A 144,179-nucleotide genomic window follows, 5' to 3' on the forward strand; every position below is an offset into this window, starting at 1 on the left:
CATGTATTGTTCAGTTCTCCTCTCATAGTTAGCTCGAGCCTTCTCATGTAGGTGCCTAACAAAATCAACCTTCTTTTTCCCATCTAAATTATCACGCTCATTCAATGGTGAAGGTGTTAAATCCAATGGAAATAGAGGATTGAAAGCATATACAATTTCAAAAGAGAAAAATTTAGTGGCTGAATGTACAGATCTATTGTTAGCAAATATAACATGAGGTAAACATTCTTTCCTAGTTTTCATATTCTTACTTATCAAAGCATGCAACAAAGTAGATAAAGTTCTATTTACTACCTCTGTTTGTCCATCAATTTGTGGATGACAAGTAGTACGAAACAACAATTTAGTTCCTAACTTAGCTCATACTCTTTTACAAAAGTAACTCAAGAATTTTGCATCTCTATCAGACACTATTGGTCTAGGCATTCCGTGCAACTTAACAATTTCTTTAAAGAACAAATCAGTATTATGAGATGCATCATCGATTTTATGACATGCAATAAAATGTGTCATTTTAAAGAACCTATCCACAACCACAAAAATTGAATCCCTACCTTTCCTTGTTCTAGGTGATTATAAAATAAAATTCATAGAAATATCTACCCAAGGATGAATCAAAAATTCCTTCGACATCAAGTAATGTTGCCATGTCTCCAAAGTTCACACCAAAGCATACATCTCTTTGTCATAGGTTGGATAGTTTAATGTGGCTCAATTTAACCTTACCTAATCCTTTCTCAAGTATAGGCATCTTATTGATGGCCCTACAATCTACACACATGCGTCATGATTCATCTTTCTTAGGCACTAATAAAATAGGGACAACACATGGACTCATGCTTTTTACGAATATTATCTTTTTTAAGCAATTCACTTACCTGACTTTGTAGTTCCTTTGTCTCATCCCGATTACTTCTATATGCATGCCTATTAGGAATTGCAGTTCCAAGAATAAAATCAATTTGATGTTCAATCCCTTGAATAGGTGGTAAACCGATAGGAATTCCCTCCCGAAAGATATCTTCAAATTTCTGCAAAAGAGAAGAAATAGAACTTGGCAATTCAAGCTTTTCAAACTTAGCTTGAGGATTTAAATAAGCATCTTTATAAATCATAACCAACATAAGCTTCTTACTAAAAAAATTCTTTGTTAATATCACCTAAACTAAGATCAAAATTTTTCTTTTTCTTCTCTTTCTTTTCTTTTTCTTTACCTTTCTCGGGCACCTCCCTCTAACCCTCACTTTAAGCTTTCTCACCTTTTTTCTCTCTCTCAGGTTCATCTCTCCTTTTTCCCTCAAATTCAGTTTTAGAAGACTTACCTTGATTAAGTGTGTCCGCCTTACCTCCCTTCTCAATTGGTGAAGCTATGGGTGCCAAACTTACCCTCTCTTTTAGCCGTTCGGCCTCCCTCCTTTGTTGCATTTGTAGTTGGTCTCTAAACACCTCTTTTGAAGTCAACAGTCAAGCTTAATCTTCCTTCCCTTAAATTTAAAAATAATAGCATTTTCTCTGAAAGGATTAGGTAAGGTTAGATGTACTCGGCTTGTTTGAATAAGTTGCTGGAAAATTTTCTAGTTTTGGCCGGTTTATGTTTCTCGTATTTTCAAAATGAAAACTATGGTATTTTATCCAAAAGTCACTACCATACATTCATTGAGATGTAATACATCTTATAGCATACAAAATAGGTGTGAAAGCATACCATGGCCGGTTTTAGCACCAATACAATACAAGTCCTTCATGCTTCTTAATTTGTTGACAAGTGATGCTGCCTCATTAGGTGCTTCATGTTGAAGTAGTCCTCATGTATGATGACATATGTCCTTTCATGCATGGGATGAGAGAAAGATTGAATGGTTAAGCTTCATGTCACCAATTAGCTTCCATGTCACCATCCTTGTCACCAAGGTGCTGTCCATATCATCAAGGTGCTTCATTTTCTTAAACTTCGTAAAACCCTAATTTGGCTAGTACATAATAATTTATATATTTTGGAGTCTTTGTACACCAACTTATCAAGCCTAAATTACATAAAATGGCTTTCATCAACTACAAAAAAAAAAAAAAAAAAAAAAAAAAAAAAACATGAAAGTGACCCTCGGCCAAGGCACCTTGCTTGGTCTCAGGTTTGGTGTATTCATGGCTAGCAATGTCATGATTCTCTAACACTCCTCCTTGGCAATACTAGGCATGATATGTAGAAGACTCCTAAGCATTTGAAGTCTTCCTTTTGGCAATGGTTTTTTGAGAATGTTGGCCAGCTGGTCCTGTGTTGAACAATGCATCAAATTGATTTCTTTGTTTCTTTCAGCTTCTCGGATGTTATGGTACTTCATAGGAGTGTGCTTGGTTGTTCTGTGTTACACTGGATTTTTGGTGATGGCTATGGTTGAAGTATTGTCAGCATAAATGGTGGTTGCATTTGTTTGCTCACAACCTAAGTCATTAAGCAATTTCCTTAGCCAAATTACTTGGTTTGATGCTCCTGCCACCGAGATGTATTCAGCTTCTATTGTTGATTGTGCCATGGTTCCTTGCTTGTGTGAACTCCATCAAAATGGACCAAAATCAAACATAAACAAGTATCCAGAGGTGCTCTTCATGTCTTCTAAGCTACCTGCCCAATCATTATCACAATAGCCAACTAATTCACACATGTTTCCATGCTTGTATAGGATTCCAAAGTTGGCCGTGCCCCTTACATACCTTAGGACTCTTTTTGCAGCTTGTTAATGGTTTTGTGATGGTGCACTCATGAATCTTACCTTGGATTCGATCCACCTCGTGATGTTTCAATCTTGTCCATCCTTTATTAGAGTTGATCAAAGCGAGCATTTATCCATTGAAATTTTTCGAAGACCACCAACATGCCGGTAGGTTCACCTCCAAATCTTGTTGCTCTTGATTCGCCTTTGTATCTCACGGATTCCTCTTCAAGATTTCTTAATGAACCATCTCCTCTTCTCATTTTAAGATCTGTCATGTCAATAACAATAATGTAAAAACCCTCACAAATTCACTCTCTTATGTGTATCACTCAAACTAGGTCTTGACACTCGTGTTTGCACATTAGTTTTGGCTTCTTATCTTTTTCCACTCAAAGATTTATCTCGAAGTTCTATTAAAACACACTCAAAATAGCAATTAGATCACAGATATACCTTAATTAAACTTATCAATAAAACAGCAACAAAAAGCAAGCAAATAACAATACAATTTTTGGAAGTAATAAGGAGTAGACCAGAATATTAAGAAACAAAAAAATTCAAGCATAAAATTTAGAAAAGAGATTCAAACAACAAACAATAAAGAATTTGAACAAAATATGGAGCAGTTGTTGGTTGTGGTTATTGTAATTTAAGTCTTTCTCTCAAATCCTTTAATCAATTTTAATCCAAATAATTTTAGAACTCAAAATTCAAATCTTCAGCAGACATATAGAATGAATAACAGCAACTCCAAATAATCACTATTAAAATCCCACACCAATCAATCTTAATCTTTCAATTTACTCAAAATTCGCCTTTAATAATTTTTTATTTTAATTTTTGACTTTTTCTGCTTCTTTTTTTTTTTAACACTAACACAATATTTTCACACAATCTCCAGTAGCACAATTCACTCCAAAAATGCAAACTTCAAGCCAAAAAAATTCAACAAACTCGATCCAAAATTTTCAAACAAAAGCGAATTGCAAAAATTGTAGGTTTATGCAAGTTGTTCTCAAAACTCCTCTTCCTCTTTTTTTCATGCAGAACATGAATAAGATAGAAACAACATTAACCTACTTTTAAAATTGTAAAACAACACAAAAATAAATAAAGCAAATAAGATAGATCAAACCTAAATAAAATTCGGACATGATACCAAATGATACTAACTTAGGTCGATTTGCTCTTAAAACAGTATTACATTAGCCTAGATCACAAGTAAGTTCAGGTTATAATGGTTACCTTAAACTCCTAATCAACTTGTGATTAGAAATCTTAATATATGATGAAGACGCAACAATAGGTGATGGTTGTCGTATTAATAAGTCAAACTACAAACACTTGATTTCTATTCAACATTGTAGCTGTTCAAACAGAATAAAAAGAATTTTTTCTCATAATTATTTTCTAAATAATATTCTAAGCTATTGCTCCATTGAAAAATAAACCCTTAAATAGGCTAAGGTTTACAAAACAAAAACCGAGGAAAACTGGCCAAAAGGTGTAAGAATCATGATGTGGCTGAATTTCCTTTCTTTCCTAATCTCAATTGGATTACTTAATTCATTTATTTTTAGAATAGGAATTAAGTAATTTACAACCAAAATAATAAAATTCTAACTTTCCTAAAGTAATTTTTCCAGCAAGTAAATAATTAAAACTAAAATAAATGACTAATTTTCTAAAACAAAAGTCAAATTTCAGATTAAGAAACTAGTTGAGTAGCTTTACATCTAAGTTATCTTTGTTTAATCACCATCTAGTTTAAGCTCCAAATCAACTCTAATATGTCATGTAGGATGCCAAATTGGATTAATAATGGTTCCCATATGTTGCCCTTGATTGGAATAAGAAAAACTTGCTTGAACAACAAGAAAGACCAAAGTCAGCTCCAAAATAGAGATTTTCAGCCAAAAGGAAAGCTTGTGCGCAAATGTGATGAATGACCAGCCTTAATTTTGCCTTGGCACAATTTTATGGCCCCTTAGAGTTCTCAATCAATTTCACAAGTCAACAAATTTATTCCTTGCTGCCCGGAACCCATAGATGCAGACTCAGGTCCATTTTCGCCTTCATAACTTGGATGCATAAAATGGGCTTTAGATCTTTAGGTATTGTCATGCTCTCTTGAGAACTAATAACACCTTGTGTGAAGCTAACCAGGTTGTCCTTAATTAAATGTCTTATTTTGTGCCCATATCATTGGCCCCATCTACAATTGCACAGGATCAGCGCCCCAGCAAGTAGTCGGTTGTACGGGTACATGCAGATTCTCATCAATTGGTAAGGTCTTCGTAACAAAATATGTCTAGCATGCATAGGTACAACATCACATAAAACCACATCCATATATTTATCAACACTAAACTTCACCTTCGCTTTTTTATTTACCTTCATCTTACCACTATTACTAAGCCATTGAAGTCTATATGGCTCGAGATGTTTAATTGTTATTAACCCTAATCCTCTCAACCACCACATTACTAATAACCTTAGCATAACTTCCACTATCAATAATCATACTACAAATGTTACTTTGAATAACACATCTAGTATGGAAGATGTTCTCTATTTGGACTTCATCCTCAACCTTGTACATGGTCAAAACTCTCCTTGCCACTAAGCTAACCTCGGCTCTTGAAACTTGTAAGGTCACGTCTTCATTTTGTTCCTTAACTTCAATTGCCTCCTCTACAAATTTGGTTCCACCCTTGGATCCCTCATTTTTTTTACTCCAATTCACCATTTACCTTTCAGCACCATAATTCTTTGGTTTGGGCATTGGTCAGCAACATATCCTCGGCTCTAGCACTTAAAACAAACAATATCTTGAGTTTTTGAGTGTTTATAATCAAACTTACCACTTGGTTTTGGGGCTAGTGTGTGTTCAGCCAAATTATCCTTTCTTAGCCGATTGGATCTCTCTTCACCTTGTTTCGGTTTCAACCTTGATTCAAACACGAGATTGCTTCTCCAACAACTTGAACTTGATCTCCTGCTATTTAAAACCCCTTCAAACCGTGAGCTAGTACCCTTCCTCTTAAATTGATTCTTAATTTTGATGGCCACATGTAGCATCCTCTTCCAACTCCACATATTGTTCTAATTCCATTTGGTTAGCTATCTCTCAATTTAAACCTCCCAAAAACCGTGCCATGATTGCCTCGATTATCATTCATGCTTAATCTCATCATGAGCATCTCCATCTTCTTGTAGTAGTCCCCTTAATCTCTTCCTCCGTGCTCCCTCATTTGTCTCCATGTGATAATTAGTTCATCACTGACTCTCCTTAGGGTACCTTGCTCATTATTCAACCATTATCGTGCATACTGACCAAATTCCAATTTCTCCCTAAAACATCCATGTTCTCCTCGATCTTGACCACAACCTCCATGTAAGTTAATCCTTGGGTTCGGTCCACCTTATGAATTCTCAAATCTGTCAATTCCTTGATCAAGTTGATCAAAGCAAGCGTTCATCCTTTAAAATTGTTCCAAAACTGACAACATGTCAATAGGCTCTCCTCCACTTCCTGATGCTCTAATACCCCTTTAAATCCCACAGATTCATATTCAAGATTTCTTAATGAGTCTTGATACGAAATGATGAGGACATGACCAGGAGCACCCAAAGATGGAGTCTAAAGCCACTTCAAATCTCTACGAGACCAATAACCAGGGCAAGAGCAAAGAGATTTAAAGAAGCACTAAATGGTTTAATCCAAGAGGTGTTCACAACCCAAGGAAGCAAGTTTATTACTGAAGATGAACCAAAATTGGTCCATATGATTTGGACGGAGGATGCCAACATGAAAGAAAGCCTAACACATGGAATCCAACAATATGGTGATATGTCACAATTTGATGACATGGATGGTCCATGTGGCATCATATGGTGGCATGGCACTTTTGCCATGTGGAGGATGATATGCGTCTACATGGCGTTGGCTAAATTTTATAATTCGGAAAATATTAATTTTTATTTATGTTTTGATTAGATTTTGGCATGTTGCCTATTTACTTTCCTAATTTAGTTTTTATTAGGTTTTTAAATTACTTTCTTAATTTTATTAGAGTTGAATTGGTCAAAGAATTAAAGGCCATTCAAATTAGGAAACCAGGAGCTAAATTAGGTTTCCTAAGCCTAACCAAATTAGGTTTACTAAACCTAATCACATTAGGTTTCCTAAACCTAATTTTCATCCATTATTATTCCACCTTTACTTTTAGCAAATTTGGGAAAGCTTTGTAATTTATTTTGCCTATTTAAAGGCACATAAGTCATAAATAAAAAGGAGATTATAATTTTGATTCAAAGTGAGAGTAATCCTCTTGGTTCTCTAAGAACTATATCGAATTTTTTCAAGCTTTGCTTGTGGTGTTCAAATTCGACTTATCAATAGGTTATTCCGCACCCTATTGTTCCGTCTTCACAATACCAAGGTTCTTACCTCAAATATAGGTAATGGGTCGAGGTCTTCCATTGATAGCTTGTCATTAGATGGTCCTAATTCTATCTTTGTTAAGGGTTTAGAGGCAGGTCACCCTAGGTTCGTATCACGAAACTAGGTCGATTTGCTCCTAAACCCATGTTATATTAGCCCGGATCACAATTAACTTCAGGTTCTAATGGTCAACTTAACCCCTAATCAACTTGTGATTAGAAACATTAGTATATAATGAAGGCACCAGAATAGATGACGGATTTCTTATTGTAAAGTTAAACTAAAAGGCTTGATTTCTATTAGGTGTTTTAGGTGTTCAAAGAGAACAAAGAAAAATCTTTCTCGTAAATAAATTTCTGAATAATATCTAAGCTTTTTTCTCATTGAAAAATAAGCCTTTAAATAGGCTTTGAATGAACAAAATGAAATCCTAAAAGACTTGGTAAAACCGGCCAAGTGTTTGTGAAACCAAGGTATGACCGAATTTTTACCTCCTTTCCTAATGTAATTTAGATTAATTAATTCCTTAACTTTGAAATAGAAATTAATTAATTTACAAGAAAATAATAAAGTATCAACTTTTTAAAGTTAATTTGTCCAGTAAATAATTAAATTGAAACCAAATAAAAGACTATTTCCTAAAACAAATTTCAAATGTTCAAATTAGGAAATTTCACCAGCTAGTTTAAGCTCCAAAATAGTTCCAATATGACATGTAGGATGCCAAATAGGATTAATATTGATTCCCATACGTTGCCCCTTGATTTGAATAAGCAAACTTGCTTGATCAATAAAGGAAGTCAAAGTCAGCGCCGAAACATGCATTTCGGCCAACTGAAGTCATGTGCGCCAACATGATTAATGAGCAGCTTGGCTTTTGCCTTGGCATGATTTCATGGTCCCTTGGAGTGCTCAATCACATTTATAAGTTAACAAATTCATTCATTGCTATCCAAAATCCATAAAAGCACCAAAACATCTTGTTAGGTCCCTTTCGGCCTTCATAACTTTGATGCATAAGACGCCTTTGGATCTTTATGTATTGTCGTGCCCTCTTGAGATTTAATCACACCTTTTATGAAGTTAACTAGGTAGTCCTTAAATCTATTGACTTGTGCCCTTGTGATTGGCTCCGTTTTAATTTGTACAGGATTCACACCCCAGCGGGTAGTCGGTTGTATGGGTACGGGTGAATTTTCATCATTCCGCTCCTCTTGAAAATGATTTGCCCTTAAATCAAAGTCATCACCTACAGTAAATGGAGATAAGTTAGTAACATTAAAGGTAACACTCACATTATACTCGCTTGGGAAGTTAAGTTTGTAGGCATTTTCATTAACCTTCTCCAAAACTTGAAAAAGTCCATCCCCTCATGGCATAAGCTTTGACTTTCATTTTTCTGAAAATCTCTCCTTTCTTAGTTGCAACCAAACCCAATTTCCTAGGTTAAACACTATCACAACAAATCCTTGAAATACAAGCTCATTTTGACAAAAATCACACTTTTTAATGTTAGTATACAATCTTTCCTTCCTAAGTACTCCTAAAACTAACATAAGATGAACATGATCGTCTAAATCCCTATTACATACAAGAATATCATCAAAGTAAACAACCACAAATTTTCCCATGAATGGGCACATAACATGGTTCGTTGATTAACTAGTAATTTTGTTAACCACACTTAATCACAAAATTAATCAAAAGTAGTTTCCACTCACAATTGATAATATTCACATAACCTAATTTATTCCTTCCGGCCTATAAATTAAATCATGCAAATTCATCAAGCATAGATTAAGCAAATAATATGGCATGAGACATAACTATTTTCCAATCAATTATGCATTCATGTAAATCATTGGAGATCCATAATATTATCCTTTTCCAAGCTCAAATATTATTAAAATCATTCATTCCTTCCGGCCTATGAGAGCATTAAGTATACCAATGATTTATTAACAAAACATATTACTAATTAAATAAAACTCAACATATATTAAAATAATTAAACCTTCATAGTTAGGGCTACATCATAGCCCTAGCTATGAAAATTAGTTCATGGTAAAAATAATTTCAACATCCATAATTATTAAAAATAATAAGATTCACAATTAAAGAGAAAGGAAAAGAGAATAAAAACTATTGAAGAAATTCTCCTCCAAGAGCTCTCAAAGTCGTAGCCTTCTTCTCCAAGCAAGCCCACGTCTCTCTGCCTCCTCCAAGCTCTCCAATAATTGATCTTCTAAAACTCTAAAACTTTAAAACCCTAGAACCCTTAAGAGAATATTAGAAACTCCCAAAATTTGGTTTGTTTCTATTTAAGCCTCCTAAAAGCTCTTAAATAACTCTTTAAACTTGTATATCTTCCTTCAACGTGGTGGGGGCTATATATATAGGGCCTTGGGAATCTTTTTCTCTCTTTATTTTCAATGTGGGAGTCTTGGAAGATACCTTTTTTAGGCCATGAAAAAGGTTGGACGAATTTCATGTGTAAAAAGGAAACTGTATATTACTTGCTCTCTACTACTTTCCTTTTATCTAATTCCTCTTAAAAAAATAGTTAATTAGTCTAATTTACCCTTAATGAAGCATGTGACATGACATGTGCCTCATTAATGATAAATTAACCAATTATTGCCACTTGTTTTTATCTTGGCCCTCAAATTGCCTTGATTCCCTCTTTTCATCAATGGTGGAGATTTAACTAGAATATTTCTTTTTATAAATTCCAAACTTTAAATGATGATAACTCTTTGCTCGCATCTCGAAATCCAAAAATAATGAGACATTTGAAATCCTCAAATTGTGATGATTCATATGACATCCACTTCCACCATGAAATTCTCGATAGAATCTTTATGAAATCTTCAAGGTATCTTTTTGGAATCTTTTTAATGCTTAGTCCGTTCGAGCTCCAATCTTGCTTCCCACCATAATTCGACCCAAGGAATCTATTTTTATGGTTGTTTTCTTAAAATTCTTCCTCTTTTACCTAGATTAAGAAAAATACATAATTAAGTATCTTTTCATAACAAATTAGCACAAACTAACAAATATTAAGCTATAAATATGGCATAAAATCATCAATATTTTAGACCTAACAAATACCCCCAAACTTAAGATTTGCTAGTCCCTAGCAAAGAAAAAGAATAAGAAAATGAAATGTTATTTAAAGAACATAAGATACTTTAATGAGGTGCCTCAAAGATTGTAAACATATGACTTTTCAAATGGTTTCAAAGTAATTATGTAACTCAATACCTTATATTCTATCCAACATATATGATACTTCCAATGTGTGTGTGTGGAAATCAATTTATACACTTAATTATCATATGCTTGAATAAATTTACAAGAATTAGAGATTGATAATAACGTATGAACTACCATATGCTTGACTTAATTATCACTCTCCACTAATATAGGTTAATGCACCACCTTAAATCATTAGGACTTCATGGTTTCTATTGTTAAGGCTAATGGATAAGGCTAAAGAAAGAAAAGGATAGGTTATAATAAATCAAAGAAAGAAAGCTAAAATTAAATATCAATGAATAAATTACTTGTAAAATTTGTTTCTTTATTAGAACTTCTTTTCTTATTTTAACTTCAATTTCAATATTCGTTTTCTCCTTTTTATTGTGCATACATTCTTCAAATCACACATATTCTTTCTTTATTTCTCTTTTTTTTTTTCTTTCTTTCTTTCTTTTCCACTAAACCCCCAAACTTATTTTTCTTCTTATTGCTCATTCAAACCTCTAATTTACACAAAAATGCATACTAGAGCCAAATTCACCAAATACTTGACCTCCAAACTTTATTTTTTTTCTTTCCTTTTTTTCCTTTTTTTTCTTTTTCAACACTCAAACAAGCTCACAAGCATATATTCATATCAATTCAATTAAAGCTCTCTTTGTAGTATGTTCAAGGTAGGAAAAAGAAATTTAAGGCTAAAAAAGGGTAAGTAAATGTGCTTTAATGAAGAAAAGGCTCTAATACATCTTTATGCATCCTAAAGGCTCAAATAAGGTACTAGTGGAAGATAATGTATTAGGTTGGCTTGAAAGGCTCAAACTTAAACAAAGATGGCCTAAATCATATTCTTAGTAATGCATCCACCTAGGATTTCGCCTCAAGCAATAATCAAGCAAGTTCTAGAGTTCAATTAATAATAAAGTACTCTAATTCATGCAAACCTTCTTCAAAACACAATCTAAATTATGCATTATTGATTATGTGCTCAAAATTTATTGAAAGTAACAATATGCGAATATAACTTCAAGCATTTAAGCATACACAAAAACAAATCCACCATCTAAAAACCAATTTATTTTCAATCATAGTCTTATCATTGGCTCATTAAAGTACTTAAGAAAACACCAAAAAAACAATTTTTTTTTTTTTTTTATAATAGTGAAGGAAAATAAAAACTAAAATTAACATTTTTGAAAACTTATAAAAACACTTAAATGGACAAGATTTAAAAGATGCAAAGCATGCTTTTCACCCCCAAACTTAAAATGAACAATGTCCTCATTGTGAAAAACATAAAATAAAGAAAAAGTAAATAAAAGGTAAAGAATACTCCCCTTTGAAGACATGGAATGTTCCTCGTAATGTGAAAAAAATTTGATGTACTCCAATGCATATTCAAGGTGGTTATACTCCAAAAACCTAACTTTAGACTTGAAATTCTCAACATTCGTCTTTTGCTCTTTTACACCTAAACATCTTAAAACCTTGCAAAAACTCAAACAAAACACATCAAAACAACCTAAAAACAAGAAAACCACTAAAAACAACTAAATTAAATAGATAAATATAAGGTAAAGAAAGAAATTTGGGTTGCCTCCCAAGAGCGCTTGTTTAAAGTCATTAGCTTGACTTCATCCTTTTGATGTTCAACCTGGATTAAATATATAAATGATGTCATCCTCATAATATTGTCCAAGCTTATGATATGGAAATTGTGCATGATGATAATCTTGTGGCCTTAGCAACCTTTTAACTCCTTGTCCTATATAAGTCTCAATTTGAATTAAAAGCATGAATTGAACTTTCTTTTTGGTAGATTGGATTCTTTTAGGTCCAAAAATGCTTTGTTTGTCTCCTTTTGGGATGCATTCAACCTCAATTGCATTTTTGGAGCATGGATATACATCTTGGGCTCTTGAAAATTCAATATTTGGCTTGAAAATTTGAGATTTAGTCTCTGTTGGTAAACAATCTTCTTGAAGTGCGGCCATAGCTTTATACTCATCGGATTTGGCCAACTTTTGGCTTGATTGATTCCTTGACTTATCCTCTTCATGATCCTTAAGCCCTTTTTGCAATGAATTTGAAGGAAAATTAGAAAATTCCCATGAACTAGTGATAGTGCGTTGGGAAACTTCTTGTGGTGGGCAATCTTGGTCATGTGTGTGTACCTCATTAAAATTATCCAAAATTGAAGATTCTTGCTGCATTTCACTCCTTATAGACACCTCTACATATTCCTCAAATTTGTCATCATTATGTGGCTCTTGAAAGGATTCAAATTCATCAACTTGCTTATTACACATAATCTCCATGTTAGTTTCCAAGTCTTCTTGAGATCCTTGTGAAAAAGTTGTCATTGGTTGCTCTAATTGAACTTGAAAGTTTGTACTTGGAGAATATTGATTTTGCAACTTGCCAATCGCATCATAACATTTAGAAAACGTTTCCCTATGCCTTTCCATACACTCGATCAAAGATGTGCTCACTTGATAACTTGAAAGATCTGAATTGTCATACCTTGAATAACTTTGTCGATCACTCCATCCAGAATTATATGTGTTGGGAAAGTCTTCGAATGGCTCCTCCGGAGCAAAAGGATTTCCCACTTGACAATGTTCACTTAAATGATTGCCTCCACACCATTGACATGTTATAGCTTGAATCCCAAAATTTGCAACTTGATTATATTGTCTTCTTGATAAGTCTTCAATTGAGTCTTCTGAAGCAAAAGAATTTCCCACTTGACAATTTTCACTTGAGTGATTTACTCCACACCATTCACAAGGTACAGCTTGAACTCTAAAATTTGCAACGAGTTTAGACATGATTGCAAGATTCTTTTGTAACTCGACAAAATTTTCACTTGGAGAACTAGTTGGCTCCTCATAATCCCAATAAGGTTGATGACCATAAGCTTGATATTCCATGATTTTTCTAAAAAGAAAACACTAACAAAACAAAGGTTCAAATTAATTCCAAGTTTATAAAAGCAAACAATTAAAATTAAACCCTAATATACAAACTAAAATTGAAAATAACAAAGATAAACAAACGTTGAAAATAAGAAAAACCCCTAAGTATGCATAACTTTTAACCTAGACACCAATAAATTAAAAATACAATTTTGGTTCCAAGTACCACAAAGTAAGTATTAAAAATTCAAAGCAAGTTGGCCAAACAAGCAAAGAATTAAAACCCTAGCATGCAACAATAAAACCAAAATTAAGAAATAAATATAAAAATTTAAAATAAGAAAACAATGTTCAAAGTACTACTAAACCCAATCCGAATTAATATTAATGCCTTAATCCCCGGCAACGGCGCCAAAAACTTGATGTGTAAAATCAACTCGCAAGTGCACGAATCGTTTTCAAGTAATAAAGTGGAAAAATAGGGTTGTCGTACCCAAGGGATTAAGTATTAAGTATCAAAGATAATTAGGTTTTGGTAATATTTGAACTAAAATTTAAGATGGCAATTGAAAACTAAATAAACTAAATTAAACAAAAGCAATCAATTAAAATTAGATCAATTTCAAGCAAGAGAGAGAATTGAATAATTATGAATACTAGGGCATTTGATTTCACCACTAACTATTCCAATTTAATTACTTAAATATGTGAATTTAATTAACTAGTAATTTTGTTAACCACACTTAATCACAAAATTAATCAAAAGTAGTTTCCACTCACAATTGATAATATTCACATAACCTAATTTATTCCTTCCGGCCTATAAATTAAATCATGCAAATTCATCAAGCATAGATTAAGCAAATAATATGGCATGAGACATAACTATTTTCCAATCAATTATGCATTCATGTAAATCATTGGAGATCCATAATATTATCCTTTTCCAAGCTCAAATATTATTAAAATCATTCATTCCTTCCGGCCTATGAGAGCATTAAGTATACCAATGATTTATTAACAAAACATATTACTAATTAAATAAAACTCAACATATATTAAAATAATTAAACCTTCATAGTTAGGGCTACATCATAGCCCTAGCTATGAAAATTAGTTCATGGTAAAAATAATTTCAACATCCATAATTATTAAAAATAATAAGATTCACAATTAAAGAGAAAGGAAAAGAGAATAAAAACTATTGAAGAAATTCTCCTCCAAGAGCTCTCAAAGTCGTAGCCTTCTTCTCCAAGCAAGCCCACGTCTCTCTGCCTCCTCCAAGCTCTCCAATAATTGATCTTCTAAAACTCTAAAACTTTAAAACCCTAGAACCCTTAAGAGAATATTAGAAACTCCCAAAATTTGGTTTGTTTCTATTTAAGCCTCCTAAAAGCTCTTAAATAACTGTTTAAACTTGTATATCTTCCTTCAACGTGGTGGGGGCTATATATATAGGGCCTTGGGAATCTTTTTCTCTCTTTATTTTCAATGTGGGAGTCTTGGAAGATACCTTTTTTAGGCCATGAAAAAGGTTGGACGAATTTCATGTGTAAAAAGGAAACTGTATATTACTTGCTCTCTACTACTTTCCTTTTATCTAATTCCTCTTAAAAAAATAGTTAATTAGTCTAATTTACCCTTAATGAAGCATGTGACATGACATGTGCCTCATTAATGATAAATTAACCAATTATTGCCACTTGTTTTTATCTTGGCCCTCAAATTGCCTTGATTCCCTCTTTTCATCAATGGTGGAGATTTAACTAGAATATTTCTTTTTATAAATTCCAAACTTTAAATGATGATAACTCTTTGCTCGCATCTCGAAATCCAAAAATAACGAGACATTTGAAATCCTCAAATTGTGATGATTCATATGACATCCACTTCCACCATGAAATTCTCGATAGAATCTTTATGAAATCTTCAAGGTATCTTTTTGGAATCTTTTTAATGCTTAGTCCGTTCGAGCTCCAATCTTGCTTCCCACCATAATTCGACCCAAGGAATCTATTTTTATGGTTGTTTTCTTAAAATTCTTCCTCTTTTACCTAGATTAAGAAAAATACATAATTAAGTATCTTTTCATAACAAATTAGCACAAACTAACAAATATTAAGCTATAAATATGGCATAAAATCATCAATATTTTAGACCTAACAAATACCCCCAAACTTAAGATTTGCTAGTCCCTAGCAAAGAAAAAGAATAAGAAAATGAAATGTTATTTAAAGAACATAAGATACTTTAATGAGGTGCCTCAAAGATTGTAAACATATGACTTTTCAAATGGTTTCAAAGTAATTATGTAACTCAATACCTTATATTCTATCCAACATATATGATACTTCCAATGTGTGTGTGTGGAAATCAATTTATACACTTAATTATCATATGCTTGAATAAATTTACAAGAATTAGAGATTGATAATATTTTATGGATTCAATACATATGTATAAGAGGAAATGGAATCAAGTCAAAGAAGCTTCAAAGTCGTCCAAAAAGGGGTTGTACAGACAGTTAGTAAATTTGGCCTGTTTTCGCTGTATTTTGTGTTGGCTTTACTGTATTGTACTGAGTTGGCCTTTTCTCTTTCCTCCAAGCAAGGGTAACGTGTGGGACTCCATAAGAAGCTTATTTGGCATCCTAAAAAGCATATAGAAGCTGGTTTGGAGCTTAAAGAGGTTAAAGATTGGTCAAAGTCAACTTAGTCAAAAACTAGTATTTTAGTTTCCTAATTTGATTCTACTTTTTGTTTTAGGAAATTACTATTACTTTTTGGTTTTTATTTATATATTTTCTGGACAAATAATTTTAGGAAAGTTATTATTTTATTATTTTCATTGTAAATTAATTAATTCCTAATTCAAAATAAAGGAATTAATTAATCCAAATTAGATTAGGAAATGAGTGAGAATTTCGGCCACCATAGGAAACCACTTTGTATGGCCGATTTTCCCTTTGTTTTTAGGGTTTTATTTCATGACTTTGTAGCCTATTTAAAGGCTTATTTTTGAATAAGAATTAAAGTTGAATTTTATATAGAAAATTATTTGTGAGATTGAATTCTCTTTGTTCTTTTGAACACCTAAAACACCACTAGTAAATAAGTGTTTTAGTTTGACTTATCAATAGGCCTTCCATCACCTATTGTGGCGTCTCTATTATATACCAAGGTTTCTAATCACAAGTTGGTTAGAGGTCAAGGTGACCATTAGAACTTGAACATAATTAGATCCGGGCTGATACAATACGGATTTAGGAGTAGGTCGTCCTAGGTTCGTATCAAAACTTTTGCTGACAAAAATTTCTAATTTTGTCGGCAATGAGTTCCTTTGCCAAGGACATCTCAAAATTTGTTGGCAAAAGATTATTATTATTTCCAAATATATATATATATATATAATGGATTACTAAGTTTCCTTAATGATAAAAAATTAATTATACCTTAAGATCGAAACTATCGTATTTATGCTTGTTTTAATTTAATACATATTAAAAAGCAAGGTTGATATAATATTACTGATGATCATAACAATGCATATGTATACAGTTAGATAGAATAGTGATACCAACTATTAGGCTTTCATGATCAATGCATCTAATTTCTTTTCTTCTCATAATGTTAATAAATTTTATATACATGTCTCAAACAATAAAAAAATGAAAAAAATTAAATGTTATGGAATTTTTTTTCCATAGAAATTTATTTTTGAAAATAAAAAGTCATGTCTTTGCTAACCATATGACTAATTTTGTCCCCAAATGTTAAACCCTTGCCAACGAATCTTAATTTCATTGGTAAATGTTAACTTTTTGTTGAAAGTAGTTACTATTGTGAGTAATAGGTTTAACTTTTGCCCGGGGAATGTTAATTTCGTTGGTAAAAGTTAACCTTTTATCAACAATAATCACTCATTGTTGGTCAAAATTTATCCTTTACTATTGAAATTGAAATTTCGCCATTAAAGGTAAAACATTTGCCAATGAATTTCTTTTTTGTCCAAAAAGATAATCTTTACTAACAAAATACTTTTCATCACTAAAAAATATTCTTTGCCGACGTTTTTTTATTTTTATTTTGGTGGGTAAAAATTTCATTGGTAAAAGCTCATTTCCTTGTAATGTGAGAATGGTTTAAGGAAAGTTAGGTTCCTCCTCTTAAGGAGCATGTTAGTTTCAAGTTTTCTTTTTTGTTTTTCTCTTGATTATTTATTGTAGGTTATGCTCATGTCTTGTGACTTTTAATGTTCTTACTCAATTTGTGGGAGGAAAAGTTACTTTGTGTCATAATTATGTGTAAACTGGTTCAATTTAATTGTTTGATTTGGGATTTGAATTCAGCTTAGGAAGATTAAAACAAAACATAATTTACCCGTTTCAATTTAGAAATGACTATACATTTCTTTTCTTCTTATTTTCCCCGAAAGCTTACTTAACTTTTAGATTATGGAGTTTTTTAGTTTTGGATGATTGTCTAGAATAATGGATTTTTTATTTTATTAATTGTGGAATGGATTTTTTGGCTGGCTTATTGTTGTCAAAAAGTTTATTATGGGGTGCAAGAGTTGCAGTTATCAAACTAGTTTGCCAGTTTGAGATAAAAGCCTATAATTTTTTGCTAAGTTGAAACTCCCTACTATTTTTTCTAGAGTTCAAAAGTCAGTTTCTTGTTTATTCTTATTTCTGTTTATACATGAGCCTTTGAGCCTTGTTTATTCCCTTGCGGTGAACTTTGTAAAGATGGATTATATGAGAATAATATTGGAAGCTACATATAATTGAGCTCTCAATATAAATAAGGTTAAGCTTTTAGGATCAATGGTAATTCAATTTGGTATCAAATCTTCAAAAGATTCTAGGTTCAAAATTCAACAACTTCAACAAAGAAAAGAAAAGAACAAAATACATATAAGGACCCAGAAAAAAGCCTAAAAAAGGTGGTACTATGCATGAGGGAGAATGTTAGAGAAAAATATAAATGAAATGAAAGCCCATCTTCCATTATTAAACTTTTGGGATCAGTAGTAATTCAACTAATGAACATATGTTGATATAGCTGTTGTGTCATTAGATAAAGCTCATAAGCTATATGTATCTTTATAGGATACTGTAATTAGCCAAACTATTGTATCAGATGTATATGCCAACCTTACATGTGATTATCATTATCACATTAACTTGTATATAAGCACATGTTTCTTCTTAAATGAAACTTAATTGTTCACATTTTTATTTTAGATAAATCCAATGTGGTATCAAAGTAATAAAGCTCTAACAAGGTGTGTTCTTTTTTTTTCTTCTTGATCCCGATGGCCAGTTCATCTTCCTTCTCTTCTTTTTCTTCTTCTTCTTCTTCTGCTGTTGTAACCACCTCAACTCTGCCTTCACTTACTGATGTCGCTTACCCAAATACACTTACAGGTTTCAGTTAAAGTAGCACAACTATATCATATGGTAGTCATAGATTTTGCCAGCAATCATTGACTGCAATATGGAGTGCTTTGTCAATGGCAATCTCCCTCCTTCTCTACCTACCACAACAACAATTGTCACTGTTGATGGACAAATTGTCCAAAGCTTATGTCAAACCCAGTTTTTCATCAGTGGCATCACCTTGATCAAGCTCTAGTGGGGTGGACTCTGTCCTCCATCTCGCTTGAAATTTACACCCAAATTACGTAGGCATCAAGTTAGACTACGGCTCATTAACTGCAGTGTTTTGTTGAACATCTCTTCGACAATCAATCTAAAGCTAAAATTATGTAATTAAAAATTCATTTTCAAACAACCAAAAAAGAATCCCTATACATTAATGCTTATTTCTCAAAATTGAAAACAATTATTGAATCAGTAATCATGGCAAGTTATTCCATCTCCAATGGAGACTTTATAATGCAACTTCTTGCAGGATTACAACTAGAATGCGATGCTGTAATTGTCAACATCAATTTCAGTTCAGTCACCATGTATATTGGAGAAGTTCAATCTCTCCCCCTTAATCAAGAGGCTTGCATTTAGCAAGCTGCCTCTATTTACGTCTTCTCTGCCCATGTTGGTAACAAACAAACCAAGAAATCTGAACCTATCCATACAACCATTATTGGTCATGTTTTTTATTTGAACTATGGCTCTCCTTCAATCGCGGTTCTTAATCTAACAGGGGTAGAGGAAGAGGCCGTGGTAGTGGGTCTTTAAATATGAATTTTTTGTCACATTTTCAAAATTGCTGGAGACAATGATGATTATTGTTGCTACAGGTTTGATAACACGTATACTAGTCAAATAATGCTTATTATATATCTCCAGATGTTCCTGCCAATCCTAAGTGACTGCTAAATAGTAGTGCTACCAACTACATTCCTATTGATCCTTCAAACATCACAAAAAGATCAGAATATCTAGGCATAGATATACTTGTTGTTGGTAACGGCCAAGGTATGCTAATTAACCATACTGGTTCATCATTTATTGATACCCATTCCTAAAAAAAAAAAATTAAATTAAATAGTATGCTACATGTCTTAAATATCAAAAAATTTTATTAAGCATATCCATATTGACTAGTGATAATAATGTTATTGTGGAATTTACTAATCAGTTTGTTTTGGTGAAGGACAAGGATAGGAGGAAGATTCTTCTAAAAGGCCTGCTTAAGGATGGTCTCTATCAAATTCGTATGCCCAAGAAACTAAGTAATTTTCCTAGGACTTTTTTTTATCTTATTTTTAATAATATTTCTAGACAGTTTCATTGTTTTAATTCTCAATTTCCTTTGCATAAACTTTGGCATTATCGACTTGGATATCCAAGTCCTCTTATTATGAATAAAGTTGCCTTTCAGTGCAACAATTCCTTTTTTCTTAAAAATTCCTATGATTCCTTTTGTTCTATATGTCAATTAGGCAAAACCATACGCTTATTTGCTCCTTCATCTTACAATAATTGTACAGAACCCCTATGACTAATATTCTTTGATATGTGGGGATCAACCCCTTATTTGCTCCTTCATCTTACAATAATTGTACAGAACCCCTATGACTAATATTCTCTGATATGTGGGGACCAACCCCTTATTAAGTCCCCTAAAGGATACAAATACTCTCTATTATTTGTGGATGATTTTCCATGTCTTTCTTGGATTGATTCAATAAAGTTAAAATCAAAAGTCATAAACATTTTTCTTAAATTCAAAATCATGGTTGAGAATCAATGCAATAAAAAAATAAATTTTTTTTTTCAATCAGATTGGGGTGGTGAATTATGCCCTTTACAAACAATTTCCAATAAATTTGGAGTTACTTTTCAACATCCATGCCCACACACACACAACCAAAAATGGTCACATAGAGCCTAAACGTAGGCACATAACTGAGATTGCACTCACATTGTTTGCCCAAAGTTTAACGCCATTTACTCAATGGTGGAATGTGTGTTCCAAAACAACATTTTTAGTAAGTAGAGTTCCCATTAAAATTCTCAATTTCAAATCCCCATTGAAAATGTTTTTTTGAAAAAATTTTGAATTTTCATTTCTAAAAAGGTTATGGGTGTTTCCCTTTCTTACAAACTTATAGAAATAATAAATTTAGTTACTACTCCAAGCATTGTGTTTTTATATGGTACAATTTTTCACATAAAAGGGTATAAGTGCATGAGCTTAATTACTGGTAAACTTTATATTTCTTCTAATATGATTTTTAATGAATTTTGTTATCCTTTTTCAGAAAGGCGTGCTATTACCTTTACAATCTTTCTTGTAGGACAAGCAAAATATTGTGCCTATTCAATTGGAGCCATCCTTAGCATCCATGAAGGAATCAAACTCTACTGCACCTTCTAAACAAAAAGATAACTTTGACGGTATCCACTTTATCGGATTTATCACAAGTTCATCTCCAGCTGCAGAATTTCCCTCCACATTGTTATCAACATCATGTGAGAACAAAGGACCATCTCCAATAGGCTTTATGACTTGTGCCTTCTACATTCTAGATAACTTGTCCTCATAAACATCATTATCCACACCAAAGGCAATTGGAGCCATCCTTAGCATCCATGAAGGAATCAAACTCTACTGTACCTCCTAAACAAAAAGATAACTTTGATGGTATCCAATTTATTGGACCTATCACAAAGTTCATCTCCAGCTGTAGACTTTCTCTCCACATCGTTATCAAAATCATGTGAGAATGAAGGACCATCTCCAACAGGCTCTATGACTTATGCCTTCTATATTCTAGACAACTTGTCCTCACAAACATCATTATCCACACCAACCAGCTCATTCGGTTGCCAAGATCTTTTAATCGACAATCTCCTTCTCTGTCAGATTCTCAATCTATCAAGCCTACCCATCCTATGGTTACCCGTGCAAAGGTCAGCATTTTAAATCCTAAAATATACATTGTAAAAGTCTAACTTGGATCACTGTTAATTGAGTCTTCTTTTGTTCCTTCTGCTGTTCTTTGTCGTCAAAAGACCATGGATGATGAATTTGCTGCCTTACTTGCTAATAGAACCTAGTATCTTATGCCACCTCCTCCTAGTCAGTGATTGGTATGTAATAAGTGGATATTAAAACTTAAGAGAAATTTTGATGGATTTTCTTAAGACAAAAGGCAACACATGTGTCTAATTTTTTCCATCAGAAACTTAGATTACATTTTCAAGATACTTTCAATCTTGTCATAAAGCCATCAATAGTAAGATTTGTTCTCTCTATTGCTGTTTTAAGAAACTGGGATGTTCGTCAAATAGATGTAAATAGTGCCTTCTTAAATGGCATTCTTAAAGAAGATGTTTACATGAAGCAACTGGAAGGATTTATTAATCAATCACAACCCAATGTTTTATGTAAGCTCCACTGCTCTCTATATGGACTCCAACAAGCATCAAGGGCATGGTATGATAAACTCCATCGAACTTTAACATGGCATTTTTGGAACTCAAAAATGGATTCATCGTTGTTTTTTCTCCACTACTCTTATTGAGTGATTTAGGTTCTGGTCTATGTAGATGAGATATTAATAACAGGAAACAATACGCATCTAATTACTAGATTTCTTATGACGTTGAATAAAACTTTTTTGTTGAAGGATCTTGGCTTCCTAACTTATTTCTTGGGTATTGAAGTTCATAGTTCCAAGCTTGGTATGCATCTTTCTCAAACATAATATATCACAGAACTATTGAATCGAACCAAAATGGTGGATTGTAAACTGAGTCCGTCCCCAGCTAGTTTTGTCCACTCAACTTGGCTCCGACATTAGCAACTCATTGCCAGATGTGTTCACCTATTGCAACACCATAGATATGCTCCAGTGCTTTACTATTACAAGACTAGAAATATCATTTATTGTGAATAAATTCAATCAATACATTGATAAATCCATAAATGTGCATTGGATTGCTTGTAAATGTCTCTTACGCTACCTTTAAGGAACCAAAGCTCTTGGTACTTAATTAGTCCTTCAATGCACCTTTGTATTTTGGGGTTCATTGATTCAGATTGGGCATTGAATGTTGGTGATCTTAAGTCCATAGGTGGCTACTGCATTTATCTAGGTGATTCCTTAGTGTCTTGGTCTTCGAAGAAGAAAAATGTTGTTGCCCTATCCAGCATGGAGTCTGAGTATCATGCTCTTGCTAATGGTTCTGCTAAAAGATCATGGTTACAACAGCTGTTTCCTGAACTACAAGTACCTTCTTCTAGTGTACCTATTATTTGGTGCAATAATATAAGCACAACATCTGTTGCTGCCAACCCAATCCTTACCACATAACTAAATACATTGAGGTGGACATTCATTTTGTATATGAAAAAGTGCTTCAACAAAACTTTGAAGTTCAGTATGTTCCTACGAATGGCCAAATAACTGATATCCTCATAAAAATGCTTCCTATAACTCATTTTTAGCATCTTCTTGACAAGCTTGATGTTGTTAATCCCTCATTTTGCTTGAGTAGGGATGACAGAACACATGTAGATATAGTTGTTATGTCATTAGATAAAGCTCATATATTATTCATAAGCTACATGTATGCTATAATAACTGTAGTTAGCCAAACTGTTTTATCAGATGTATAAGCCAGGCTTAGACATGATTATCATTTTCACATGTTGCTTCTTAAATGAAACGCATTAGTTCATATTATTTATTTTATATAAATCCTATGCATTTGATATGTAGGACATGTTGCATATTATTTAATTTAATTTTTCTAGAATGGATATCAATAAAAGATGAACCAGTATGGTTAATTGGCAAACCTTGGTTGCTAGCAACAACGAGTTTATTTGTGCCAAGATATTCTGATATTTTTGTGATGGTTGAAGGATCAGCAATAATGTGGTTGGTAGCACCACTATCTAGTAGCCACTTGGGATTGGTAGGAACATTTGCAAATGCATAATAAACATTATTCTGACTAGTATAGGTATCATAATATATATATATATATATATATATTGAGTACTCAAAGCATATGTGAGCAGTAAATTTAAGTCATAATGCTAAAATTCAAATTCTTGTGTTATAAAACAACCCTCATTCAAAAGCAAAAGAAAAAAAAAAGATAAAAAAGGAAAAAAAAAAGAGCCCGCATCATAAACAAAATTTAAAAAATTAAGCACTTCAATAGAGCATGCATTATTTGTCAAAGGTACCATGGCCCTACTAACAAAATTTAAGAAACAGGGTTCTCATTTAACAACAGCATAGCCATCCAATCAGTTGAAGTATTGCCTTGTAGTTGCTTCTACTGAGAAATATTCTTTAGAACTTCCATAGCCTCTGCAACTTTTTCTTTCAATTGATGACTCCAGCAAATGCAAAACCTTAGTCTAGTCTATCTCTAGAAGCATCCCTATTACTTTCACTACATTTTCATGTTCCAGCTAGTCCACTAGTGGGTATGGATTTTCTCCCAACAATGTCCTTTATTGTTTGAGTGTCGCATTAGCAAGAGCAATAGCTAAAGCCTCAATGAGCATTGGCTATGAAAATGAAGCATCCCTAAGTGGCATTGCACCCATTTCATAAGGAAAAGAGAGCATGCCTCCAGAACTCCCGTAATGGAAGGATCAGGCACATTGTGACCAGAAGGGTATCGATTAATATAACCCTAGGGAACCATCTGTGGCTGCATTATTGGAATTGGTTGCTAGGTCTATTACATTGCTCCTACTATAGATCGCCTACCCCAAGGACGATTGTTGACTAGGTTGGACAATGGGCACAAAAAAGTTTGGCCTTACCCTAGGAACCAATTGCTACTGATACCCAAATCCAGGTTGAGAAGGAATAAAAGCAAGAGGACCTTGACCATAAAATACTTGTCTAGGACCAGGAGCTCTTGGGGAATGCATAGGCATACGAGTAGCAACTAGAGGTGCCATCGTAGGATGCATTTAAGAAAACTATTCCTGCAACCTTATTCTTCTATTCTCTTTAGGTTGTGCAAGAGCAACATAAAGTGGCTTGCTCACAATCATTTTACCATTCATCTCCATAAGAGCTCCAAATGCTTCTTTAGTAGTAAAGAATGCAACAAATCCTAATCCTCTACTTATACCATTAGGGTTTACTTCACCAAACTTCGAGAATAATTCCCTTATCTTGCCATCGGTTATGCCATCATCGAGATTTTGTACATATAAATTTAGTCTTTCATATTTCTTTACAATCTCTTCCATAGCTGGCTAAAATTGTCTTTTTAGTTCAACCTCTCTTTTATGTTTTTTTTTGTTTTTTTGTTTTTTTGTTTTTTTTGTTTTAGGCTTTTCCAACGTACCACTCTTTACCATCAAATTTCTTACCATTAAAAGCCTCAACAAATTCAGCTGCATCTTTTGGTTTTTCAATGTTAACATATCCAAAGCGTTTTGATTTTCCTTCTCCATCCATCATAACCACAACACTTGTAATGGTCCCATATTCAACAACTACTTTCCTAAGATCTTCTTCAGTTGTTGATTCTAACAAATTCTTTATATATACATTGTTGAATTTTTCTTTTTCTGTAGTAGATTCTCTTTCCTCCTAATAAAGGAAAGGCCTAACAAAAACTTGTTTGTCATTTAGTAGCATGCCATTGAGCATAGTGATAGCATTTTTAGTAGATTCCTCATTGTCCATTGGAGTCCATATAAAGAATGATGGAGCTTACATGTAGCATCGAATTGTGATTAATCAATAAACCTTTCTAGTTACTTCATGTAAGCATCTTCTATAAGAATGTCATTTAAGAAGGCATTATTTACATTTATTTTATGAACATCCTAATTTCTTGATCGAGAGAAAAACTCTTACTGTTGATAGCTTTATGACAAGATTAAAAGTCTTTTGGAAGTCCAATCCAGGTTTCTGATGGAAACCCTTATCCACAAGCCTTTCCTTGTGTCATAAGATAGATCCATAAGAATTTCCCTTAAGTTTGAAGACCAACTTATTACAAACCAAACACTGATGGGATCAAGCAACATAAGAGACTAGGTTTTATTAGCAAGCAATGCAACAAATTCATCATCCATTGCCTTTTTTCATTGGGAACAAAGAACAATGGAAGGAATAGAAGAAGGCTTAATTAACAGTGATGCAAGTTGGACTTTTGCAATGTATATTTTAGGCTTAAAAATATCGGCCTTTGCACAGGTAACCATATGATAGGTAGGCTGGGTAGATCGAGAATTTGATAGAGAAGGACGTTGTCTGTTAAATAATCTTGGCAAACTGGAGTGGCTGCTTGGTGTGAATAATGATGTTTGTGAGGACGAGTTGTTTAGAACTTGTAAGGCACGAGTCATAGAGTCCGTTGGAGATGGTGCTTTGTTATCATGTGATGTTGATAACGATGAGGAGGGAGAGTCTACTATTGGAGATGAACTTGTGATAGGTCAGATAGAGTGGATACCATCAAAGTTATCTTTTGCTTGGGAGGAGGAGTAGAATTTAATTCCCTCAAGGATGCTAAGGATGGCTCCAATTGAATCGACACAATATTTTGCTTATCCTACAAGAAATATTGTAAAATTAAAAACAAGTTGGGGTTAAGGCTGGGAACAAATGTATTCTCTTTTGTGTGGGGTTTATAGCTTTCTGAAAAAGTATAACAAAATTCATTAAAAATCACATTAGAGGAAATATAAAGTTTGCCAGCAAATTAGTTTAAGCATTTATACCCTTTATGTGAAGAACTGTACCCTATAAAAACACAACACTCAGAGTGGTAACTAAATTTATTATTTCTGTAAGGCCATAAGAAAGGGAAACAGTCACAACCAAAGCTTTTAAGAAGTGAAAAATCAAAATTTTTTTGAAAATAATTTTGCAATGGAGATTTAAAATTGAGAATTTTAATGGGAAATCTATTTATTAAAAATGTTGCTATGGAGCAAGCATTCCACTATTGAGTAAATCGCATTGAACTTTGGGCAAGCAATGTAAGTGCAATCTCAGTTATGTGCCTATGTTTATGTTCTATGTGACCATTTTTGTTATGTGTGTGGACAGTGTTGGAAGATTATTCCAAATTTCTCTATAATTATTTGTAAAAGGCGGAACTCAACACCCCAATCTGATTGAAAAAAATTATTTTTTAATTGGATAGATTCTCAACCATGAGTTTAAATTTAAGAAAAATATTTGTGACTTTTGATTTTAACTTCATTAGATAGATCCAAGAGAAATGTGAAAAATTATCCACAAATAATAGATAGTACTTGTACCCTTCAAGGGACTTAATAGGGGCTATTCCCTGCACATCAGGGACTTAACAGGGACTTAACTTTAGATTGATTGTCAAAAAGCTGTTCAAGAGAACACCACAGTTGATGAGACATAATCTTACTTGAGGCCTGCATAATTTGGGTGTGAATTTCAAGTGAGATGGAGGAGAGAATACACCCCATTGGAGATTGATCCAAATGACTCCATTGATGAAAAATTGGATTAGGCACAAGCTATTGGACACTTTGTCCATCAATAGTAACACTTGTGGTGGTAGGTGGCAGAGGAGGGAGGTTGCCATTAACAAAGCACTCCATTTGCAACCAATGATTGTTGGGAAAATCTGTGACAACCAGATGATATAGTTTTGCTGCTCTAACTAAAACCGAAAAGTGTAGTTGGGTAAAGTGACATCAGTAAGGGAAGGTAGAATTAAGGTGGTCATAATAGCAGATGAAGAAGAAGAAGAAGAGGAGGAGGAAGATGAATTGACCATTAGGATCAAGAAAAAAACAGCTCATTAGAGCTTTATTGCTCTAATACCATGTAGGATTTATTTAAAATAAATAATATGAATTGATGGGTTTCATTTAAGAAGCAACTTGTGTTTATATACAAGTTGATGTGATAATGATAATCACAGATAAGGCTGGCTTATACATTTGATACAACAGTTTGGCTAACTACAATCCTTATAGGATACATATAGCTTATTTAGATATATGAGCTTTATCAAATGATATAACAGTTGTATCTACATGTGTTCTATCATCAATAAGTATATAATGGTTTCAAACTGAATGGAAAAGTTGAAGTAAGATGAAGTATGAAGGCATGAACATTAAAAATGGGAAGGTAAAGTCGGCTGGATAAAGGAAGAAGATGTTGATGAAATACCCATTATAACCCTATTTTTTGAGAAAAAAATTGGTCATGTGGACTTCGCTTGCCATTTAAAAGGAGAAAAGAAACGGTGTTAGGGCTGGGGGGTATAGGTGTAAAGTTTTGTAAATTGAGGATTATAGATGATAAATGTTGTGTGTATGCAATTTGCAAATCTGTTAAAAGTTCAAGAGACATTAAATGCAAAAAAAAAAAAAAAAAAAAAAAAAAAAAAAAAGGAACCTTTGAAAAATGTTACAATTAACAATTTTTTATTAGCATTCTTTAAAATACTTGTAAATCTGCAACAAGCTATATTTGTTGTAGTAAGCCTAACTTTTACAAAATGATGCGGCAACCGTTGATTAGAAAACACAAAATATGAGAAAAATTTTGACAACAAAAGATCTCAATCCCACGACACATTAACCTAATAAATTTTATTCACATATAGAGGAAATGATACAAACACGAAGCCACGCGATATAGATTCAATTTAACTCTGACATATAGCCATGTAAAATTCGAAACGTTTGTTTTGCCAAAATATATGAAATCTTCATATAGAATTTTATTTTTCTTTCATGAAAAACAATAATACAATATTATTTGCCTACATTAAATTTTAATTATTTTTTAACATGAACTATTTTCTATCTTTCATCACCTACGATCCCCGATGCAACGGTAGACATAGAATCATCGGTCAAAGATCTATCAAACGACAAGTCGTCTTCATCTTCAGATTCAATAGCCCTTATATTATCTACCTCCCTTACCACCTCTGTCATCTCAGGCCGCTTCTCCGGCGACTTATCGCAACAACGCATTGCTATTTGTAGTAGTCTCAACATTCCATGTGCGGCCACAGTTCTGCTCACCGACATCTCGCCGTCGAAAATCTCCGCCGTCCATTCTTCTCTCACTGCTCTGTGCACCCAGCTACAGATATCAACGCCATTGACACCCGGAGGAGCCGTGTAGGCCGAGATTTTCCCTGTCAAAAGTTCTAGAAGAAGACAACCATAGCTCCAAACATCGGACTTTTTGGATACCCTTTTGGCAATTTGATACTCGGGAGATTTGTAGGAAACCATTCGTTGCGAAGCTATGGGAAGCGCGACCAGAGAAGCAAGGCCATAGTCAGAGACGACAACGATGTCGTTTTCGGTGAGAAGAACGTTGGAGCACTTTAGATTGCCGTGAGGAACAGCACCAGCGAGCGAGGTACTGTTTAGGTGAAGATATTCCAAGGCTCTTGCAACGCCACGAGCCACAGATAATCTTGAGCTCCAGCGGAACGGAATTCGATTTCTACTTCCTCTATCATCTGAAATATTGTCATAGAGTTTTCAAAACAACAAAATTACTGTTTTCTTTTATGAAAGAAACCAAAATATTGTTATCAATTAAATGAATATTCAATAAAATGTTACATATATGCCCAGTTATCGTATATTGATTTCGGAAGAAAATAAATTGTAACCATAAGAAATAGAAATATTATTAGACACCGAATCTGTCTCAATAATGTCTTTCGTATGTTTTTTATATTATGTTTTATTTCTTTTCTTAAACTCTTATATGTTTTTTACCCGACTTTTTATTTTTATTTTTATCATACTATGCTCTATTTTAACTTAAATTTTGTTTTATTACTCTTTCTTTTTTGATACAAATCCTTTTTTTTTTTTTTTTTTACTCTATTCTTTATGAACTCATCTTTTTGCTTTTTACACATTTTTTTTTTATCTGTTCAAGTTTTTTATTTTTCTTTTTTGGACTGTGTCAAGTTAAATACCCTTGCAACGATTTCCTTTTGGTGTTTGTCCTAAATACAACTAATAAAATAAATGCTTCAACTATTTTGCGTCAATAGTGTAGCTGAAGATAAGAAACAGTTTATTTTGTTGAACATCGTTTTGAAACAAGTTTTTGTAGTATTAATTGTTTACTTTATTCCTATTTTGTCTTACAACAAAGAAAGCAGAATCAAATTTAATTAAAAAGAGCCATTTAAAAAAAATACAAAAATAGCAGGATTAAAAAAAAAAAGACTAGACTGAAAAAAAGTAAAAAATAAAAATAAAAAAAGGCACAAGTAAAATAAGGGGAAAAAAAAAAGGAACCAATTAAAGAGAGAGAAAAAACATAGACTTAGATTTAAAAAAAAAAAAATGAAAAGAAGACTTGAGTTGGGAAAAAAAAATGTTGGATATGAGTAAAAATAGATTAAAAATGTATATATAAATCAATATAATTAAAAAGCTTGAGTAAAGAGGAAAAGTCAATAAAAAAATAAAAACATAATATAAAAAGAATACAGTATTTTGGTAACAATATACTGTTTCTTTCAAAAAAGAAAACAGTAATTTTGAAAAATAAAACAAATAAAAAAATAAAATAATATGAGTTAAAAATAAAAACAAAAAGACTTGACAAACCAAAAATAATAATAATAACTTGAGTAAAAACAGAAAAGTCAATCATCAAAAAGAAAAAAAGAACAGAAAGCATGAAAAAATAACGTAAATAAAATAAAACCTCAAGTAAAATGAAGATATGAGTTGGAAAATATATTAGAATAAAAAACTTCAATAAAAATAAGTAGATTAAAAAAGTTTATTTTTTATTTTTTATTTTTTTTTATATTCTCATATTAGTAATAGCATTTTTTTTTTTTTTACATATTTTAATTTAACAATCAAAATTGTCATTCCTTCCTCTTTTTTCAGGATGAAAATAGAGTTTGTTAATTACTTTATTCACATCATACTAAGCAAGAGGAGGGATGAATCAGATATTTTTTCATCCCTTTCTTGTCCTTAAACATAGGAAAGATGAAAAAAGAGTTTGTTAATTACTTTATTCACATCATACTAAGCAAGAGGAGGGATGAATCAGATATTTTTTCATCCCTTTCTTGTCCTTAAACATAGGAAAGATTTGCATGATATGTTTCTAATTTATAATTTCAACTTTGTTTCAAAAAATAAATTTTAAATTTTAAAATTTAAAACAAAAAAAATAATTATATGAGTTTTTCATTTCCAGATATTAGTTACCTAAAATTTGGGTTTATGTCTCATAAAAAGGAAAAGAACAAATGCAAGCAATAGAATAAAAATCAAAAACCTAAGTTCACCAAACAGGGGAAGAGCCAGGATGTTACTTGTGTAGGGGTCAATATTAATATATATATATATATATATATATATGGTGGAAGAAGTTTAGTTGTTTAAATTAGAAAATAAGATTATAAAGTTACAAACTACTTAAAGTAATATTTAAAAATTAAGAAATTAATTGAAATATCTATAAGGAAAAACAATAAAACTTACTAAAATAAATAATATTATATTAAAAAAGGTTTCAAATTAGCATAAAATAGAGACCGCAAAGAGAAATGAGTTATTTTAAGAGACCATATATATAAGTCTATATACGGTAAATAAATGAAAAAAAAATAAAAAATAAAAAATAAAAGATACATAACAAATAATTTTTTTTTACCCAAAGGCAAGGGGCACGATTTGGCTCCACCCTTGTCACCAAACCACCTCTTAATTCCAGAAATAATAACAATATTAAAACACCTATTAAATATTATATTTAAAAAAATATATTAGATTTTTTTTTTTAAAATTGTAAATAGAGATTCGAATTCGAGTATTATCCAAGAAAACTAGCTTATTCCTCATGGGCAAAAACTATATGTGAAATTTTTTAAAGGTAGATGCACCGGCAAATATATATATATATATATATATATATAGAGGAAACATAATTAGACTTCATGAAAAATCCTACAGCAAAAATAACATAGGAATTATTTCCCTAGTATTTCATTTCTTTTTAATCGCTGTGGCAAAAAAATAAATTCCTAGATTAACCATGAGCCCCCCCCCCCCCCCCCCCCCCAAAAAAAAAAAAAAAAAAAAAAGGAAATAAATAAATAATAATAATAATAAACTTACCATGAAGGCGGTTGAACAAGTTTCCTTTCTCTGCATATCTGAATATCAAAAGCTTCTCATCCTTGGAATGGTAATAAGCAAGAAGAGGCAGCACATTAGGGTGTTTGAGATTAGATATCATCATCAACTGCCTAGTAAATTCCTCACTGCTCAAAGGTTTCAAATCCCTTAGCCTCTTAACCACAACAGCTGGTTTCCCATCCATCATGGCCTTGTAACTATTTCCAGAAATACCTTTTCCCAACCCTTCAGCCGAAGCTTTTAGTAAATCACCCATTTCGAACCCCACTTCATGACCACCCATAAATATTAGCTTCCCTCTCTCCTGGTCATGGCCTCCAGCTACCGCCTGAGATGATGATACTGATCTGTTCCTCTCTTCTTCTTCTTCTTCTTCTATCAATATTTTCTCTTCCTGATCATGTTCTCTACTTCTTTCTGTATCCTGACCATCCTTCATCATCGTTTTTAGTTTCCGGACTTTCTTATAGTATGCAATGAATAGCAAAATAATGATTAAGAGACCGATAATATCAAAAATCAAAAGGTACTGAGAAAAATTACGCTGGAAAGAATTCTTATCATTGTTGGATTTTTTATCATGATCATCATCAGGGCCTTGAGCTGTGTCGCTTTTTAAATCGTAGCTGCAGGTAATGGAAGATGGTGGCCCACACAATCCAGGGTTGTTAGAAAACGAATCAGCCGTGAATGATTGAATTGCGCGGGTTCCCGGGATTGGACCAGTGAGATTGTTGTTCGAGAGGTTGAATGATTTTAAGGTTGACTGGTTAAATTCTGGGATTGGACCCGTCAATCCATTGTCTTGCAACTGCAATGACTCCAAAACTGTAAGACTGAGAAGGGAACTCGAAATCTCCCGGTATAGTATATTTCCTGAAAGGTCAATTCGAGTTAATTTGGGATTGGACGAAAAGTTCATTATTTTGGTGGATATAGAATTTCCCTTAAAGCTCAAGACAGAGAGACCAGTGAATCTGATGAATGCATTTTCACTGATTTTCCCTGTCAATCCAATATTTTCCAGTACTATGGAGATGACTCGGCCATTAAGACATTGGATTCCGAACCACCTGGATGGCTCGTTGATGGAGCAATGAGAACCAGTCCAGTTATTATTTAGTAAAGGATTGTTGAGGGAAGCCTTAAGAGCCAAAAGGGCTTCCCTCTCGGCATTGTCTTGTGGTTTAACTGAACTGCATAAGAAAAGAATAGTTAAAAGAAAATAGCTGATTGGGGATATTAAAGAGAGTCGTACCATTGTTGCCGGAGGGATGGTGAAGAAACTAGGTGAGAGGGTCTGAGGGAGATAATTTGTTTACAAATGGTTGTTGAAGAAGGGTCTCGAGAAGATCATCAATTCTAGGATGGTAGCTCGAAGCAATCGTAAAATATTCTTTGAAATTCCATTGGTACAGCTATTTGTAGACAAAAACAAGAACACTCTCTCGTTAATTGTGCTTTGTTTTATTAGGGCCTTTTTGCTGAGAATCCTAGGAAATGCAGTTAATTAACGCTGTTTTCATTTCGTGCAACTTCTTTACCAAACATTATTTCGCCCTTCCACATATATCACAAACAAAATATTGAGTTTAACGTTTTATTGATCCTCTTTCCCATTTCTCTTTCTCAAATCCTATCTCACCAATTAAAATAGAATACATCATTTAAAATTCCAACTCATTTTTCTGTGATTTCATTTTTTCTATCTCTGTTAGAACTAATCTTAACTCCGCTCCTTCTTCCTTCTATCTTTATTTATATCATCAGCTGCAACAAGCTTTTCTCAAATTTTGCTAGGGTCCACCATATAAATGAGAAAATTTATTTGTCATTATTATTATTTTTTATCAATCCCAACTTTACCTCTTCCTCTTTCTCACATAACTTCAATAGTCAAAACAAACAAAGTAACACGAAAACAAAATGCAAAGACTGCCTTTTAGTCGGCTTGTACAAGACTTGACTTGAAATTGGTGGGTCGAAACCTAGAAAAGCTCCGAGAAGTTTTGGATGTTATTCAACCCAAGTTTGGCAAGATCAAGACTATTGTCATCGAATAACTGACAACATTTCGAAGGGTATTCAAAGGATTTGCAAGATCATTAAAGAATTGAATTTGATGATGGTCTTTTGATTAATAATGTTGAAATATCGTATCTGATGTGTAAAATCAACTCGCAAGTGCATGAATCGTTTTCAAGTAATAAAGTGGAAAAATAGGGTTGTCGTATTGTTAGGTCTACAATATTGATGATTTTATGCCATATTTATAGCTTAATATTTGTTAGTTTGTGTTAATTTGTTATGGAAAAATACTTATTTATGTATTTTTTTTAATCTAGGTGAAAGAGGAAGAATTTTAAGAAAACAACCATAAAGATGGATTCCTTGGGTCGAATTATGGTGGGAAGCAAGATTTGAGCTCGAACGGACTAAGCATTAAAAAGATTCCAAAAAGATACCTTGAAGATTTCATAAAGATTCTATCGAGAATTTCATGGTGGAAGTGGATGTCATATGAATCATCACAATTTGTGGATTTCAAATGTCTCATTAGTTTTGGATTTCGAGGTGCGAGCAAAGAGTTATCATCATTTAAAGTTTGGAATTTATAAAAGGGAATATTCTAGTTAAATCTCCACCATTGATCAAAAGAGGGAATCAAGGCAATTTGAGGGCCAGGATAAAAACAAGTGGCAATAATTGGTTAATTTATCATTAATGAGGCACATGTCATGTCACATGCTTCATTAAGGGTAAATTAGACTAATTAACTATTTTTTTAGGAGGAATTAGATAAAAGGAAAGTAGTAGAGAGCAAGTAATATACAGTTTCCTTTTTACACATGAAATTCGTCCAACCCTTTTCATGGCCTAAAAAAGGTATCTTCCAAGACTCCCACATTGAAAATAAAGAGAGAAAAAGATTCCCAAGGTCCTATATATATAGCCCCCACCACATTGAAGGAAGATATACAAATTTAGAGAGTTATTTAAAAGCTTTTAGGAGGCTTAAATAGAAACAAACCAAATTTTGGGAGTTTCTAAAATTCTCTTAAGGGTTCTAGGGTTTTAAAGTTTTAGAGTTTTAGAAGATCAGTTGGAGAGCTTGGAGGAGGCAGAGAGACGTGGGCTTGCTCGGAGAAGAAGGCTACGACTTTGAGAGCTCTTGGAGGAGAATTTCTTCAATAGTTTTTATTCTCTTTTCCTTTCTCTTTAATTGTGAATCTTATTATTTTTAATAATTATGGATGTTGAAATTATTTTTACGATGAACTAATTTTCATAGCTAGGGCTATGATGTAGCCCTAACTATGAAGGTTTAATTATTTTAATATATGTTGAGTTTTATTTAATTAGTAATATGTTTTGTTAATAAATCATTGGTATACTTAATGCTTTCATAGGCCGGAAGGAATGAATGATTTTAATAATATTTGAGCTTGGAAAAGGATAATATTATGGATCTCCAATGATTTACATGAATGCATAATTGATTGGAAAATAGTTATGTCTCATGCCATATTATTTGCTTAATCTATGCTTGATGAATTTGCATGATTTAATTTATAGGCCGGAAGGAATAGATTAGGTTATGTGAATATTATCAATTGTGAGTGGAAACTACTTTTGATTAATTTTGTGATTAAGTGTGGTTAACCAAATTACTAGTTAATTAAATTGACATATTTAAGTAATTAAATTGGAATAGTTAGTGGTGAAATCAAATGCCCTAGTATTCATAATTATTCAATTCTCTCTCTTACTTGAAATTGATCTAATTTTAATTGATTGCTTTTGTTTAATTTAGTTTATTTAGTTTTCAATTGCCATCTTAAATTTTAGTTCAAATATTACCAAAACCTAATTATATTTGATACTTAATACTTAATCCCTTGGGTACGACAACCCTATTTTTCCACTTTATTACTTGAAAACGATTCGTGCACTTGCGAGTTGATTTTACACATCAAGTTTTTGGCGCCGTTGCCGGGGATTAAGGCATTAATATTAATTCGGATTGGGTTTAGTAGTACTTTGATCATTGTTTTCTTATTTTAAATTTTTACATTTGTTTCTTAATTTTGGTTTTAGTGTTGCATGCTAGGGTTTTAATTCTTTGCTTGTTTGGCCAACTTGCTTTGAATTTTTAATACTTATTTTGTGGTACTTGAAACCAAAATTGTGTTTTTAATTTATTGGTGCTTAGGTTACAAGTCTAGCATACTTAGGGTTTTTAGTATTATTTTTTATTTGTTTGGTTGAATAAGATTAGGTTTAGCTTACTTTTAGTTGAAATTTTAGTTTGGCATAATTGTTTACTTTAAAAGCATACCTGCACAAAAGGGTTTAATTTTTTTTGCATTCAATTCATTTGGTTCATTATTTCCTAGAGTTATTTTCATATATCTTTTAGTTAAGTGTTAGTTTATTTTTCTTTATTGCTAATTGATTTTAATTGTTAGATTAGTTAGCAACATTAGAATTCTAATAAATTTTTTTTTTCTTGTTCAATTTTCTAATTTTCTATCTAATTTATTTTACTTGCTCTCTTTTTAGGAATTAGGTGTTGTGTATGATTCATAGTGGTGATCAAGAGTTCAAGGAGGGAGTTGACTTAGAAAATAAACCAGCACCTAGAAAACAAGCCATAAGGGGTACTTAGGTACGTATAGACCAAGGAACTCAAGAAGGTGCAATGGCCAACCAAAGAGAAGATGATTTGCCCATATGCGAGTATGCTGCTCACAAGAAAGTTGGTGATTTGTCTTGCATAAGGAGACCACCCATTGAAGCAAACAATTTTAAAATTGAAGCATCTACTACTTCTTTGCTTAATAATGTTCAATTTTGTGGTTTGCCTCATGAAGATCCAAACATGCATATTTCTAGTTTTCTTCAATTGTGTGATATGTCTAAACAAAATGGTGTTTCTGATGATGCTTTTCGATTAAGACTTTTTCCTTGGTCTCTTAGAGACAAGGCAAAAGTGTGGTTAAATTCTTTACCTGCAGGTACTATCACTACATGGGATGCTATGGAGGCAAAATTCCTAGACAAATTTTTTCCTCCATCAAAGACCGCAAAATTGAAAAGTGATATAAACAATTTTTGTCAATGGGACCAAGAGACTTTGTATGATGCATGGGAGCGCTTCAAGGAACTATTAAGAAGATGCCCACACCATGGTTTTCCAACATGGATACAGGTACAGATTTTCTATAATGGTCTAGATTATGGTAACAAACAATTGGTAGATGCAGCTGCAGGAGGTTCTTTAATGAAGAAGAGGCAATCAGAAGCATTTAAATTAATTGAAGAGATGGCCCATAATAACTACCAATATCCAAGTGAGAGGAGACTAAATGGAAGAAGTCAAGTAAAGGCCGTGGAAGACGTTGATATTAACAACTTAGGAGCTCAACTTGCAACCCAATTCATGAAGACCTTGAACACTCAATTTGGTCAAATAGGGGTGAATTCTATCCAATCTACTAATAATTTTTTATTTTGTGATTTATGTGGTGCTCATGATCATAAGAGTGTGGATTGCCAAGTTGGAAATCCCTTTGCTTCTGATGATGTTAATTTTGTAGGGAACTTCCAAAAGCAACAAAACAATCCATATTCTTCTAACACATATAATCCAGGATGGAGGAACCACCCAAATTTTTCATGGTCTAACAACAACCAGCAAGGGTCTAATCAAGGACAAAGTGGAGGGTTTCAAAAACAACAATTCCAATCTCCATTCTACCAAAAGCCGCAACTTGCACATCAAAATCAAAATTCTTCTCAAGCTCAAACTCAATTTTCTTCACTTCAACAATCCTTGCAAGAGTTATCTAATAGTACTAATTCTTTCATGCAGAGAACTGAGCAACAATTGACAAACCATAGTCAAATGTTCAACAACCAAATCGCTGCAATCAAAAGCTTGGAGAACCAAATAGGTCAATTAGCAACTCAATTCCAAAGAAGTCAAGGAACTTTGCCAAGCCAAACGGAGAAGAACCCAAAGGAGCATGTTCAAGCCATTACATTAAGAAGTGGAAAGCAAGTAGCCGGGCCTAAAGAAAGTGACAAAGGGATGGTAATTCTTGATGATGAAGATGAAGAGAGCCCTATAGACTCAACATCACACTTGGTCACACATGACAACTCAAAATCAAATGTGGAGCATAAGGAGGCTTATAGGAGAAAAGATGAAGGTTTAAGTGATGCCATGAAGTCTCCACCAACAAAGTACATACCACCACATGTAAGAGAGGCCGAGAGCTCACCAACTGGATCAAAGAAAGTTGAACCAGCACCTTACCTAACCAAACCTATTGACAAGCACAACGAAAATGAGGAGAAGAATCAAGCCTACAAGAAAACCCCACCTCCACCTTTCCCATCTAGGTTTAGGAATGCAAAGTTAGATAATCAATTTAAAAAGTTTCTTGATGTATTTAAGCAATTGCATGTAAATATCCCTTTCATAGATGCCTTAGAACAAATGCCTTCCTATGTTAAGTTTTTGAAGGAGATATTGTCAAACAAAAGGAGGTGGGAGAATTATGAGTTAGTAGCTTTGAGTGAGGAGAGTAGTGCTAGGTTGCACCATAGGATTCCACCCAAGTTAAAAGATCCAGGAAGCTTTGATATCCCATGTAACATTGGACATTATAATTTTATGGCTCTTTGTGATTTAGGTGCTAGCATTAATTTGATGCCATATAGCATTTACAGGAAGCTTGGAGTGGGAGATGTGAAGCCTACCACAGTGACTCTTCAAATGGCAGATCGAAGCATAAAAAGGCCAAGGGGAATATTGGAGGATGTACTTGTAAAAGTAAACAAGTTCATATTCCCTGCAGACTTTGTGATACTTGATATGGAGGAAGATGACAACATTCCAATCATTCTTGGAAGACCATTTCTTGCAACCGGACGTGCCCTAATTGATGTACAACAAAGGCAAGTAACCCTTAGAGTACTCAATGAGGAGGTAAGTTTTCAAATCCCTAATGTTGTTAAATTTCCTAATCTTGATGAAATTTCTTGCTGCTTTCTTGTTGATGCATGTGATGAATTGGTAAATGATATGGAAAAGGAAAGTAATTTAGATCCCTTAGGATTGAGTGAGTTATTTGGACCATGTATAGAAGAAGAAAAACAAGAGTGTAACATCATAGATATGGCTACCCACTGTGAGGTAGATTATGTTGGAAAGTTTGAGGATTTAGGTGAGAGTGGACCTAGAAAGATACCGAGTGTGGAGCACCCACCTATAATTGATTTGAAGCCACTACCTAGTCATTTAAAATATGTTTTTCTAGGATTTAATAATACCCTTCTGGTAATAATTTCATCCGCCCTTAGTGAGGACCAAGAAACCAAACTTTTAGAAGTTTTAAGAGAACATAAAACTGCACTAGGTTGGACTATAGCTGATATTAAGGGTATTAGCCCCTCTATTTGTATGCACAAAATACTTATGGAGGAAGACCATAAACCGACTGTAGAACATCAAAGGAGGCTTAATCCTAATCTTAAGAAAGTGGTTCATGGTGAGATTTTAAAGCTTTTAGATGCCGGGATTATCTATCCTATTTCGGATAGTAATTGGGTAAGTCCTATTCAAGTAGTTCCTAAGAAAGGTGGGATGACTGTGCAAGAGAATGATAAGAGTGAGCTTATTCCTACTAGGTTAGTTACTGGGTGGAGAGTGTGCATTGATTATAGGAAGCTTAATAAGGCCACTAGAAAAGACCATTTTCCTTTGCCATTCATTGATCAAATGTTAAAAAGGTTAGCCGGTAAGGAATATTATTGTTTTCTAGATGGTTATAGCGGTTACAATCAAATAGCTATTGCCCCTGATGATCAAGAAAAGACTACTTTTACTTGTCCTTATGGAACTTTTGCCTATAGAAGGATGCCTTTTGGTTTATGCAATGCACCTGCAACCTTTCAAAGGTGTATGATGTCCATCTTTTCGGATATGGTAGAAGATATCATTGAGATTTTTATGGATGATTTTAGTGTATTGGGTGATTCTTTTACCTCTTGCTTGCAAAATTTATCTAGGGTTCTTCTAAGGTGTAAAGAAACGAATCTTGTGCTTAATTGGGAAAAATGTCACTTTATGGTTCAAGAGGGCATAGTTTTAGGTCATAAGGTTTCTAAAAGGGAAATTGAGATAGATAAAGCTAAAATAGAAGTTATAGAGAAATTGCCTCCACCTACTTCAATAAAAGGTATTAGGAGTTTTCTTGGGCATGCGGGCTTTTATAGGAGATTTATTAAGGATTTTTCCAAGATAACTAAACCTCTTTGTAACTTATTGAATAAAGATGTTCCCTTTGTTTTTGATGATGAATGCATGCATGCTTTTAATCTTTTGAAAGAAAAATTAATATGTGCTCCCATTATGTGTACTCCTAATTGGAATCTACCTTTTGAAATTATGTGTGATGCTAGTGATTATGCTATAGGAGCTGTTTTGGGACAAAGGAAAGATAAAAAACTGCATGTTATTTATTATGCTTCTAGAACTTTGAATGATGCTCAACTTAATTATGCTACTACTGAGAAAGAGATGCTTGCCATTGTCTTTGCTTTTGATAAGTTTAGAGCATATTTGTTAGGTTCTAAGACCATTGTCTATACCGATCATAGTGCAATTAAGTACCTCATGAGTAAGAAAGAGTCTAAACCTAGGTTAATTAGATGGGTTTTGTTACTTCAAGAGTTTGACTTAGAAATTTTGGATAAAAAAGGAGTAGAAAACTTAGTAGCTGATCACTTGTCTAGGTTGGAATTGAGTGAGGAAAAAGAAGAAAGAGATATAGAAAAGTGTTTTCCAGATGAGAAAGTGTTTAAGGTTGATGGTATGTTTGATGTACCTTGGTATGCTGACATTGTTAATTATTTGGTTACTAATGTTATGCCGCCTAGTTTGGAAAAACCATATGAAAAGCATAAGTTTCTTAAGGAAAGTAGGTATTACTTTTGGGATGACCCCTATCTTTTTAAGAAGTGTGCCGATGGTATAATTAGGAGGTGTGTTGCTAGAGAAGAGACAATGTCCATTATTAAAAGTTGTCATTCTAGTGAGTATGGGGGGCATTTTGGGACTAGAAAAACCATAGCAAAAATTTTAAATTCTGGATTTTATTGGCCATCTATGTTTAAAGATACTAATATTTATGTGCAAGGGTGTGATAGGTGCCACAGAACCGGGAACATATCAAGGAAGAATGAGATGCCTTTAAAGAATATCCTTGAGGTAGAATTGTTTGATGTTTGGGGTATTGATTTCATGGGTCCTTTTCCTTCTTCTTGTGGTAATAAATATATTTTAGTTGCTGTGGATTATGTTTCTAAATGGGTTGAAGCTAGTGCACTACCTACTAATGATGCACGAGTTGTAGTGAAATTTTTAAAAAAATACATTTTTACTAGATTTGGTACACCCCGAGCAATCATTAGTGATGGTGGCACTCATTTTTGCAACAAACAATTTGAATCCCTTCTTGCTAAATATGGTGTTAGACATAAAATTGCTACTCCTTACCACCCACAAACTAGTGGGCAAGTAGAAATTTCAAATAGGGAAATAAAGAGGATTTTGGAGAAGACGGTCAATGCTTCAAGAAAGGATTGGAGCTTAAAGCTAGATGATGCACTTTGGGCATACCGGACCGCCTACAAGACCCCCATTGGTAGTTCTCCGTATAAACTGGTTTTTGGTAAGGAATGTCATCTTCCCGTGGAATTGGAGCATAAAGCATATTGGGCAACCAAGTTTCTCAATTTTGATCAAGAGGCTGTGGGCAAGAATAGGCTATTGCAATTGGATGAACTTGAAGAATTTAGGATGGATGCTTTCGAGAATGCAAAGATTTACAAAGAAAAGACAAAGAGATGGCACGACAAGATGATTAAAAAGAGGAACTTTCATGTTGGACAAAAGGTACTTCTTTATAACTCTAGACTTAAATTGTTTCCAGGTAAATTAAGATCAAGATGGAGTGGACCATATGATATTGTACAAATTTTTCCAAGTGGAGCAATTGAAATCACCAAACCGGGACATGAAAGTTTTAAGGTGAATGGGCAGCGGTTGAAGCCATATTATGAAGGTGGAGTGCTTGAGACTAGCCTCTACTTGGATGATCTTAATTAAGTTAAAGGGAGGAGTCAAGCTAATGACTTTAAACAAGCGCTCTTGGGAGGCAACCCAAATTTCTTTCTTTACCTTATATTTATCTATTTATTTTAGTTGTTTTTAGTGGTTTTCTTATTTTTAGGTTGTTTTGATGTGTTTTGTTTGAGTTTTTGCAAGGTTTTAAGATGTTTAGGTGTAAAAGAGCAAAAGACGAATGTTGTGAATTTCAAGTCTAAAGTTAGGTTTTTGGAGTATAACCACCTTTAATATGCATTGGAGTACATAAAATTTTTTTCACATTACGAGGAACATTCCATGTCTTCAAAGGGGAGTATTCTTTACCTTTTATTTACTTTTGCTTTATTTTATGTTTTTCACAATGAGGACATTGTTCATTTTAAGTTTGGGGTGAAAAGCATGCTTTGCATCTTTTAAATCTTGTCCATTTTAAGTGTTTTTATTAGTTTTCAAAAATGTTAGTTTTAGTTTTTATTTTCCTTCATTATTATAAAAAAAAAAAATTGTTTTTGTGGTGTTTTCTTAAGCACTTTAATGAGCCAATGATAAGACTATGATTGAAAATAAATTGGTTTTTAGATGGTGGATTTGTTTTTGTGTATGCCTAAATGCTTGAATTTATATTCACATATTGTTACTTTCAATAAATTTTGAGCACATAATCAATAATGCATAATTTAGATTGTGTTTTGAAGAAGGTTTGCATGAATTAGAGTACTTTATTATTAATTGAACTCTAGAACTTGCTTGATTATTGCTTGAGGCGAAATCCTAGGTGAATGCATTACTAAGAACATGATTTAGGCCATCTTTGTTTAAGTTTGAGTCTTTCAAGCCAACCTAATACATTATCTTCCACTAGTACCTTATTTGAGCCTTTAGGATGCATAAATATGTATTAGAGCCTTTTCTTCATTAAAGCACATTTACTTACCCTTTTTGAGCCTTAAATTTCTTTTTCCTACCTTGAACATACTACAAAGAGAGCTTTAATTGAATTGATATGAATATATGCTTGTGAGCTTGTTTGAGTGTTGAAAAAGAAAAAAAAAGAAAAAAAGAAAAAAATAATAATGAAGTTTGGAGGTTAAGTATTTGGTGAATTTGGCTCTAGTATGCATTTTTGTGTAAATTGGAGGTTTGAATGTGCAATAAGAGGAAAAATAAGTTTGGGGGCTTAGTGGAAAAGAAAGAAAAAAAAAAGAAAAAAAAAAGAAAAAAAAAAGAAAAAAAAAGAAATAAAGAAAGAATTGTGTGATTTGAAGAATATATGCAGAATAAAAAGGAGAAAAAGGATATTGAAATTGAAGTTAAAATAAGAAAAGAAGTTCTAATAAAGAAACAAATTTTACAAGTAATTTATTCATTGATATTTAATTTTAGCTTTCTTTCTTTGATTTATTATATCCTATCCTTTTCTTTCTTTAGCCTTATCCATTAGCGTTAACAATAGAAACCATGAAGTCCTAATGATTTAAGGTGGTGCATTAACCTACATTAGTGGAAAGTGATAATTAAGTCAAGCATATGGTAGTTCATACGTTATTATCAATCTCTAATTCTTGTAAATTTATTCAAGCATATGATAATTAAGTGTATAAATTGATTTCCACACACACACATTGGAAGTATCATATATGTTGGATAGAATCTAAGGTATTGAGCTACATAATTACTTTGAAACCATTTGAAAAGTCATATGTTATACAATCTTTGAGGCACCTCATTAAAGTATCTTATGTTCTTTAAATAAAATTTCATTTTCTTATTCGTTTCCTTTGCTAGGGACTAGCAAATCTTAAGTTTGGGGGTATTTGTTAGGTCTACAATATTGATGATTTTATGCCATATTTATAGCTTAATATTTGTTAGTTTGTGTTAATTTGTTATGGAAAAATACTTATTTATGTATTTTTTTTAATCTAGGTGAAAGAGGAAGAATTTTAAGAAAACAACCATAAAGATGGATTCCTTGGGTCGAATTATGGTGGGAAGCAAGATTTGAGCTCGAACGGACTAAGCATTAAAAAGATTCCAAAAAGATACCTTGAAGATTTCATAAAGATTCTATCGAGAATTTCATGGTGGAAGTGGATGTCATATGAATCATCACAATTTGTGGATTTCAAATGTCTCATTAGTTTTGGATTTCGAGGTGCGAGCAAAGAGTTATCATCATTTAAAGTTTGGAATTTATAAAAGGGAATATTCTAGTTAAATCTCCACCATTGATCAAAAGAGGGAATCAAGGCAATTTGAGGGCCAGGATAAAAACAAGTGGCAATAATTGGTTAATTTATCATTAATGAGGCACATGTCATGTCACATGCTTCATTAAGGGTAAATTAGACTAATTAACTATTTTTTTAGGAGGAATTAGATAAAAGGAAAGTAGTAGAGAGCAAGTAATATACAGTTTCCTTTTTACACATGAAATTCGTCCAACCCTTTTCATGGCCTAAAAAAGGTATCTTCCAAGACTCCCACATTGAAAATAAAGAGAGAAAAAGATTCCCAAGGTCCTATATATATAGCCCCCACCACATTGAAGGAAGATATACAAATTTAGAGAGTTATTTAAAAGCTTTTAGGAGGCTTAAATAGAAACAAACCAAATTTTGGGAGTTTCTAAAATTCTCTTAAGGGTTCTAGGGTTTTAAAGTTTTAGAGTTTTAGAAGATCAGTTGGAGAGCTTGGAGGAGGCAGAGAGACGTGGGCTTGCTCGGAGAAGAAGGCTACGACTTTGAGAGCTCTTGGAGGAGAATTTCTTCAATAGTTTTTATTCTCTTTTCCTTTCTCTTTAATTGTGAATCTTATTATTTTTAATAATTATGGATGTTGAAATTATTTTTACGATGAACTAATTTTCATAGCTAGGGCTATGATGTAGCCCTAACTATGAAGGTTTAATTATTTTAATATATGTTGAGTTTTATTTAATTAGTAATATGTTTTGTTAATAAATCATTGGTATACTTAATGCTTTCATAGGCCGGAAGGAATGAATGATTTTAATAATATTTGAGCTTGGAAAAGGATAATATTATGGATCTCCAATGATTTACATGAATGCATAATTGATTGGAAAATAGTTATGTCTCATGCCATATTATTTGCTTAATCTATGCTTGATGAATTTGCATGATTTAATTTATAGGCCGGAAGGAATAGATTAGGTTATGTGAATATTATCAATTGTGAGTGGAAACTACTTTTGATTAATTTTGTGATTAAGTGTGGTTAACCAAATTACTAGTTAATTAAATTGACATATTTAAGTAATTAAATTGGAATAGTTAGTGGTGAAATCAAATGCCCTAGTATTCATAATTATTCAATTCTCTCTCTTACTTGAAATTGATCTAATTTTAATTGATTGCTTTTGTTTAATTTAGTTTATTTAGTTTTCAATTGCCATCTTAAATTTTAGTTCAAATATTACCAAAACCTAATTATATTTGATACTTAATACTTAATCCCTTGGGTACGACAACCCTATTTTTCCACTTTATTACTTGAAAACGATTCGTGCACTTGCGAGTTGATTTTACACATCAAGTTTTTGGCGCCGTTGCCGGGGATTAAGGCATTAATATTAATTCGGATTGGGTTTAGTAGTACTTTGATCATTGTTTTCTTATTTTAAATTTTTACATTTGTTTCTTAATTTTGGTTTTAGTGTTGCATGCTAGGGTTTTAATTCTTTGCTTGTTTGGCCAACTTGCTTTGAATTTTTAATACTTATTTTGTGGTACTTGAAACCAAAATTGTGTTTTTAATTTATTGGTGCTTAGGTTACAAGTCTAGCATACTTAGGGTTTTTAGTATTATTTTTTATTTGTTTGGTTGAATAAGATTAGGTTTAGCTTACTTTTAGTTGAAATTTTAGTTTGGCATAATTGTTTACTTTAAAAGCATACCTGCACAAAAGGGTTTAATTTTTTTTGCATTCAATTCATTTGGTTCATTATTTCCTAGAGTTATTTTCATATATCTTTTAGTTAAGTGTTAGTTTATTTTTCTTTATTGCTAATTGATTTTAATTGTTAGATTAGTTAGCAACATTAGAATTCTAATAAATTTTTTTTTTCTTGTTCAATTTTCTAATTTTCTATCTAATTTATTTTACTTGCTCTCTTTTTAGGAATTAGGTGTTGTGTATGATTCATAGTGGTGATCAAGAGTTCAAGGAGGGAGTTGACTTAGAAAATAAACCAGCACCTAGAAAACAAGCCATAAGGGGTACTTAGGTACGTATAGACCAAGGAACTCAAGAAGGTGCAATGGCCAACCAAAGAGAAGATGATTTGCCCATATGCGAGTATGCTGCTCACAAGAAAGTTGGTGATTTGTCTTGCATAAGGAGACCACCCATTGAAGCAAACAATTTTAAAATTGAAGCATCTACTACTTCTTTGCTTAATAATGTTCAATTTTGTGGTTTGCCTCATGAAGATCCAAACATGCATATTTCTAGTTTTCTTCAATTGTGTGATATGTCTAAACAAAATGGTGTTTCTGATGATGCTTTTCGATTAAGACTTTTTCCTTGGTCTCTTAGAGACAAGGCAAAAGTGTGGTTAAATTCTTTACCTGCAGGTACTATCACTACATGGGATGCTATGGAGGCAAAATTCCTAGACAAATTTTTTCCTCCATCAAAGACCGCAAAATTGAAAAGTGATATAAACAATTTTTGTCAATGGGACCAAGAGACTTTGTATGATGCATGGGAGCGCTTCAAGGAACTATTAAGAAGATGCCCACACCATGGTTTTCCAACATGGATACAGGTACAGATTTTCTATAATGGTCTAGATTATGGTAACAAACAATTGGTAGATGCAGCTGCAGGAGGTTCTTTAATGAAGAAGAGGCAATCAGAAGCATTTAAATTAATTGAAGAGATGGCCCATAATAACTACCAATATCCAAGTGAGAGGAGACTAAATGGAAGAAGTCAAGTAAAGGCCGTGGAAGACGTTGATATTAACAACTTAGGAGCTCAACTTGCAACCCAATTCATGAAGACCTTGAACACTCAATTTGGTCAAATAGGGGTGAATTCTATCCAATCTACTAATAATTTTTTATTTTGTGATTTATGTGGTGCTCATGATCATAAGAGTGTGGATTGCCAAGTTGGAAATCCCTTTGCTTCTGATGATGTTAATTTTGTAGGGAACTTCCAAAAGCAACAAAACAATCCATATTCTTCTAACACATATAATCCAGGATGGAGGAACCACCCAAATTTTTCATGGTCTAACAACAACCAGCAAGGGTCTAATCAAGGACAAAGTGGAGGGTTTCAAAAACAACAATTCCAATCTCCATTCTACCAAAAGCCGCAACTTGCACATCAAAATCAAAATTCTTCTCAAGCTCAAACTCAATTTTCTTCACTTCAACAATCCTTGCAAGAGTTATCTAATAGTACTAATTCTTTCATGCAGAGAACTGAGCAACAATTGACAAACCATAGTCAAATGTTCAACAACCAAATCGCTGCAATCAAAAGCTTGGAGAACCAAATAGGTCAATTAGCAACTCAATTCCAAAGAAGTCAAGGAACTTTGCCAAGCCAAACGGAGAAGAACCCAAAGGAGCATGTTCAAGCCATTACATTAAGAAGTGGAAAGCAAGTAGCCGGGCCTAAAGAAAGTGACAAAGGGATGGTAATTCTTGATGATGAAGATGAAGAGAGCCCTATAGACTCAACATCACACTTGGTCACACATGACAACTCAAAATCAAATGTGGAGCATAAGGAGGCTTATAGGAGAAAAGATGAAGGTTTAAGTGATGCCATGAAGTCTCCACCAACAAAGTACATACCACCACATGTAAGAGAGGCCGAGAGCTCACCAACTGGATCAAAGAAAGTTGAACCAGCACCTTACCTAACCAAACCTATTGACAAGCACAACGAAAATGAGGAGAAGAATCAAGCCTACAAGAAAACCCCACCTCCACCTTTCCCATCTAGGTTTAGGAATGCAAAGTTAGATAATCAATTTAAAAAGTTTCTTGATGTATTTAAGCAATTGCATGTAAATATCCCTTTCATAGATGCCTTAGAACAAATGCCTTCCTATGTTAAGTTTTTGAAGGAGATATTGTCAAACAAAAGGAGGTGGGAGAATTATGAGTTAGTAGCTTTGAGTGAGGAGAGTAGTGCTAGGTTGCACCATAGGATTCCACCCAAGTTAAAAGATCCAGGAAGCTTTGATATCCCATGTAACATTGGACATTATAATTTTATGGCTCTTTGTGATTTAGGTGCTAGCATTAATTTGATGCCATATAGCATTTACAGGAAGCTTGGAGTGGGAGATGTGAAGCCTACCACAGTGACTCTTCAAATGGCAGATCGAAGCATAAAAAGGCCAAGGGGAATATTGGAGGATGTACTTGTAAAAGTAAACAAGTTCATATTCCCTGCAGACTTTGTGATACTTGATATGGAGGAAGATGACAACATTCCAATCATTCTTGGAAGACCATTTCTTGCAACCGGACGTGCCCTAATTGATGTACAACAAAGGCAAGTAACCCTTAGAGTACTCAATGAGGAGGTAAGTTTTCAAATCCCTAATGTTGTTAAATTTCCTAATCTTGATGAAATTTCTTGCTGCTTTCTTGTTGATGCATGTGATGAATTGGTAAATGATATGGAAAAGGAAAGTAATTTAGATCCCTTAGGATTGAGTGAGTTATTTGGACCATGTATAGAAGAAGAAAAACAAGAGTGTAACATCATAGATATGGCTACCCACTGTGAGGTAGATTATGTTGGAAAGTTTGAGGATTTAGGTGAGAGTGGACCTAGAAAGATACCGAGTGTGGAGCACCCACCTATAATTGATTTGAAGCCACTACCTAGTCATTTAAAATATGTTTTTCTAGGATTTAATAATACCCTTCCGGTAATAATTTCATCCGCCCTTAGTGAGGACCAAGAAACCAAACTTTTAGAAGTTTTAAGAGAACATAAAACTGCACTAGGTTGGACTATAGCTGATATTAAGGGTATTAGCCCCTCTATTTGTATGCACAAAATACTTATGGAGGAAGACCATAAACCGACTGTAGAACATCAAAGGAGGCTTAATCCTAATCTTAAGAAAGTGGTTCATGGTGAGATTTTAAAGCTTTTAGATGCCGGGATTATCTATCCTATTTCGGATAGTAATTGGGTAAGTCCTATTCAAGTAGTTCCTAAGAAAGGTGGGATGACTGTGCAAGAGAATGATAAGAGTGAGCTTATTCCTACTAGGTTAGTTACTGGGTGGAGAGTGTGCATTGATTATAGGAAGCTTAATAAGGCCACTAGAAAAGACCATTTTCCTTTGCCATTCATTGATCAAATGTTAAAAAGGTTAGCCGGTAAGGAATATTATTGTTTTCTAGATGGTTATAGCGGTTACAATCAAATAGCTATTGCCCCTGATGATCAAGAAAAGACTACTTTTACTTGTCCTTATGGAACTTTTGCCTATAGAAGGATGCCTTTTGGTTTATGCAATGCACCTGCAACCTTTCAAAGGTGTATGATGTCCATCTTTTCGGATATGGTAGAAGATATCATTGAGATTTTTATGGATGATTTTAGTGTATTGGGTGATTCTTTTACCTCTTGCTTGCAAAATTTATCTAGGGTTCTTCTAAGGTGTAAAGAAACGAATCTTGTGCTTAATTGGGAAAAATGTCACTTTATGGTTCAAGAGGGCATAGTTTTAGGTCATAAGGTTTCTAAAAGGGAAATTGAGATAGATAAAGCTAAAATAGAAGTTATAGAGAAATTGCCTCCACCTACTTCAATAAAAGGTATTAGGAGTTTTCTTGGGCATGCGGGCTTTTATAGGAGATTTATTAAGGATTTTTCCAAGATAACTAAACCTCTTTGTAACTTATTGAATAAAGATGTTCCCTTTGTTTTTGATGATGAATGCATGCATGCTTTTAATCTTTTGAAAGAAAAATTAATATGTGCTCCCATTATGTGTACTCCTAATTGGAATCTACCTTTTGAAATTATGTGTGATGCTAGTGATTATGCTATAGGAGCTGTTTTGGGACAAAGGAAAGATAAAAAACTGCATGTTATTTATTATGCTTCTAGAACTTTGAATGATGCTCAACTTAATTATGCTACTACTGAGAAAGAGATGCTTGCCATTGTCTTTGCTTTTGATAAGTTTAGAGCATATTTGTTAGGTTCTAAGACCATTGTCTATACCGATCATAGTGCAATTAAGTACCTCATGAGTAAGAAAGAGTCTAAACCTAGGTTAATTAGATGGGTTTTGTTACTTCAAGAGTTTGACTTAGAAATTTTGGATAAAAAAGGAGTAGAAAACTTAGTAGCTGATCACTTGTCTAGGTTGGAATTGAGTGAGGAAAAAGAAGAAAGAGATATAGAAAAGTGTTTTCCAGATGAGAAAGTGTTTAAGGTTGATGGTATGTTTGATGTACCTTGGTATGCTGACATTGTTAATTATTTGGTTACTAATGTTATGCCGCCTAGTTTGGAAAAACCATATGAAAAGCATAAGTTTCTTAAGGAAAGTAGGTATTACTTTTGGGATGACCCCTATCTTTTTAAGAAGTGTGCCGATGGTATAATTAGGAGGTGTGTTGCTAGAGAAGAGACAATGTCCATTATTAAAAGTTGTCATTCTAGTGAGTATGGGGGGCATTTTGGGACTAGAAAAACCATAGCAAAAATTTTAAATTCTGGATTTTATTGGCCATCTATGTTTAAAGATACTAATATTTATGTGCAAGGGTGTGATAGGTGCCACAGAACCGGGAACATATCAAGGAAGAATGAGATGCCTTTAAAGAATATCCTTGAGGTAGAATTGTTTGATGTTTGGGGTATTGATTTCATGGGTCCTTTTCCTTCTTCTTGTGGTAATAAATATATTTTAGTTGCTGTGGATTATGTTTCTAAATGGGTTGAAGCTAGTGCACTACCTACTAATGATGCACGAGTTGTAGTGAAATTTTTAAAAAAATACATTTTTACTAGATTTGGTACACCCCGAGCAATCATTAGTGATGGTGGCACTCATTTTTGCAACAAACAATTTGAATCCCTTCTTGCTAAATATGGTGTTAGACATAAAATTGCTACTCCTTACCACCCACAAACTAGTGGGCAAGTAGAAATTTCAAATAGGGAAATAAAGAGGATTTTGGAGAAGACGGTCAATGCTTCAAGAAAGGATTGGAGCTTAAAGCTAGATGATGCACTTTGGGCATACCGGACCGCCTACAAGACCCCCATTGGTAGTTCTCCGTATAAACTGGTTTTTGGTAAGGAATGTCATCTTCCCGTGGAATTGGAGCATAAAGCATATTGGGCAACCAAGTTTCTCAATTTTGATCAAGAGGCTGTGGGCAAGAATAGGCTATTGCAATTGGATGAACTTGAAGAATTTAGGATGGATGCTTTCGAGAATGCAAAGATTTACAAAGAAAAGACAAAGAGATGGCACGACAAGATGATTAAAAAGAGGAACTTTCATGTTGGACAAAAGGTACTTCTTTATAACTCTAGACTTAAATTGTTTCCAGGTAAATTAAGATCAAGATGGAGTGGACCATATGATATTGTACAAATTTTTCCAAGTGGAGCAATTGAAATCACCAAACCGGGACATGAAAGTTTTAAGGTGAATGGGCAGCGGTTGAAGCCATATTATGAAGGTGGAGTGCTTGAGACTAGCCTCTACTTGGATGATCTTAATTAAGTTAAAGGGAGGAGTCAAGCTAATGACTTTAAACAAGCGCTCTTGGGAGGCAACCCAAATTTCTTTCTTTACCTTATATTTATCTATTTATTTTAGTTGTTTTTAGTGGTTTTCTTATTTTTAGGTTGTTTTGATGTGTTTTGTTTGAGTTTTTGCAAGGTTTTAAGATGTTTAGGTGTAAAAGAGCAAAAGACGAATGTTGTGAATTTCAAGTCTAAAGTTAGGTTTTTGGAGTATAACCACCTTTAATATGCATTGGAGTACATAAAATTTTTTTCACATTACGAGGAACATTCCATGTCTTCAAAGGGGAGTATTCTTTACCTTTTATTTACTTTTGCTTTATTTTATGTTTTTCACAATGAGGACATTGTTCATTTTAAGTTTGGGGTGAAAAGCATGCTTTGCATCTTTTAAATCTTGTCCATTTTAAGTGTTTTTATTAGTTTTCAAAAATGTTAGTTTTAGTTTTTATTTTCCTTCATTATTATAAAAAAAAAAAATTGTTTTTGTGGTGTTTTCTTAAGCACTTTAATGAGCCAATGATAAGACTATGATTGAAAATAAATTGGTTTTTAGATGGTGGATTTGTTTTTGTGTATGCCTAAATGCTTGAATTTATATTCACATATTGTTACTTTCAATAAATTTTGAGCACATAATCAATAATGCATAATTTAGATTGTGTTTTGAAGAAGGTTTGCATGAATTAGAGTACTTTATTATTAATTGAACTCTAGAACTTGCTTGATTATTGCTTGAGGCGAAATCCTAGGTGAATGCATTACTAAGAACATGATTTAGGCCATCTTTGTTTAAGTTTGAGTCTTTCAAGCCAACCTAATACATTATCTTCCACTAGTACCTTATTTGAGCCTTTAGGATGCATAAATATGTATTAGAGCCTTTTCTTCATTAAAGCACATTTACTTACCCTTTTTGAGCCTTAAATTTCTTTTTCCTACCTTGAACATACTACAAAGAGAGCTTTAATTGAATTGATATGAATATATGCTTGTGAGCTTGTTTGAGTGTTGAAAAAGAAAAAAAAAGAAAAAAAGAAAAAAATAATAATGAAGTTTGGAGGTTAAGTATTTGGTGAATTTGGCTCTAGTATGCATTTTTGTGTAAATTGGAGGTTTGAATGTGCAATAAGAGGAAAAATAAGTTTGGGGGCTTAGTGGAAAAGAAAGAAAAAAAAAAGAAAAAAAAAAGAAAAAAAAAAGAAAAAAAAAGAAATAAAGAAAGAATTGTGTGATTTGAAGAATATATGCAGAATAAAAAGGAGAAAAAGGATATTGAAATTGAAGTTAAAATAAGAAAAGAAGTTCTAATAAAGAAACAAATTTTACAAGTAATTTATTCATTGATATTTAATTTTAGCTTTCTTTCTTTGATTTATTATATCCTATCCTTTTCTTTCTTTAGCCTTATCCATTAGCGTTAACAATAGAAACCATGAAGTCCTAATGATTTAAGGTGGTGCATTAACCTACATTAGTGGAAAGTGATAATTAAGTCAAGCATATGGTAGTTCATACGTTATTATCAATCTCTAATTCTTGTAAATTTATTCAAGCATATGATAATTAAGTGTATAAATTGATTTCCACACACACACATTGGAAGTATCATATATGTTGGATAGAATCTAAGGTATTGAGCTACATAATTACTTTGAAACCATTTGAAAAGTCATATGTTATACAATCTTTGAGGCACCTCATTAAAGTATCTTATGTTCTTTAAATAAAATTTCATTTTCTTATTCGTTTCCTTTGCTAGGGACTAGCAAATCTTAAGTTTGGGGGTATTTGTTAGGTCTACAATATTGATGATTTTATGCCATATTTATAGCTTAATATTTGTTAGTTTGTGTTAATTTGTTATGGAAAAATACTTATTTATGTATTTTTTTTAATCTAGGTGAAAGAGGAAGAATTTTAAGAAAACAACCATAAAGATGGATTCCTTGGGTCGAATTATGGTGGGAAGCAAGATTTGAGCTCGAACGGACTAAGCATTAAAAAGATTCCAAAAAGATACCTTGAAGATTTCATAAAGATTCTATCGAGAATTTCATGGTGGAAGTGGATGTCATATGAATCATCACAATTTGTGGATTTCAAATGTCTCATTAGTTTTGGATTTCGAGGTGCGAGCAAAGAGTTATCATCATTTAAAGTTTGGAATTTATAAAAGGGAATATTCTAGTTAAATCTCCACCATTGATCAAAAGAGGGAATCAAGGCAATTTGAGGGCCAGGATAAAAACAAGTGGCAATAATTGGTTAATTTATCATTAATGAGGCACATGTCATGTCACATGCTTCATTAAGGGTAAATTAGACTAATTAACTATTTTTTTAGGAGGAATTAGATAAAAGGAAAGTAGTAGAGAGCAAGTAATATACAGTTTCCTTTTTACACATGAAATTCGTCCAACCCTTTTCATGGCCTAAAAAAGGTATCTTCCAAGACTCCCACATTGAAAATAAAGAGAGAAAAAGATTCCCAAGGTCCTATATATATAGCCCCCACCACATTGAAGGAAGATATACAAATTTAGAGAGTTATTTAAAAGCTTTTAGGAGGCTTAAATAGAAACAAACCAAATTTTGGGAGTTTCTAAAATTCTCTTAAGGGTTCTAGGGTTTTAAAGTTTTAGAGTTTTAGAAGATCAGTTGGAGAGCTTGGAGGAGGCAGAGAGACGTGGGCTTGCTCGGAGAAGAAGGCTACGACTTTGAGAGCTCTTGGAGGAGAATTTCTTCAATAGTTTTTATTCTCTTTTCCTTTCTCTTTAATTGTGAATCTTATTATTTTTAATAATTGTGGATGTTGAAATTATTTTTACGATGAACTAATTTTCATAGCTAGGGCTATGATGTAGCCCTAACTATGAAGGTTTAATTATTTTAATATATGTTGAGTTTTATTTAATTAGTAATATGTTTTGTTAATAAATCATTGGTATACTTAATGCTTTCATAGGCCGGAAGGAATGAATGATTTTAATAATATTTGAGCTTGGAAAAGGATAATATTATGGATCTCCAATGATTTACATGAATGCATAATTGATTGGAAAATAGTTATGTCTCATGCCATATTATTTGCTTAATCTATGCTTGATGAATTTGCATGATTTAATTTATAGGCCGGAAGGAATAGATTAGGTTATGTGAATATTATCAATTGTGAGTGGAAACTACTTTTGATTAATTTTGTGATTAAGTGTGGTTAACCAAATTACTAGTTAATTAAATTGACATATTTAAGTAATTAAATTGGAATAGTTAGTGGTGAAATCAAATGCCCTAGTATTCATAATTATTCAATTCTCTCTCTTACTTGAAATTGATCTAATTTTAATTGATTGCTTTTGTTTAATTTAGTTTATTTAGTTTTCAATTGCCATCTTAAATTTTAGTTCAAATATTACCAAAACCTAATTATATTTGATACTTAATACTTAATCCCTTGGGTACGACAACCCTATTTTTCCACTTTATTACTTGAAAACGATTCGTGCACTTGCGAGTTGATTTTACACATCAAGTTTTTGGCGCCGTTGCCGGGGATTAAGGCATTAATATTAATTCGGATTGGGTTTAGTAGTACTTTGATCATTGTTTTCTTATTTTAAATTTTTACATTTGTTTCTTAATTTTGGTTTTGGTGTTGCATGCTAGGGTTTTAATTCTTTGCTTGTTTGGCCAACTTGCTTTGAATTTTTAATACTTATTTTGTGGTACTTGAAACCAAAATTGTGTTTTTAATTTATTGGTGCTTAGGTTACAAGTCTAGCATACTTAGGGTTTTTAGTATTATTTTTTATTTGTTTGGTTGAATAAGATTAGGTTTAGCTTACTTTTAGTTGAAATTTTAGTTTGGCATAATTGTTTACTTTAAAAGCATACCTGCACAAAAGGGTTTAATTTTTTTTGCATTCAATTCATTTGGTTCATTATTTCCTAGAGTTATTTTCATATATCTTTTAGTTAAGTGTTAGTTTATTTTTCTTTATTGCTAATTGATTTTAATTGTTAGATTAGTTAGCAACATTAGAATTCTAATAAATTTTTTTTTTCTTGTTCAATTTTCTAATTTTCTATCTAATTTATTTTACTTGCTCTCTTTTTAGGAATTAGGTGTTGTGTATGATTCATAGTGGTGATCAAGAGTTCAAGGAGGGAGTTGACTTAGAAAATAAACCAGCACCTAGAAAACAAGCCATAAGGGGTACTTAGGTACGTATAGACCAAGGAACTCAAGAAGGTGCAATGGCCAACCAAAGAGAAGATGATTTGCCCATATGCGAGTATGCTGCTCACAAGAAAGTTGGTGATTTGTCTTGCATAAGGAGACCACCCATTGAAGCAAACAATTTTAAAATTGAAGCATCTACTACTTCTTTGCTTAATAATGTTCAATTTTGTGGTTTGCCTCATGAAGATCCAAACATGCATATTTCTAGTTTTCTTCAATTGTGTGATATGTCTAAACAAAATGGTGTTTCTGATGATGCTTTTCGATTAAGACTTTTTCCTTGGTCTCTTAGAGACAAGGCAAAAGTGTGGTTAAATTCTTTACCTGCAGGTACTATCACTACATGGGATGCTATGGAGGCAAAATTCCTAGACAAATTTTTTCCTCCATCAAAGACCGCAAAATTGAAAAGTGATATAAACAATTTTTGTCAATGGGACCAAGAGACTTTGTATGATGCATGGGAGCGCTTCAAGGAACTATTAAGAAGATGCCCACACCATGGTTTTCCAACATGGATACAGGTACAGATTTTCTATAATGGTCTAGATTATGGTAACAAACAATTGGTAGATGCAGCTGCAGGAGGTTCTTTAATGAAGAAGAGGCAATCAGAAGCATTTAAATTAATTGAAGAGATGGCCCATAATAACTACCAATATCCAAGTGAGAGGAGACTAAATGGAAGAAGTCAAGTAAAGGCCGTGGAAGACGTTGATATTAACAACTTAGGAGCTCAACTTGCAACCCAATTCATGAAGACCTTGAACACTCAATTTGGTCAAATAGGGGTGAATTCTATCCAATCTACTAATAATTTTTTATTTTGTGATTTATGTGGTGCTCATGATCATAAGAGTGTGGATTGCCAAGTTGGAAATCCCTTTGCTTCTGATGATGTTAATTTTGTAGGGAACTTCCAAAAGCAACAAAACAATCCATATTCTTCTAACACATATAATCCAGGATGGAGGAACCACCCAAATTTTTCATGGTCTAACAACAACCAGCAAGGGTCTAATCAAGGACAAAGTGGAGGGTTTCAAAAACAACAATTCCAATCTCCATTCTACCAAAAGCCGCAACTTGCACATCAAAATCAAAATTCTTCTCAAGCTCAAACTCAATTTTCTTCACTTCAACAATCCTTGCAAGAGTTATCTAATAGTACTAATTCTTTCATGCAGAGAACTGAGCAACAATTGACAAACCATAGTCAAATGTTCAACAACCAAATCGCTGCAATCAAAAGCTTGGAGAACCAAATAGGTCAATTAGCAACTCAATTCCAAAGAAGTCAAGGAACTTTGCCAAGCCAAACGGAGAAGAACCCAAAGGAGCATGTTCAAGCCATTACATTAAGAAGTGGAAAGCAAGTAGCCGGGCCTAAAGAAAGTGACAAAGGGATGGTAATTCTTGATGATGAAGATGAAGAGAGCCCTATAGACTCAACATCACACTTGGTCACACATGACAACTCAAAATCAAATGTGGAGCATAAGGAGGCTTATAGGAGAAAAGATGAAGGTTTAAGTGATGCCATGAAGTCTCCACCAACAAAGTACATACCACCACATGTAAGAGAGGCCGAGAGCTCACCAACTGGATCAAAGAAAGTTGAACCAGCACCTTACCTAACCAAACCTATTGACAAGCACAACGAAAATGAGGAGAAGAATCAAGCCTACAAGAAAACCCCACCTCCACCTTTCCCATCTAGGTTTAGGAATGCAAAGTTAGATAATCAATTTAAAAAGTTTCTTGATGTATTTAAGCAATTGCATGTAAATATCCCTTTCATAGATGCCTTAGAACAAATGCCTTCCTATGTTAAGTTTTTGAAGGAGATATTGTCAAACAAAAGGAGGTGGGAGAATTATGAGTTAGTAGCTTTGAGTGAGGAGAGTAGTGCTAGGTTGCACCATAGGATTCCACCCAAGTTAAAAGATCCAGGAAGCTTTGATATCCCATGTAACATTGGACATTATAATTTTATGGCTCTTTGTGATTTAGGTGCTAGCATTAATTTGATGCCATATAGCATTTACAGGAAGCTTGGAGTGGGAGATGTGAAGCCTACCACAGTGACTCTTCAAATGGCAGATCGAAGCATAAAAAGGCCAAGGGGAATATTGGAGGATGTACTTGTAAAAGTAAACAAGTTCATATTCCCTGCAGACTTTGTGATACTTGATATGGAGGAAGATGACAACATTCCAATCATTCTTGGAAGACCATTTCTTGCAACCGGACGTGCCCTAATTGATGTACAACAAAGGCAAGTAACCCTTAGAGTACTCAATGAGGAGGTAAGTTTTCAAATCCCTAATGTTGTTAAATTTCCTAATCTTGATGAAATTTCTTGCTGCTTTCTTGTTGATGCATGTGATGAATTGGTAAATGATATGGAAAAGGAAAGTAATTTAGATCCCTTAGGATTGAGTGAGTTATTTGGACCATGTATAGAAGAAGAAAAACAAGAGTGTAACATCATAGATATGGCTACCCACTGTGAGGTAGATTATGTTGGAAAGTTTGAGGATTTAGGTGAGAGTGGACCTAGAAAGATACCGAGTGTGGAGCACCCACCTATAATTGATTTGAAGCCACTACCTAGTCATTTAAAATATGTTTTTCTAGGATTTAATAATACCCTTCCGGTAATAATTTCATCCGCCCTTAGTGAGGACCAAGAAGCCAAACTTTTAGAAGTTTTAAGAGAACATAAAACTGCACTAGGTTGGACTATAGCTGATATTAAGGGTATTAGCCCCTCTATTTGTATGCACAAAATACTTATGGAGGAAGACCATAAACCGACTGTAGAACATCAAAGGAGGCTTAATCCTAATCTTAAGAAAGTGGTTCATGGTGAGATTTTAAAGCTTTTAGATGCCGGGATTATCTATCCTATTTCGGATAGTAATTGGGTAAGTCCTATTCAAGTAGTTCCTAAGAAAGGTGGGATGACTGTGCAAGAGAATGATAAGAGTGAGCTTATTCCTACTAGGTTAGTTACTGGGTGGAGAGTGTGCATTGATTATAGGAAGCTTAATAAGGCCACTAGAAAAGACCATTTTCCTTTGCCATTCATTGATCAAATGTTAAAAAGGTTAGCCGGTAAGGAATATTATTGTTTTCTAGATGGTTATAGCGGTTACAATCAAATAGCTATTGCCCCTGATGATCAAGAAAAGACTACTTTTACTTGTCCTTATGGAACTTTTGCCTATAGAAGGATGCCTTTTGGTTTATGCAATGCACCTGCAACCTTTCAAAGGTGTATGATGTCCATCTTTTCGGATATGGTAGAAGATATCATTGAGATTTTTATGGATGATTTTAGTGTATTGGGTGATTCTTTTACCTCTTGCTTGCAAAATTTATCTAGGGTTCTTCTAAGGTGTAAAGAAACGAATCTTGTGCTTAATTGGGAAAAATGTCACTTTATGGTTCAAGAGGGCATAGTTTTAGGTCATAAGGTTTCTAAAAGGGAAATTGAGATAGATAAAGCTAAAATAGAAGTTATAGAGAAATTGCCTCCACCTACTTCAATAAAAGGTATTAGGAGTTTTCTTGGGCATGCGGGCTTTTATAGGAGATTTATTAAGGATTTTTCCAAGATAACTAAACCTCTTTGTAACTTATTGAATAAAGATGTTCCCTTTGTTTTTGATGATGAATGCATGCATGCTTTTAATCTTTTGAAAGAAAAATTAATATGTGCTCCCATTATGTGTACTCCTAATTGGAATCTACCTTTTGAAATTATGTGTGATGCTAGTGATTATGCTATAGGAGCTGTTTTGGGACAAAGGAAAGATAAAAAACTGCATGTTATTTATTATGCTTCTAGAACTTTGAATGATGCTCAACTTAATTATGCTACTACTGAGAAAGAGATGCTTGCCATTGTCTTTGCTTTTGATAAGTTTAGAGCATATTTGTTAGGTTCTAAGACCATTGTCTATACCGATCATAGTGCAATTAAGTACCTCATGAGTAAGAAAGAGTCTAAACCTAGGTTAATTAGATGGGTTTTGTTACTTCAAGAGTTTGACTTAGAAATTTTGGATAAAAAAGGAGTAGAAAACTTAGTAGCTGATCACTTGTCTAGGTTGGAATTGAGTGAGGAAAAAGAAGAAAGAGATATAGAAAAGTGTTTTCCAGATGAGAAAGTGTTTAAGGTTGATGGTATGTTTGATGTACCTTGGTATGCTGACATTGTTAATTATTTGGTTACTAATGTTATGCCGCCTAGTTTGGAAAAACCATATGAAAAGCATAAGTTTCTTAAGGAAAGTAGGTATTACTTTTGGGATGACCCCTATCTTTTTAAGAAGTGTGCCGATGGTATAATTAGGAGGTGTGTTGCTAGAGAAGAGACAATGTCCATTATTAAAAGTTGTCATTCTAGTGAGTATGGGGGGCATTTTGGGACTAGAAAAACCATAGCAAAAATTTTAAATTCTGGATTTTATTGGCCATCTATGTTTAAAGATACTAATATTTATGTGCAAGGGTGTGATAGGTGCCACAGAACCGGGAACATATCAAGGAAGAATGAGATGCCTTTAAAGAATATCCTTGAGGTAGAATTGTTTGATGTTTGGGGTATTGATTTCATGGGTCCTTTTCCTTCTTCTTGTGGTAATAAATATATTTTAGTTGCTGTGGATTATGTTTCTAAATGGGTTGAAGCTAGTGCACTACCTACTAATGATGCACGAGTTGTAGTGAAATTTTTAAAAAAATACATTTTTACTAGATTTGGTACACCCCGAGCAATCATTAGTGATGGTGGCACTCATTTTTGCAACAAACAATTTGAATCCCTTCTTGCTAAATATGGTGTTAGACATAAAATTGCTACTCCTTACCACCCACAAACTAGTGGGCAAGTAGAAATTTCAAATAGGGAAATAAAGAGGATTTTGGAGAAGACGGTCAATGCTTCAAGAAAGGATTGGAGCTTAAAGCTAGATGATGCACTTTGGGCATACCGGACCGCCTACAAGACCCCCATTGGTAGTTCTCCGTATAAACTGGTTTTTGGTAAGGAATGTCATCTTCCCGTGGAATTGGAGCATAAAGCATATTGGGCAACCAAGTTTCTCAATTTTGATCAAGAGGCTGTGGGCAAGAATAGGCTATTGCAATTGGATGAACTTGAAGAATTTAGGATGGATGCTTTCGAGAATGCAAAGATTTACAAAGAAAAGACAAAGAGATGGCACGACAAGATGATTAAAAAGAGGAACTTTCATGTTGGACAAAAGGTACTTCTTTATAACTCTAGACTTAAATTGTTTCCAGGTAAATTAAGATCAAGATGGAGTGGACCATATGATATTGTACAAATTTTTCCAAGTGGAGCAATTGAAATCACCAAACCGGGACATGAAAGTTTTAAGGTGAATGGGCAGCGGTTGAAGCCATATTATGAAGGTGGAGTGCTTGAGACTAGCCTCTACTTGGATGATCTTAATTAAGTTAAAGGGAGGAGTCAAGCTAATGACTTTAAACAAGCGCTCTTGGGAGGCAACCCAAGTTTCTTTCTTTACCTTATATTTATATATTTATTTTAGTTGTTTTTAGTGGTTTTCTTGTTTTTAGGTTGTTTCGATGTGTTTTGTTTGAGTTTTTGCAAGGTTTTAAGATGTTTAGGTGTAAAAGAGCAAAAGACGAATGTTGAGAATTTCAAGTCTAAAGTTAGGTTTTTGGAGTATAACCACCTTGAATATGCATTGGAGTACATCAAATTTTTTCACATTACGAGGAACATTCCATGTCTTCAAAGGGGAGTATTCTTTACCTTTTATTTACTTTTGCTTTATTTTATGTTTTTCACAATGAGGACATTGTTCATTTTAAGTTTGGGGGTGAAAAGCATGCTTTGCATCTTTTAAATCTTGTCCATTTAAGTGTTTTTATAAGTTTTCAAAAATGTTAGTTTTAGTTTTTTATTTTCCTTCATTATTAAAAAAAAAAATTGTTTTTGTGGTGTTTTCTTAAGTACTTTAATGAGCCAACTCGGTCAAGGCATTCACCAACTCGGTCAAGGAAATTTCATTTAGGTTCCTTGACTCCTCCAATGAAGATATCTTCGCTTCAAACCTCTCGGGCAAGGAGACCAACACCTTCTCCACAATCCTTTGGTCACTTAATCTTTCACCTAGCACCCTAATTTGATTCACCACATTAAGAAGTCTTGTGATGAACTCCTTAACCGTTTCTTTGTCTTTCATCTTGATAGTCTCAAACTCCCTCCTTAGGTTAAGGATTTGCATTTGCCTTGTCCTTGCACTCCCTTGGAACTCATCTTGAAGTTTGTCCCAAACTTCTTTGGCACTCTCACATGCCATTATCCTTGTGAAAATGGTATCACTAATACAAGAATGAATGGTGGTGAGAGCCTTGAAACCTTTAGCCAATTCCTCCTCATGGTGCTTGATTTGGTTTACCGTTGCCCCTTGTCTCAAAGGCTCGGGTTCTTGGGGATTTATGGTGACCTCCCAAAAACCATAAGCTTTCAAGTAGGCTTGCATCTTGATACTCCAAATGTTGTAGTTCTCCCCATTGAAGATAGGAGGAGAAGGAGTTGAAAAACTTGAAGAAGCCATGTGAATGTTGCTTTCTAGTATGAAGGAATATGAAAATATATTTGTGATTTCAAGTATCTCTTCACTCTCAAGGAACAAACCAGCCCAAAGACCTCACAAATCTCACAAAAAATATGCCTTGCTCTGATACCACTTTGTTGGGGTGAGAAGGTTAGGACCAAGAGCAAGCTAGCTTGAAGTATTAGCAACAAGCAAGCTTTTGGTGATGCTTTTGGGAATGGTTGTGTGTGAGTTGTGTTTTTAGGTTTTGGTTATGGTGTTTTCTGGTTTTTAGGGTTCCTAAAGTGTTCTAAGGTGTTGAAGAAGAGATAAGAAGAAGAGGAACACGTTGGCTTTTGAAAAGAAGGCTTGGATGTGTAGCCATTTCATTCATTTTACAATATAAGCTTGAAATTACAACTAGTTCACACATGCCAAGCATGTGAGCTTACAAAATGAGTAAAGTATTTGAAATTTAAAAAAGTAAAATGGTCAACACCTAACTTTTCATACACAAAAGAGTCAAAAACCAGCTGCAACATGTCTATTCCAAATATAGTAAAAAGTGGCACATGGTTTTGAACTAAGTTCCTATTGTTTAACTAGTTTGGGTAAACAACCAAACTAGCTTCACCTACTTAGTTTCCCTTTGTATTTGCTTATGAAACTTGGTTTGAAGCATCCTTGGTCATCAATAAATATTTTTCCAAGAGCTAGGAAAGTTCTGGAACCGGATCATGGGCCAAACAGCTCCAAAACTGGCCCATACTCTGCATACTGGGCCCATCAGATACAGCAATCTGTTTGGAATAGCAAATGGACTTTCCCATGTCATTTTGACCTGAAATTTGAACCAGAGTCTTCTATATATGTCTGTAGACATCCCTCAAAATTTCAGCCCAAAACGCCATTTGCAACCTGAGATATAAGATAAATAGTGGAGCTATGTTGTTGGAAATTATGAATCCAGCACTATAGGCATTTCAAGCATAACATTCCTACTCTTTTGTGCATAATTTTGCCTATAATTTTGCATACATAACTTAGGCACAAAACATTATCGAAATATACCTTGCATAAATTAAAAACATACAAAAAAATATAAACTCATAAAAGGAAAGGATTTGATACCAAGGTGTGCATGCTAGCCGGTGACATGCACCATCAAGTGGCAAAATTGCCACACTTCAACAAGTGTGATATATTAAAAATATTCTAATTATATTTATATCGAGAGGTGGGGAACCCATTTCCTGGACTTAACCTAAGGTAATCCAAGGCATGTATCTTGATTGTGACCCTGCGCACCATTAAGGACAGTCCTTGGAACTATCAACCCAACAAGCCAAATTGCCATTCCTAAATATAATAATGGTGTTCACTGTTAGGCATAAATTATGTATATCTTATCACCTACTTTAACAGTTAATGCTTGCTATTTCTTAGTAATTTTTTATTAATTTGAATGAAATTCTATTAATTTCATGCTTTTTTCTTATTTTTTGGTAAAAAGACTCAAATGTGTAGAATTTGGCCATAATTTGGATTATTTAAGTTAATTTTTGAAGAGATGCATTCAATGAAGCTCAATGGTTCAAGATTATGGAGACTAATTCTAGACATAATTTTTCTTAGAGTTTGGAGATGCAATTTGAAGATTTGAGGACAAGATCTCTACCATTTATTTTCAAGGTTTTCTATAGTTTTTTTGGAATTTTGTGTACCAATCACTGTTTTTATTATAATTGAAGCTACATATGAATTTAAGGTAATTCTAGTTAGCCAATTTTATGAAGATATTAACATATTTGTTGAAAAAGTGGTAATCTTACCACCTTGTGCAAGCCAAAGTTCATCAAGGTTTGAACCCTCTTTCTTTCTTCACAAGAAATATTTTGTTAAATGTCTTAACACAATATTTATTTCTATGTTTTATGTTCCTTTTAAGTGTCTTTTTAATGCCTAAGTTTTGTTGTATTTAGCTTAGAAATTGTCTCTTTGTTGGGTATTGATTTTATTTTGTAAAATAGCTATGTGCTGGAAACAGTGTTTCCAACAACATAGGTCTATTATTAGGGCTGGCGTTCTTTGGGATTTTAGAACGAGGTTATGATTTTTGGATATGTTGTAATAGACATGTAAAAGAAAATATAGAAAAATGAATGACTCAAAAAGGCCTTGGGAAGCCCAAGATATGCAGATTGCAAGTTGACATAACTGCTGAGATTTCAAGCAGTTATGGCCCATGGCTTTGAGATGAATTCAAGAACTTACCCAATTCTTTTGGACTTGGTATTCTCCAGATTACATCCTTAATATTTCAACATGACACATTCCAAAATTCAAGCAATTTGTATGAATATATCCCAGCCTTCCATCTGGTCAAAGTAGTAGTACAGGATTGGCTGGAGATAGTTTTTTGAAATTCAAAATCTCACAAACCCTTGTCATAATTATCACACACAAGTGAGCCGGTAGTTGAACGGTTATGTATCATAATTTTGAGTGGGAAATGTGTAAATTTTGAATTTTAAAGGCTTCCATTCTGTCCCATACACCTTATATGTATGAGACAAGTTTTGTATCTATATATGCAACAAATGAATGAAAAGAAAAGTGAATTAGTTTGCTGTCTACTTTTGTTTGGTCTACTCTAACATCTTCTCTTCTTCTTCATCTTCTTTTTCTTCCTTCAAAAAAAAAAAAAAAAAAACATTAACAATCCTAAATATCACCATACCAAAAATAAATACAAAAACACCTAAACATCAAACCAAAAACCGGATTAAAGGTTGTGCACAAGACAAACACCTTGTGTACAACACTCTTGGCCAAGTGAACCCAAAACCACACCCAATTCCAACATGGTATCAAAGCTTTGTTTGAACCATTGAGGGACCTTGTGAGCTTTCTTTTTAACTTATTTTCTTGTGAGAGAATCCCCCATTTCATTCCTTTCATTTTTGGTTTGAAGGGGTACAAAAATCTAGCTAGAAAACTCACAAAAAATCTAACCCAAGAGCCAATTTCTTCAAAAATCCGGTTTTGTGTCATGGCTTCTCAAAGTTTTGCACCTCCCACTCTGCCAAAATTTAAGGGCCAAAATTACTCCATTTGGAGCATAAAGATGAAAGCCTACCTACAAGCCTTTGGACTTTGGGATGTGATGGAAGAAGGTTATGAAGTTGAGGATTTATGAGCAAATGCCACACAAGCACAAAGACTTGCACATGGGACTGAGACAACTGAAGGATTCAAAGCCTTGATAGCCCTTCATTCTTTGGTTAGTGACTCCATCTTCACTAGAATCATGTCTTGTACAAGTGCTAGAGAAGTTTGTTTAAAGTTGCAAGAAGAATTTCAAGGAAACACTAGAACAAGACAAATGCAAGTTTTAAACTTAAGAAGAGAGTTTGAAACAATTAGAATGAAAGAAAATGATTTGGTTAAGGACTTCACCGATAGACTACTAAAGGTTGTGAACAAATTAGAGTCCTTGGAGAGCCATTGACCAACCAAAAGGTTGTAGAGAAGGTGTTGGTGAGTTTACCGAAAATTTGAAGCTAAGATTTCTTCCCTTAAGGAATCAAGGAATCTTAGTGAGATTACATTGAGAGAGCTTATCAATGCCTTCCAAGCAACCAAACAAAGAAGTGCCATAAGAAAGGAGGAGTCTCTGGAAAGTGCTTTTATATATAGTCAAAGCAAAAAGAAGAACAAGAACAAGGGAGGAACCGATTATGGAGGTTTGAACAACAAAAACAACAACAATTTCAACAACAACAACAATGCAAGGTAGCAACAAGGAGGACAACAATAAAACCGTGGAGGTTATCCACCATGCCCCCATTGCAACAAGTATGGACATGCACCAAACAAGTGCTTTTGGAGACCGGATACAACTTGTGACAAATGTGGGCAAAGAGGACATGTTGGCAAAGCGTGTAAGCAAGGAAGGCAATAAGCAAATGTGGTAAATGAGGAGGCCAAGACTTTATTTGTGGCTACATGCCTTAAAGCTACAAGTAGTGGGCTTGGTTGGTTGGTAGATAGTGGTTGTTTATACCACATGACTTTTGAAGAAACCAACTTTGTGGAGCTTGACCAATCCTACAAGACAAAGGTGAAGATTTGGAATGGAAGCTTCATGGATGTAGAAGGAAAAGGAGATATCTCATTGCATACCAATAAAAGTACAAAACTTATCCAAAATGTTCTATATGTGCCTTCATTATGTGAAAACTTGTTGAGTGTTGGACAATTGGTTGAAAAGGGATATGTATTGAACTTTGGTTATGATGGTTGTTTGATATCGGATGCTTTTGGAAATAAGGTGTCTAAAGTTGTCTTGAAAGATAAAAGCTATAGGTTGAATTTAGTAGATAGTGAACAAGCTTTGAAAGGCAAAGTTGAGTCCATTTCTTAACTTTCGCATAAAAGGCTTAGTCACTCTAGTTATGGTGCAATGAAGAATACTAATGATTTGGTGAATGATATGCACTTGATTGATGATGTGAAAAATGGGTGTGAAGTTTGTCAACTTGGAAAGTCCACTGGGTTGCCATTTCCTAAATTGGTGCATGGAGAGCTAAGGAGAAGTTAGAACTTGTTCATTTGGATGTGTGTGATCCCATGAGTGTGTCTTTCTTGAGTGGTCATAAATACTTTCTCACCTTTAGAGATGACTATTCTAAGATGTGTTGGATTTATTTTCTCACACATAAGTCACAAGTTCTATAAAAATTTATGAAATTCAAAAAGTTGGTTGAAAATCAAAGTAGGTCTACTTTGAAGTGCTTGACGACCGACAATGGTGGTGAATATACTAGCTTAGCTCTTGAAGATTTTTGCAAAGAAAATGGAATAATTCATCAATTTACCACACCATACATACCACAACAAAATAGTGTGTGTGAGAGGAAGAATAGGACATGATGGAAATGGCTAAGGTGTATGATACATGAAAAGAAAATGTCAAAGAAATTTTGGGCCGAGGCTATCTATACTAGTTTCTACATTCAAAACTGATGCTTCACCAAATCCATTGAAGGCAAGACACCCTATGAGTTGTGGTTTGGAGAGAAACCATCTTTAGAGAATATTAAAGTATTTGGTAGTGTGTGCTTTCTCCATGTTCACTCGCACATGAGAGATAAGCTTGACAAAAAGGCTAATGTTAGGATATAGTGAGGTTACCAAAGATTTTAGGGTTTATAACCTAGAGACCAAAAAGCTTGTGGTAACAAAAGATTTGAAGATTGATGAGAATGCAAAATGGGATTGGAGTACGGAAGAGCTATTGGTGAATGAGGATGATCCACGGTTTGAAGTAGAAAATGAAGAAAGAAATGTTGAAAACAACAATGATGAAGATGACAATGATGAAGACAATGAGAAGAATGATGATTTATTTCAAGAAACCATTGGCGCCGATTTGGAGGTTGGTGATGGTGTTAGAGGGGGAAGATCTTTGTTTGAGATTTATGAAAGGTGTAATGTTACACTTAGTGAGCCTACACGTGTGCAAGAGGCCTTGATGAAGAAAGAGTGGAAGGAAGCAATGGATGTGGAAATGAAGATGATTGAGAAGAATGAGACTTGGTCCTTGGTCACTAAACCAAAAAACAAGAAAGCAATTGGTGTCAAATGGATCTTTAGAAGTAAATACAATCCGGATGGGACCATTTGCATTTACAAGGCAAGGTTGGTGGTCAAGAGTTATGCACAACAAGCCAAAGTTGACTATGGGGAGACGTTTGTACCCGTAGTAAGGATGGAAACCATTAGACTCATCCTTGCTCTTTCAGCCACCAAACAATGGAGTGTGTTTCACTTGGATGTGAAATCAGCATTCTTGAATGGTGTATTGCAAGAAGAAGTCTATGTGAAGCAACCCGAGGGCTATGTGATTGAAGGACACGGAGATCAGGTTGTAAGCTTCATAAAGCCTTATATGGTCTTAAACAAGCACCTAGGGCTTGGTATGGAAGGATAGATGGCTACTTGCTTGGACATGACTTTAGGAGGAGCCAAAATGAACCCACTTTGTATGTGAGGGTTGAAGGAAGCATGATAATGGTTTCTTTGTATGTGGATGACTTAGTGGTCACGGGTGAGGACCCAATGAATGTGGAAAAGCTAAGGCATGAACTTGAGGAGTTTGAGATGTCTAACTTGGGCCTCATGAATTACTTCCTTGGTGTGGAAGTATTGCAATGCCAAAGAGGAATATTTATATCATAAGAAAAGTACATCAAGGATGTTTTGAAGAAATTTAATCTTGAAGAATGCAATCCAATGAGCACTCCAATGATCCAAGGAGAGAAGTACCAAAAGGAGGATGGCACAGCAAAGGTAAATCCTGCACTTTACCGATCATTGATTGCTAGTTTGCTTTATGTGTACACATCTAGGTAAGATATTATGTGTGTTATGTGTGTGCTTTCAAGATACATGCAAGCACCCACCCAAACTCATCTTAAAGGTGCCAAAATAGTTCTTAGGCATCTTAAGGGCACTAGTGATTATGGAGTTTGGTATGAAGCAAAGGATGAGTTAAAGCTTGTTGGCTATTCGGATAGTGATTGGGCGGGCTGCATTGATGATATGAAAAGTACTTCAAGCTACTTATTTTCACTTGAGAGTGGTCTTTTCTCATGCAATGTAAATAAGCAAAGCACAACGGCTCAAAGTACCGTAGAAGCCGAATACATTGCTTGCTTATCTTGTACAAACCAATGTACTTGGTTAAGGAACTTGATGGGAGATCTTGGTCATTCTCAAGAAAGTCCAAACATCATCAAATGTGATAACACTTCAGCAATTTCAATAGCCAAGAACCCAATACAATATGGAAGAACAAAACATATTTCAGTGAAATATCATTCCTTGAGGGAGTATGTGAATTCGGAGGAGAACCTTGCGGATGTGTTCACAAAGCTACTTGGAAAGACTAGATTTGAGGCATTGAGGACTCTTCTTAATGTGTCTAGCAAGATTAGCAAGGAGGAGTGCTGAAAAGGTGGTAATCTTGCCACTTTGTGCAAGCCAAAGTTCATCAAGGTTTGCATCCTCTTTCTTTCTTCATAAGAAATATTTTGTTGAATGTCTTAATGCAATATTTATTTTATGTTTTATGTTCCTTTTAAGTGTCTTTTTAATGCCTAATTTTTGTTGTATTTAGCTTAGGAATTGTCTCTTTGTTGGGTATTGATTTTGTTTTGTAATATAGCTATGTATTGGAAACAGTGTTTCCAGCAACATAGGTCTATTATTGGGGCTGACGTTCTCTAGGATTTTAGAACAAGGTTATTATTTTTGGATATGTTGTAATAAACATGTAAAAGAAAAGATAGAATAGAAAAAACAATGACTTAAAAAGGCTTTAGGAAGCCCAAGACAGGTTGCAAGTTGGCATAACTGCTGGGATTTCCGGTAGTTATAGTCCATGGGTTTGAGATGAATTAGAGGCCTTACCCAATTCTTTTGGACTTGGTCTTCTGTAGATTTTAGCTTTAATATTTTAACATACCACATGCCAAAATTCTAGCAATTCGGATTAAGATATCCCAGTCTTCCATCTTCAAATAGTAGTATAGGATTAAGTGGAGACAGTTTTTTGAAATTTAAAATCTCACAAACCATGTGAGCTGGTGGTTGAATGGTTATGTATCATAATTTTGAATGGAAAATATGTAAATTTTGAATTTTAAAGGTTTCCATTTGGTCCCCCACACACCTCACATGTATGAGACAAATTTTGTATCTATATATGCAACGAATGAATGAAAAGAAAAGTGAATTAGTGTGCTGTCTAGTTTTGTATGGCCTACTCTAAAATTTTCTCTTCTTCTTCATCTTCTTCTTCTTCCTTCAAAACAAAAAAATCCTAACAATCCTAACTATCACCATACCAAAAATAAACACAAAAACACCTAAACATCAAACCAAAAAATTAGATTAAAGGTTGTGCACAAGACTAACACCTTGTGTACAACACTCTTGGCCAAGTGAACCGAAAACCACACCAAACTCCAATAATATCCACTAAATTTCTTTACATTTCGATTAGTCAGTTAGTACCATTTTAATTTCAAAGGCAGCTTTGATGCATAGTTTCTACAAATCGCATTCCATTAGGGAAATATGAGTTCTAATTGCCTGCCAGTATCCTAATCCTTATTAATATATATATGCAAAAATAAGCCATGACAAAAAATCTAACTTTCCAAGTGATTTCAAAGAAAAATAAGAAAATTTGGGTGTCCAAAGGTTGGTCAAAGGCATGCTAATGATAATATTCAAATAAAGAAAGTTTTAATGCAAATAAAGCTCCTAAACCTTAGGAATACATGCGGTAACTTTTGGGTCAAAAAGGTAATTCTCTCATTAAATTGATAATTAAAAGGCCAAAATTAATACTAATTACTTGGAGAAGTTGGCCCAACATTCATTGTCCAATAGATTGAGTTTTGGAAACCTAATTGAAGTAGGACCTATAGAAACCTTAACGCTATATAAAGCCTTACAATTTTTAGAGTTGAGACCATTATATGCACCATTATGCATGCCACATTCCACACAATACACACGACACAATATGCAGCAACACAGCTGCACACAAAGAGATTTTGGCTAGAAAGAAGAGAAGGAAGGGGAAAGAAATCAAGGAGGAAAAGAGGAGTAATTTTTCGGCCTTAGAAAGGGAGTTTTATTGGGGGGACTTCATCAATTCAACTCTATTGTTGACTTTTCTTTATGCTTTTTTATTGCGAACTGTCGTTTTGATTTAATTATGGATGTTTAATTTAATTTTATGATTAACTTAACTCCATAGCTAGGGCTATGATAAGGCCCCAACAGGCCCTAACTACGAAGATTTAATTACTAGTTTTTTTAATCTAGTATTTTTATTCAATAAATTATTACACGCTTTATGCTTCCTTGAATGATTTAAATAGTTAAAGTGCCGGAAGGTGAAAACTATTAGATTTGCAATAATTTACTTAGCTTATATAACGAAGAGAATGGGAGATGAAAATTATGTATTCTATGCCTTGTTTGATGAATACTTTAATTTATAAAATTGAGAATCTAGAAGGTGAAGGTTATATATTCTATGTCTTATTTGCCTGTTTGCTTAGTCGATCTTTATGTATAAATTTAAAAAGGAATTGAAAGGTTACGTTTGGTTTTTGTAAATTGATGAAAGATCAAGAAGTGAAGTTGATAAGTTTGATGATTAAGTATTGTTGAAAAAATACTAGATTAGTAAAATAAGCATGCTAGTAATTAGATTGGATTAGTTAGAGGTGGATTCTAATGCTCTAATGTCTAAAATTATTTGATTACAATCTTGCTTTATTTCCTAGTTGCTACTTGCTTTTTAATTGCTTTCTTAAAACTTGTTTTTAATTTTCTTTTGTACATTGAATGCTTTCTAATTTAATCAATATATCAATAAAATTGAATTAGTCCTTTATTTCCTTGTGTACAATACTTGGTTACTCACATTAACCATTTTATTATTTGATTCACATACTAGTGAGTTGAGAAAACGTCACAACATTCATTGGTGGCAAGGCCATGTGTCACCGGTGCTAGTGTGGCACCAGTGATGACATGGCAATAAGGAAGTGTTATGGTTGCCTGGGTGGTGACATGGTAGTATGGTAGAAATTGAATTTTCTTTAAATATCAAATAATAATATATTTAAAATGTATTTGTTAGTGCAATAATGTATATTTTGTTCTTTAGTGGGAGGAATGTTACGTATAGGGAAGAGTAGCATCTACCGTCAATCTAGGAGCTGTAATTTTAATGAGTGGAATTTTTATTAAAATAATAGAAATATAAATTGCTATTGCTTATCTATATCATCAATGCTTGAAAGTTATAAATTTATTTTTGATATATCAAGGACAAAAGGAAATTTAGAAGCTTTTATCTAACTATATTATATATATATATATATACACCACTTATTTGATTTGAGAAAGACTATTGAAATAAATAAATTAAGAATTTTGATTTAGATATATATATCTAATACGAACCTAGGTCGACTCGTGCTTAAACCCATATTATATTAGCCCAGATCACAATTAAGTTCAAATTTTAATGGCCACCTTAACCTCTAATCAACTTGTGATTAGAAACCTTGGTATATGATGAAGACGCCACAATAGGTGATGGATATTCTATTGATAAGTCAAACTAAAATACTCATTCACTAATGGTATTTTAGGTGTTTAAAGAGAACAAAAGGAGTTCAATCTCACAAATAATTTTCTGTATGAATAATATATTGAATATTATTGATAAATCAAGCCTAATAGGCTAAAAAGTTACAAAATAAAACCCTAATCAACTAGGTAAAATCGGCCACATAGAATAGGAAACCTAATGATGGCGGAAAATCACCTCCTTTCCTAATCTAATTTGGATTAATTACTTCCTTAATTTTGAAATAGAAATTAATTAATTTACAATGAAAATAATAAAATAATAACTTTCCTAAGTTGATTTGTCCAACAAATAAATAAATAGAACCCAAATAAAAGACTAATTTCTTAAAACAAAAAGTTAAAATCAAATTAGGAAACAAATTGACTATCTTTCTAAGTAAGCTAACTTAGACCAACCTCCAGCTTGTTGGGCTCCAAATCAGCTTCTATATACCATGTAGAATGTCAAATATAATTAATAATGATTCCCATACGTTACCCTTTGTTAGAATATGTCAAACTTGCTTGAACAACAAGAACAGTCAAAGTCAACGGCTAAACAACACATTTTCGGCCAAATTGACTTGTTGTCAGTACAAGCCCAGTTTAGATGCTTTTGATTCTACCTTGGTTGGATTCCACATCCTCTTGATGATATTCATTGAATCCATTAAGTGTTGGAACCATTTCTTGCTGCTTGGAGTCCATATTTGCATGAAAATATCTATCCAGGTCCATATCAGCCTTCACCACTTGGATGCTTAAAACAGACATTGTATCTTCAGGTATTGACAAGCCCTTTTGAGAATTAATTAATCCCTGTATAAAGACAACCACTTTGTTCTTAAATATCTTAGCTTGAGCCCTAGTGATCAGCCCGGTTTTTATCCGTATTGGACCAGCACCTCAGCAGGCTGTCAGTTGTACGGGCACGGGTGGATTCTCATCATTCCCCTCCTCTTGAAAAGGATTTGCCCTCAAATCAAAATCATCACCTGTAGCAAAAGGAGATAAGTCAGCAACATTAAATGTAGTACTAACATTATACTCACGCAGTAAGTCAAGTTTGTAAGCATGTTCATTGATCCACTCCAAAACTTAAAAAGGTCTAAGCTTTGACTTTCTTTGTTCTAGAAACCTCTCCTTTCTTAGGTGCAACCCAACCAAATCTCCTGGGTTAAACACTAACATAATAAAAATCTAGAAATACATGCTCATTATGGTAAAAATTATACTTTTTAAAGTTAGCAAATAATCTCTTCTAAATTTTCAAATTTTCACTAAGTAAAGCTCTCAACAATACAAATAAATTCTATGCAACAAAGGAATCTTTAAATAACCATCTTTATAAATCATAACCAGCAATCATTTCTTATTAAAAGTTACTTTATTAACATCACCAAAGCTAAGATAGAAATTTTTATTTTTCTTTTCTTTTCTTTCTTTTTCTTTCCCACTCACGGAGTTACTTTTTCCACTCTCACTCTCAGGTTTTGCTATCTCTTTCTCTCTTTCTTTCCCCTCAAGTTTGAGTTTAGGACACTTACCTAGTTGTTTTTGTTCAACCTTGCCTCCTTGGATTGGGGTTGCTGCCGTGGGTGCCATACTAGTCCTTTCTTTAAGCTTTGCAGCCTCCTTCCGTTGTTATGTTTGGGGTTTATCTTTAAATACTTCCATTGGAGTTAATGGCTCTAGCTTAACCTTTTTCCCTTTAAATTTAAATACAATGGAATTCTCTCTCCCATAATGTATGGCATCCTTATCGAATTGCCATGGTCTACCCAACAAAATATGACCCACATGCATAGGAACAACATCACACAATACAACATCCACATATTTATCAATGCTGAATTTTACTTTCGCTTATTTATTTATTTTCGTCTCACCACTATCATTAACCCATTGTAATCTATATGGTTTTGGATGTTTAATGGTTGTTAAGCCTAATTTATCAACTACCAAATTACTAATTACATTATCACAACTTCCATTATCAATTATCATACTACATACTTTACCATGAATTTCAAGTCGGATATGGAAGATGTTTTCTCTTTGAACTTGATCCTCATCCTGGTATACACTCAACACTCTCCTTGCCACAAAGCCCAATTCGGCATTTGAAACTTTTAAGGTTTCAGCCTCATCTTCAATTTCTTCCTCTTCATGCTCGGTCTCAATTTCAACTTCTTCACCGTCGGTTCCAACTCCCCATTGTCCTTCAATATCATGATTCTTCAGTTTGAGCATTGTGATACGAACCTAGGATGACCTGCACCTAAACCCATATGATATTAACTCGGATCTAATTATGTTCAAGTTCTATGGTCACCTTGACCCCTAACCAACTTGTGATAGAAACCTTGGTATATAATGAAGATGCCACAATAGGTGATGGAAGTTCTATTGATAAGTCAAACTAAAACACTCACTCTCTAATGGTGTTTTAAGTGTTCAAAAGAACAAAGAGAATTCAATCTCACAAATAATTTTCCATATAAAATTCAAGCTTGATTTCTCATTGAAATTAGTCTTTAAATAGGCTTTGAATGAACAAAATAAAACCCTAAAAGGATTAGGAAATTTCGGCCAACATAGAATCCAATTAGGAAATTACCTAATTTCATACCCTTTCCTAATCTAATTTAGATTAATTAATTTACAATTAAAATAATAAAATAATAACTTTCCTAAACTTATTTTTCCAGAAAATAAATAAATAAAAATCAAAAGTAAAGGTAATTTCCTAAAACAAAAAGTAGAAATCAAATTAGACAACTAGAATACTAGCTTTTTGACTAAGTTGACTTTGACCAATCTTTAACCAATTTGAGCTCCAAATCAGCTTCTATATACTTTTTAGGATGGAAAATAAGATTATTATGGAGTCCCACATGTTTCTCTTGCTTGGAGGAAAGAGAAAAAGCCAACTCAGCAAAATACAGTAAAGCCAGCAAGCAATACAGCAATTTTCGGCTAAACTTTGAAACTGTCCGTACAAGTCCATACACGTTGGTTTTACTTCTTTCTTGACTTGTTTTCATGACCTCTTAGTGATATTTATTGAATCCATAAAGAGTTAGAACCATTTCTTGCTGCCCGAATGCCATAAATGCACCAAAACTGCTACTTAGGTCCGTATCGGCTTCCACCACTTGTATGACCAAAACAGATCTTGGATCTTTGGGTATGGGCAAATGCTCTTGAAAATGAATTACCCCCTGGATAAATGCAGTGAATTTTTCCTTAAACCTCTTAGCTTGAGCCCTAGTGATTGGCCCGGTCTTCATCCGTAGCGGGTTAGCACCCCAGTGGGTTGTCGATTCTGTGGGTTCGAGCGGATTTGCATCATTCACCTCAACTTGAAAAGGATTTGTCCTCAAATCAAGATCATCACCTATAGAAAAATGAGATAAATCAGCAATATTAAATGTGGCACTAACATTATACTCACCTATTAAATCAAGTTTGTAGGTATTCTCGTTAATCCATTCTAAAACTTGAAAAGGTCCATCCACACGCGGCATAAGCTTTAACTTTCTTTATTTTGGAAACCTCTCCTTTTGTAAGTGCAACCAAACCAAATCTCCTGGGTTAAACACTATCACAACAAAATCTAGAAATACATGCTCATTATGGCAAAAATTACACTTTTTAAAGTTACCAAATAATCTCTTCCAAATTTTTAAATTTCCATAAAGTAAAGCTCTCAACAAGGCAGATAAAGTTCTATACAACAAACCATTTTTAAATAAGCATCTTTATAAATCCTAACCAGCAATGGTTTCTTGTTCAAAATGTCTTTGTTAGCATCACCAAAGCTAAGATAAAAAATTTTATTGTTCTTTTCTTTTCTTTCTTTTTCTTTCCCACTCACGGAGTCATTTTTTCGACTTTCACTCTCAGGTTTTGCTCTCTCTTTCTTTCTCTCAGATTTCTCCCTTTGTTTCCCCTCAATTTTGAGTTTAGGACACTTACTTGGTTGGTTTTGTTCGACCTTGCCTCCTTAGATTGGTGTTGTTGTTGTGGGTGCCATACTAGTCCTTTCTTTAAGCTTTTCAACCTCCTTCCTTTGTTGCATTTGAAGTTGATCTCTAAATACTTCCTTTGGAGTATTAGGCTCCAACTTAACCTTTTTCCCTTTAAATTTAAATACAATGGAATTCTCTTTCCCATAATGTATGGCATCCTTATCAAATTGGCATGGCCTACCTAACAAAATATGACCGGATGCATAGGAAAAACATCACACAATACAACATCCACATATGTATCAATGCTGAATTTTACTTTCGCTTGTTTATTTACTTTCATCTCACCATTATCATTAAGACATTGTAATCTATATGGTTCTGGATGCTTAATGGTTTCTAACCTCAATTTATTAACTACCAAATTACTAATTACATTTGCACAACTCCCACTATTAATACTACAAATGTTACCCTGAATTTCACATCAGGCGTGGAAGATACTTTCTTTTGAATTTGGTCCTCATCTTCATATACGATTAAAACCCTCCTTGCTACTAAACTCAAATCAGCCCTAGATGCCTTGAGAGTTTCGGATTCATCATGTCCATCATCTCCAACTTCTCCATCTTCAATTTTAGTATCAGCATCACTTTCTTCACTTTCGGATTCTAGTTCACCATTAACTTTCAGCACCATAATCCTCCTATTCGAGCATTGGCTAGCGATGTGTCCTTGTCCCTGACACTTAAAACACATGATTTCATGAGTTTTAGAAGGGTTAGGATCATATTTACCTTCACTTTGTGTGCTTGGACAAATTTGGTTCTAGCCTCTCTCCTTGGCTGATTTAAACTTTTTTCTCCAACTTTCGGCTTTGGGTTGTTTTCAAAGGTAGGATTATTTCTCCAGCCGCTTGGATTTGATCTTTCACTGTTTGAAATTCTCCCAAACCATGAGTTTACACCCCTCCTCTTGAATTGATGCTTAAGTTTAATAGCCACATGCAACATCTCCTCCAATTCCATATATTGTTGCAATTCTAGTTGATTGGCTATCTGACAATTCAAATCACCTAAAAATCTTGCCATGGTTGCTTTTCTATCTTCATTCATGCTCAATCTCATCATGAGCATCTCCATCTCCTTGTAATAATCCTCTACAAATCTATTTCCTTGAGATAGAGATTGAAGTCTTTGATGCAACAACCTATGATAGTGTGTGATGGTACGAATCGCTTCCTCATGGCTCCTTTCATTTGTCGCCATGTAGTAATCAAATCATCACCAACTCTCCTTCGGGTGCTTTGCTCATTGGTCCACCATTGGAATGCATAATGATCAAATTCGATTGCTGCCAATTTCATCTTCTTAGCCTCTGAATAATTATGACAATAAAAAATCATCTCCATTCTCTCCTTCCATTCCAAATATGCCTCCGGATCACTTTTTCTCATGAAAGGTGGAATGTTTACCTTGATATTCCATAGATCATCATCTTCATTCCTTGCTGGTCTCCCTCGGATTGGCCTTTCTTGAGGTTCAAAAATTTCATAAAACTGCTCATCCAAGTCATTTCCAAAGTTACTTCCCCCAAATTCCTCTCTTGGTCGCCCTCGGCCTCCTCAACCTCGACCTTGACCTCAACATCTAACCTTATATTCGGCCCTCCTTGTGATGTTTCTATCCTATCCATCCTCTGATCTATGTTATCAAATCGGGCATTCATCCACTGCAATTGCTCCAATATAGCCCTCATGTCCGTTTGCTCACCACCATGGAATCCTACGGATTCTTCTTCATTGATTCTCAGTGGTGGATCTCCTCTCCTCAACCTTGAATCTGCCATGTTAGTATAAATAATGAAAAATAAAATATATTCTCACTAAAAATCACTCCCTCACATGTGTCACTCAATCAAGGTCTTAACACTCATGTTTCCACACTAGTTTTGGCTTTTACCCTCTTTTAAACTCACACACTCTTGTCTTTTTCCACTCAATGAATTATCTCAAATTTCTAATTAAAACACCCACAAAACAGCAATTAGATCACAAGTATGTTTTAATTAAACTTATCAACAAACATTAGCAAAAAGAAAGCAATACCAAATGAATTAATAAAACCTAGTTTTAAGCTTTTCTAGGCAAAGTAAGGCAAAGCAACAAGAAACTTTTGGAATTAACAAGAACTGGACAAGAGGATAAGAAATTAATAATCCAAGAATTAAATTTTAGAGAAAGAAATTCAAACTTAAACAAGAATCAATTTAAACAAAAATATAGAATAGTGCTGGTTGCTGTCTTTGTAATTCAAGTTTTGTATCAAATCCTTCAACTAATTTTAGTCCAAATAAAAAATAATTATCCAACAACTCCAAATATTGAATAAATAATCAACAAAACAGCAGCTCCAATAATTTCCAGCAAACAAATTAAACTCCAATAAACCGAAATTTTTTTTTTATTCAGCTTTACTTCTTCCTTTTTTTTTCACTCAATATGAAACACAACTCTAGTAACAAAAATTAGCAACCAAATGGAAATTCCAATAGCAAAATCTCATCAACCCCATGGCCTCCAACAAAAAACAAATGTGCAATTTTTTTTTATTTTTTTTTTAATTTCGCAACACCTTCTTCTCCTTTTTTTTTTTTTTTTTTTTTTTTGCTTTTACACACAGATCATAAACAACTGCAATACTAAGGAGAAACACCAAAAATTGCAATTCTAAAGCCACAAATTCTCCAAACCTTATGTAAAATTGCACAATTTTATGTTTTTTATGCAATATGCTTTCAAAACTCTCCTTTTTTTTTTTCCGTTATATGAATGCAAATAATTTAAGACTAAAACAGTAAATAAAATCAACAAAAACCAAAATTAACAAGAACAATGATGAAAAACAAACAACAAACTAGGAAGCAAAAATACTATAAAAATAGGAAATCCTAATTCAACGAGGAATGAAATTTTTTTTTTTTAAATATACAGAATGTATATGATGATAGATGAAATCTTAACCTAATGCTAAAATTGTATATTAACACAAAAAAAAAAAGCAAATAAAGATAGATCAAACCTGAACAAAATTAAGCTCTGATACCAAATGATACGAACCCAAGACGACTTGCACCTAAACTCGTATTATATTAGCTCGGATCTAATTATGTTCAAGTTCTAATGGTCACCTTGACCCCTAACCAACCTGTGATTAGAAACCTTGGTATATAATGAGGACACCATAATAGGTGATGGAAATCCTATTGATAAGTCAAAACTAAAACACTTATCCATTAATGGTGTTTTAGGTGTTCAATTAGAACAAAGAGAATTCAATCTCACAAATAAATTTCTATATAAAATTCAGGCTTGATTTCTCATTGAAAATAACCCTTTAAATAGGTTTTGAATGAACAAAATAAAACCTTAAAAGGATTAGGAAATTTCGGCCAACATAGAATCTAATTAGGAAATTACTTAATTTCACATCCTTTCCTAATCTAATTTGGATTAATTAATTCTCTTATTTTGAATTCGGAATTAATTAATTTAAAATGAAAATAATAAAACAATAACTTTCCTAAACTTATTTTCCAGCAAATAAATAAATAAAACCAAAAGTAAAGGTAATTTCCTAAAACAAAAAGTATCGGGTCAGCACCCCAGCGGGTTGTCAGTTGTGCGTGTTCGAGCAGATTCGCATCACATTGGTTGGCAATATGTCCTCAGCCCTGACACTTAACGCAAACAATATCTCTAGTTCTTGAAGGTTTAGGATCAGATTTACCTACAGATTGGTGTGCTTGAACAAGTTCAGCTTGAACGTGGGGTTGCTTCTCCAACTAGTTGAATTTGTCCACCTGTTGCTTGTAACTCCACCATACCATGAGCTTCCCCTCCTTTTGAATTTAATTTAACATATTGTTGCAATTCCAATTGGTTAGCTATCTCACTATTCAATCCACCAAGAAACCTTGCCGTTGTTGTTTCTCTATCTTCATTCATGCTCAATCTCATCATGAGCATCTCCATCTCTTTGTAATAATCTTCCATGGACCTACTATCTAGCGATAAAGTTGAAGTCTTTGATGCAGCAACCTATAATAGTGTGATGGTACAAATCACTTCCTCATGGCCCTTTCATTTGTCATCATGTAGTAATCAAGTCATCACCAATTCTTCTTCAGGTGTTTTTCTCATTAGTCCACCATTGGAAAGCATAGTGTCCAAATTCCATTGCTAGCAATTTCACTTTCTTGGCCTCCGAGTAGTTGTGATAGTAAAAATCATCTCCATTTGTTCCTCCCATTCCAAATAAGCTTCCGGGTCACTTTTTTCCATGAAAGGTGGTGTGCTTACCTTGATATTCCCAAAATCATCATCTTCATTCCTTGCTGGTCTCCCGCAGATTGGCCTTCCTTGAGGTTGAAAATTTCATCATATCCCTTATCCAACTCATCTCCAAAATTACCATCCTAAAATTCCTCTTTAGGTCGTCCTCAACCTCCTCGACCTCGAGCTCGACCTCAGCCTCCATGAGCATCAAACCTTGTATTCAGCATTCCTTGGGATTTCTAATCTGCCCATCCTTTGATTTATATGGTCAAATTGAGTATTCATCAGCTGTAATTGCTCTAAGATGGCTCTCATGTCCGTGTGCTCATCTCCACTCCCTGACGCTCAGGAATCTCCTTTGAATCCTATGGACTCTTCTTCATTAATTCTCATTTGTGGATCTCCTCTTCTCACCTTTGAATCTGCCATGTTAGTATGAATAACACAAAAATAATATAGGACCTCACCAAATTCACTCCCTCACGTGGTTCACTCAAATAAGGACTCTACACTCGTGTTTGCACACTAGTTTGGACTTTTACCCTCTTTTAAGCTCACACACTCTTGCATTTTTCCACTTAAAGAATTATTTCAAAGTTCTAATTAAAACACCCACAAAACAGCAATTAGATCACAAGTATATTTTAATTAAACTTATCAACAAAGCAGTAGCAAAAAAAGTAAACAATACCAACTGAATTTTAAACATAATTCTCGACTTTTCTAAGTGAAAATAAGGCAATTTGGCAAAGCAAATTTCAGAATAAATGAGAACTGCACCAGATGGTAGGAAATTAAGAATTCAAGAATAAAAATTTAGGAAAATAAATTCAAACATGAACAAGAATCAATTTGGACAAAAATAACAACTAGTTGTTGGTTGTTGTCCAAATCCTTTAAATAATTTTATTCCAATATTTTTAGCACCCAAAATTCAAATATCCAGCAGAAAAAATAATTCTCCAGCAACTCCTAATATAGAATAAATAGTCAACAATTCAGCAGTTCAAAGAAATTTCCAGCAAACACCAAATTCAACAAACCGTTTTTTTTTTATTCGGCTTTTCTTCTTCTTCTTCTTCTTCTTCTTCTTCTTTTTTCAACTCACAAAATGTAAAACAACTGCAGTAGAAAAGATCAACACCAAAAATAGCAACTCCACACCAAAAATCCACCAAACCCATGACCTTCAACGACAAAGTACAAATTTGCAATTTTTTTTTTTTTTTTTGGTAAATCTATATATGTTGCCGTAAACACACTTTTTTTTTTTTTAATATATGAATGCAAATATTTAAGATACCAACAAACCTAATTTAACTAGGAATGATTTTTTTTTTTAATAATATGTAGAACGTGTATGATGATAGAAGCAACTTTAACCTAATGCTAAAATTGCATATTAACATAAAACAAATAAAGCAAATAAAGATAGATCAAACCTGAACAAAATTTGGCTCTGATACCAAATGATACAAACCTAGGTCGATTCACACCTAAATCCATATTATATTAGCCCAGATAAGAATTAAGTTCAGATTTTAATGGCTACCTTAACCCCTAATCAACTTATAATTAGAAACCTTGGTATATGATGAAGACACCACAATAGGTGATGGATGTCCTATTGATAAGTCAAATTAAAACACTCATTCACTAATGGTGTTTTAGGTGTTCAAAGAGAACAAAGAGAGTTCAATCTCACAAATAATTTTCTATATGAATAATATACTGAATATTATTGATAAAAAAAGCCCTTAAATAAGGCTAAAAAGTTACAAAATAAAACTCTAATTAACTAGGTAAAAACAACCACATAGAATAGGAAACCTGATGATGGCGAAAAATCACCTCCTTTCCCAATCTAATTTGGATTAATTAATTCCTTAATTTTGAAATGGGAATTAACTAATTTACAATGAAAATAATAAAATAATAACTTTCCTAAGTTGATTTTTCCAGAAAATAAATAAATAGAAACCAAATAAAAGACTAATTTCCTAAAACAAAAAGTTAAAATCAAATTAGGAAACAAATTGATTATCTTTCTAAGTAAGCTAACTTTGACTAATCTCTCGCTTGTTTGGGCTCCAAGTCAGCTCCCATATGCCGTTTAGGATGCCAAATATGATTAATAATGATTCCCACACATTGTCCCTTGATTGAAATAGGTCAAACTTGCTTGAACAAGAAGAACAGTCAAAGCCAACGACCAAACAGCACATTTTTGGCCAAATTGACTTGCTGTCGGTACAAGCCCATTTTAGATGCTTTTGATTCTACCTTGGCTGGATTCCATGTCCTCTTTATGGTATTCATTGAATCCATGTAGTGTTGGAACCATTTCTTACTGCCCGGAGTCCATATTTGCATGAAAATAGCTATCTGGAGTCCATATGCTTTGTATCTTTGGGTATTGACAAGCCCTTTGAGAATTAATTACTTCCTGTATAAAGGCAGCCAGTTTGTCCTTAAACCTCTTAGCTTGAGCCCTAGTGATTGGCCCGATCATCATCCATATCGGGTTAGCATCCCAACGGGTTGTCGGTTGTACAGGCATGGGCGAATTCTCATCAATATCTATATATATGTATGTATATTCATCTCCTTGCTATGGGGATGTCCAAATTATTATTATGGTTACTGCCCCACTATGATATTGATATTGATATGATATGAAATTGATTCATGATATTGATATTGATTCATGATATTGATACGATATAAACATATTTTGGACATTTATATGATAAGAAAATGATTCCAGAGATTGATGCAATGTGGAAATGACTTTGAATATGGATTTGATATTGAATACTAATTTGATTGGGATTATGGTGGCTTGATAGCTGAATTAGCATTAGCTTGGTCTGGCCAACCAAGAACTAAAGGTAGGAACACAAATTTGAATTAGGGCGATACATGATATAATCTGGAGCTTACTTGGCTGAGCTTTGTTTAGCATATAAATGCCTCTACCAATGCGAGGGTATAGCTTATATTATTTTGTAAATAAATTCACAATTGAATTTTGGGATTTAAGAATTGAAAATTTATGGGCTTCTTTCTTTATTGTTTATTTTTCTAAAAGATTTTTTTATCAATATGATTGGTTTAGTTGATAATATTATTCACTAGAATTATCAACAATGGTACCATTATTATTATTATTGTTGTTGTTGTTATTATTGTTGCTACTTTATTCATTGTCCACATCATCATCATTATTATTATTTCCCTAGATTTTCAAACCGCTCATTAAGTACCCCCCCAAGTACTCACATCTCTCCTCTTCTTCTTATAAAGCTATTCTAACTTTTGTTTACTAATCCTTTGGTCACTCTTAACGTGATGAGTTGGCTTTGAAAGGGATGGTATGAACTATCACTATAATGTTTTAATTAACTGTCATGGGAACTTTAGACTTAAGCTTTATAATAAAGCAAAATTCTTATTAATGTTGAGCGAAATTTATAAGTAAATGAATAATTAAATGGATTTGGATGGTAGGAAGGACTAGGGATTGTGGGTCCCATCTTTGGTATTAGAGCCTAAGTTTTAAGAAATAAGGAAGACATTAGATAGTTAAGATTATAGATGTGTTATGATTATTAAAAGAGAATATTTGCAGAAGAAATATGCAGCAAAGTGGAGGTGTCCACATTGGAAACAAAACCTACAATAGCCTCTGGTTGAGGACATTACAAATGAGCAAAAGCCTCTATTTTACTTAAAATCCTCTGAAGTAGCTTACAACTCCCACGTTTCAATAGTTTATTGAAATGCTTATTAATGCACTAGCTAGTCTGATTAATGGTAGGGAACCTCATGAGGTGGACCCTATGCTAAACAAACACAAATCATTGGGAGCCATAACCTTCATGGGAACTGTAGATTTGGTATATGCGAAAGCATGGATACAAAGGCTGGAAGGAGTATAAACATTTTTAAGGTGCATCAATCAACATAAATTGTAGTATTGCGACTTTCCTTCTAAAGGCAAATGCTCATAACTGGTGGAAAGCATTTCAAATTTGTCATGTAGACCCTTCCATTATTACTTAGCAAGCATTTCAAACTGCCTTTCACAATAAATTCTACCTTGCCAGTTTCTAAGATAGAAAGGTTCAAGAATTTATACATCTCATACAAAGTAATGTAACAATGGAGGAATACGAGCAAAGATTTTTGGAATTGGCCTTATTTGTCCTAGCCATAGTAGAAAACACAAATAATGAATGTATAAGATTCAAGGATGGGCTTAAAAATGCTATTAAAACACCAATTGTAGTTGCTAGACATATGGAATTTGGAAGATTGATACACTTCACAACTAAATTCGAGAAACACTTAAATAAGCAATGAATTAAGGAAAATGTCAAAAACGATGGGAATGACTCCATGTAGATCACCTAGAAGGAAATAGGATCCAGCTTAGGATAATATGAAAGACAAGAACTAAAAGCCAGTCAGTGCACAACTCAAATGTCAACTACTAACAATAAAGGTTGATATAACTGACCCTTTCAACAAGACAGGACAGAAAAAGTGGAAATGAACCATACAGGACTTGTATTAAGTATCACCCTAGCATTTGTTGACCAAGAGACATATCGTGATTTATATGTGGACAGATGGGACATACTAAAAGGAATGTTTTAAGGCACCACGTAACACCCAGCCTCCATCAGTAAACCTGTCAACCTCTGTTGATATTGTCCAAAATTTAGCTATCGTGCTCAGTATGAGATTTTTTGTTTAGAGTTTTCCAAGAAGTCATCCTTCGAACCTAAAGCCAACTGCTATGAAAGTGCCTCAGCGTTATGAGAGTGACTATCATTACATTTGAACCATCCCTTGTACCACACCCGGACACTATGAGATTGGACACTAGATAGCCTGCTAATGCCTCTTGCACCCACCCACACTAGTCCTCACAATCCATCCCTTAGGCCCAACGTCCTCGCTGGCACACTTCCAGTCGAGTATATGCTCGGATACATAACACCCCCTTAATTGTTGAACTTATCACTCTTTCTTGATATTTTTTATTTGCCATCACATTGAACATGTGGTTTTTTATTTAGAACTTCCCAGGAGGTCATCCATCATTGGGTTTACTCTCTCTTGAGCACTCTTAATTTCAAAATGCTTTTGAACTCTAAAGTTAATCACTTTAAAAAGTTCTCTATGTTAACTTTCAACGATCCCTATAACACACTTTAGTAGCCTGTCAGTGCCTCTTATATCCGCCCACACTAGTCATCACACACCACTAGCAAGTAGTTCATATTATAAAGGATAAGGATAGGATATGGTCACGATACTAAGCAATATCAACGTAATTACTAAACGAAAGCTAATTGAGGATTTCTAGGTAATATGAATGAAGCCAATGGTAGCGGATAGGGAGGACAAATTTGTAGACCTCATTAGTAGGGAAGAGTTTATGCGATGAATCAATAAGAAGCTTAAGCAACACCTAAAGTGATAATATATATACTCTCTATTTCTCATCAAGATGTTTATTTATTGTTAGATTAAGAAGCTACACATTCATTTGTGTCTAATCATTGTATACAAAGTGCAAATCATGTATTAAAACCCCTAATTGTGAATTAGGGGTATCTACCCCAATAGGAAAATCTCTAATTGCAAATTCAAAATTTAAAGATTGCTTAATTATAATGAGAGGGTAAGAATTTGAAGTAAATTTAATACCTTTAGATATACCAGACTTCGATGCTATCCTAGGGATGGGTTGGTTAGCTTAACATCATGCTTTGGCATGGTGAATTGCTTGATGAAAGAATTTTTGCAAGACCAATTCGACCAGTGGTTATCTTCAAGTGGGAACCTAAAGATTATCCGTCTTGCTTTATGTATGCTTATTCAGCTAAAAGGCACAAAAGGAAAGGATGCCAAGCCTATCTGGCTTATGTGATGGACACTCAAAAAGAAGGAAAGAAATTAAATGAGGTACCTATAATGAACGAATTCCCTAATTTACTTCCGAAAGACTTAACTAGTCTTCCTCCACCAAGGGAACTTGAATTCACTATTGATTTAGTGCTAAAGCAACTCTAAAATCTATGGCCCCTTACCTAAATACTGCAACTGCATGAGTTAGTTGACAAGGGGTTTATTAGACTTAGTGTTTCCCCCTGGGGCACATATATACTCTTTGTTAAAAAGAAAGATGGGACTTTAATACTCTGTATCGACTATTGGCAATAGAATAAGATCATTGTGCATAATAAATATCCATTACCATGCATTGATGATCTTTTTTTATCAATTAAAATGTGCAATAATCTTTTCCGAGATTGATTTGCGATTGAGATATCACCAATTAAGAATTAACGAAGCAAATGTTCCTATAACTACTTTTAGAACCCAATATGGGCTATTACGAATTTTTGGTAATGCCATTTTAGCTGACTGATGCATCAACTATGTTCCTAAATCTAATGAACTGAGTGTTTCGACCTTGCCTAGATAGGTATGTAGTGGTCTTTATAGATGATATCTTAGTGCAGTCAAGTAACAAGCAAGAACATATAGAGCACCTAAGAATCATTTTGAAGACTTTACAGGAAAAGCAATTGCATGCAAAATTTAGCAAATGTTAATTTTGGTTTAACAAAGTAGCATTCCTAGATCATATAATTTCCATAAAAGGAATTTACGTATACCCACAGAAGATGGAAGCTGTTTTAAAATGGGAATGATGAAGGACAACGATGAAAGTTAGAAGTTTCTTGGGTTTGGCTAGATATTATAGGATATTCATTGAATGATTTTCTAAACTAGTCATTCCTTTAACCAAGTTAACTAGAAAAGATGTTAGGTTCAATGGACTTCCGAGTGTGAAGAAAATTTTAAGGAACTGAAGAAGAGACTCACAAGAGCCCAAGTATTTACTTTTCCATCAGGAAGTCGAGCTTAAGAAATTTATTATGATGCTTTGCTACAAGTTTGGGATGTGTACTTATGCAAAGAGGAAAGTTAGTAGCTTATGCAATAGCTCAACTTACGAGATGAAATAAACTACCCCACTGATGACTCTAAGTTGGCTGATGTTGGCTTCACATTAAAAATTTGGAAATATTTCCAATACAAGGAAGCATGTCAAATCTATATAGACCACAAAAGTTTAAAGTCTTTGCTCAAATAGAAGGAATTGAACCTAAGACAACAAAGATGGACTAGATTAATCAATGACTAAAACTGCACTATGTATTATCATGATGCGAATCCGCTCGAGCCCGCACAACTGATAACCCGCTAGGGTGCTGACCTAATACGGATGAAGATCGGGCCCATCACTAGGGTTCAAGTTAAAAAGTTTAAGGACAACCTTGATGCCTTTATCCAGAGAGTAATTCATTCCCAAAAGGGCTTGTCCATACCCAAGATCCAAGATCTGTTTTGAGCATATAAATGGTGGAAGCCGATACGAACCCAAGTAGCTGTTTTGGTGCATTTACGAATTCCAGACAGTGGGAAATGGATTCAAATCTTCTTGAATTCACTTGATATCACTAAGAAGTCATGGGAAATAGTCAAGACCAAAGCTTTACTGGTCATTTAAGTGGGGTGCGCATGAGAGAGAAAATGGCCCTTTTTTGTTGTATTATTTGCTGGCTTTATTGTATTTTACTGAGTTGGCTTTTTCTCTTTCTTTCAAGCAAGGGCAACGTGTGGGACTCACATAATAATCTTATTTGGCATCCTAAAAAGCATATAGAAGCTGATTTGGAGTTCAAATTGGTCAAAGATTGGTCAAAGTCAACTTAATCAAAAGCTAATATTCTAGTTTCCTAATTTGATTTTTACTTTTGGTTTTTGGAAACTACATTTACTTTTGGTTTTTCTTTATTTATTTGCTGGACAAATAAGTTTAGAAGAGTTATTATTTTATGATTTTCATTGTAAATTAATTAATTCCTAATTCAAAATAAAAAAATTAATTAATGCAAAATTAGATTAGGAAAGGGTGTGAAATTAGGCAATTTCCTAATTGGATTTTATGTTGGCCAAAATTTTCTAATCCTTTTATGGCATGTTTGGATAAAGGTAAAGCTAGTGGGAATCTAATTCCCTTAGGAAAGTGATAATTTTCTTTTGTTTGGATGTTTATTGTAAGGTGGATGATGTGTAAAATCAACTCGCAAGTGCACGAATCGTTTTCAGTAATAAAGTGGAAAAATAGGGTTGTCGTACCCAAGGGATTAAGTATTAAGTACCAAAGATAATTAGGTTTTGATAATATTTGAACTAAAATTTAAGATGGCAATTGAAAACTAAATAAACTAAATTAAACAAAAGCAATCAATTAAAATTAGATCAATTTCAAGTAAGAGAGAGAATTGAATAATTATGAATACTAGGGCATTTGATTTCACCACTAACTATTCCAATTTAATTACTTAAATATGTGAATTTAATTAACTAGTAATTTTGTTAACCACACTTAATCACAAAATTAATCAAAAGTAGTTTCCACTCACAATTGATAATATTCACATAACCTAATTTATTCCTTCCGGCCTATAAATTAAATCATGCAAATTCATCAAGCATAGATTAAGCAAATAATATGGCATGAGACATAACTATTTTCCAATCAATTATGCATTCAAGTAAATCATTGGAGATCCATAATATTATCCTTTTCCAAGCTCAAATATTATTAAAATCATTCATTCCTTCCGGCCTATGAAAGCATTAAGTATACCAATGATTTATTAACAAACATATTACTAATTAAATAAAACTCAACATATATTAAAATAATTAAACCTTCATAGTTAGGGCTACATCATAGCCCTAGCTATGAAAATTAGTTCATGGTAAAAATAATTTCAACATCCATAATTATTAAAAATAATAAGAGTCACAATTCAAGAGAAAGGAAAAGAGAATAAAAACTATTGAAGAAATTCTCCTCCAAGAGCTCTCAAAGTCGTAGCCTTCTTCTTCAAGCAAGCCCACGTCTTTCTGCCTCCTCCAAGCTCTCCAATTGATCTTCTAAAACTCTAAAACTTTAAAACCCTAGAACCCTTAAGAGAATCTTAGAAACTCCCAAAATTTGGTTTGTTTCTATTTAAGCCTCCTAAAAGCTCTTAAATAACTCTCTAAACTTGTATATCTTCCTTCAATGTGGTGGGGGCTATATATATAGGACCTTGGGAATCTTTTTCTCTCCTTATTTTCAATGTGGGAGTCTTGGAAGATACCCTTTTTAGGCCATGAAAAGGGTTGGACGAATTCCATATGTAAAAAGGAAACTGGATATTACTTGCTCTCTACTACTTTCCTTTTATCCAATTCCTCCTAAAAAATAGTTAATTAGTCTAATTTACCCTTAATGAAACATGTGACATGACATGTACCTCATTAATGATAAATTAACCAATTATTGCCACTTGTTTTTATCTTGGCCCTCAAATTGCCTTGATTCATTATTTTGATCAATGGTGGAGATTTAACTAGAATATTATTTTTTATAAATTCTAAACTTTAAATGATGATAACTCTTTGCTCGCACCTCGAAATCCAAAAATAACGAGACATTTGAAATCCTCAAATCGTGATGATTCATATGACATCCACTTCCATCATGAAATTCCCGATAGAATCTTTATAGAATCTTCAAGGTATCTTTTTGGAATCTTTTTAATGCTTAGTCCGTTCGAGCTCAAATCTTGCTTCCCACCATAATTCGACCCAAGGAATCCATTTTTATGGTTGTTTTCTTAAAATTCTTCCTCTTTTACCTAGATTAAGAAAAATACATAATTAAGTATCTTTCCATAACAAATTAACACAAACTAACAAATATTAAGCTATAAATATGGCATAAAATCATCAATATTTTAGACCTGACAGTGGAAAAATGTAGGTCCATGGAATTAAATTCCCACCAGTGTAGGAAAATATGTGGGAAAGTTGTTCCCACATATATGGGTGTCATTTTGAAAATCCTAGAGAAATTAGTTTTGAATTTTTTTTAAAATACATATTTACCCTTAATTTATTATAAACTCTTAAATTTAATTACTTATAAATCCCAACTTTCCTAGTACTTACCAAACAAACCAAGAGAAAAATTAATTCTCAGGAAACTGAATCCCAGGAAACTAAATCCCGATAATCATTTTCGCTCTCAACTTTAACACTTCCCAAATGAGCTCTTAGGGTTTTATTTTGTTCATTCAAAACATATTTAAAGGCTTATTTTCAATGAGAAATCAAGCTTGAATTTTATACATAAAATTATTTGTGAGATTGAATTTCTCTTTGTACTTTCGAACACCTAAAACACAAGTGAGTGAGTGAGTGTTTTAGTTTGACTTATCAATAGGAAATCCATCACCTATTGTGACCTCTTCGATATACCAAAGTTTCTAATCACAGGTTGGTTAGGGGTTGAGGTGACCATTAAAACTTGAATATAATTAGATCTGGGCTAATATAATACGGATTTAGGCGTAGGTCATCCTAGGTTCGTATCATATCATCCTGGCAAAGTGAATGTGGTTGTTGATGCGTTGAGTGAAAAGTTCTAGTATCTCGTTCATACGAGAGTAGTAGATTTACCTTTGTTTGTGTAGTTGAGAGCAAATTTGGCAATAAATATAGAAGTAATTTTGTCAGCTGCTCCAATTGTTCAAATGTGAAATATAAAATGTGGATCCAAAATTAAGGAAGTTTGCATAGGATACAAGAGAAGGTTTTAGAACAGACTTCTCCATCAATAGTGACAGACACTTGCAATTCATAAAGCATCTTTGTGTACCTAATTTAAAAGAAGTTAAGAAATAAATTTTTGATGAGGCTCATAGTTTGATACATGCAATGCACTCGATGAGCACAAAAATATGTCAAACATTGAAAGATTATTATTGATGGCTAGGCAAGGAAAAAGAAATAAAAAGTTTGCATCCAAGTGCTTAACTTTTTAACAAGGTAAAGCAAAGCATATGAAGTCATCAAGGTTATTATAACTACTCCCTCCTCCAAAATGGAAATGGGAGAATATTGTTATGGATTTTATAGTGGGATTACCTCCAACCAAGAACAAACATGATGTTATTTAGGTAATAATGGATAGCCTACCAAATCTACACACTATGTACCAATCAATATCACTTACAAGTTGAAGAGACTAGCTAAAATCTATGTGGACAAGAATGTGAGTCTACACAAAGCATCATTAACAAGTCTATCTAATCAAGATCCATAATTCACCATAAGATTCTAACCAAAACTTCAAGAAGCCATAGGGACAAGACTAAATTTCAATATTATTTTCCATCCACAAACTGTACGTACTAAATTAGATGTTGGAGGATATATCGAGAACCTATCTTATGGAGTTAGGAGGAAATTGAGTTGCACACTTGTCTTTGGTAGAATTTGCATACAATAATAGTTAGCAGTCGAGCATTAGGATAGTTCCTTTTAAGGCTTAGCATGGACAAATATGTAGAACCCTAATTTTTTTGAGTGAAATTAGGGAAAGGAAAATATATGGGTTTACATGGTATGAGATTTTATTGTAAAGGTCAAGATCATTAGAGAACATTCAAAGACTGCCCAAAGTAGGAAAAAAAGAAAAGAAAAAATAAACTATGCTGATGTACAAGAAAAGATATAGAATTTGAAGTTGATAATCAAGTGTTTCTTGATCTCTCTCCTTAGAAAGGGGTAGTATGGTTCAGGAAGTGAGGAAAGTTAAGTACTCAATATATTGAACCTTTCAAAGTATGTGAACGAAATGGAGTTGTCACATATAGATGATTCTACCACTGAAATTGGCTAAAAAACATTATGTATTTCACATTTTAAAGTTATAGAAATATGTGCCTAACTCATCACATATTTTGGAGATTCCACCGTTGAAATTCATGAGGATTCAACTTATAAGAAGACCAAAGTACTTCATAGTAAGATCACTCGGTTAAGGTGTTGTGGAGAAATGATGCTATACAAGAAGCAATCTAGGACAATGAAATGCAAGAACTCCATCTACATTTATTCTGGTCTTCAAAATTTTGAGTATGAAATTTATTTTAATGGGGGTGAATTGTAACATTCTGGATTTTTAATCATAAGATTAATTGCTTAAAAAAATTTCTTTTTTATTTTTTATTTTTCTAAAATTAATTAACTACCAAATTTTTTGAAAAAATATTGGTACCAATGGAAAATTTTATTTGGGATCCTAGTAGAAATTATTCTAGAAAGGATGAGATTACCCTCAAATACTTTGGAAAAAGGATTATTAATTAAAGGTATTATGGTAAAATTGGCATAAGTGGTGGGTAATTATAGAATTGCCAATTGTATTTTATTTAAGACCAGAACACAAGCCTTCTTGCATCCTTTCTTCTTCATTCACCGAGAAGCCACCTAGGGACAATGAAAGAGTGGCACATCAACTCAAGCCTCAATTTCTTCTTCTTCTTGCTCAAGCCTCTTAGGAAATCAAACCCCTAAGTTACCCAACTCCTGAAATGTAAATTTATGCTTAGAAATCCACCTTGTAGACACTAAAAATCCAAGCTATTGCTAGGAACAACTCTGTTATGTCTAAAATATTGATGATTTTATGCCATATTTATAGCTTAATATTTGTTAGTTTGTGCTAATTTGTTATGGAAAGATACTTAATTATGTATTTTTCTTAATCTAGGTGAAAGAGGAAGAATTTTAAGAAAGCAACCATAAAAATGGATTCCTTGGGTCAAATTATTGTGGGAAACAAAATTTGAGCTCGAACGGATCAAGCATTGAAAATATTCCTTAAAGATTCCATAAAGATTCTATTGGGAATTTCATGATGGAAGTGGATGTCATATGAATCATCAGAATCTGACGATCTCAAATGTCTCATTAGTTTTGGATTTCAAGGTGCGAGCAAAGAGTTATTGTCATTTAAAGTTTGGAATTTATAAAAAAGAATATTCTAGTTAAGTCTCCACCATTGATCAAAAGAAGGAATCAAGGCAATTTGGGGGCTAAGATAAAGACAGGTGGCAATAATTGGTTAATTTATCATTAGTGAGGCACATGTCATGTCACATGCTTCATTAAGGGTAAATAAGACTAATAACTATTTTTTTTAGGAGGAATTAGATAAAAGGAAAGTAATAGAGAGCAAGTAATATCAAGTTTCCTTTTTACACATGAAATTCGTCCAACCCTCTTCATGGCCTAGAAAAGGTATCTTCCAAGACTCCCACATTGAAAATAAAGAGAGAAAAAGGTTCCTAAGGTCCTATATATATAGCTTCCACCACATTGAAGGGAGATATACAAGTTTAGAGAGTTATTTAAGAGCTTTTAGGAGGCTTAAATAGAAACAAACCAAAGTTTGGGAGATTCTAAGGTTCTTCTAAGGGTTCTAGGATTTTAAAGTTTTAGAGTTTTAGAGTTTTAGAAGATCAATTGGAGAGTTTGGAAGGGGCATAGAGACCTGGGCTTGCTTGGAGAAGAAGACTACGACTTGTAGAGCTTTTGGAGGAGGATTTCTTCAATAGTTTTTATTTTCTTCTCTTTCTCTTTAATTGTGAATATTATTGTTTTTTTTCTTTATAATTATAGATGTTGAAATTATTTTTGCCATGAACTAATTTCATAGCTAGGGCTATGATGTAGCCCTAACTATGAAGGTCTAATTATTTTAATGAATGTTGAGTTTTATTTAATTAGTAATATGCTTTGTTAATAAATCATTGGTATGCTTAATGCTTTCATAGGCCGGAAGGAATGAATGATTTTAATAATAGTTGAGCTTGGAAAACGATAATATTATGGATCTCCAATGATTTACATGAATGCATAATTGATTGGAAAATAGTTATGTCTCATGCCATATTATTTGCTTAATCTATGCTTAATGAATTTGCATGATTTAATTTATAGGCCGGAAAGAATAAATTAGGTTACGTGAATATTATCAATTGTGAGTGGAAACTACTTTTGATTAATATTGTGATTAAGTGTGGTTAACAAAATTACTAGTGAATTAAATTCACATATTTAAGTAATTAAATCAGAATAGTTAACGGTGAAATTAAATGCCCTAGTATTCATTATTATTCAATTCCCTCTCTTACTTTAAATTGATCTAATTTTAATTGATTGCTTTTGTTTAATCAAGTTTATTTATTTTCAATTGCCATCTTAAATTTTAGTTCAAATATTATCAAAACCTAATTTTCTTTGGTACTTAATTCTTAATCCTTTGGGTACGACAACTGATACGAACCTAGGACAACCTGCTCCTAAACCCGTATTATGTTAGCCCGGATCTAATTATGTTCAAGTTCTAATGGTCACCTTGACCCCTAACCAACCTGTGATTAGAAACCTTGGTATATAATGAAGACACCACAATAGGTGATGGAAGACCTATTGATAAGTCAAACTAAAACACTCATTCACTAATGGTGTTTTAGGTGTTCAAAAGAACAAAGAGAATTCAATCTCACAAATAATTTTCTATATAAAATTCAAGCTTGATTTCTTATTGAAAATAAGCCTTTAAATAGGCTAAGATTACAAAGCAAAAACCCTAAAAAAATTAATTCAAAACTGGACTCAAAGTGTGGAGAAAAAGAAAGTAGAGAAAAAGAAAGTGCCTAATTTTTCCTAGTTCCCTAAACTAATTTGGATTAATTAATTCTTTTATTTTGAATTAGGAATTAATTAATTTACAATTGAAATACTAAAATAATAACTTTCCTAAACTTATTTTTCCAGCAAATAAATAAATAAAAATCAAAATAAAAGACTAATTTCCTAAAACAAAAGTAAAAACAAATTAGGAAACTAAAATACTAGCTTTTTGACTAAGTTGACTTTGACCAATCTTTGACCAATTTGAACTCCAAATCAGCTTCAATATGCTTTTTAGGATGCCAAATAAGCTGCATATGAATTCCCACACGTTGCCCATGCTTAGAAGAGGAAGAAAAAGCCAACTCAGCAAAATACAGTAAAGCCAGCACAAAATACAGTAAAAAACAGGCCAAATTTGAAGCTGTCCGTACAACCCCTTTTTGAATGCCTTTGAAGCTGCCTTGACTTGATTCCATATCCTATTATACATTTGTATTGAATCCATAAAGATTTGGAACCATTTCATGCTGTCCATTGTCCATATTTGCACCAAAACTGCTACCCGGGTCCCTATAGGCTTCCACCACTTAGATGCTTAGAATAGGCTTTGTATCTTCAAGTATGGATAAGCTCTGTTGAGAATTGATTACCCCTTGTATAAATGGTCCCAGGTTGTCCTTAAATCTCTTAATTTGAGCTCTTGTGATTGGCCTGGTCTTCATCCATGTCGGGTTAGCACCCCAGCGAATTATCGGTTGAGCGGGCTCGGGCAGAATCACATCAACAACCCTATTTTTTCACTTTATTACTTGAAAACGATTCGTGCACTAGCGAGTTGATTTTACACATCAAACTCCATCAAAATTGCCATGTTTCCCTATGATGTTTAGCTTAATATTTAGCTCATTCTATTCGATTTTAGTGTCAGTTTGAGGATCAAGGGTTGCATGTACTGGTTGTAGTTGGAGTTGCAAATGCTAATTTACTAGCTCCAAGGTTTGGGGTTTTGCATGCAAGAGAGTTAGGCATGATTTCAATGCAAGATCTTTGCTAGTCCTCGATTTTTGGGTTGAAATGGAGCAAAATATTTGTTTGCACGTAAGCTTGGAGGATGGGTTGATGTCAATATGGAATTGGGGGTTTTAGTAAGACTAGTTACTCACCATCTTAGAGATCGCACATGCAAGCACACCAATGACAATGGAAGTCATAGATGATGTTGATAGTTGCTATTGTATATGATTTTTGGTTTGCATGTGGTAGATCTATGTGTAATTATTGGTAGATTAAAATTTTGTGAAGATTAGACAAGCATTCTTGCCACTGGTGTTAGGGCTTTGACATGCAAGCTTACTAGTAATAGCTTGCGGTGAATGATATTGAGGATGAAGTGTGTGAGCTGGTTGCGTGTGATAAATTCTTATGTATGTTGCTTTTCTTCAAAATTTAAGAAGAAATTTTGAGTTTTGGAGGTTGAAATGGCCAGGTCTAGTGATGTTAACATCCACAGGTGGCAAGGCTACATGTTAGTGGTGATGACATGGCAAAAGCAGATTGTTGTGGCTGCAACATGGCAGTAATTGGGTGGTGACATGGTACTATAGTAAAATTTGGATTTTTTGAAATATTAACTGATGATGTATTTTAAATGTATTAGTTGGTCCAATAATGTGGATTTTGTTCTCTAGAGGGAGGAATCTTATGCATAGGACCTCAAGGAGTTGCTATCTTTGTAGGTGGAATTTTTACTAAAAATAATAATAATTTAATTTGTTATTGTTTATATAAATCATCAATGCTAAGAAATTTTATATTTATATGAAAGGACCAATGGAAATTTAAAAGGCTCTTCTATGGATATATATATATATATATAGTTTTTATATACTAAAGAATTTATGGAGAGGGACAACATCCATAGCCCTTAGATATACATGATTTGTGTGATCTGACACTTATAGATAGATGTTATTTAAAATCCTTCTCTATAAGTTTTACACTACATCAAACTCATATATGTATATATATATATATATATATATAATTTTAATATAGTAGGCGACTTATAGAAAAGGACAGCATCTATAGCTCTCATATATATATATATATGATCATATATGATCTAACATCTATAGATTATTATTGTTTGAAATCCCATTCCATAAATTTTTCACTACATTAAACTCACAGATATACCACTTATTTGATTTGACAAATACTATTGAAAGTTGAGAATTTTGGTTTATATAAATATATATATATATATATATATATATAGAGGGTCAATATCATATAAACACCCTGTATTAAAAAAATACCTTATGATTTGAAATAATTCAAAAATATTCCATACCATTAGTTAATTTCTACTAAATTTAACTGAAAAAAGATAACATAATAATTGAGCATTATTAAAAGTCTGAAAAGCTAGAAAATTCTTAAAAAACATGTAATTTATTATATATAAATAAAATACAAATATATAATTGAATTAAATTAATAATATTATATTTATAAAATTATTAAAAAAAGAAAAAAAGGAAAAAAGGAAAAAAGGTTTTGCTGAAACCCAGCCCTTCTTCTTCTTCTTTTTGTGAAGAGGCATTAGAGATTCTCAAAATTCTCAAACCTATGGAAAATTGATCAAATAACCGAAGACTTTGCCCAAACAAACAACGCAAAGGAATCATGCAAATTATTTGACATTTATAAAGAACTGAGCTAAACCCAATTGATTACAATTAAATATTCCTCTCCCACACATAAGAAACGATTGTCCCCAATTATTTTCTTCCTCCAACCCCCAGTTGATCTCCTTGATGATTTTCTCCAAAACAATCTTCATTTCCTCAATCTCCTTTGGTATTCAAAATCTTTCAGACATTGAATCCGTGACAGAACTGATATGGAAATAGCCATAGAAGCAGCAAAAGTGAATTCTAGGAAAGATAAACTTCTAGAATCTATTGCAACCCATGTGGTTAATTTTCAAGATCAAACGGTGCCTCCATTGCCAGAGCATGCATTTCGCAATCTGTGGCAGGTTCCTGCTGCATATCTGTTGGAGGACAAGAAGAACTTGTAATTGGGATATTTGGCAGGCCTTTCCTGGTGAAGTTGTTGTGGACGACAGTGAAGGAGAAGAAGATTTGCGGTATGGAAGAAGAGGTGCAGATTTTTCATTTCTTTTTTTTTTTTTTTTTAAATTGTCTTTTTTTGTTTTAACAGAATAATAATAATAAAATAAATTTATGAAGAAGAACAAGAAAACCCCCCACCCAAAATAAATAAAAATAAAATCGCAAAAGAATAAAAGACGAGGAGGAGGAGGAGAAGGAAACCAAACGGCAAAACCTACAATAATAAGAGACTTGGCCTATGCTTTATTTTTGTTTTATATTTTTTTTAAATTGATTTTATAAAATATAGTAATTATTTAATTAGTTAAAATAAATTTATTTTTCCTTCTCCATTCTTTTATATTGTTTATCTTCTTTTCCAATGTATATAAAACAGAAATGCAGATCGAGGGAAAAAAAATATATTGAAATATAAATAAAAAAAATTATATCCAAGCTTAGTATATTTCTTTAAATTTTCTAAAAAATAAAATAATATATTTCTCTGAAGCGTGTTAAAAAAATTAATATTTTTCCTGAATTTTAATGTATTTTTATATACAAACATTTTATTTGTTTTTCATAATTATAAGTTAATAGATTTTTTTCTTAAAAAATATAGTAAATTAAATTTAATATTTTTAAATATGTATATATATAATTGAAAATAAAAAATACATAGGCAAAGTATGTGATAAAATATTTGAATGATAAAGTGATAAAATTATAATTTTTGTAAATAAACTAAAACAATTAAATTAATATATATATTAACAATTATCAAACAAAATTGTAAATGAAATGAATGCAAAGGTAATCATGTCATTTTAATATGCCACACACAAGAAAAAAAATTGAGTTAGTGTCCTCCAGTGTTTAACGTAAATATCAATTAGTTCTTTTAGTTTCAAAAATACCATCAATTTTTATTTAAGTTTCAAAAACTTATCATCTTTCCCATTTCATTTGCACAGGTTGAGACAAAAGTATTTACACCCCTTTATAGGTGTTAGTTGTAATTTTCAAAATATAAATGATTAAATTATAATTAATACAAACTTGAAGGGGTTCAAATTTAATATTTCTAGAAAATTTAAATAAAAGTTAATTTTTAATGGATGTTTTTGAATTGTTTCAAATCATAAAATACTTTTTGAAATAAGGGAAAAATATATCATGATTTTATTAAAATGAAGATTAGCGCATATCCTTTAAGGGATACAAGTTTATATGTATTTCATAAAGTTAGGATACTTTAAAGTTAGGGTAAAATATAGGGGGTAAAATAAGAACAAAATACAAGGATTCATATGATATTAATTCATATATATATATATATATATGTAGTCATTTTCACATCAAAATATCCTAATTTTATTAAAATGAGGATTAATACATATCATTTAACTGATACGGATTAATTTATATTTTACAAAGTTAGAATATCCTAACAGAATCATAATTATAATATATGTTTATTGATCTCCCTGTTATGTGAATTTGCAAATTTTTATCATATGGATTGATTTTGGATGTCGATATAATATGAAAATGATTTGACTAGGATTACAATGGTCTGAGGGCCAGATTACCACTTGCTTAGTCTGGACAACCAAGGACCAGTGCTACGGACACATTTGAATCGGTTTTTGTTGAGGGATTGATGAAATACAAGCTCTGATACCAATTTGAAAGAATGAGGGCAAGGTTAATCAAAAGAAAACAAGGTATGAAGGATTGAAATTGATTTGGAGTGAAGGTGTATCTCGGTTTTGATGTAATAAGCTGCTGAAAATTTGTAACAAGGCCGGTTTTAGTGTTCTCTTGGTTTCAAATGGAAACTAAGGTATATTTCTCCAAAATTCAACATATTCATTCATTGAACTGTAATACACATTTATAGCATACAAAATAGGTGTGAAAGCACACCATGACCGGTTTTAAGGACCAATACAAACAAGTCCTTCATGGTGAAGTAAAACCACATGTGTAAAGTAACTTTGCCACATGCATCATGGTTGGTTGACAAGTGTTGCTGCCACATTAGTTGCTTCATGGTGAAGTAGTCCTCATGCATGATGACACATGTCCTTCCATGCATTGGTTGAGAGAAAGGCCGAATGGTGAAGCTCCATGTCACCAAGTAGCTTCCATGTCACCATCCTTGTCACCAAGGTGCTTTCCATGTCATCTAGGTGCTTGGTCTTTCTTAAACCCTAATTTGGCTAGTATACTTTAAACAACATATTTTGGTATCTTTGTGCACCAACTTATCTAGCCTAGATTACACAATTTGCTAGAATTAAAATACAAACCAAATATGAAACAAACTAGGTTAATGATTTCGGCCAAGGCATTTCAGCTTTTACCTTGCCTTCGTCTTGGTTTTGCATGTTTCATGGCTAACACTTGCCATGATTCTCGAACAGCAAAAGGAGGCTACCTATTGAAGCAAACAATTTTAAGCATCTACTACTTCTTTGCTTTATAATGTTCGATTTAGTGGTTTGCCTCATGAAGATCCTCACTTGCATATTTATGGTTTTCTTCAATTGTGTGATATGCTTAAGCAAAATGGTATTTTTGATGATGCTTTTCGATTAAGACTTTTTCGTTGGTCTCTTAGAGACAAGGCAAAAGCTCATGTAGCTACTATCACTACATGGGATGCCATTGAGGCAAAATTCCTAGACAAATTTTTTCTTCTATCCAAGACCACCAAGTTGAAAAGTGATATAAATAATTTTTATCAACAAGGCCAAGAGACTTTGTATGATGTATGAAAGCGCTTCAAGGAACTATTAAGAAGATGCCCACACCATGGATTTCTAACATGGATCTAGGTACAAATTTTCTATAATTGTTTAGATTATGGTAACAAACAATTGATATATGTAATTACAAAAGGTTATTTAATGAGTAAAAGGCAATATAAAGCATTTGAATTGATTGAAGAGATTGCCGATAATAACTATCAATATCCAAGTGAGAGGAGAGCAACTGGAAGAAGTCAAGTAAATGCCGTGGAAGAGTTTGATATTAACAACTTAGGAGCTCAAATTGCAAACCAATTCATGAAGACCTTGAACACTCAATTTGGTCAAACAGGGGTGAATTCTATCCGATCTACTAATAATTTTTTATTTTGTGATTTATGTAGTGTTTATGATCATAATATTGTGGATCGCCAACCCGGAAATCCCCTTACTTCTGATGATGTTAACTTTGTAGGGAATTTTCAAAAGCAACCAAACAATTCATATTCTAACACATATAATCCAAGATGGATGAACACCTAAATTTTTCATGGTCTAACAATAACCAGCAAGGATCTAATCAAAGGACAAGGTGGAAGGTTTCAAAACAACAATTCCAACTTCAATTCTACCAAAAGCTGCCAAGTCCACATCAAAATCAAAATCAAAATTCTTCTCAAGCTCAACACTTTCATGAGGAGAATTGAGCAACAAGTGACTAACCATAATCAAATGTTCAACAACCAATTGCCTTGATAGAGATATCTAATAATGCTACATCTTTCATGAAGAGAATTGAGTAACAATTAACAAACCATAATAAAATGTTCAACAACCAATTGGCTGCAATCAAAGTCTTAGAGAATTAAATAGGTCAATTAGCAATTCAATTCCAAAGAAGTCAAGGAACTTTTCCAAGCCAAACAAAGAAGAACCAAAAGGAGTAGGTTGAAGCCATTACATTAAGAAGTGGAAAGCAAGTAGCTAGGCCTAAAGAAAATAATAAAGGGATGGTGATTCTTGATTATGAAGATGAGGAGAGCCCCACAGAATCAACATCACACTTGGCCATGCATGACAATTCAAAATCATATGTGGAGCATAATGAGGCTGATAGGAGAAAAAATAAAGGTTCAAGTGATGCCATGAATTCTCGACTAGCAAACTACATTCCACCACATGCAAGAGAGACCAAAAGCTCACTAAATTGGACCAAAGAAAGTTGAACTTGCACCTTACCTAAGCAAACTTATAGACAAGCATCATAAAGATGAGGAAAAGAATCAAGCGCACAAGAATACCCTACCTCCACCTTTTCCATCTAGATTTAGGAATGCCAAGTTAAATAACCAATTTAAGAAGTTTCTTAATGTATTCAAGCAATTTCATGTAAATATCCCTTTCATAAATGCCTTAGAACAAATGCCTTCGTATGTTAAATTTTTGAAGGAGATATTGTCAAACAAAAGGAAGTGGGAGAGTTATGAGTTAATAGCTTTCAGTGAGGAAAGTAGTGCCAAGTTACACCATAAGATTCCACCAAAGTTAAAGGATCCAGGAGGTTTTGATATCCCGTATAACATTGGATATTATAATTTTATGGCTCTTTGTGATTTAGGTGCTAGTATTAATTTAATGCCATATAACATTTACAGGAAGCTTAGAGTGGGAGATGTAAAGCCTACCATAGTGACTTTTCAAATGGCAGATCAAAGCAATATTGGAAGATTTACTTGTAAAAGTAAACAAATTCATATTTCCTACGGACTTTGTTATACTTGATATGGAGGAAGATGACAACATTCCAATCATTCTTGGAATACCATTTCTGCAACCTCTACGTGCCCTAATTAATGTATATCAAAGGCAAGTAAACTTTAGAATACTCAATAAGGAGGTAAATTTTCAAATCTCTAATGTTGTTAAATTTCCTCATCTTGATGATAAAATTTCTTCTTGCTTTCTTGTTGATACATGTGATGGATTGGTAAATGATATGGCAAAGGAAAGTAATTTCGATCCTTTAGGATTGAGTGACTTTATTGGGTCATGTGAAGAAGAGGATAAACAAGAGTGTAATATCATAGATTAGCCACCCACTGTGGGGTAGATTATGTTGGAAAATTTGAGGATTTAGGTGAGACTGGACATAGAAAGATACCACGTGTGGAACAACCACCTATAATTGATTTGAAGCCACTATCTAGTCATTTAAAATATGCTTTTCTAGGATTTAATAATACTCTTCTGGTAATAATTTCATCCACCTTTAGTGAGGACCAAGAAGCCAAACTATTAGAAGTCTTAAGAGAACATCAAACTGCACTAGGTTGGACTATAGCTAATATTAAGTGTATTAGCCCCTCTATTTGTATGCACAAAATACTTATAGAAGAAAACCATAAATCAACTGTAGAACACCAAAGGAGACTTAATTCTAACCTTATAGATGTAGTTCATGGTGAGATTTTTCAAACTTTTAGATGTCGGGATTATTTATCCTATTTTGGATAATAATTGGGTAAGTCCTTTTCAAGTAGTTCCTGAGAAAGGTGGGATGACTATCCAAGAGAATAACAAGAGTGTACTTATTCCCATTAGGTTAATTACTAGATGGAGAGTGTGTATTGATCACAGAAAGCTTAACAAGGCCACTAAAAAAGACCACTTTCCCTTGCCATTCATTGATAAAATGTTAAATAGGTTAGCTTGTAAGAAATATTATTGTTTTCTAGATGATTATAGTGATTACAACCAAAGAGCTATTGCCCTCGATGATCAAGAAAAGACTACTTTTACTTGTCCCTATGGAACTTTTCCCTACAAAAGGATTGCTTTTGGTTTTTCCAATGCACCTGTGAATTTTCAAAGGTGTATGATGTTTATTTTTTCAAATATGGTAGAAGATATCATTGAAATTTTTATGGATCATCTTAATGAGTTTGGTGATTCTTTTACTTATTGCTTGAAAAATTTGTCCACGGTTCTCCTAGGTGTAAAGAAACTAATCTTGTGCTTAATTAAGAAAAATGTCATTTTATGGTTCAAAGGGGTATAGTTTTAGATCATAAGGTTTCTAAAGGGGGAATTGGGGTAGATAAAGCAAAAATGGAAGTTATAGAGAAATTACCTCAATCGACTTCTGTAAAAGATATTAGAAGTTTTCTTAGGCATGCAGGCTTTTACAGGAGATTTATTAAGGATTTTTCCAAAATTGCTAAACCTCTTTCTAACTTGTTGAATAAAGACGTTACCTTTGTTTTTGATGATGAATGCATGCATGCTTTTAATCTTTTGAAAGAAAAATTAATATGTGCTCCCATTATGTGTGCTCCAAATTGGAATTTACATTTAGATATTAAGTGTGATGCTAGTGATTATTCTATAGGGCCTGTTTTGGGACTATAGAAGGATGATAGCTGCATGTCATTTATTATGCTTCCAGAACTTTAAATGATGCTCAACTTAATTATACTACTATTGAGAAAGAGATGCTTGCCATTGTCTATACTTTTGATAAGTTTAGAGCATATTTGTTAGGTTCTAAAACCATTGTTTATACCGATCATAATGCAATTAAGTACATCATAAGTAAGAAAGAGTCTAAACCTATAAATGGGTTTTGTTACTTCAAGAGTAGGATTTAGAAATTTTGGATAGAAAAGGAGTAGAAAACCTACTAGTCGATCAATCTTTTGGGTTAGAATTGAGTAGGAAAAAGAAGAAAGTGAAATAAAAAATGGTTTTTGGATGAGAAATTGTTTAAGGTTGATGGTGTATTTGATGTACCTTGGTATGCTAACATTAATAATTATTTAATTACTAATGCTATGTCGCGTAGTTTGGAAAAAGCATATGAAAAGCATAAGTTTCTTAAGAAAATTAAGTATTATTTTTGGGATGACCCCTATCTTTTTAGGAAGTGTATAGATGGTGTAATTAGGAGGTGTGTTTCTAGAGAAGAAACTATGTCCATTATTAAGTGTTGTCATTCTAGTGAGCATGGAAGGCATTTTGGGACTAGAAAAACCATAGCAAAAATTTTGAATTTTGGATTTTATTGGTCATCTGTGTTTAAAGATACTAATATTTCTGTGCACTGGTATGATGTTAAAGAACCAGGAACATATCAAGGAATAATGAGATGCCTTTAAATAATATCCTTGAGGTAGAATTGTTTGATGTTTGAGGTACTGATTTCATAGGTCTTTTTCCTTCTTCTTATGGTAATAAATATATTTTAGTTACTGTGGATTATATTTCTAGGTAGGTTGAAGCTAGTGCACAACCTACTACTAATGCATGGGTTGTAGTAAAATTGTTTAAAAAATATATTTTTACTAGATTTGGTACATCGGATGATGTGATTCCGCCTGAGCCCGCTCAACCGATAACCCCGCTAGGGTGCTGACCTGACATGGATAAAGACCGGGCCAATCACAAGAGCTCATATTAAGAGATTTAAGGATAACCTGGGAGCATTTATACATCGGGTAATCAATTTTCAACAGAGCTTGTCCATACTAGAAGGTACAAAGCCTATTCGAAGCATCCAAGTGGTGGAAGTCGATACGGACCCGGGTAACGATTTTGGTGCAAATATGGACACCGAGCAGCATGAAATGGCTCCAAATCTTTATGGATTCAATACATATGTCTAATAGGATATGGAATCAAGTCAATCCAGCTTCAAAGGCATTCAAAAAGGGGTTGTACGGACAGCTTTGAATTTGGCCTGTTTTTACTGTATTTTGTGCTGTCTTTACTGTATTTTGCTGAGTTGGCTTTTTCTCTTTCCTCCAAGCAAGGGAAACGTGTGGGACTCCATAATAAGCTTATTTGGCATCCTAAAAAGCATATAGAAGCTGATTTGGAGCTCAAAGAGGTTAAAGATTGGTCAAAGTCAACTTAGTCAAAAAGCTAGTATTTTAGTTTCCTAATTTGATTCTACCTTTTGTTTTAGGAAATTAGTCTTTTATTTTGATTTTTATTTATTTATTTTCTGGAAAAATAAGTTTATGAAAGTTATTATTTTAGTATTTCAATTGTAAATTAATTAATTCCTAATTCAAAATAAAGGAATTAATTAATCCAAATTAGTGTAGGAAACTAGGAAAAATTAGGCACTTTCCTTTTCTCTACTTTCTTTTTCTCCACACTTTGAGTCCGGTTTTTAATTAATTTTTTTAGGGTTTTTACTTTGTAATCGTATCCTATTTAAAGGCTTATTTTCAATGAGAAATTAGGCTTGAATTTTATACAAAAAATTATTGGTGAGATTGAATTCTCTTTGTTCTTTTGAACACCTAAAACACTATTAGTGAATGAGTGTTTTAGTTTTGACTTATCAATAGGACTTCCATCACCTATTATAGCGTCTTCACTATATACCAAGATTTCTAATCACAGGTTGGTTAGGGGTCAAGGTAACCATTAGAACATGAACATAATTAGATCCGGGCTAATATAATACGGGTTTATGAACAGATCGTCCTAGGTTCGTATCACCCGAGCAATCATTAATGATGGTAGCACTCATTTTTGTAACAAACAATTTGAATCCCTACTTATTAAATATGGTGTTAAAGATAAAATTGCTACTTTTTCACCCACGAATTAATGGGCTAGCAGAAAAACAAGGAAATAAAGAGTATCTGGAAAGGATAGTTAATGCTTCAAGAAAGGATTAGAGCTTAAAGCTAGAGGATGCATTTTGGGCATACCGGACTGCCTACAAGACCCGCATTGGTACTTTTTCTCTATAATTTTGTTTTCGGTGAGGAATGTCATCTTCCCATGGAATTGGAGCATAAAGCATATTAGGCAATCAAGTTCTTTTAATTTTGATTAAGAGGTTATGGGTAAGAATAGGCTTTTGCAATTGGATAAACTTGGAGAATTTAGGATGGATGCTTTTGAGAATGCAAAGATTTATAAAGAAAAACCAAAGAGATGGCATGATAAGATGATTGAAAAGAGGAACTTTCTTGTTGGACAAAAAGTACTTTATAACTCTAGAGTGAGATTGCTTCGAGGTAAATTAAGATCAAGATGGAGTGTACCATATGAGATTGTGCAAGTCTTTCCAGTGGATAATTGAAATCACCAAACAGGGATATGAAAGTTTCAAGGTGAATGGGCAGCAGTTAAAGCCATATTATGAAGGTGGAATGGAAACTAGCCTCTACTTCGATGATCCAAATTAAGTTAAAAAGAGAAAGTCAAGCTAATGACTTTAAACAAGCGCTCTTGGGAGGCAACCAAATTTCTTTCTTTACATTTTACTTATCTATTTATTTTAGTTGCTTTTACTTGTTTTATTTTTTTTTAGGATGTTTTGATGTATTTTGTTCAAGTTCTTGCAAGGTTTTAAGATGTCTAGATGCAAAAGAGCAAAAGATGGATTTTAAGGGTTTCGACATTCAAGCTACATTTTTAAAGTACAACCATAATGAATATGCAATGGAGTGCATCAACTTGCATGGGCACATGCCTTTCTCTTTGGCCACATAGTGTGTAGGGAAAATGCACCATGTAGGTTTTTCCCAAGTTTTCATAATGCGAGGTACATTCTATGTCTTAAAAGGGGAGTATTCTTTACCTTTTACTATCTTTTATTTTATTTTATGTTTTTCACAATGAGGACATTATTTGTTTTAAGTTTAGGGTTGAAAACCATGCTTTGCGTATTTTAAATCTTGTCTTTTAAGTGTTTTTATTTGTTTTTTTTTATGCATGTTTGTTTTGGTTTTTGTTTTCCTTCATAAAATTTTTGAAAAATCCAAAAATATTTTTATTTTTAGTTTGTGTTTATGTTTTGCTGATTATTATTATTATTGAAAAATTAAGGAAAATTTTTGTTTTTGCATTGTTTTCTTAAGTATTTGAATGAGCCAATGATAAGATTATGATTGAAAATAAAATGGTTTTTAGATAGTGGATATGTTTTTGTGTATACTTAAATGCCTGAAGTTATATTCACATCCTGTTACTTTCAATAAATTTTGAGCACGCAATCAATAATGCATGATTTAGATTTTGGAGAAGGTTTGCATGAATTAGAAGACCTTATTATTAATTGAACTCTATAACTTGCTTGATTATTACTTAAGGCGAAATCCTAGGTAAATGCATTACTAAGAGCATGATTTAGGCCATTTTTGTTTAAGTTTGAGCATTTTACACCTACCTAAAATATTATTTTCTACTAGTACTTTATTTGAGCATTTAGGATGCATAAAGATGCATGTTAGAGCCTTTTGTTAATTAAATCATATTTACTTATCCTTTATGAGCCTTAAATTTCTTTTTCCTACCTTTAACATACTATAAAAAGAGCTTTAATTGAATTTATATGAATATATGCTTGTGAGTTTGTTGAAATATTGGAGAGGAAAAAAAAAAAAAAAGAAGTTTGGAGGTTAAGTATTTGGTAAATGCCACTTTAGCTTGTATTTTTGTGTAAATTGGAGGTTTTAATATGTAATACAAAAAAACAAAAAAAAAAAAGGGGTTTAGTGGGAAAGAAAAGAAAAACAAGAAAGAAAAAGCAAAAGAAAAGAAAAACAAGAAAGAAAAAGGAAAAGAAAAGCAAAACAATTATAGTAAAAAAATGTGATTTGAAGGGAAAAAAATACAATAAAAAGGAGAAAAAGGAGATTTGTGAGCTTGTATTGAATTTATGTGAAGTTAAAGAAAGAAAAAAAAAAGTTCTAAGAAAGAAACAACTTCAATAAGTAATTTATTCATTGGTATTTAATTTTGGCTTTCTTTCTTTGATTTGTTATATCCTATCATTTCTTTCTTTTAGCCATACGCATTAGCCTTAACAATAGAAGCCATGGAGTCCTAATGATTCAAGATGGTGCATTAGCTTACATTAATGGAGAGTGATAGTTAAGTCGAGCATATGATAGTTCATACTCAATATCAATCTTTAATTCTTATAGATTTATTCAAATGCATGATATTGAGTGTATAAATTGATTTTCACAAACATATTAGAAGTATCATATATGTTGGATGGAAGATATGGTATCAAGCTACATAATCACTTTGAAACCATTTGAAAATTGATATGTTATACAATCTTCGAGGCATCCCATTAGAGTATCTTATGTTCTTTAAAAAGTTTGATTTTCTTATTCATTTTTCTTTGCTAGGAACTAGAAAATTTTAAGTTTAGGAGTGTTTATTGGGCCTGAAATATTGATAATTTTATACCATATTTATAGCTTAATATTTGTTAGTTTGTGTTAATTTGTTGTGGAAAGGTATTTAATTATGTAATTTTTTTTCTTTTTAAATCTAGGTGAAGGATGAAGAATTTTAAGAAAACAACTATAAAAATGATTCCTTGGATCGAATTATGTTGGACACCAAGATTATAGCTCAAACGGACCAAGCATTAAAAAGATTCTTAAAGAGTCTAAGAAGATTCATTGAAGATTCTATAAAAATTTTGTTGAGAATTTCATAGTAGAAGTCGATATCATATGAATCCTTATGATTTGGTGATTTCTAATATACATTATTTTCGGATTCAGAGGTGCGAGCAAAAGTTACGATCATTTGAAGTTTGGAATTTATAAAAGAAAAATTCTAGTTAAATCTTCATCATTGATTAAGAGAGGGAATCAAGGCAATCCAAGGGCCATGATTGGAACAAATAGTGATAATTGGTTAATTTATCATTAATGAGACACATGTCATGTCATATGCTTCATTAAGGGTAAACTAGACTAAGAAACAATTTTTCTATAAGGAATTATTGTAAAGAAAAATTGTGGGGAGCAAGTAACATTAAGAAGTTTCCCTTTTAAATATTAAATTCGTCTAACCCTTTTGATGGCTTAAGAAAGGTATCTTGCAAGAGTCTCATATTAAAAATAAAGATAGAAAAAAGTTCCCCAAGGTCCTATGTATATAGTCCTCATCTCATTGAAAGAAGATATATAAGTTTAGAAAGTTATTTAAGAGCTTTTAACAGCATAGAAACAAACCAAATTTTAGGAGTTTCTTTAGTTTTCTTAAGAATTTTAAGATTTTAATGTTTTAGAGTTTTGAAGATCAATTTGAGTGTTTAGAGAAAGCATAAACGTGGGTTTGCTTTGAAAAGAAGGCCATGGCTTGGAAAGTTTTGGAGGATTTCTTCACTAGTTTTTTATTCTTTTCTCTTATCTCTTTAATTGTGAGTCTTGTTTTTAATAATTATGGATATTCAATTTATTTTTGCCATCAATTACTTTTCATAGCTATGGCTATGATGTAGCCCTAACTATGAAGTTTTAATTATTTTAATATATTTTAAGTTTTATTTAAATAGTAATATTTTGTGTTAATGAATCATTGGCTTGGTTAATGCTTTAAAATGAATGATTGTAATAATATTTGAGTTTTGAAAAGGATAATATTATGGATCTACAATGATCTACATGAATGCATAATTTATTGGAAAATAGTTATGTCTCATGCAATATTATTTGCTTAATCTATGCTTAATGAATTTACATGATTTAACTTGTAGGCTAGAATGGATAAATTAGGTTATGTGAATATTATCAATTGTGAGTGGAAAATAGTTTTGATTAATTTTGGGATTAAGAGTGGTTAACAGAATTACTAGTTAATTAAATTCATATATTTAAGTAATTAAGTTGGTATATTTAGTGGTAAAATAAAATGCTCTAGTATTCATAATTATTAAATTCCCTCTCTTATTTGAAATTGATTTAGTTTTAATTAATTGCTTTTGTTTAATTAATTTTCAATTGTAATTTAAGTTGCTAGTTTTAATATTACCAAAACCTAATTATATTTAGTGCTTAGCTCTTAGTCCATTTGATACGACAATCCTATTTTTCTACTTTATTTTTTGAAAACGATTCATGCACTTACAAATTATTTTACACATCAAAGACAAAAGAAGTAAGTAAAGAAATGATATAGAGATGAAAATGGGATTAAGGTGGAGTGAGAACTGCAAGCGTCGTCTTCCAACACCGACTGACTAAGCTATTCTTTTTCTTTAATGGATATGAGAAGGTAATGGTGTTAAACTTTGTTGATATTTCAAAACCTGATGTGTTAATATGAAACATCTTACAATCTAATTAGTAATATGTATCACCTTCAATTCTATGTCAATATATATTGTGTATTGAATAATTTCTTGTGTTTTACATCTTATGAAAAATCAAATTTTAAGTTTCATGTGCTTTATGATATGATATCTAATAAGTAATTATGTTATAATCTATTTGGATGAGATATATGTTAATAGCTATATCGACATTGTATGATTTATCATGTCACATGCATGCAACATTGTATTTATATTAAGAATCAAATTACAAGCCTATGGTTAATGTATGATGTATAATGATATCTACATTATAAAATAAGGATTATATTGCACATATGCATGTATTTTTGAATGGCAAATAATTACATGCTATTTTTTATAGTTTGGAAAATTACAAAGTATACTTGTAAACTCACTATTTATGTGTTATTTCTTTTAGGTAACGATGATAAGTTTTATCGATTTCTCTAGTGAACATCGGAGCATCTTGGCAACACTTGAGAACTTCTAAATAATAATTTATATTGGGAAATAAGTTGTTTAAAGTTGATTATCGGTTGTTTAAAGTCACTACAAAAAAAAAAAATGGGAATTAGCGACTAAGTTTTTACTGACCAAAATTTGTTAGTCACAAAAATAATCCATGAGCAACCAAATTTTGGCCGCTAAAATACTTGGTAGCTGATGTTGGGAAAACATTGGCCAACCACTTTTATTGATCAAATAATTGGTCACTTATGACATCTTTTATAACCGGTAAATATTTGGTCACTAAAGGTAAGGGTGGGAATCTGTTCTTGCTTTTTTTGTTTTTGGCTGGAAGAAGATCTTTCACTAACCAAAATATGTTTCGTTGCTGATAGTTGTCATCAATGACCAATGGTTTGATAAATGATAGTCTAAAATAATATAAGTATTTGAATTATAGCAACTAATGATTGTTGGTAATTGAAACTGCATATTAGTAACCAATTGGATGGTTGCTAATATTTTAAATAATAGAAATTTTGAAAAAAAAAAAAACATATGGGTAAATACCTTTAACAACTATTTAAATATGGTGACTGAAAAGCTATATCAATGACCAAATATTGATGGTTGAACCTTCCAACTACTAAAATAATAAATAGGTAAAAAAAATTAATTAGTAGAAAAATTAGGGAAAAAAATATAGATAGATATTATAATATTTAATAACTTTTAGTTTTTAACTAGTTGTATTTAAAATTATAATTGCAATTAAATATACATCATAATCAAATAAGGTGTTATAATAGTAAATATTTACAAATAAATAGGTTTGGTTCTATTAAACCATTATACTTGTAGAAAAATTATAGATGAAATAAACTGGAAGAGTGAAAAGTATTTAAAAAAAGAAAATTAAAAAAGCTAATGGGAGAGAGAGAAATTAAGGAGCACAATTATCTTTTAGGTGTAAAATAATAAATAGGTTAAACAAAAATTGAAAGGTAAAAAAAGTTGACCCATGTGGATCTGCTATTGATTTTTGTTATTGTTTTTTGTGTTTTGCTAGAATTACAATAATATTATATATATTAAAGGAATGGAGGAGCTTAACTTTAACTTCAAATTGCAATCTTAAGAGAAATCTATGGAGGTAACAACATAGAAAAGTGACTATATAATAAAAAATTATATGTATAAAAAATCCTCATTTATTGATAATGTATTCTATTTTATAACCCAAAAAAAAAAAAAAACTATTGGAGTAAATAATTAGAATGGTTCCACTGGTTAAAAAGTAAAAACTAGAATTCTATTTAAAAAAATATACATATGAAACTAAAAACTAAAATTTTATAAGTGGAATACAATTTAACATATTTATCATTTTATTATTGTTATTATTATAAATGTACACAAACATATATATATATATATATATATATTGATTTTGCTATGGATAGGATAAAGTTCACTTTCGATGAGAAGCTAATGTCAAATATCATTTCGAGAGGGTCAATTTTGTGTCAAAGTGGATAAGTTCACTATGTAGACTTGTTGTATGACAAAGTATTCACTCTGGCATAAAATTAGTCCTTCAAAATAAAGTCTGACATTAAATTCTTACTTTATAAAATTAATTTGGTTTAGGATAAAATTGTATATATTAGTGTGTATATGTGTTTTACAATATATTTGTTTGCAATATATATTTATAATAGTTAGGATAATTTCATAAAAGCAGACTTATATCAGAACTTCATTTATCAACCACCATTGTTTAGTAATATTTAAAGATATATTTATAGTTCACTGAATCTCTATAGTTTTTTTTTTTTAAAGGATTTTATTTTAGTAAATTACTAAATCTATATTAATCTATTTATTATTTTTAAAAATTAAATTTTTAAATGATCTATGAGTTTTTTTTTTTTTGAATAAACGATTTAAGAGTTTTAAAAGAGATCCAACTTGACTATAAAATTATCAATAATGCTAGAGATACTAAAATGTTTTTCAAATGATTTGACATATGACAATATTTAATTAGTTTAGTTTTTAAATTCACTCTATTTAAGGGATGACTACCTATATTTAGGTTATATAGATATGTCAACAATCATTATATTAAAACGTCTCATTTGGTAAATATTTTTTATTAACATTTTGGTATCTATAGCAGTATTGATATGTAGTGTTCATTTTTTTTTTCAAATATACGTTTTGTTTTATATATATATTTAGAGCATCTTCAATGGAGAATATGAACTGCTACTTATGTGATATAAAAATTAACATCTTCTAAAGCTAGGTGGTATAAATATATAGTCAATTTAAAAATTATTCTTCAATAGTAATGTAGAAAATGATATTTATGGTTATTAATTTATTACATATATGTTATTAAATTTTTATCTTTTGAAAAGATTGATTTTTAAGAAAATTTCTTTTTAAAGAAACTTTATAATAATATCATATCTATAGCAGTATTGATATGTAGTGTTTATTTTTTAGAGCCTTCAAAAGTAGGGATCACTTTAGCAGTGTCTATTTTTCGTGGCACATCAACTTGACTGGTTTGATATATTAAAAATAATCTAACAATAGTTAGAGTCATTGAAGATGCTTTTAATATTATAAAATAAAATCTTATACGTAATTATTTTGTTGATATATACTGACAATTTTATATTTACAAAAATCTTCTCTCACTGAGTAACTAACCAATTAACCCAATATAACTTGACATACTAATAATTTTACATATATTGATTTTTTTTTAATAAAAATGATTAATTTTAGGTTAACTAATTACATTTTTCATCCAATCCAGTCTATAGTAATTTTACTGTTAAAATTTATTTAGAAATAAAATCCATAACTTCTATATGTAATTGTAGATATCATAGATTAAAAAATAAAATTGATATTTATAACATTAACTATAAATTTTGTGCTTTTTGCATAATAAAACTTTTATTTTGGCCAATTAATTAATTAAAATATTTGGCCCTACCTCAGTTTCTCTAGTTTCTTTAACCCACCGCCGACGCTTCCCCACATCTTTGGTGTGCCCTGCTCACTATCGTAGAGAGAAACCTTACTTCAAAGTCATAGAGAAGAAAGAAAAGAATAGGGAAGAAAGAAGAGAGAGAAAATGGCACGAAGAGAAGCTGTACTTCTATATGGTTGAGTCCCAAGTTAAACCCTAACCCGAATAGTAATCGGAGTGTCTCAAATTGTCGCCGTTTGCCTATATTTGACTACCACCCCTTTGCTAGTTCCTTCCCGTCATCTAACTCTCCAGCATCTGGCTTACACCATTGCCCACCACCACCGTCATTACTGTTAATTGCATTTGTTTGTGTTTTTTATTTTCTTATATTGTGCGCATTTAAATCATTGTTTTAGTTGTGCAATGACTAGTATATGTATGTAATGATATTATTATTTTATAAATAATATTTAAAATTTTGGTATTATAAATTTTTTTTAATTTGCCTTTATATATTGTGTATTTTTGCAACAAAAGTAATTAGTAAATTTATTTTAAAAAATGTAAGTAACTAAATTAATTGGCTTTTAGTGATCAAATTTTGGTTGCTGAATGTCTATGCATATTGGTTGCTAAATATAAGAGTGTTTGGTGACCATAGACTGGTTGCCGAATATATAGCATCAGTGACCACTATTTGGTGGTTAAAAATATTTCAAAACATATAAAGACTATAAGTGACCAATATCTTGTTCACTGTTAGTAGTTTTTAGTGATCAAAGTATTTGGTTCCAAAATGGTGCTTGTTAGTGACCATATTAATAGTTGCTAATAACTATGATGTTGGTCGTAGATATGACATTAGGATACCAAATTTTGATGAAAATGGTTATTTTTTCTGACTTTTAGAGATTACACTTGGTCCCTAAAAATACAAAAGTTGATCGTGAAAACTTAAAAAGTTTTAATGGCCAAAATTTAGTAGTTACTAAAAGCAATTAGCTACCAAATTTTAGCGACCACCACTGTTTTTTGGTTAATTTGCTTTAGGGATTTAAAAGTCAATTTTTAGTAGCAAAAAGGGTGGTCACTAAAAATGATTTTTTCGGTATTTAGTTTTAGTTAGATTTACTATTTTGTTAGTCATGTTTTGAAATTGTTTAGGTTATTTGTTGAATTTTACTTAAGGTTGATCTTTAAATATTGATTTTTATCTAAGTAATGGGTTTTTTAAATATTAATTATTTTTAATTTATGAAAAATTTAAAATTTCTTCAATTTCTGTAAATAAATATAGTCATTTTAATTATACTCAACTTATATGGCATAATTGAGATATGTTACACAAACGGTATAGCTTATATTATGTTGGAAAAAAAAATGCATGATTGAATTTTGGTATTTAAGAATTGAAAATTTTGCCGGCTTATTTTCCTGTCGTATATTTTTCTAAAAGATTTTATTATTATTATTGGTTGGATTGATAATATTATTTTGTTAGCCCTATTATTTTATATTATTATTCTCCTAAGCTATCAAGATCCACAAGTATTCACTCATCCCCTCTTTTTTTAATTCTCAGATTGTTTTAGCATTCTGATGTTGGGTACCCCAAGTATCGACCCATCTCCTTTTCTTCTTCCTAGACTGTTCTAGCTTTTTGTTTTCTGATCCTGTCGGCGCTTGCAGCGTGAACGGTTGACTTTGATGGAGACTGTATGAGCTATTGCTACCATGTTTTAATTAATTGTGGTGTGAACTTGAGACTTTGGGTCCTATCATTAAAGATTTTATTAATATTGAGCAAAGTTTATAACCAAATGAATTATTGAGCGGAGTCGGGTGGTAGACAAGACTCCTAAGTGTGGGTCCTATCATTAAAGATTTTATTCATTATGTCTTAATTAGGAGAAAATCTTTAGTGAAACGATGGTACCAGATACCACTTCAAGTCAATATTTGACACCTGTTAAAAATGCCACATCGTCTCACCATTTTAACTTATTATTATTTTTTTCTTGAAAACATAAAAACTTTTGCAGGCAATTTTTCCTTCTTCAAAAGATTCTTTTTCTTCCCTTCCATGGCGTAAATGAACGGTCCTTTTCTTTGTCTGCAATTTTAGATCCTCAAAGCCATGATTTTTTTTTTTCCTTTAAATTGACCCATTCACAGAACTCTTTCATTTTCAAATTGTTTTTGATTTATATTGGATGGATAGACAATGCATTCGAGCACTGTAACACATGAGATCTTGCATAAATGGGTCTATTAGAATAATATACCTCTCTATCTCTATTTGTCAGTGCCCATTTGATTTGTATCTAAGATTTCCATGATGATTTTAACACACATACAAAAAACAAAAAAAGAAAAAAAAAAGAAAGAGCTTTGGAGCTCCCTTTGAAGGCTAGCTTTCTCTCTCTAATGCTTCCAAATGAAGATTTTGGGGAGTTCTAATGCTTCTGAAATGTAGGTTTTGGAGAGTTATGTACCTTTACATGGAGGATGCTTTTATTTATCCTTGTTTTAATTATCACGTTTTCATTTAAACCCTTAACCACAATGGTGATGGCGAAGGAATAAACCATAAACCCATCGATATGGGGCTGGCCTCCATGCTTTTCTTCTGTAAAAAATTTTAAAACTTAAAAAAAATAATAATAATGAATATAATAAATTGGGAAGATAAACTGACATTGAATTTTAACAGGTGTCATGTACTGATTTGAAGTGGTACCAGCTGACTTGGTACCACCGTTGCACTGAAGATTTTCTCCTTAATTAGCATCCAAAGGTGGAGTAAATGGAAGAAACCATCGTACTATGAGGTGCAGTTCTAAGATTCAACTTTGATAAATTTTATTTGTGCTTTGTGGCATGCTTCAATATGCTCAAATTACATTTAGGAGAGAGGATTACAAAGGACTTCAATATGCTCAAATTATAGTTAGGAGAGAGGATTACAGGGGCTTCATATTGCTGATCTAACTCGAAAAGGTTATAAAGCAGGCCAGATTGATGAATCTCACCGAAATGTCCTTGTTTGTTTTCCCAAAAAAAAAAAAAAAAAAAAATAAATAAATAAATCAATAAACCAATAAATAAATAAGTTTAAAAATTAATATTTGTAATTATCAAGTCAAACCGTTCCATTGACTAATTAATAAGCAGTGAGCTCAACCTAGAGTGGAGGATCAAAAACCTACTTTATCCCTGAGCAGCCAAGGAAATTTCTTGGATACCCTCCCTCCACTGTAATCGCCAATAATTCAGGAGTCGAAAGAGTCAAACCATTAATCAGAAGTATAAATTTTGTTTTTGCACAAGACAAAAGTCAGGCTACGCGGTATAAGACAACCAAAGTAGATCGAAACCCCTAAAACTAAGATTGGAAACTGGATGAGAGTTACAGGTTGAGAGCAACAAAATGGGTAGACTGGGCTGCAACGTCGACGGCGACCTGAATGATCAGAAATTCAGTGAACCCATGCCTTGGATTGGAATCTATGTGGCTGCAGCTTGTCTGGCCTGCCTAATTGCAATGGCTGCGGATGTCATCCATGGTTTCCGACACCGGAAGTTCTGGTTCCCCTGCAAATTCTTCTCTATCAACGCAACTTCCCTGACCTTGATAGGTGTAGCAATCAAACTCTCAGTTGATCTAAACACCCCGATGCCTCGCCGCCAGGATCAGCTTGCTAAACTTAGCAGTGCCGTCTTCATCTGTACGGTAATGGGTAACTCTATGCCTTCTTTTGGAATTATGGAGAACGAAGAAATCTGTATGAATATTATGGCTTTGGCAATACTAGTTATCACAGTTATTGTGAATATCTGTATGCAATTAGCTACTGGGGCTATCTTTGTCTTCTGGAAAGAGCATGCTGCCATCATGTTTCTCATGCTTCTTTTGCTTGTCATCTTGAGCTTTACTGCTTTAACAGTTCCGACTATAAAGCATTATCTTGAATACAAGTATAATAAGAAGTATGAATTGGCTCTAACAGAATGTGCCGATAAAACTGATAAGACAGTTGTTTGCAAGCTTAGAAAGGATCTGATAAAATATTGGATGATGGCTCACACCTGTAGCCCCCAGTTTGTGATTGGGCGGTCAGTTACATGCACAGCTTCTGGAGCATTATGTGTCTTGAGTGCCATGATTTTAGCAGAAGCCATGTTTCGATCTTACTTTCTGCTTGGCTCATTTGAATTTTGCATTGGTGATTCTGACTACAAATGGTCAACCACCCTAGTTCTCATTACGCAGACTACTGCTGTAGCAGTTGGTACCATTGCCCCAGCAATTAGATGGTTATTTGCCATTAAATTCAGATGCCCAAAACGAGGTAACACCAGCTACAAAGATGAATTGTTTAAAGTAGAAATGTACTGGATCCAGATACTATTAGAGATGAAAGATTACCCGTTAAAATCTAAAATCTTTAAGCTCCATAGCAGGCGCTGCAGAAGAGCCGCTCATGCTGCAAAAATTCAATTTTTGGACTTATGCATAGCATTGCAGACTTCAATTGTAGTAATAAGCAAGGTGATTCGATTCATTTCCATTTTCCTTGTAAGTCGAGTCTTGATATGCTGTGACTGTTGCATAGAGTTGAAGAAAAAGTTCAAATTCAGTAACACTGTTTCAAGTTGCTCAGAACCAGCTTCGCAATCACATGACAAACTGGATCTTAGTCGATATGTTTTGCATCTTGAAGGTGAAGATGCACTTGTTGAGGTAATGATGAGGAACAATTTTGATGCTACTGATCATTGGCTTGAGAAGGGGAAGAAACGAGAGCCCAAATTTTTGATAAAAATGTTAGAGAATTCTTCAAAAGGATTCAGGGGTGTGGCAGAGTTTGACAGTGACCAAGTTCCTTCTCTAGTTTGCGAAGAACCTACAAATAGTTGGGCTCTTCCTGTGGTGACCCTAACAAGTATTGCACTTGCTCTTCCAGATGTTAAACTTTGCTCAAGGAAAGATTTGATATGCGGTGTCAATGAAGGCCTTTTATATGTGAAAAAAATGGAGAAACTCCTGGACAAAAGTGCCAAACTGGCCAATATCAAGAAGGCAGCAGAAGTTATATGGACAGGAGTAGATCTTTATCACAAATGGCTAGACGTGGATCTCCATAAACTATCACTTCAAGGGACAAGCCCGAAGGAAATACTAGAAGAACTTGCAGAAACTGCAAAAAACAAGTTTTTGGAACTGAAGAATGATAAGAAAGCCTGCTTGAAGGAGAACCCTTTGAAATGGCCCACCAAAGTACTGGCTGCCAATTCCATGTACAGAATAAGTTGCAATATTCTGCTAATTTACGAAAGCAGAAGCCACCTCGCTGGAGAGCAACTATTTGAAGCAATAAGTGACATGATCTCTGATATACTAGGTGCTTGTTTGACTAATTTTCAGCAAGCAATATCAATCAAGTGTTTGAGCAGTGCCATAGAAACGAGAGAAGACAGTGTGAGGCATGCAGTTTTTGCTCTTGGGAGAACCATAAAGATCCTGAAAATTCTAGAACGTAAAGCACTACCAAGTTTGGAAACTCACCAAATGGCATCCATCGACGAGTGGCGTCTGCTAAACAAGCAAAAGAAGACTTGGCCCTTCACCACATCATCAGCCGTGGGGGACACACTTTCTTCCAGCTCAAATGATATCTACCTAGCCATCGACTAGAACTTTCAAAACCTGAAGTTGAAAACAGAACAACTGATTCCCATATTAGTAAAAAGCTTAGTTGAAGATCTTTTCCTTGCCATATTTTGTGTAAATATTTTTAGTGTAATTGAGGTTTCCGTATAAAAGTTTCAACGATATTTAGTTTTGAGTAATCAGATACTTTGTTTTCTCCACCCCTGATTCACGTTGGTAGATATAGATTTTCTAGATGCAACTCAGGAACCAGATGATAGAAACATATGAACTTATAAGGAGCAGTTTAAGAAAAAAGATTGAATTCTTGGAAAGCATCAAGCCTAAGGGCGATAGTATTATTACTGGATTGAAGAAAACACATGGGATTGCAATACAATAATTTGTGTATCCTAACGGACTACCATATAATAAAAACTCAGTATCTTTAAGGTATGGCTATGATGCATATAGCATCAAACAAATGCAAAATCTCAGATGCGTTGGTGCTATTTTAACATAAATAAATTGAATATGTATTAAATACAGCACTATATTTTCAAGATCTGCACACATAATCATAGAACTATATTTAGCTAAATTTCTTACTTTTTATACGCAACTACTGGATAATCATAAAATCCTTTAACCTGCAGGAAGATAACAAAAAGCAAAAAACTAGGAGCAGTACCTAATGAGCACATTATTCTCTAACCTTTTTTTCTTAGGCTTTTACCACATAGGCACCCGTCGATAACTTAAGCATTAATTTTTCAATCGAATGTGTCGTACTAATTCACTAGTCACTTATTCCCAATTTGTCTATATATATATAATAATAATTAATAAATAAAATGGTAGTAATAATGATAATAAAAAATATATATAATGAATAATAATATAATATTAATAATAACAATAAAAAAAAGGAAATAAGCCAATTGAACTTTTAGAGAGAACAAATCCTTCAGTGCAATGGGCCAAGGGTTTTACTTATTAAAAAAAAAAATAATAAGGGTCAATAAACAAACCAGTCCAATTAATGACAAACAAGCTCTGTCAGTAAATCACATTATTATTGTTAGTCCATACAAAAACATCTAATAATCCCTCCCACTTGAGCTGCATAATAATCACAAATAACAACAAACTCATTTATTATAAAATCTCCCGGATCAAAATACCATTTTATCTAAAGCATATAGCATACTGATAGGATACAACAATATGCCAGACCAGGTAGTAGTGATTTTCTTAATAAATCTCTCAAAACTAAATACCACTTCAACTGAGTACTTTGTATGCCATAAACTTAGTCTATTTAATAAAATTTTACCTTACCACATGCAATCCCTCAACATAAGATACCGCTTTATTCGAGTATATTGCGTATCGACGGGATATAACAAAATACTCAAAGTAGATAGTAAGGATCCACCATGGCACATGTTGATACGAACTTAGGTCGACTCATTCCTAAACCTGTAACAAATAAAGTATGGACCGTTTTAAGACAAGTTTTAATGGAAACCTCAACCCTTAATCAACCTGTGACTAAAAACTTTGGTATAGTGATGACGCCACAATAGAGAATGAAAAACCTATTGATAAGTTGAATGTTTGAATACCATAAACAAAGCTTGATAAGTTCAATAGTTTGTAGAGAACCAATAGCATAACTCTCACAACTATCTTGAAAATTCTTAAATTGTTTTATTCAACTAAAAGGGGTGCGAATTTATAGGCAAAGAACAAATTCTAGTTTCCTAAAACAAAAATTGACATTAAACCTAGTTTCCTAATCTTAATTTGACTAATTAACCTTCCTTTAATTGAAATTAGAAAAGGTGATTTAACTTAAACCTAGTTTCCTAATCTTAATTTTACTAATCAACTTTCCTTTAGTTGAAATTAGGAGATGTGATTTAATTACATGGTTAAGGCATATTAAGAAACTAATTCGACACTTGTCCTAATATAAAATAAACACGAAAATAATTAAGATTCCTATTTACAATTCGGAAATAATTAATAACTTGGACACCAAGAAAAATCAATTAGGCCTTGAATCTTATCAAATCCACACAAATTCCACATAGGACACCATATGACACTGCCATATCATCCTATGATTGCCACATCATGCTGTAACATCATCAAAGGCTTTTCTTCATGAATTTGGCTATATAATCCTATATATTGGACCATCCTTGACTCATCTTTAGTAGTGAATTTCCCTTGAGAGCTAAACATCTCCTAATTCAAAACATTTAGTGCTTCTTTAAATCTTTTAGCTTGAGCTTATGTTATTGATTTTGTCTTCAGTTGTATAGGATTTTGGCTCTAGTAGACAAGTCCTCATCATTCCCCTCTTCTTGCAAAGGATTTATCCTCAAATCAAGCTCCTCACCTACAGAAAAATGAGATAAGTTAGAAACATTAAAAGTAACACTGACATTACACTCACTTCGCAAATCTAAAGGATATGCATTGTTGTTTATTCTCTCCAATACTTGAAAAGGTCCATCTTCTTTTGGCATAAGCTTATACTTGCGTTGGGCAAAATGACTTTCTTTCCTTAATGTATCAAAACATCATCTATACCTATTCTTGAGGCATCATATTCAATCTCAAAAGTTTTTGAAAAGTTAGGCAAAACCAATAAAGGAGAATTAGTAAGTTTTTCCTTCAACAAATTGCAGGACTTTTCTTATTTTTCTCCCCAATGAAAACCTGTACCCTTCTTGATAACCTCTATCAGAGATGCAGCAATGGTACTAAAATCCTTGATAAACCTTTTATACAAGCTAACCAACCCATGAAAGCTCCTAACATTTGTGATTGAAGTTGGCATCGGCCATTCTTGGATGGCCTTAGTCTTCTCCTGATTAACTTTAATACTTGCAACATTTATTACAAAGCCTAAAAAAAGAAGCTCAGATTATCAAAAGTTATACTTTTTAAGATTAGCAAACAACCTCTCTTTCTTAAGAGCTTCTAAAATTAGCCTAAGATGTGCTACATATTCTTCTAAACTCCTGTTATATACAAAAATGTCATCAAAATACACAATCACAAACCTAGCAATAAAAGCATGCAAAACATGGTTCATTAATCTCCTAAAAGTACTAGGAGTATTAGTTAATCCAAATGGCACAACTAACCGCTCATATAATCCATTGTTTAAAACATAGTTTTCCACTTATCACATTCTTTCATGCGTAATTGATGATAACCGCTTCTAAGGTCAATCTTAGAAAAAAATGCATGCATCATATAATTCATTAAGTATATCATCTAACCTAGGGATAGGTTGCCTATAATTAAAAGTTATGTTGTTAATAGTGATAGAACCTAGGTCGACTTTCTCCTAAACCCATATTATAATAGTCCGGATCAAAATTAAGTTCAGATTCTAATGGTCACCTTGACCCCTAATCAACTTGTGACTAGAAACTTTGGTAGATGATGAAGACGCCACAATAGGTGATGGATGTCCTATTAATAAGTCAAAATAAACACTTAATCTCTATTCGATGTTTTAGGTGTTCAAAGAGAACAAAGAGAATTCTTCTCACAAATAAATTTTAAATAATAATCTAAGCTCATTTTTTATTGAAAAATAAGCCTTTAAATAGGCTAAAATCACAAAAAAAAAAATCCTAGAAACATTAGGGTAAAATTTGGCCAACATAGAATTGAATTAGGAAAGGCCGAGTTTTCTATGTTTCCTAAAATAATTTGGATTAATTAATTTCTTATAAAATAGGAATTAATTAATTTACAATCAAAATAATAAAATATCAACCTTCCTAAATTGATTTGTTGAGCAAATAAATAAATAAAAGTCAAAATAAAAGACTATTTCCTAAAACAAAAGTCAAATTTTCAAATTAGGAAACTAGTTGACTAGTTTGTCAAACAAGCTGTCTTTGTCTAATCACCAGCTAGTTTAGGCTCCAAATTCACTCCAATATGTGCTATGTAGGATGCCAAATAGGATTATAATTGGTTCCCATACATTGTCCTTGATTGAATAAGCAAAGCCTACGTGAACAACAAGAAAGACCCTTCCCAGCGCCAAAACCATTCAAAACTGGCTAAGTTGATCTCTACAAGCAAATGTGTTGTATGTTCGGTCTTAATGCTGCTTTGACTTGATTCCATGATCCCTTGCTTTGTTTAATCATGTTCACAAGCTAACAAACTAGTCCTTTTCTACCCAGAGATCATAGATGCACCAAAATAGCTTACCGGGTTCATTTCAGCCTTCATAACTATTATCATGCCTTGAGATTTAATAATACCTTGAATGAAGTTAATCGGATTGTCTTTGATTTTCTTAGCTTATGCCTTAGTAAATCTCCCCGTCTTCAATTATATAGAATCAAAACCCTAGCAAGTCATACGTTGTATGGGTATAGGCGGATTCTCATCAAATAGTCCTACAATTAAAATACGTTCTTCATGTTCTATCTTTTATAGAGACTAAATAACACTGGAATAGAACACAAACTCATACTTTCTTTAATATAACCTTTTTCTAACAATTCACTTACCTGATTTTGAAGTTCCTTCATTTTCTTAGGACTACGTTTATATGCTGCCGATTAGGAATTGTCGAACCTACAAAACATTTAAGTTGATGCTCAATCCCTCTAATTGGTGGAAGTCCACTTGGAATCTCTTTGGAAAGATATCATCAAATTCTTACAAAAGAGAAGGTACAGAACTAGGAAGTATAGGATTATCAAGGTTAGCTAAATACTTCAAATAAGCTTCCTTATACGTCATTACAAACATAGGCTTTTTACACAAGAAAGTTTTCTTGATCTCATTTATTTTTGCATAGAACCCTTCTTCTCTCCTATCTTTCTTTTTCTTTTCCTCTTCTACCTGACTCATGGACTTACTTGACTTAACCTTGGAATGTGGTTCAGCTACACGGTGAAAATTACCTTACTCATGAGCAGTATGATCTTTCTTGTTTGTGGGAATGATGGATTTAACCTTTTGTTATTGTTCAGCCCCTCTCCTTCACGCATCTTTAGTTAGTCTTTAAAAAACTCTTTAAGAGTTAATGGCATCGACATAAATTTATCACCTTTATAAGGAAACACAATTTTGTTTGCCCGACCATGGTGTTTAGGACTATCAAATTTCCAAGGCCTACTTAACAACACGTGTCTTGTATGCATAGGTAAAACATCAAAGCACTTCATTCCCATAATCATCAATGTTAAATTTTACCGTTACTTATTTATTAACTTTACCTTCATCGTTATCATTTAACCATTGTATTCTATAAGGATTAGAATGCTTCATAGTTGTTAAAGCTAATTTTTTAATCACAATAGTACTAGCTACATTAGCACAACTTCCTCCATCAATTATCATACTACATACCTTATCTTTGATTAGTAGATAGTATGGAAGATGTACTCTAGCTGTACTTGATCTTCATCTTTATAGATTGTTAGGGCTCTTCTTGCAATTAAACCTAAATCTGCCTTCATCGGGTACTTGCATTGAGACTCCTCTTCATTTTCATCAATGTTGTTCTCCAGTGCTGGTATTGACTCATCTTCTAATTCATCTTCTTCATGTTCAGACTCAATATCCCATTATCCCTAAGTACCATAACTTTTATATTCAGACATTGACTTGCAACGTGCCTTCAACCCTAACATTTAAAGCATAAAATATCTCAATTTCTAGATGGGATTGGGTCAATTTTACTAACCTGTTTGCCTGAAGTAGCGGTTCCAGCCTTAACAACAAAATTAGGCCTATTTGGTGCTTTTTCCTCGTTGTTTTGGCCTAGGTACTTTCTCATAGGTGGGATTCAATCTCCAACTTGCTAGACTTAACCTCCATTGGTTCGTTGAACCCTTCGACCATTGTGGTGGTAGTACCTCTCCTCTTTAATTATTGTTTAATCTTGGCTGCCATATGCAACATATCATCCATTCTCTATATAATGTTGCAATTCAACTTGGTTAGCAATCTCCTTATTCAAGCCGATCCAAAATCTTGCCATGGTAGCTTCAGGATCCTCCATAATGTTAGCCCTCATCATGAGAATCTCCATCTCTTTGTAATAATCCTCCATGCTTTTACTGTAATGTGACAAAGATTAAAGCTTTTGATAGAGCATTTTATAGTAGTGACTAGGGACAAACCTTTTCCTCATGATTTATTTCATCTCTTCCCAAATTTTCACTAGATGTTGACCTGATCTTCTTTAGGTTATGGACTCTTTATCCTAACATTTAATGGCATAATCTCCAAATTCTAGGGCAGCAAGCTTAACCTTCTTGGCCTCTGAAAAGTATTAACACTTAGATACTATCTCCATGCATTGCTTCCTTTCTAAGTATGCTTCTGGATCATTCTTACCTTGAAAAGGTGGAATCTTGAGCTTAATACGACCTAAATCATCCTTATAGTCTTGTATTGGCCTCTAATATGGATGTCTTATGTAAAAATCAAATTCCTCCAATTCTTCCTCTATTCATTTCCTTAGTTACCATTTTCAAGCTTTTTTCCAGTTTGTCTAGGTCCTTCTCTACCACGTCCTCCTTGTGGTACATTTTGAATAGTTTGTCAAATTGTAGATTCCCTAGAATTTAAAGCTACTTGCAATTTGAGTTGCTCATCTCCTTAACTATTTGCTGCATATCTCCCATCTAGGTGGTGAACACATTGGCATCAATCTCTATCTTAGAACTTGATGACTCCTCATTGTCTTTGGACATGTTTACTGGCTGATTGATAATGATAAAAATAAAGATATCCTTACTAATTCACTCACTCACGTGTATAATCAAAGTGCCAATCTCTCATGTTTCACACAATTAATTGGCTTTTAACCCCAATGAATTAACATTCTAGCCTTTTACCATTCAAGTTAAATCTACTTGGTTTTTTGCAAACTAACTTAACTAATTCAAGTTTTAAAAATAGGTCCAAACTAAACGTAACAATAAGTTTAAACAATGACAAAGAAAGCAAGAATCAAACAAGAATCACTAATGCCTAGAATTTGGCTAGCTAAGAGTGAAATAAAACAAACTCAAGTTTTTAATGATAATTTGATCAAGCATCAACAATCAAAGGTTTCAAAGATCAAATCGAACAAGTTTGAAGCAATAGTACTTAAAACAAAAGAAAGATCACAAACCTTTTATAATTTGCCATGTAGTTTCCTTGAATCTTAGATTTTAAGTGTTTCCTTTAAAAACTAAACCGTTAACCGTTTAAGATTAACAAACTCAAACAACTTGAATTTTAATGATTTTTTATTTCTTCTTTTTATTTTTTTGGATTTTGTTTTTAAGAACAACAACAAAGTAAGATGTTTTGATGCTACTAACAGGTATCAATTGATTCTCCCACTTAAAATTTAAACAACTTTTCCAAAAATCACACAATTAGAGCTCTTAGTGCAATTTCTGAACTTTGATGCTAGATGTAATTTTTTTATTTTTTATGCAAGGATGATTTTGGACAGCAACAAAAACAAAGCAAGCAAAAATAACAATGTCAATGATTAAAGAAATACCTAGGATGATTGACCAAAGAAGAGAACAAACGAAATTCTTATTTTTTTTTTTTTTTACTATGGACAGCAAGGATGACAAGAAGAAAAATATGAAGCAATTCTTACTTAATGCAAAAATTGCATAACTAAAAGGTCAAACAAACAAAAATAATAAAATTAAGATAGATCAAACCTATACTTAGAAAACCAGGTTCTGATACCAAATCGATACGAACTTAGGTTGACTCACTCTTAAACCTGTAACAAATAAAGTTCAGATTGTTCTAAAACAAGTTTTAATAGAAATCCCAACCCTTAATCAACCTGTGGCTAAGAACTTTGAAATAGTTATGACACTATAATAGGGAATGGAAAACCTATTGATAAGCTTAGGATTTGAACGCTACAAGGAAAACTTGATAAGTTCAATAGTTTTTAGAGAACCAAGAAAATAACTCTCATAATTATGCTGAAAATTCTTAAACTGTTTTATTCAACTAAAAAGGATGCCTATTTATAGGCAAAGTACAAATTCTAGTTTCCTAAAATAAAAATCGACATTAAACATAGCTTCTTCATCGTAATTTAACTAATCAACCTTTCTTTAGTTGAAATTAGGAAAGGTGATTTAATTTAAATCTAGTTTTCTAATCTTAATTTGACTAATCAACCTTCCTTTAATTAAAATTAGGAAAAGTAATTTAATTACATAAATTTGACACTTGTTCTAATATAAAATAAACACAAAAATAATTATAATTCCTAATTACAATTCGAAAACTAATTATAATCTAGACACCAAGAAAGGTCAATTCGGCCTTGAAGCTTATCAAATCCATAGAAATGCCACATAGGACACCATATGACACTACCACATCATCCTATGCTTGCCACATCAGTGTGCCACTTCAGCGATATGCCACATCATCGTGTCACATTAACAAGGCTTTTCTTCATGAATTAGGCCATATAATCCTATATATTGGACCATCCTTGACTCACATTTAGTAGTGAATTTCCCTTGAGAGTTAAAACCTCATGGATTAAACCATTTAATGCTTCTTTGAATCTTTTAGCTTGAGTTTGTGTTATTGATCCTATCTTTAATTGTATAGAATCTTAGCTCTAGCTAATATATGCTCCTCAAACAAGTCATTATGCTAGCCTTTGTTAGTGGATTTGTCACCATGTTGTAACATGCATGTATACAATAAAATGACACTCTTATCAAAATGATACAGCTGTAGAATTATCATAAAAAAAAGCATGATAGGCTATATAACCAAAGTCCACCAAAAAGCATGTATTATAGTCTCAAAACATGCCATATACTCTATCTTTACAATCAATGAACCTATAAGTGTTTGTCAAAGATTAATTCGTAAAATAGTTTCTATTGCTATGATAAATAACATTTCTGGTGTTAAACTTTAAACATCTAGACAACCATTATAACCAACTCACAAAACCTACTATGTTAGAGTAATCGTGCACTATCTTAAAATGAACGTGGTCATATAGCCATTATAATTAGCTCATAAAACCCCACTATAATAAAATAGTGGTGCAATGATTTGAAAATAAACATGGCTATAACATAATGCACATAATAGGGACTATGCAAGTATTTACTAGAACACACCCACAACATAAACAATATCCGATGGTGTGCAGTCTTGAGTGAACAAAAAACTAGTAAATGCAAAAGATGGACTGTTCCTATTTGTACCTTTTATTACTTTTTCATTCATGAGACGAGATCCATAGAAAGTTTATCACCTTTACCATCGACAACATATTAGGAGAATATTGTGGATATTACAACTTTTCATTGTCCTCTCAATATAGGCTCTAATGAAGACAACTATAATACACAATTAGCCTTGTCTGGAAGAATATTTGTTTCAAGTACGAATAAAACCTCTTTAAGATCCTTCATATCAAATGGCTACATAACAACAACTTTGTCTTAGTCAATATGTTAGTATCAATAGAAGCCAACAATATATATTCAATGTATATATAAGATAAAATTACTCTTCAATGTATCTTCAATGTTAGTATCAATAAAATTGCTCCCACTAACCCTTAAATGTATACATAGATCAACAACATTCTCCTTAAAACCATAGGTGACAACTTCATAAAAAATTGAGATACCGTTATACAGGGACTTATTAAAGACCATAAATAGATCTACTGAGCTTACAAAACAAATTCTCATTCTCCACTACTTGGAAGCCAACTAGTTGGACCATATATATACACATCCAAATACAAATTCCATTTAAGAGAGCAGTTATAACATCCATATAATGCAATTCTAAATCATAATTAGCCATAATTGCTTTAATGATTCTAAAAGAATCCTTTGCGGATATATAAGAGAATATCTCTTTATAGTCAATTTTCTACTTCTGGCTAAACCATTCAGTAACAAGTCCAGCTTATACCTATTCACTGAGCTGCTTATTGGCTTCCTCATAAGTAACTAGATCTTTCTCATCACTTATGTTAAATTCATGTTCCTACAAATAAATCTCATGGTCATCGGGTATAATAGATTTTCAAACATTATGTAACCTTCTCAAAAGGCACACATCAACATCAGCTACAATCAAAATATCTTATTCTATTTCAATGGGTTCAATCCTAACTAACTACTAGTTGCATAACTATCATATCAACTGTGTCTCTGGCACAAACATTAACAATGAGAATCAATACACTTTCTTCTCTAAAAATAAACATTCTGGACCTTTGCTTTCACCAAAACTGACATGTCCTTAAAATAAATAGTTATGTTTGGCTTAACTATCCTGATAATCTAAGATAGACAGTAAAATCCGGAACCCTTAGATCTATTATAAGAACCAACAAGATAAATATTAAATGTTTTAAGGTCCAACTTCTTGATATCAAAATTATACACCATAATTTCAAATTTACAAACTCATACACAAAGAAAATGTGCAAACTAGGCATAACTTGTCATTCACAAGAAAAATAGCAAATTAAAATTTGTCAACACATATCGCACTATATCCATCAAAGTGCAATTCCTCCTCTCAATTATGCCATTTGCTATGGAGTTCTAGATATTGTAAACTATGCATCAATGCTACACTCACTCAAATAATTTGTGAATGGTGTTGGGTTCCATTTAGTCTCATCATATCTATCAAATTATTCAGCATTTATATCATAACCATTAACTTTTTATTCTTTTAAAACTTTATTTTCACCTCAAACTCCTTTAAAAGTAATCAAGGAGTCTAACTTCTCATAGACAAGAACAACATACCCATAACAAAAAAATCATTGTTATAGATAATAAAGTATTTATAGTCTCTCGAAAGAGGTGGTGTAACTAAGACATAGAGATTAATGCCATAACGTAAAGAATTATTTAAAAATTTGGCACATATTGGTGCAACTATAAGAGTAACAACAAAACAAATGAATTAATATAAACAGCAACTTATAAGTCAAATTACCATAAAATGCCACATAATGTCTCACAATAGCTAGTCTCAATTGACTTGCCATTCCTTGTCATCTCCCATTAAGCTATTAATTTCTAATAGTTAACAAAATTGTAGCCAAAGTTGCACCATTCATTAAAAGGGTTCTTTCATTCTACATATTGATGGTAGGCCACCTTTTGTGCCAACAAAACTAGACAACAAACTGCTTATTCTCATTGGGCTTTAGATTTTCACCGTCATTATAGAAACCTTTCTTGAATTTGTACTTTTAATTGGTCACCATAGCAGAAGGCTTAAACTTGTTCAGCTTGATGTCACACTTCTCATTGAAAAGAATAATAGTTAACTCCTTCAAAATACATTCAAATTTCCTAATGTAATGAGGCTTGATCTAACATTGTCAAAAGAGATGAAAAATTCCTCATTATGCTAAGAGATACTCCTTACCAAAATCCTTATCATGGTCCATGAGATTAATATGATAAAAGGAAAGTCTCAAGATAAGCTCATTCATACCACTAACTCCATCATAGACAATAGAGCTCAGTAAACCAAAATAATGGTGTTTCTCAATTTATCAAAGTTGATAATTTCTAACTAAACCAACTCATGAGCTTATTCAAAGTATCCATCTTTAGAATACTTGTAAAATAGAATCATCCATGCATCTCTCCATGACCATCATATAACATTTATATAAATGCTTCACATCCTTATACAACACTTAGACTCGGCAATACTATGATTATTTGTTATCTCCGGTGAAACAAAATCTAAATCAAAATCTACCTTTATAAGATTCAAACATTTTTTTCTTAGAATCTTTAGCAGCTTCTAATAATTAGTATATTCTATTTTATCATGAAATTCATAGACAAGGTACTAGAAGTTCTCACAACTATGAAATAGCAAAAAACAAGAATGCTTCATCACAAGGACTATGCAAATTCTATTTTTGCAGTCCCCTTCAATCATATCTAAACACATAATATCACTAAGATCCTTGTAGCACAAAGGATACCCATACATGGGTTAGAGAGAATCTATCAAATCATTACAATGATTTAGTTAAACCACCGACAGGGTAGCCTAATCATCCATATGAGTTCATAAGTGGGATAGAATGAGTTACACTAGCAATTTCATGAAATAAACAAACTAAGTTCTATGACAGATATATACTTAGCATCTTATCTACTATGTCAACTCCAAGTTGACGTCCATAAATTAAACAAATTAAACTTCACTATAGGTGAGTACATAAAATTATAATTATTATGTCAACTTCTATTACATTAGCAATTATATGATATGGACAAATTAAGCCTCATGACAGGTAAGTACTTAAATTCAAAACCATTATACCAGTTAAGCATTAAACCTCATTACAATTCATGGTTTGGGCATATCAAGTCTTGTGATAGGCAATCATGTAGCCAATTTCCACCACTATGTCAAACATAGCATAAAACATTTCAATGACAAATTATTAACCAAAAATATTCAATTTGAACTTTGGGCATTTTAATTAAATAAATTGAAAATGGATATAATTTCACATAAAAAAGGATAAATGAATATATAAATAAAACCGTAAATAAGATAAATAAGTAAAAATAAAAAAGGTTTTTTTTAATTCGATTGCTGATGTCAGCAAACGACACATTATGCTGATATCATCATGCTAATGTCAGCAGCATACGACACAAAACGATCTATCGTTTAGGTCTCCTTCATAACCAAAAATAAATAAATAAATAAAAAATAAAAAATTAGGAATGGAGATAATTTCACATAAAAAAAGAAGATAAATAAAAAAATAAATAAAGCATACATAAGATAAATAAGTTAACATAAAAAAGGTTTTTTTCTTGTTTTTCTAAATTGGTTGTCGATATTAGCATGCTGACATTAGCAAACAACATAACACGATGTGTCATTTAGGTCTCCTTCATTTTGCAGCGGAATCTAGTTTGACCAGGCTTTTTCTCACTGTACTGGCCTCTGTTTCCAGCTTAACCGCCGGAGTTCTCTTCATCTTTATGCCGAAAACCATTCTCCATAATCAATTCTGCCTTACTATGTCGAAAATGCAACAACAAATCCCAACAAGGATCGGCCATGGATTTCAACTTTTTATTTTATCTGATTTTATTTTGCCAGATATTAACATGGTTTAAGACCAAATAGAACTCCGAAACAAACTCCATCCAAAATGAAAATCAATTGTCCACAATGTCCAGGTCTCAGTTTGTGCCAAAAACAATTTTCCCAATTTTTTTATTTGTATGTATATATATATATATATATATAACTAAAGGGCTTTAAACCAAAATATATATATATATATATATATATTGAAAAACATCAATTAATAGAACTTCTTGGAATTGATCAATCAACCAGTTAATATGGTAATACAATCCAATATTGGTAATACATTCCGATAGTCCCACAAAATAAAACACATAAAATATGAATCTATATGTATGGCTTTGATACCAACTGTTAATTTTATTAAACATGCTTTAATAACAGCATTGTATTTTAAGATAGAACTATATTTAATTAAATTGCTAATTGGAACCAAGAACTAAAATCCAGCGAATTTTTAAAATTTTCATTAAAATCCAAATATACATAAGAAAATTATAATATCCAGCCAACTGTATTCGCAATCCACAACGAGTCTCTTTAACAATAAATTTCCCTCAAAAAAAGATCTAAAGAAAAAATTTAGAAAACCAAGGTCCCAACGACGTCGTAAAGAGGCGACTAATTATCGTCGTCCGGCTTCTTGGGCTTCCTGTAAGTCTCCTCGATGTGCTTGGCCATCAAGATGCCGGTGTCGGCGAGCTTCTTAACGTTGGGAACGTTGTAGTTCTGAGCAACGTAGACTCCAACCATGGTGCCCAGAAGGAAGGAGAAGCTGCTTCTGATTATGCCCATCAGCTAAAACCGTGTTTGGCTGGGAATATCAGTGAAGCTTTTCGGGTTTGGATTCGATGCAACAGCGAAAAGTGATTTTATACTGTAAAGTCTGCATTTAGGAACTTGTTCCCCACGCTGTTCCTTAACGCTTTGCGAAGCAAAAAAATACACGAGACACTCAAGGATGGAGATTCGGGGCCCACAATGATTCAAAATGTATGGGTCCCCTTATCTGTTTGGGCTGACTAAACCGGCAATTTAAGTGATTTTATACTGAAAAGTCTGCATTCAGGAACTTGTATCCCACGCTCTTCCGTAAAAGTTTGCCAACCAAAAACAATAATAATAAAATAATAAAAAAATAAAAAACAAATAGTGGTTGTTTGTGCACGACTACAATTTCTTCTTACACTTTCTTTCAATCTAAATTACATAAACGCCCTTTAGCTTGCACCATAGTCAAAGTTCTGTAGTTAAAAAAAAAAAAAAAAAAAAAAATCTTCTTACCTTTTTTTACATCTTTTGCTTCTTTGCTTGAAATTTTATAAAATTTTGCTCGTTTCTACTGATGAAGAAAACCAACGGCCAGCCACAATCGTGTCCATCGCAAACCGATTGCCCACAAAACATGTCGCCGGAGGTTCTATCACTTGCCGGAGGTTTTCTCTTGCACAACAGCACATAGGAAGCCACTAAACCACATCAAAAGAGTTGAGAAAATTTTTTAAAATAACAAGATTTCTGAACTAGGAGGTTCCCCAGTTTCTTCCACCTACCCTTGCCCACAGCGGCCGCTGTGTTATTTCTTTTTAGATCTTGAGCATCTCTGCAAAACCTAAACGAAATAGGTCAAAAATTTTACGAAGGAAAAAATAAAATGTCAAAGCCTTTTTAAGTAAATTTAGTTTAAAATTACGTGTGAGAAGAGATTTTGGACGTGTAAACAGTAGCACTCGAAAAAATAAACAAAAGAGAAAAAAGAAACAAAGAAAAAAAGCGAAACACCAATCGGGGCCCTTAATGATTCAAAATGTATTCGTCCTCTTATCCCTTTGGGCTGACTACACAGCCAATTTAAACCTTCTCATAGTTTTTCAAGTTTTTTGCATCGCTGCCCCATCGCTTTTACCATCTTTACTAGTTTACCGTTTAATCTTTGTATTTGTCATTTTTAAATAATCTTAATTGGTAAATATTACTTTGATATTGTTGGTTTTAAACTTTGTATGTGTTATCAATGATAAATACCAATATCAATATCAAATTTTGACATTGATTTCTAATGACAAATGTTAAAAAAATATAATGTCAAAATTTAAATTATATTTAATTAAATTGTTTTCCTTTTCTAATAAGGCCCACGACTATAAAATGTCAAACGCAAATTTGGTGCTAAATTTGGTACAAAAATAACATTGGCAAAATTTCTCATTTACAATTGACGTGGTCAAAAAATACCCCTATGCTATATTTTCATAAAAGTAATTGATGCATTTCCCTCTTAAATTATATATATTTTGCCATTTTAGTCTATAAACTTTTTTATTGTACTTTAATCCTTGAACTGGCATATCTTCATCAAAAATTATTCATGAAATTATTTATATCAATTCTTTAACGATTTTGATTGCCTGTAAAAATAGAGAGGAAAAGTGAGGGGTAACATGTTTTTATCACCCTCGGAAAAAAAATATATATATATATATATATTACGTACTAATGTGCCAAATCTTGTCTATTTCAAGGGACATCTACACCTTCTTTTTTTTTAATTTTTTTTTTGTGGTTGGCTTTTTCTCATGAAAAATTGTTTCCACTTTCATTTTTATAGATTGGTCCAATAGTATGAGATTTATTAATTTTGGTTGGAGTGGCATGTGATTTGTATCTTTGAACATTAATTGCTTAACGTTGGTACCTTAGAGCCACCAAAAAAAAAAAAAAAAAAAAAAAGTGCTTGTAGTACCAACAACACTTTAGCTAGATCTTTGGAATTTGATATTCTTTTCTTTTTTTTTTTTTTTTTGGGTTAAAACTATTGGTTAAAAAAATAATCAAACTAATTAAAATCTCTTTACATATAGATATGGGTATGCCACCTTCGATTTTGAAGGAAATTAAAATAAAATAAAAGTTTGCAAAAATTTAACATTAAAAAATCTTAAAAGGAATTTTGTGGGTGATTTGGGCTCCATTGCCCATGAGAATGAGACTGTATGTATATAAACATATATATTTTATCCCATCTAGAAGAAATTTGTTTAGGATGGTCTAAGACAACTTCATGTAACATTTTGTAGGACATTATATTATCACGCAACATATGTAACTTTATCTTGGAACGTTCTAGATAGGTTTCTCCTAGAAAATAGAAAAATAATATCTATGCAGAGTTTAATTCTTCAGAGCGATAAGGCCCAGGATCTTAGATTTGTTGTGGGAAATATAAATTATATTTCAGTATCCTACAATATGTTGTGTGAAATTATATCACCCAAGAGAATATTTTTATACATATAAAAAGTTTTGATCTATTGAGAATATAGCTCTCATCTTTTGTTGAACATCTAAATAAAATGTTAAGAATTGCTACTTGCTCAACTCAAATTTTTGTTTTAAATCATTAATTAGCATATCACCTTCATGTTAGAAGTGTGTTCCCAATAAATTATTACTATATATATATATAATATGTTGGAGCTAGGATTTGGGAATAGTAAAGTCAACATAAAAAGTTCCTATAAAGTTTTCAAGAATAATAAAACCTAAAAATACACTACTATTATTTCATTCCAATATTATACCAATAACAATATAATAAATAAATATTTTAGCTTATGATATTGCCCAAAAAAAAAAAAATTATGACATTTTTGAAAAGAATATATTTTATTACGAAAATAGTATTAATTATTAATTGGCGCATATGCTCCTGAACCACAATAGATTTCGCATTTTAGCCCTTGAACTACATAAGATTTAGCACTTTAGTCCCTTAATTTTTATTTTTTTTTATTTTTTTTTTTAGGGTGAGAAAACCATGTTTGCCCCTCACTATTCCTCTTCTTTTCCACACATAACATGTACATGATCAAAATCATCCAGAAATCGATGGAAATAAGTTTAAAGACCATTATCATAAAAAATATGCTAGTTCAAGGACAAAGAGCCAAAAAGAAAAAAAAAAGTTTGGATACTAAAGTACTAAAACATGTGTAGATTAGAGGAGAAATGCTACAATTATCCTTTTAACAATGCAATGCAAAGATACACTGTCATTGGAGATACTCTTACTTCCTGATGTTTATAAACATTATAGTTGTAAGCCTAAAGGTAACAATATTTATGTCTTGGTGCCTAACCCTTTTTGCTTCAAATTTCAAAGGCAGATTGGAAAAGTTACCTATGAATCACACCATCACACCATCATGTGTAGTTGCATACCCGATCCTTTCTCCTTCTTCATTGACTAGAAGGAAATGGGATTACGATGGTGTGGCACTGCTGAAAGAGGAATATAGTGAGAGTGGCACTAGAATCAAAGGCTAAAGGGTTGGAGCCAAAATGGAATGTGAATTACAATTCTAGGCATTATGAGAAAAGTGAGGGAATATGTGGATTCAATCGCTTCATTTACCTTTACCAATGATGCTATAAAGATTTGCCTCACCTTATCATTATCACTATAACTCTAGTCTCTCTCTCTCTCTCTCTCTCTCTTTCTTTCTCCCCAATGCCTTACATGTTTGCTATTCTTATTAATCTTCATGTTGATGTAGAAATATGGTTCGATTAAAACTACCACTATTAGGATCTTTAACAATGTTAGAAAAACCTTGGGATATCAGTGTGGTACATCCCAAAGATACTCCGATGCTCAAGTCAATATTAATATATGTGTATTGTAATATAAAATTAGTCGAGAATGCCATACCAGTTGTGTTGAATCAATTTGTATTTATTGTGCCTTTGGAATCATTGATAAACTTTATAGTTGAGATTTGATTACACTGAGACCATGTCATTTAACATTGGGTATTTGATGAATAACTATTGATCAACCATTGAGATCACGCTTTCTCTAAGATTTGTTTATCTAAAGGTCATTAGAGAGTAGTCTCTCTTATTTGATTATCTACCAGGGATCATAAATCATGATATCTTATTAGATAGAATAGCATACCATTTGAGTATTAATCCAATAATGCTAATCCATGTTAGAAAATGGTTCCTTATAGGATAATAGTGCCAAGTGAGATATTATTGCTGCATAAGTAGGAGCAAAATTTTCCTATAGCAAAAGCCCTCTCAGATACAATGTATAGATGGAAAAATTCACAGAATGTGCACAAGTATCTTTTGAATTATATTGACCATGAATGTGTTAGAGAATTATGGCATTGTTAGCCATGATGGTGAGCAAAGCCAATGCCTAGTTATTTAGGCCGAGAGGTTTGCAATTTAAGCTTGTTTTTTTGTTTTGACATTTAGTTTGTTCTAGCCATTTTTGTGTTCAATTTGGCTAGTTAAGTTGGTGCTCAAAGACACCAAAATGATGTAATTAATGTATATTAACTAAATTAGGGTTTAAGAAAAATCAAGCATCTCAACGACATGAAAGCACCTCGGTGATATGGATGATGACACAGATAGCTGCTTGGTGACATGAAGTATTATTATTCAGCCAACCTCTCATGCAATGCATGTCAAGATACGTGGCATCATGTATAAGGACTACTTAAACTTGAATGACTCAATAAGGCAGCAACACTTGCCAAAATTTAAGAAAGCAAGTGATGAAGTTGCATTCACACTTGTACTTGCTTCACCTTGAAGCACTTAAAAACTATTGGTGCATAGGCTTGACTATTGTGTGCTTTCAAATCACTTTTGCAAACTATATATATGTGAATGAATTGAAGTTTGGTTTTGGCAAAACACCTTATTTTTCCATTTGTAAATAAGAGGAACAACCTTACTGGCCTTGGCAAATAAATGTAGCAATTTATTCAAAAGCATTAAGGCCAAGCTTATCAAAATCTTTCCACAATCAATTTCCAATAACTTTAACTATTGTCCTCTTAAGTTAAATATTGCCCTAAAACTTTCAAATTGGTATCAGAGCTTCGTTTCTTTAATCCGTTGCGAAAACCAAGTGAGAATCCAAAGAATACCTATTGGTTTCAATAACTTCTTCACATTTTTTAGCACCTTCTATCAGGACCCATCTAGAATCTTTTTTCGGAACCCTAGACAAGTCCTGATCCCGGGGAGATCGTACCAGATTGTTCTATGGAAAATCCGGTAGCATCTCCTTTAAGGGTAGTACATGCCCCAAAATTTACTTGCACGAAAATACACTCCTCTATGATACCACCTTATTCCTCCCCCCTTACTACAATAATTTTCACTATTTGCAACACTCCGATATTAGACTATATAAAAATATATACACCGTATAAATGAACTAATAAGTAAAAAAAAACAAAGTTATACCTTTAGATGTTCACGTCTACCCACACCACCCACTTAGTACCATACTACATGTTAATATCGTTTTACAACGTTCCAATACATAACGTAAACAGGAGAAATTAGGACAATATTAATAATAGTAATATTAATAACAATAACACCATAACTTGCCTGTACGCTTCCACACTAGCTCATAAGCTTGCCCACTTATTTTGAAAGCTTATATACTTGCCCGAAGGCTTATATACTTGCTCATAATCTTACCCACTTAGTGCCGTACATTTCAACTACATTTCAAACATCGTTTTACAAATATACCGATGCGTAATGTAGAAAGAAAAGTAAAACAATCACCACATCAACAATAATACTAACCGCGATCATTTTAATGAGAAAAGTAGTATTAATATAACTTGCCTGAAGGCTACCATATCACTATACATGCCCGAGGGCTATGATATTTATCCGAAGGTAATCACCTGTTCAAGAGCTATCACATAACCACAGCTACCCCTAGGACTATCACACTTGCCCGAAGGCTACTATTTATCCAAGAACTATTATACTTGCCCAATGGCTATCCTCTTTGCCCTAGGCAGTGATACTTGTTCGAAAATGCCATATGATAATAATAATAATAATAATAATAATAATGGGAACGATAATAAAAATAAAGATAAAATAAATAATGGCAACAATAAAAGTAATAATAATCATAATAATCATAAGGGTTAATTACACTGTACTCTCCTGTGGTTTCTCTTAATTACAACTGAATACCTTCATATTTATCATAATTACATCCGTACTCCTTCCCACAAAAAATTATCCATAAAAATGTTTTCTCTCTCTTATGTGGCAATTAAAATTAATTAAATGGATTTTGATTTGTTTGAAAAATAACTATTAATTTTCATTGACACCCCCTGAAATGTTTAAAAAAACATAAATAAAGAGAGTGCAACGAGAATTTGATGAATGACATGCAAACCCTCTGTTACTTGGGAAATTGATGAATTACCAGTTCAATAGTTGTAATGGCATTTCATTAAATTTTCAAGTGTAACAAAATATATTTCAAAGTGTCATATGAGCCCTTGGCTATACAAAAACTACCAGGGGTGGAATCCTATTGGACTAATATTTTGTACACATCTAAATGTGTGTTGTGTCTAAAAAAAAGAAGAAGAGGTGACACAACCCTATATGCTATGCATTATATATACCCTAGCCTTCATGTACATTTGCTTGATGAAAGTCACTATATACACCAATCAAAATATTCTTATAACTAGCCTGCATTGAAGAAACAATTTGCATCTAATTTCAACTGCGAATTGCATTCCTCAATACAACCAAAAAGCATTTAAATGTACTAAAGCCCCAAATGTACAACCTGATGTCAAAATCCATAACTATTTATCAAAATATTACTAAATTTGTTGCTGTGGTTATGGCTGAGAAAACCAAAGGACTCGGGTCACAGTGGGTCGGGATGACGAGCTTTGAGGTTAGGATGAAGAAGTTTCCTAATAAATTGGAAATAGAAAAACAACAAAAATGAATATAAACATGCATACAAGATAGTTCTTTAACAAAAAAATGCAGATAATAGAATTTCCAACATATCAAAATACCTGTGTATTTCCCTGGGTAACAGTATATACCTGTGAAGTTCCTTGGGCAACATAAACTCTAGCAGGTTCCTTTTATCAAACAAAGTGACAAAAATTAATACACAAAGCCAAAAAAATAATTTATTTATCATCGTGATAAAAAAAAGAAAAAAAAACACACACACACACACAACCTCTCCTTTTTTCTGGGCATCAACTGTTGGATTTGCTTAAGTAAAAAACACATACATAATCAGCTTCTAAAAAAGTTTAAATCAAATTTCAGTCATTTCCAAAAAATAAATTTAAGAGAAGAGATATTATACTTGGGCATTTATAAGGCTTCCTTCACCTCCAGCAGTACCCTTACATAAAGCAAAGGAAAGAAATTAATAATCTTTGGAAAACACACCAGAATTTTCGTTTCATCAATAAAGAAAATGTAATTAGTGTTACAAAGTAATGAAAAATATAACTAAAAAAAACAAGTTATCCATAAATAAGGAAATTCTTACATTTGATTTTTTCTTCTTCTTTGCATGTACAGAAACCTTTGGGCATGTCCTCTTGTAATGACCCATAGCTTTGTAAACCCCACACTTTAGAACATAGGATCTTTTATGTGGGCTGGCTCATCGGACTCTCTTCTTTTTGCAAGTTTGGGTCTGCCAGGCTTCCTTTTGTTTATAGGGGGATGGACTTAGTCAACTTCCATTTGTGGCCATGATGTTTCATCAGGTATTGGATGAATCTTCCCTGCATAGGTCAACATATATGCTTCATTTGACAAGCAGCTAGCCACGTATGGAATAGGCCTGATCCCCAAGTGAGTGATACATGCCATGGCATGTTTGCAGGGAATTACATATATCTGTTAGACTCTATAGTCACATGTGGCCTTGTTGAAATCCACAAAAATTGTCACAGGTTGCAAGAACAGATAAATAATTAGAAAATGAAAGAAAATTTACATAATTTTTTTTTAAAAAAAGTAATTAATACCTCTAACAGATTCATGCAAAACCTCAAACTTTGAATTTCCAGCATGGATAACCTTAATATGCCTCCCTTCCCTTTGGAATTTGTTGACCTTAGCTTGAACTGATGGAGGAAGATCTGTCAGCCAGTGCTTAGCTTTTTGTTCCCTTGTTCTAAAATTTTTCATTACTTTTTTCCTTAAGCTTTCAACCAATTGCAGAATCGGTTTGTTCCTAATACTGTCAATTTCACTATTAAACGGTTTTGTAAGGTTTTTAGTTACATCCACTTTAACATCAGTCCCAAATGCATGCTTGCTCCAACTATCCACTGGAATGTCCTTCAACCAAGTATATGCACCCAAATCAACCGCCTTGATACCCTCAATTGCAACATTAAAATCCTTAATATTTGTTGACCTAGATGCTACCCAAAATAGATTCCTAACCTTAACACTAGGAAAACGAGACTTGAAGTTAGCAAAGATATGCCTTGCACAATATCGATTGAAGGCATTTGGGAAAACCTCATTAATTGCCCTTTTGTCTATCAGACATGAAACAAATCATTCTTGTTTCATGGACTCCTATGTACTCACTTATCAAATTGAGAGACCAAATCCAACTGTCATAGTTTTCCCTTTCACACACAGAGAAAGCCAATGGAAAAATGCTGTTATTTGCATCCACACCTACTGTAGTCAACAACATTCCACCAAATTGCCCCTTGAGATGGCAGCCATCTACCCCAATAAATGGCCTACAGCCCTTTAAAAAGCCATCCTTTTGTACTGGAAAACTAAAAAAGAATCGCTGAAAAATAGGGTTCTCGGATATATAATTCCTATGGCACTTGACTTGTACCATAGTATCCGGGTTCTTGCACAATAAAATATTTCCATAATCATGGAGCTTAGAATAACTTGCTCCACGAACCCCACCTAACCTTTCTAATACCCTATTTTTTGCTCTATACAACTTAGCATTTGAATCATGAACTCCAATTATTTCTCTAACTTTCTTTTTCAGATCTTTAATTTTGATACTAGGATTACATCTGATTTTATCCTCTATTTTTCTAGAAAGCCACCCACAACTAACCATAGGATTCTTAGACAACATTGTACAAGAATAATCCTCCTG

General features: G+C 32.8%; 2 protein-coding genes, 4 non-coding genes and 1 pseudogene across 6 annotated transcripts; 1 reads left to right on the forward strand and 6 right to left on the reverse strand.

Moving 5' to 3' along the window:
* Window positions 1-24,099: 24,099 nt before the first annotated feature.
* On the reverse strand, window positions 24,100-25,478 carry LOC125418851 (polyadenylate-binding protein 4-like; annotated as a pseudogene).
* A 3,125-nt stretch (window positions 25,479-28,603) lies between these two features.
* On the reverse strand, window positions 28,604-75,240 carry LOC107433949 (probable inactive receptor kinase At2g26730). The gene is made up of 4 exons (XM_048463522.2): window positions 75,009-75,240; window positions 32,949-33,139; window positions 31,928-32,750; window positions 28,604-29,280 (listed from the first exon to the last, which is right to left on the reverse strand). Exons 1-4 carry the CDS (start codon window positions 75,238-75,240, stop codon window positions 28,604-28,606), a joined length of 1,923 nt encoding a protein of 640 aa, XP_048319479.1.
* LOC132804362 (small nucleolar RNA R71) lies at window positions 37,038-37,144 on the reverse strand. Its single transcript, XR_009639484.1, has one exon. It is a non-coding gene; the product is annotated as a small nucleolar RNA R71 (small nucleolar RNA).
* Window positions 46,799-46,905, reverse strand: LOC132804363 (small nucleolar RNA R71). Its single transcript, XR_009639485.1, has one exon. It is a non-coding gene; the product is annotated as a small nucleolar RNA R71 (small nucleolar RNA).
* On the reverse strand, window positions 56,560-56,666 carry LOC132804364 (small nucleolar RNA R71). Its single transcript, XR_009639486.1, has one exon. It is a non-coding gene; the product is annotated as a small nucleolar RNA R71 (small nucleolar RNA).
* A 26,530-nt stretch (window positions 75,241-101,770) lies between the features above and the next one.
* Window positions 101,771-101,877, reverse strand: LOC112489699 (small nucleolar RNA R71). The gene has a single exon (XR_003053983.1). It is a non-coding gene; the product is annotated as a small nucleolar RNA R71 (small nucleolar RNA).
* Window positions 101,878-118,578: 16,701 nt separating this feature from the next.
* Window positions 118,579-121,206, forward strand: LOC107404300 (uncharacterized). Its single transcript, XM_048464432.2, has one exon. It carries the CDS (start codon window positions 118,784-118,786, stop codon window positions 121,049-121,051), a length of 2,268 nt encoding a protein of 755 aa, XP_048320389.2. The 5' UTR covers window positions 118,579-118,783; the 3' UTR covers window positions 121,052-121,206.
* Window positions 121,207-144,179: the final 22,973 nt, after the last annotated feature.

This window comes from Ziziphus jujuba, chromosome 6 (genome assembly GCF_031755915.1).
Source record: "Ziziphus jujuba cultivar Dongzao chromosome 6, ASM3175591v1".
In the NCBI taxonomy this organism is placed as follows: domain Eukaryota; kingdom Viridiplantae; phylum Streptophyta; class Magnoliopsida; order Rosales; family Rhamnaceae; genus Ziziphus; species Ziziphus jujuba.

What these genes read in the sequence shown, in the direction of transcription:
- LOC107433949 (XM_048463522.2), bottom strand. Translation starts at nt 75,240, where the DNA reads ATGCTCAAACTGAAGAATCATGATATTGAAGGACAATGGGGAGTTGGA. An exon ending in TATCCGACTTGAAATTCATG is followed by an intron (nt 33,140 to 75,008) that starts GTAAAGTATGTA and finishes TATGCAGTTCAG; the next exon opens with TTAAACCACAAGACAATGCC. An exon ending in ATATTGGATTGACAGGGAAA is followed by an intron (nt 32,751 to 32,948) that starts ATCAGTGAAAAT and finishes CAGTTGCAAGAC; the next exon opens with AATGGATTGACGGGTCCAAT.
- LOC107404300 (XM_048464432.2), top strand. Translation starts at nt 118,784, where the DNA reads ATGGGTAGACTGGGCTGCAACGTCGACGGCGACCTGAATGATCAGAAA.